Below are 144,179 nucleotides of genomic sequence, written 5' to 3' on the forward strand. Positions count from 1 at the left end.
AATGGACCTGTTCCTCTTGGACATGCAAGAGACACTGGAGGGAGCTGGGTACAAGTGAAGAAAGTGCTGTTTGGTTGGTGGGGGGCTCGGTAGGCGACGGGGGCCACCTCCAGAGCAGTGGCGGAGTTACAGGGTGATCTGGAAGCAGTCTGGGTACAGAAGATTACCTCTGCAAGAGCACAATAGGGCTGCCAGAGCCAAATCACAGGAGCCTCAGGGTAGGGTCCTGGAACAATGACGTCGGCGTCCCGTTAGTCCGTTAGGGCAGTTGTGGGCCTGAACAACCGGGGGCTTGCCTTGCTACGCTCCGCCCTGAAAGGGGCGTGAGTAATAAGGGACCAATGTGTCATGTGATCCAGTAAGGGAATCACCCCTATAAGGGTAGCGCTGATTGGGTTTTTCCACAGTGCTTGGCTCATCAGGCGGGCAGAGCAGCATAGGTTAGTACGGCTGCCTGCCCTTGGATCGCCCGTAAGATAACCCACCGTATGTTGCATACTTTTGTATGGAATAAACCTGCAGCAATATTTTTCTCCAAACAAAAAAGTTGTGTTGTGTTTTTATTCATGCATGCTTATTCTGCTGTGGTGTGGGTGGGGGTCTTGTGCCTATAATGGAACTATGCGGCTGCCCTCGGCCCCCGCAGGGGGCCACCTCAGAGGGCGGCCACCCTTTAGTTGCATTTGGGCACTTCCCCACCCCACCCACTCTCTTCTGCGGGACTCCAGGAGGAGTCCCCTTACAGGCCGCGCCAGACACATCATGTCCGGTGCGCCGGGGGATGGGGAGGGGTATTTGGGCCTCCCTCCTCCATTTTTGATTCTCTTTGCTGCCCTTCACGCCGTCTCCCACCCTACCGCGTACCAGGCATGGGACAGGCAGGGGAATTTCAGAGGACGTTGTAATGTTTTCTTTGTCGTTGCTGGCGGAGTTACGGGGCGATCTGGAAGCAGTCTGTGTACAGAAGGATACCTCTGCAAGAGCACAATAGGGGTACCAGAGCGAAATCACAGGAGCCTCAAGGGAGGGTCCTGGAACAATGACGTCGGCAGCCCGTTAGTCCGTTAGGGCGGTTGTGGGCCTGAACAACCGGGGGCTTGCATTGCTACGCTCCGCCCTGAAAGGGGCGTGAGTAATAAGGGACAACTGTGTCACGTGATCCAGTAAGGGGATCACCCCTATAAGGGTAGCGCTGATTGGGTTTTTCCACAGTGCTTGGCTCATCAGACGGGCAGGGCAGCATAGGTTAGTACCGCTGCCTGCCCTTGGATCGCCCGTAAGATAACCCACCGTATCTGAAGGACGTATTCTACACGGCACTGGAGGAGGGTAGTTTGCCTGGGACTATGCGCGAGGCTTTAATAACCTCGTTGTTGAAACCGGGGAAATCCCCTATCTCTTGTGATTCCTACCGCCCCTTATCGCTACTAAATTGTGATACTAAAATACTTGCTAAAGTGTTGGCGACTAGGCTGGGCCTGCTGATGCAGCGGCTGGTTCTCCCCGATCAGGCGGGATTTGTCCCAAGCCGAGCAACATCGCACAACATGCGGATGCTAGCTGCAGTGCTGCAGGATATTGATCCTAATAGTTCGGCGGTGGCCGTTTTCCTCGACGCCACTAAGGCGTTCGACTCCCTGGAGTGGGACTGCTTGCTCGGCGTATTGGAACGTATGGGAATGCCGTACACCTTCTTAAACTGGATTAAGTTGCTCTATGGCCGGCCGGTGGCGTCAGTCCTTTTAAATGGGGCTAAGTCTATGCCCTTTGGTATCTCTAGAGGCACGCGTCAGGGGTGCCCATTATCTCCCATTTTGTTTGCCCTTGCTATTGAATCATTGGCGGCGACGCTCCGACAACACCATAATGATAAAGCATTGATATATCCTTCTAGACAACTGCTCATTTCATTATATGCAGATGACATGACGTTGTATGTAAACCAACCCCAGGTCAATCTAAATCCTATACTGCGTGAGATAACCAAATTTGGCGTTATATCGGGTGTACAAATCAATTGGTCAAAATCGGCGGTCTTCCCCTTAACTGATAACCCTATCCCATATCCTATGGATTATCCTCTAATGTGGGAATCGGAAGACCTGAAGTATTTGGGTGTCCATATTTCCAGAGATAAGGAGGCATTAATGAGACTAAATTATGGGACAGCCATAGATAAGATCACCGACGACGTTACCAAATGGCTAAGACTCCCCCTGTCTATGGCAGGACGGATATCGTTGATTAAGATGGTATTGCTACCGAAACTACTATATTTGTTTGTTAATATCCCATACCACCCAGGGAGATTCTTCTTTAGTACACTAAAATCACAGCTCACGCGGCTAATATGGGGTGGGAAGCAGGCGCGTCTTAACCTGGCCACGCTTATGTTACCATACCAACAGGGGGGATTTGAGGTCCCTGATCTTGAATTCTACTACTATTGTGCACAAGCACACGTTGCCACTTATTGGTTCCACCCGCCGCCTTTTATGCCTCATTTGGCGGTCGAAGATGGCTATATGGCCCCGACACCCCCGTCTGGCTACCTCTTCACTGCAGGGAGGGAACAGGCGCGGGATCCATCCACTGTGGATTGTACTATACGGGCCTGGCAGCGGATAGCCCGCAAATTGGGGTCCCCTGTGATGTTTTCGCCCAAATTGGTGTTGGCACGGAACCCTGTGCTTCGAGTGACGGAGGAAGGTATTTGTCGAAAGATGCTTGACGGCCTGCGGTATTTCACTTGGGGAGACTTGTATCTGGCAGAGCAGTTTCGCACAAGGGAACAGTTTTTTGGTGAACATGTACCGACCGTAATGGAAACGTTTCTTTACGTCAGACTCCGGCAAAACATTAAGACGGTGACCCAAGATTTCCCCGCGGAGCCGGCCATATTTGCTCCTCTGCATGCTTTTCTGCAGACGTCACCCCCCCCGCCATGCAATGTCGCTATTATATAAACACACTCAAGATGCGGTACCGACCGCTCCCAGTCGTGCTCGGGGGGAGTGGGATGCAGACTTGGCTACGCCATTGACGGATGAACAGTGGGAATTTAGCTGCAGGCAGACGATGGCTATTACTGGGAACAGCAGGCTGCGCCTTATACACTTCAAGTTTTTGCACCGGTTATACTACACCCCAGCTAAATTGCATAGATTTGGGCTCCGAGATAATGATAAGTGTGTACGCTGTGGGATGGCAGGGGCAGGCTTTGAGCATTTGGCTTGGAGCTGCCCTACGGTGGCAGAGTTTTGGGCATTGACGTTCGCAGGTCTTTCAAGTATGATAGGGGCTCAGATGCAACTATGCCCCATGCTTGCTCTTTTAGGACTGATTCAAACTGTTAATACTAAATATAAGAAATTCTTAGCAATGGGACTATTACAAGCTAGGAGACAGGTGGCAAGCAGATGGGGCAGAGGCCGGGCCCCCAAGTTTAAAGAATGGGTTACTTCAATGGTTACATGGCAGGAGCAATTACATGGTTATGCAGACCTCCTTCCCATAAGATCGCGTCCACGGGACATTTGGGGTCCTTTAACCGCGTATCTGTTAACACAAGAAGAGAGGAATAAGGAAAGGAACGCTGACACAACATTGGGGGTGGGAGGCGAGCTGGGGATTGAGGCTTGTGCCTGAGTAGCGCAGATTGGTGCCCGAGAAGGAGTCCGCCATAATGCCCGGATGTGCTCGCCGGACTGGGGAGTGGACTAGGGCTAATATATGGATTTTGGAACAGGAGGACACCCTGAAGTGCGGAGAGTGGAGGTTTCACATGCCGGGGTGGATGGAGTTTCCACTGTTGCTTTATTAGTGGCAGATTGGGGATGGATGGTGGACTGCGTTAAAGAATAATAACATGTACTGTACCTGATTGGACTTTCTGCTGCGATTCCTGAGGCTGTATCGCCAATATTTAGGGGCGGGAGTGTTTAACTCATCAATGTTGGGGTATGATGAAGGGGGAAGCTCTGTGTATTGCTACAGTCTATGTTATGATGTGATGAATACTCTGATGTACCATGCAATATTTCAATAAAGGTTTTGCAAACTTTAAAAAAAAAAAAAAGATAACCCACCGTATGTTGCATACTTTTGTATGGAATAAACCTGCAGCAATATTTTTCTCCAAACAAAAAAGTTGTGTTTTGTTTTTATTCATGCATGCTTATTCTGTTGTTGTGTGGGTGGGCGTCTTGCGCCTATAATGGAACTATGCCCCCAACATGCTGCAGTGCCGCAGTGCCTTGCGGTTATGCGAGCCGTGTCAAGCCTTACTCGTTTCCTCTATGTGAGCTCACAACCCAATGTGATAAGTAAAATCGTGTCTACAAGGCAGCCCGAGTTTATACCCGGAAGAGGGACGACAGACCATATTCGACATGTGAAATCAGTTTTTACCGCCTTTGTGGTAGCCAGAGACCCTATACCGTTAATTTTATTGGATGCAAGAAAGCGTTTGATAGGTTCTTGTGGCGCTACCTTTGGGCTGTTATGGGGAGAGCTGGTGTAGGGCCAGAGTTCATCAAAGCACTGACAGCTTTATACCAAGACCCGGTGGCAAGGATTATAGTATTGGGAGTTCAGTTGGGGCCAGTTGTGATATAAAGGGGACAAGGCAGGGCTGTCCTTGTTCCCTGCTTCACTTTGCCTTACAGATTGACCCCTTTATACAGAGATTAGACCCAAATCCCATAATATCTCCAATTAGCCTTCATGGTTGGGACACAAAGATTCTTGCTTATACATATGATGTAGCATTGGTGACATTGGACCCTGAGGCCGCTTTAAGAGAGATTGAAAAGGAGGCCGGCTGGTTTGGTAGGTTCTCTGGATAATCGCTGAACAAGGATAAGACCCATCTTTTTATTAATAGCAACACACATTTGAAGACAGCTGTGTGGTGGACAGTGCAATGTATTTAGGGGTTAGCATATCAGTGGGGGTGGATTCAATTGTGGAGTCTAATTGCGAACTCCTAATGGTGAAAGCCAAAAAAGACTTTAGCAGGATGAATAATCTACATCTCTCTTTAATTGGTAGGAGTAATATAGTGAAAATGACGTTTCTCCCCAAATTGCTTTATTTGTTTAGTGCGATTTCTCTAGAGGTGGGGAACCAATGGTTCAAAAGATTGGAGGACTTAGAATCAAAGTTTTTGTGGATATTCACCAAATCCAGAAGGGCTTTAAAGATCCTTACATTGCCACGGAACAGTGGGGTTGGGCAGTTCTGAATTTTAAATTACACTATTGGGCAACAACACTACAGCAGATGACGATCCTTCTCCAAGATAGGGCTGATACACAGGTTGTAGCAGAAGGCCTTCCCTCTCCTTTTGAGTTGTTACTGGGAGAGGAGCCTTGGAGATGTCTATAGAGACAAATAGAGGGCAGTCACTTCAAAAAAGTCTTTCTTTTTTTTTTAACAACAGATTTTATTTGGTCATTTTGCAATACAACAGGCAGTAGTCCTGCAATAGCTCGTTGAATCATTCGGACAATATGTGCATATAACCCTTTCCATAAAAATAAACAGTGGGCAAGTTTCGGGGGATACATCACATAATACAGCAGATACAAAAAGCTCATCCCAGTAAAATAGTAAAACAGGCAAGCAATAAGAACTTAGTTGACCCTTGGCAGAGGATGGCGGATCTTGCTCAGATGTCCTCCTCAGGTAGAGGGGGCAGGTCGATCCCACGATATGTTACCCACCGCGACCATATCTTGCGATGTTTCCGTGGGCAGCCCCTAGCTCCGAACACTGCAATTTCGACTCTCATACACCTCTCTAATTTGGTCTTCCATTTGCTTATAGTCGGGGGAGAGGATGCTTTCCATCCCTGTGCAATGTCATGTTTGGCAATAGTAAGGGCGAGGAATAGTAGATGTTGCTTGTATCGATTCCCCCCAATTTCGTCAGTAGAATGCAGCAGAAACAGTTGGTGGTCCGATGGGAGCACCCACCCCAGTACCTCGCTAAGACATGACCGAACTCTATTCCAAAAGGGCTGTAAGGCAGTGCAAGTCCATACCGTGTGGAAAAAGGACCCCTCATCTCTGCTACACCGCAAACATACTGGGGATTGAATAACTCCCATTCGCCACAGTCGTACTCTTGTGTAATAAACTCTATGCAGATATTTGAATTGGATGAGCCGATTACGCGTTGAGACCGCCGCGCCCCTGGAGCTGGCAATCGTCTCTGCCCAATCATCATCAGTCAATTCAGGAATATCGGCCAGCTAGGCCAGTCGGGTCCTATCTAGCGTGGTGGGAGTAGGCGTTGTCAAAGTTTGGTATATTTGTCTAATTTAGTGTAGTCCAAGGTCTCCCATCAACAGGCGACCCTCTAAGGGCTGAAACTCCGGGAGGGTCTTCATGTTTCGGATCTGGGGGGAGAGTGCATGTCGGAGCTGTAGAAATTAAAATAATTGTGATTTATGAAGGCTGAATTCAGTCTGTAGTTGCTGAAATGATTTTAAAGTGGCGCCCCTCCACACATCACCAAGTGTCGATATCCCTACCAAATCCCATCCCCGGAACGTGCTCAGTGTGTTAGCAGTCCTGAGGTATGTACCTTGCCACAGGGGGGGTCTGTTGAGTTAGTCGCCCTTTCCATCCCATCAGTCTGGTCGTTGCCCTCCATAACTGTATGACTACCCTGCCAGCTGGTGGTAAATGGTCTAGCTTTGTGTAACTGTATAATAAATGGAGAAGGGGGACGTGCTCCATCGCGGCATGATCTACGGCATAAGTCGGATCGGTGGGGGAATTATATCATAGTTCATTGATTACAAGGATGTGAGACGCAACATAATAGGAATAAATGTCAGCGGCCGCGATCTCCCCACAATACGTGGATTGTGCTCAAGTGCGGAGCGCCACGCGAACAGCTCCACCGCCCCAGAGGAACTTCTTTTGTATTGCGTTTACTTGAGCAAACCACGCACAAGAAATAGGATAGGGGACATTTTGGAGGCGATATAAAATTTGAGGCAGGGAAACCATTTTAAAGATGGCTGAGCGCCCATAAAGGGATAAAGGGAGAGCAGACCATATTTCCGTTTCATTTTTGAGACTGATCAACAGTGGGGTGATATTATGTGTCCATGAAATCTTGGGGCATGGGGAAATGAAAATCCCCAGATACTTGAAACCATCTGTGGCCCTGGACAGCAGTGCGGCCCACTAATTGTGACCTTGATGTCCGCACACTGGCAAGAGGATAGAGTTGGCTGGATTGGCGTGAAGGCCGGTGGTGCCCCCAAATACTCTGATAATTTCCAATATCCGGGGTCCAGAATACCCCGGGTCAGTCATAAAAAAGAGAACGTCATCCGCATATAATGCTATGCGATCAGATCTTGAGCGGGACCAATCGAATCCTCTGAGCACCGGGTCACTTCTGACCCAGGCCGCCAGGGGCTCGACCGCCAGAGCGAACAACAATGGAGATAGTGGGCAGCCCTGGCGGGTGCCCCTCCGGATTGGAAAAGGGCGGGATCGGTGTCCCGCAATTCGGACCGATGCTGTCAACTCCATGTTTAGTAGGCGTATATATGCCAGGAAACGGGGACCAAAGTTAATTCCCTCGAGCAGTTGGAAAAGATAGACCCAGCTTAGCGAGTCAAATGCTTTGTCAATGTCGGCTAATAGGAGCGCAGCTGGTCGGCCTAGAGCTGGGGCCGCGGCGATGGCATTATGGACTCTCCTGATGTTATGTCTAGTAGCCCTCTGTGGCATGAATCCCGACTGATCAGGATGGATCAGATCGGTAATGCACTCCTTAAGACGGTTGGCCAAAACTTTCCCTAACAATTTGGGTTCAAAATTTATAAGGGAAATTGGAAAAAAAGTCAGTTTTAAGTCCCTTCAGAGTGTCTTTAAAATTTGGACGGCTATACGGAGACAATTGGGGATCAATCAGCAGAATTTTTACACACCAATGTACAATAATTATATACTTCCTTATATATTTCGAGACCCTCATGTTCCTCATTGGAAGGGGCAGAGACTGAGAAGGCTGGGGGATTTTTTTCTCGGATACAGGCATAGTCTCCTTTGAGGAACTGAAAGAAGAATTTGGGGTCGGTCAAACTGAGTTTTTTTTTAATATCTTCAAATTAGGATTTCCTGGGCCAGAAGGGAAGAGGCCCTTGTGGGTTTTCTAGGGTGGAGCTGGTTGATTTTCTAGTAAGAGGGAGGCTTACCCAATAGGTGGTATATATTGCCTTTTGAACTCCCTAATGAAGGGTGATATTGATAAACAGACTCAAAATCTGACTCTCCCTAAATCCCTCTGCCTTCCTCAGTCTGTCCTCCTGTCTGAAAGCTTCCAAGCGCAATATTATAAAACTTGTTTTAACTTGTACCATATGCTGGGAAAAATTGCTCGTAGGGTTAGTGACAAAGGGGCAAGGTGTCCACAGTGCCAGTTGAATGGGGTGGACTTAATCCATATGTCCATCTCTGGCAGCAATTAAAAATGAAATATAAGATTTCTGCAACGTTAAACTCAAAGTAAAAATGTCCATAACCCCCAAGCTTATTTTGCTCACTGTACAGGAGGAGGGGGCATGTTATATGCTCAGTCTTTTCTGTTTGTTGCCCTGACTGTCTTTCAGTGTGTATTGCGTCAGCTTGGTTGGATGATAATCCCCCTGCTTTCCATCAATGGCTTGCCCAACTTTGAACAATTCACAATCTTGAAAATGCACTGTATTCGCATAAAGGCAAAACAACTCGAGAAAAGGGGGTGCGGGTATGGTCTCCTGTGTCTGAGTGGATTAATGGCCAGCGTGGGCCTTAAGGGCCTGCATTTAAGGACCTAGATAAATGGGCTTAACTGCCTGGGAGTGTAAATGGCGCAGGGGTCAGTCTAGGCTTTAGGAGCAGATCCTTTCTTTGTTCCGGGTGGGTCTGAGTCAGTGGAATTCTATGGGCTCAGGAGGAGGGGGAATAATAAAACTAATGCACGATGCACTTTGTTTTCCTATTTACAATGTAAATTAATGAGAGTCTGAATGAAGTATATATTGGAAGGTTATTTATTAGAAGAATGTTCTCTTGTATTGCTGCGTTATGATGTTTATATATGGATTGCACTTACCTTGTGTTGGGAAAATTGCAATAAAAATATATTTTTTGAAAGAACACCGTGGTAAAGCTGCTGAGCAACAGGGAGTTAACTGGCAGTCTGCTGCTGGTGTTGGGAGTGCATGTTTTAGTCTGCATGTCAGAATGTTTTAATGAAATAGAGGAGGACCTTATTTAAGAACTCCTTTAGAATGTGTCCTAATTTAGTTTCTACAGCACTAACCATAATTTCTATGACAAAATGACCCCCCCTCCTTCTGTTTCGTTTCTAGCTGAAATGTTTTAAGCTTTACTAGTTTGATTCAACCAAGATGGCTTCAGGTGTGCCATACTTTTGTCATAAGTAAGACTGTTAGCACTCTAGTTGTTCTTTAGAACACTCTGACAGACTGCAGTAGAGCCAGTTTTGCCATACTGGGCTATATTCACATATACACTTCCACTAAAAAACAAATGGAAACGTATGCTCAGCTGCAATATTTTGTTCATGATTGCATTAAGGGTGCAGTAGACTATGTGTCTAATAGAGGTCCCTTTACAACTCTACAGGGACACCTAGTGACAGCCTGTGGTACTGCACCCTTTCATTGCTTCCTGGCGTTTCTTTTATTCCTTATGCTGCTGCTGGGATAGTTTTTAACCAAAAAAAATCTAACAAACATTATAATTTCCAATGTTAATAGCTCAAACGTTTACTAATGCAAGACCTATTGGATTGTAAATGCTTGTTTATTGAGTGCCTCGTGGTATGGGCGGGCCTTGGAGTTCAAATCAAGCTCGTCTGGTTGCTGGGGAGCCCGTCCACCAGCCTGCTAGTGTGCTGAGTCTGAGTGTTCAGTAATTGTGATGTGATGTAAACAGAGGTAAGATAACTGGTGATCAGTATACTTGCTGGAAAGCTGTATATTTTGTCTAGTCACAGCTTTGCCTCTTTATATAGTAGTGTAGAGTTTTAATGCTGCAAAGCACCACTTGTAGGGTTTACCACCTTTCCTAGAGTGATATTCTGGCCATATTTTCACATTTCAAGATTCTGTAAGGGCTTAGCCATGATAATTATAACTTTACATAAAACACCCTGCAAAAGCAATGTTCATTTTCAACATGGCAGATCTCTCTTTGTTCCAATTATCAGTCAGGCTTGATTAAGGCAGCTCTAGAATACATTTTAAAGTGCCTTCTTGTTATAGTTATTGTTAAAAGTATATGTTGATGAGAGGAAAAATATTGTCTTCATCATTTTGCAAACTTATCTCCCTCCTGGGACCTTAAAAGACTGCTTATGCTGGTAAAAATCCTACCAGGTGAAAATCTTGTTAGCAACATGCAGGTCCAAGAATTGTAATATGTGTAGATCATTCAGTGCGTTACTTCGTTTGTCACAGATATACCTTAGTGACTTGCAGTTAATAAATTATAATCCTTCTAATCTAGCACAGCAAGTTATGAACTGGCATCGATGAGATGCATGCAAACTGAAAGGCATAGCGTTAGATCTTTTATGTTCCTCAAGCTTACGTTTGTACAAGGTTGCTAAAAAGTGTTGCTTTGGGAAGCAATAAAGTCTAATTAGCACAGGCAGCTACTGCATTTTGTTTCAAACCCCCACTTTGTGTTTCTCCATATCAAGTATTCTTTACCAGTGCTTAATTTGAGGAGGTGCTTGCCGGTGGGGTCCACTAGCACAATTTTTTGGGAACCGTCGTATACTTTTCTTCATCAGATATTGGCTACGAGCATGAGAGATAAAATCACACAAACTGGAAAGAAAGAGAAAAAGAAAGAAGAAAAAGCTGTCACAAAGGGAGAATGCAGTGACTGGCAAAAGAGAAATAAAGAGGCAGCAGTGTCTGGTAGTGGATTAAAGAGGCCTGAGGCAAATTGCGGGGTATGCAGCCTCTGTATTTCGCGTGCCGATTTTAACAGCACTTCTGTAGCAGAGCTATGAGCACCCACACTCATTCTTTTAAAAATGAAGCACTGCTCTTAACATATAATGTTACTCATTGCGTCATGTAAAAAACCCTGGTATGTTGAAATTTACACTTGTATGTTTTATTGTTTCTGTACAATATGCTTGTGTGATGTAAAGCGCTCTGACACCCTACATTAAGATGAATAGCACTATAAAATAAATTAAATTAAAAAATAAATTAGTAAGTGGCATTTATATCATTACTCATTTCGACATATATTTGACGTTCTTACATTACATACAGTGAATGAACAAAGTTAAAAAACCTCCCTGCAAATCATACTGTTGCTTAAACACCTATGAAGTGATAACAAGCTGAGTGTCTGTTTCCCTCCATTGCATAAATATTTACCTGTTAGGCTCCAGATAGCACTGAGTCAGGACAGGCCTCCCAACAAAAGGAGGGCCGATGGGCCATTAAGGGAGGCTTTTGTTTTGGGCCAGAATAAGAAACCCCCTACAGATTGCTGTTCTCAAAGTAAAGCGGACAATGTGTGGCTGCTGCTGAGTGTGTTCTGGTGTCTGCAAATTACATCTTGACAAATTCACCCTTTTTCACTGATGCTGGCCCCAATCTCTGAGCCAGGTCAACAACTGCTGCCAGATTCCCCTCATTTCCTGCACGGATTAAAAGGAAATTGTGCATAAGGATAGAGTGGAAACTGGTGGTGAAGAGATAAGATATTAGGTATTAAAATGGAGGATTTCAGAAAGATGTGGGGATAAGAGGGGGCCCTACAGCTGTACCCTCACTTCACCCAGAAGGGTATGCAAAACTAGTCATGAACCAGCATCTTGTTGCACACAGGTAGTGCTGCTTTCATTTGCAATTGGAATACATGTGTCCATCGATCTGTACACTCTGCATCGAGGTCAAGGGCTGCATGTGTATTTAGTCTTAACTCTTTAATGACCCACTGGCAGGCACTGTAAGAAACCTGTCCCGTCTTCAGCCTCAACGCTGTCAATTTTGCCCATCATGAACACTCACCGAAAAACTGAACTTACCAGGCACTGACTCATGGGTCTCAGTTCTGAATTTACACTAAATAATAGTCATATATTGCATGAAAATAAAACTAAAGAAACACAACATCTGGAAAAGGCAAATGTTCTTATGGATAAGGTTAAGCAAATGAAATGTAAACTATGACTGCTTTGCTGCCATGGATTACCTTAGGGTTTTTACAGTTATTGTTGAAAAATTGATCTGTGCTTTTGTTTTTAAAGTTAAGAACATGAATGTTGGTGTCCATTTCAAAGTCACTGTGAAGAACCACTCCACGAAAATTGCATAGTGGGTGATAGGTATAGAGGAGGCTCATCAGATTGCTTAGGCCAGCTGTTGTGTGATAGCGGCACAGCCCATATCAGGATGTGTAATGGATTGGAATGGGACAAGAGGGATGAGGACAGTGTGAGCAGTTTCCATGGAGCATCAATTTCCAGATTTTGGGGGAGAAGGTGTTGACGTATGTTCTGAGAAAAGTGGTCTTTTAGACACCAAACAAACATCTGATTCATGCCAAAAAACTTTATCCTAGTTTTTGCTGCAGCACGAAGGGAACAACACACCCCCTGTATAACTTTTAGTGCCAGTGTATGTAGTCATGATGAAGGACTTTGAAGTGGAGGACAGAGAAGGGAGTTGGTCAGAGTAAGTTAATGTCTTCTTTTTCTGGCCTTTTCAGTACATTTTAACTGAAGGGGTGTGGGCCTCTCATCTTACTGCGGCGACCCTCGCAGCTCTCAAACAGGACACTTCTCCTTCTAGCCTTTTACGTTTTCACATGGTTGCTTCAAATTTAAGCACACTTGTTACTTGTCTGCCTCAATGTTTATTTTTATTGTTGTCCCATACTGCCATGAATGCCTTTTCGAAGATGTTTTCTGTTTAAAAATCTTCAGACAAATAGATATAATGCTAACCCTGCCAGACAAGTCATACTGGAATTATTTTAACACAAGGGTTATTTCATTATACATGTATAATTATTTGGTGTTGATTTGCTCAATGTTCTTTTTTGGAGCCACAGTGCTGAAATAGATTTGATGTTCCCATTCTTAGATCTCATTAAAGGTTGATTATAAACTGCTCCTATAGATTTAATTCATGAGTGGCTCGAGTTTGGTTTTGTAGTGACAGAATGGCCAATTAGAAGGCCACAGTGGGGAATGGTTTCCAAATGAGTGTTTTTAATAGAAGTTTTTGAATCAAAGAATATAGTTGTTCGCGCACAGCCTTGAATTTAACAATAGGTGTAAACAATTTGGTGTGCACTGTGGGTGTGTATTCCAGTCTCATACACTCCAATAATAAAAATTTAGCGTACCCGGCAATCTGGGGCGTCCCCTCAGGCACAACCTGATCCCAGTTGGGGTTGTAAATGTTTTTAATTTTCAAAAATAGACGTGTTCAAGGTTTTTTCCAAAAAATGTCTTCATATTTATTGTTTCATATGAACTTTTTCTTTTCTTCTGAATTTCATCAAGCGTCTTCATACGCATATATATTTACATACACTCTGTGTTCCGATGCATTTCGGGTGGTAGACCCTTCCTCAGGGAACAACAAGCTGTAATGTGAAAACTATATGTCACTACATGAGGGGACCTTTCATATATCTAATTTACAATAAACACCTATCCTCAAAACCGTGTCTGTTTTCTCGAAATTGTGTTGTTAGTAGTCTAAAATCTGGGGGTGTTTAGTTCGGTTGGTAATTACGTGATGCTCGGAGAGTACAATGTGGTGTGACTCACAACTAAAACGGTGTGAACGCTAGTCGTGTAGTTAATTACGCACTTCGTCTTGGGTGAGCCCCGTGAGTTTAAAATTTGCAAACCGCTTTAACTTCTGAGTCCTTTTCGTCCAAACTGGTGATTGCAGCGTGCTCGAAGTGAACGCTACGTGCATTGAACTGCCATGGCTGTCGGTCGTGAAACTTATCGTTCATGCTGGAGTGCACGTTCACTTAAATCTATTTCGTACATTCTTTGTGCACACAAAATAAAAGTACAAACTAAATGGTGCTGGTTAACTTTCATGCATACTACACGTTCGAAAGTGGCAAGTTGCTTACCAGAGTGATCGCGCCTTCGGCGTGCGTCGTGACTTAGTCTTTCGCTGTGTATTGCTGTTTACGATCGTGTTAATAAAGTATCATACGCAAGGTAACCAACAGTGACGGCGGACTAAGTAAGTGACTTCCCCGTCGTCATGTTAGTCTGGGGTGTAAATCAATATGATCCATAATAAATGCCTGAATAATACAGGAGGATTGATTACAACAAATACAAAGAAACACATTAATTTCAACCGCTCAGTTTTGGCATCATCATATGTAGTGGGCTGTAAATAAATGTTGTGGTGAATTAAATGTCATTAAAAAATTATGAGTCAGATGCTTCCCGGTCTGGGATATAGACCTCCATAGACCATTGCTGAGCAGTGCCATTAGTATTGGAATACAGCCGTCAATGTGTGCAGCTTAAAAATAAAAAACATAAATGAAAAAATAGGTCTGTCAATCACACTACTGTCAGTTGGATAGCTGATATAATAATTAAAATTAATTTTTCTATATTGATGCTGTGTGATGTGAATCTCCTGTCATATTTTAGACATCGGTAAACCATGCACGCATTTAAACAGTGATTAATGTAAACAAACCTTCATTCTAGTATTCATCATTCCCCCTTTTTAAACAAAAAGTCCAAAAACGTGGACCTCCCAAGGACTATTGCATGTCCCAATCAAAAATCTGTACATTATAAATAGCACAGATATTCTATCCTATCGTTCATCCCATACGGTTACATGGTTTCCAGGTTTTTTATCCAGAAGTTCTCCCTTTGTAACAGGAATTTGTTATTGTCTCTTCCTTCTTCTTTTTGAACCACTTCTAGAATAAGAAATTTCAATTGACTGATGTTGTGCTTCATTTCTATGAAATGATGTGCTATTGTGGATTTTAAGTTCTTGTTCCGTATGTTCGATTTATGTTCGTTCAGTCTGATCTTTATTTTGCGCTCTGTCTTGCCAACGTATCCTTGGCCACACGGGCATTTTAGTAGATAAACCACGTTGGTGGTATCACAAGTCACTGTTACTCTGAATTTTATGGTGTTACCTTTACATGGGTGAGTTATGGTGTATCCTTTTATGACGTTGTGCAGTTATTATAATTGTAACATGGTACGTTCCTTTATACGCTGTTTTCTCATTTGTATAGGAATTTTTCAATATTTCTCCGAAGTTTCTGCTCCTTAGGTATGCAAAGATGGGTAACTCTTTGAATATGTTGTTAAAATCATGTTCTTGTGCTAAGATAGGCCAATGTTGTTTTATGATTCGTCTGTATGTTTTGCTCATGGTTGAGTATTTAGAAACGACTATGGTGCGTGTGTTCTCCTTTTTGTCCTTTTTCAAAAGAAGATCATTACATGTTTTCTGTTCACTGCTATTTCTAGCTTGTGTCACTATTACTTTAGGATACCCTCTGGTAGTGAACCTGCTTTCCATTTCATTAAGTCGTTGAGTGGCAATGCTGGGTTGTAATACGATCCTTTTTACTCTCGGCATTTGTGAATAAGGCAGATGTTGTTTTAAACTGTCTTGATGAACGCTATGGTAATGTAAAATGTTATTTCGATCTGTAGCTTTTCGGTATATGTCTGTTGCAAAACCCTTTTCTGTTCTGGTGATTTGTACATCTAAAAATGTAATAGTTTGTTCTTGTATTTCAGACGTAAACTGAAACCTTTCATCCACTTGATTGAGTTCATGTATTGTCTCTGTGAGTGTACTTTTTGGACCGCTCCATATAAGAAAGATGTCATCGATGTATCTTATAATCATTTTCGCCTGTGAGCTCCACGGTTGTTTATTCAAGATATGTTCTTCCTCATATCGCTCCATGAAAAGATTAGCATAAGCAGGCGCTGCCGAATTGCCCATTGATGTACCTGACTGTTGGAGATAATATTGATCCTTCCATTTAAAATAGCTTTGGAATAAAGTGAAACATAATAGTTCCGTCAAGAATATTTGCATTTCGATCTCTACGTAGTTTGTAACAGTGTGTGTTCTATAGCCTCTATGCCCAATTGATGGGTGTTGACATGTATAGAGATCGTACGTCCATGGTACATGGCAGTATCTCTTCATTTTTATCTAGTGTTACTTGTTGTAACTTGTTTAGAAAATCTGTTGTGTCTTTCACATACATTTGAATTTTCATAACACTAGGTTGAAGGTACTTATCCAAAAATTGCCCGATGGGTTGATGTATGCTTCCCCTTGTCGAGACTATTGGACGGAAGGGAGGATTTTGGAGATCCTTGTGAATTTTAGGTACCATGTATATTCTAGGACTCTTAGGGTTGTCTTGTAACAAGAATGTTTTTGTTTTTTCGTTGATGACTCCTTTTTCATGCCCCTTTGTGATAATGGTGCTTAATAACTCAGTGAAGCTGTCAGTTGGATTCATCGCCAATTTCATATAAATAGTTTGGTCAGAAACATATTTATACACTTCATTTTCAAAATGCGTAGTGTTTAATATCACTATAGCGCCTCCTTTATCGGCCTTCTGGCATGTAATCTTCGGATTATTCGCTAAATTCTTCAATATTCCTAGTTCTTTTTTTTAAGGTTACTTTGGCGTGATCGTTTGGAGAAGTTTAATTTGGATAGATAATTTTTTACTAGATTCTCAAATGTGTCCAGTGTCTTGTGACTAACAGGTAGCATTTAGGTACTTTTTGATGTTAGTTCTCTTAATTGATCATCTTTCGTGATTTGTTGGTCTTGTACCACATTCTCAAAAAAATGTCTCAAACGTAATTTCCTCATTAGTTTGAATAAACTAACTTCCAATTCTAAATTTGTGGTGTATGTGGTCGGTACAAAGGACATGCCCTTCTGTAGTGTATTAATTTGAATTTGATCCAGCAGTTCATCTGAGATATTAATTACCAAAAATCTTATATTTATTTCAATGTCTTCCCACCCCTATCCCGCAACACCAAATACAGGGTCTGCAGCGGGACCTCACCTGCTTTATCTGGGGCGGACGTAGGCCGCGATTCTCTCAGAAGACCCTCATGTCGTCTCGAGACAGAAGGGGGCTAGCGTGCCCTAATCTTTTGGATTATGATTGTGCATCGCATCTCTACTTTGTCTCGGAGTGGATAGCTGTTGAAAGTGAAAAGATCTGGTTCCATATGGACAAGACGGTAACTTAACGCTTGATCTGGGACCTTGCGTGGCACCATCGTACGGCGCGCTCACGCAGTGCCTATATTGCGGTACCTACTAAAACGGTTCTAGATATATGGGACAAAGTAGCAGTGCGTAAGGGGTTAACAACCTTCCCCTCCCCTCATACCTCTATTGCTGGTAACCAACTATTCCCTCCGGTCCTCCAATCGCACACGTTCACCAACTGGCTACAGGGGTGTTGCAGAGTGATCGTAGACCTGTATAGGGCGGGAATGCTTAAGACATTTGCACAGTGCAGGGAGGACTTTTGTCTTCCGCTGAGCGCGAGACTACAATATGCCCAGTTGCGGCATTGGGTGTCCTCACTTGAGATACAACAGGCCGCTGTTTGACCATTCACCCCCTTTGAGTAACTTGTCCGATCCTTCTATGAATCGAAAGGCCTTATTTCTCGGACATACCAGATCTTACAGCATCCTCCAATACTAAATGCACATTCATATCAGCTTCAATGGCAATCAGCGTCAACCACGGAAATCACATCGTCACAGTGGAGTTGCCTTTGGCGGGATATCCCTGGGGTCTATCGCAGCATTCCGCAAAGGGAGAATGCCTATAAAATTATGACACAATGGTATTATACGCCTATCCAATTGCACAAAATGTTCCCTGCCATGTCCCCATTGTGCTGGAGATGTTTGAATGCTTCTGGGAATTTCATTCACATTTGGTGGGCTTGTCCGCTCTTGACCCTGCTCTGGAAGGAAGTCCTTAGTCATATTAAGGAGGTATTGGGCTTCCCCCTGCCTGAGTCTGCAACCACGATCCTTTTGGGCCTTAAACCAACCAACTTAAAGGCACTTACACGCAGCGACTGGACTATAGCACTAAATATGCTGGGGCGGCTAAACAACTTATAGCGCTGTACTGGAAAAAAATTGAACCTCCCCCAATCACTGCATGGTTCACGAGCTTATGGCATGTCATAACCTTGAAACATTTTACAGCGCGGCTGCAATCGCGCGACACCCGCTTCGCTGCTGTTTGGCGACCCTTAGTCCAATATCTCTGCAAAGTAGAGCATGCGCGTTATCTACCTTCCAAGCTTAGAGCATTACGAATGTTTGAAGATGCCATACTTCCGTTGGACCCCAATAGACTTCTTGCGTAACTATACCAGTCCTGGAGGACGTCCCCTGCGACAGGCCTCAAAATATGCGCTCTCAACACCATGCACTTCTGTGCGCGTATACCCGCCCGCCCGCCCGCCTGCCTAGTTGCTTTTATTGTTGCATACTTCCCTCCTTTTTCTTCTTTCCCTTTCTTCTGATCTTTTTCTATTCCTTCATCACTATCAACTTTAGATGGGTTTCAGGCCCGTGTTTTCTCTGTTCTTGTTGTACTAAAAAGGTCCTAAGACTTCGCACACCACCCTAATATTACTCCATATACAATGTCACGCAGCCGGCCCACCAAGGGTTGTAGGCGACATACTGTGTTTACAATTGTCTCTTCATGCCTCTGCAGATTCTCGGGGAATCTTGGGTGAAACGCGTGCCGGCCCTAAAGGGGTTGTAGGCTTAACGCTGTGTCATTTTGGACCTCTGTCCTACTTTGTTCATAGAAAATAAAAACAGACCTTTAAAAAAAAAAAAATGCAGTGTCTCCGAATCGCTACTTAGGGGACAGACGTCTGAGGAATTGATAAATGTAAGAAAATAGATTCTGCAGAAGAATCTTAGGGACCCTGATCTCTATCCCTGACTTTATCTGTCACAGAGAACTGAACATCCCATTTGTTGAAGATTATATTAGGGCTCGTGCCATGTTGCTCTGGCTTGCCTCATGAAGAAACACGGAGGTAGGTCTCACCAGACACATCATCAAAGATTGCCTCTCTTGTGACAAAGGCAGGAGAATGTCCTGGCTGGCGTATGTGGAATCCCGTCTGCGTAAGCCAGGTTGTGAACAGTAATTTGAGAACCCCAATGACCCAGACCCTATCTGTAAAAAACATTTGCAGAATATATGGTTTAAATTATCTCAAGCTGAAAGACTGATGAACGAGTCTGCCATGCAAATATATTAAAAAAGGAAGCAGGGAACCCTGGGTAGTTCAGAGGTGTAGGTGGAGAGCAGCTACTTTGTGTGGAACAACCTACAACACCACTGACACTGTAATACTGCTCACCTTAAAGGGTGAAGGATTAGCAAGTTACATTCACACCAAACTGAAAAACAACTAAAGCTTTTTACCATTCCAGGCACAATATTACAGCTTTAGATTGGTAAAATACCATCCAAGTCAACTGGGGAAAAGCAAAAGCAGCCCTGACACTTGTCTTTCACTCATATTAAACTTGCTGGAGGGACACATATTTTTCCAGACACAAGGGAACACCCAGGATAAGTCAGAACAATGTCCTTTTAGGTGGAAAGAGTGTTGCATAAATTATGCAACAAAGGAAGCAGTGAACCCTGGGTAGTTCACAAGTTTTAGGTCTAAGGCAGCTCCTTCATTGAGAACACTATACATCACCAACAACACTAAAACATGAGTTTTTTACGCATAGGATTAGCACAGTGCCATTGACGCTGAGCTAGAAAAATTACAAAGCTATTTGCTATTTTTGCAGCAAAGTCTTTAAACATAGAGTTAGTGAGTGCCATTCACGCCAAGCTGGAAAATGACAGAATCCTGGAATCAAAATAGCGATGACAAAAGTTTGAAGACACATGACACTCAGCTGAGACCACTGTGATCATTTCAAAATGTAAAAAACGAACCCCACCTCGACCTTGGCATCTCATGTTCTACACCTCCCTTGAGCGTGCCAGAATAAGCTTTCTCAGATATGACTCACCGGGCCGAGAAGCACCTTGAAACACCATCAGCAGAATGCCAGTGATGATAATGAGCAGGTAACCCATGGCCAATAGCAGGTAAGTACCAAGCGACACTCCTAGCTCTGCATGGGCTCTGTTGTTGCAGAGTCCTGCTGCGCCAGGAAGCTTTAACTCAGCCGCATGAGTAACCAAAATTCTAAAAGAAATAGGAGTGGGTTCATATGCTTCTGAGTTCATCTGCCCTGTCATAGGAGCTCATAAGATTGAGGGATGTATGAGAGGGTGTATATATACTCATAGTCTGGGTGGAGGTATCATACCCTTACAGTGCCCTCCTACTGGGCAGGTAAGTCAGACTGGAAAACTAAACACCTATTGCAATTGCTGTATCCAATCATATGGTTGTTTTAACCACACACCTTCCAGGATCATTGCTTGTATTATTGCAGATGGTTCGCATTACTTCATCCTCATAAACTACTGAAACTTTGACACTCACCGGTATTGAATGCCTGTCTCTGTTTCATGAAGTGGTAACAACAACATTTACATTCAGAAGAGTTCATACACTTAGAGGGGAGGCCTTTTCTTCATTCGTGCTATATCCATTAGCAGGCAACAGTTATATAAGTCATGTATATCTCTTGCGGGCCTTACTAGACAGACAATAAAACTACAGCATATTTGAATTCCTTCCAAGGTTCTGAAGAAAAGAAGAGTTTCTTGCCATCTGACAGTAGTCATCTGCATGATTCATTATGTCATGTTCTCAGAATCTGAGCAGTGCCATCAACGATTCGTATATAAACAACAGGGGATTGATTCATTTAAGGTAAACAGAGGTTGGAATCCAATGACTAGTAACAACACATGATACCTCTGTCACCATAAATCAAAAGGTCGATTTTTCAAAGTGGATTTTTATTTTCCACCTTGTACATGTAGTATTCATGGACTATATTTCATCTTTTTCATCAAGGTCTGTTCAGTGCTGTACAACTTTAAATCAAATTACAAGAAAACATTTAGAAACCCTTAACAATAAAGACCAAATCGACAATTGGACAATCATGTGCATCAACAATATTTACATGAAAAGACAAGGACAATTCTGAATGCTATTTTTTTGGACAACGGAATGTGGAATATTCAACAAACAAGGGGAGTCCTACACATTTCATATAGAATACCTGGGACCTAATCTTTTAGTCCTCACAGACTAACGGTATTTTTTGAGTGCCGACAGGAGGAAGCCTCCAGAAAGTAGGGAACAAGTTTTTGACACTATACTTGGGTGTCGGGCAAATGTTTATTAAGGACTTGACGTCGGTATTGTTCCTTGGAGTTCTTAATACGGCTTGCCTCCTCTAGAGACCAACGCGTTTCGACCTTCTATGTGGCACTTGTTGTGGAAGGTCTTCATCAGGGTGAACACATGTTTGTGCGAAGGACTGGGTGTATCTAAGAGAGAGAGATGGAATGACCGTCTTATTCTTGTGGAAACAGAGATGAGCTTTGTATTGGCTAATTACACGTGTGTTCATGGGTTAAAAACATGGTTATCCGTACGTACCGTTTGGGATGTCCTGTAGGAGTCTGATAATTGAGTTTCTTACGACTCCAGGGGTAGACGCTGTTGGAATTCAGCGAGAAAAGGAAGGGGAGAGGGAGGGGGAGCCTCCAAACAATGGAGGTTGAGCAACCCGGTACCTGCGGGGAAAAGTGTGTTTTTAAAAAAAAGTATTGAATGAACATCTAAGCTGGCAGAGGGTGCTCAAGATGCTTTCAGACTTATGATGATGTGAGACTAGAGTGTCTTCAACCGGTCCATGCTTCGCGGGTGGGAGCACGTGACTATACTGTGATATGTGGCGTTAATACAGCATTATCTCATAGGTGAGGCAAGCGAAAGAGTGAGGTGTTTTGTTGAAACGAGTGCGGTCTCACGTAGCGAGGGACCAAGGGGGGAGATTTCATGGTCTAGACAGCATCACCCACACCTCATGGCCTGAGAGAAGGTTGCTCCCAAACACAGAGCTATATCCCGGTGCTAGGAGTGCGCGTGCTCCGTCAGGATCTTAACACTCGGTTTTGTGACTGCTACAGTTCTGCTGTCTGTGACTGGTGAGCGGGGAGGCATTTGTGCAGGGTGTACGTATATTTTACCGAGGAATAGGCTCTCGGTTTCTTAAGCGTCTTACCGATCTACATCAGGTAACTGGTGCGGGGGGAGAGAGACACCCATGCAACGTGAGGGGCGGGTGCCAAGTAGGCTGACCCAGTAGCGAATGTCTTACCAACTTGTGCCGGGGTCCGAAGCTCTCCTACGAGACGGTGGCTTGAGAGCTGTGGAGCAGCGTTTCACTTTCTCGCTAGCGTAGCAGTACAGCATGCAGCTCGGGGGCAGTCAGTCATCCCTCCAGAGTGTGGGGGAGTCTCCTGGTGCGTTGATTTTAAGGGTGTGTGCCGCGGCGCTCCGGAAGTAGGATGCTAGTTCCGGGTCACGCGTGTGTGGATTCGGACGGGGGCGTGTCTGTGTACATTCGGGGGCGTACTCGCGGTGGAGCTGCCTAATCATTCAGGCAACATAGTTGCGGGACAAAGAAAAAATAATAAATGAAGGGCATTGCAAAACGTGTAATGTTCCATGCATGGATGATTTAAAACCGGCTCGGAACGCCGTGAAAAGGATCTGATTATTCCAGTGTCCCCCACTATCAGATGTAACCTGGTTAGTAACGGTCCTACTGCTAAGGTGAGTGCCCACCTATTGGATCGTGATCTGTGTTAGTATAGTCATGACCATGTGTGCTGTGAGCATAATTAATGTTTGCATGGGCTAACATTGCCAGTGACACAATTAATGTTTGCACGGGCTAACAGTGCCAGTGACACAAATGATACACAGTACTTTCACATACTTATCAACATACGGGATATTCGCTTTTTTAGGGTGAGGATTATACAAGGGTAAGGCGTCCTTGTGTGGGATGACAGTGTGGATAAGCCTGTAGAGGTATGTATCGAACAGTTTTTACAGGTGTATTACGTCCTAGTGTGAGATGGCAGAGTATAGATGCCTGTACAGATGTGTACTGGAGAGGGAAGAAAGAGGAATTCAGAAGAGACAAATTCAAGACCAGTGTTGTAGTTCACTGGTTTCGTTCAAGCCATTTTCAATTGTGTTCAAATACATGATGGTTTTTGCCTCAAACTTAGAAAGGAGACTATCAACATTAGCTCCATATACCCGCTTTAGAACAGTCCATTTGATATCTTTGGGGCTATGTTGGTATTCAATGCAATGTGTTACCATCGGTGCAGTTAGAATCTTGCACTTAATTCTGGAACGGTGTTGAGTCATTCTTGTTTTTATGGCTTGGGTTGTTTTGCCAATGTATGCCAGTGGACAGGGGCACAAGGCGCAGTAGATCACGTTATGGGTGTTACAATTCGTGAATGGTTCGTGTTTTATGAATTTGTTCCCATATACAAAAATGTCGCCTTCTATGGTACTGTGGCAAGATGTGCATCAATATAACGGTACCACATTTTAATGTGGCCGTCATATGGATTGTTGTTATAGACCCATCTGTCTTCGAACAGAGCCATGAACATTATGGCCATTTCAGGCGCGAAGGGACAACCCATTGCGGCTCCTTTGATTTGCAGGAATTGAATTCCATTAAAGGTGAAAAAGTTATATTTTAGACAAATTTCCGCCAGCTGCCGGAAATTTAGAGACCTTCTAAATTCAACTTGAGTAACAATCCAGCGACACCAGGCCAACAGTCAGACCTGGAAAAGATTACCCGTTTAAAGAAGAAACAAGTACGGACTGCCCTCCACGGAGAAGTTCTGCTAGAGCACTTACGAGCAGGGACCATACCTGCAGGATTGCAAGTAAAGAATGTTCCAGTGATTTTCGTAGACCAACCCGAATATATTGAAGGCTTCAGCCACATTGGTACAAAATGCTCTAGGGACTGGATGTTCCATTCTATAAAGACCGCAGAACGCCTTTCCCTTCTGGAACTAGATCTAATTAAAGAACTGGAGGAAGAATTTAAAAATAACACTACCGTGCGGGACGCTCAGGCACTCCTGATAAAATTGGAAAAAGAAAACGAGACCTTCAAAAAGAACACAGAGGATTTCAAAAGAGCGAAATTGCAAAAAGATATTAACAACTTCTCCGAGAAAAAGACTTACCCTTATCTGGAACAAGATTATTACAAAAAACAGACAAATGTGGGTATGCTTCGTACATATGGTGGAAGAAGTAGGAGACAATATATAACTTTCTCCGACCCATCCTCCTACTCGGGAGACTCAAGTGACTCAGAACCTTCAACGAGCAATAGAGATAACGAACCACGCCAGTTTTTCCAACCGAGACCTTTTTTAGGGAGAGGCCAGAGACGCCCAACCGGAAGAACAAGATCCACACAATGGTACAATCGAGTTCCACCACCCCAACAATATCAAGGAGAGATCACAACACGGAGGAGAGTATACAGATGGTAGAAAAAAAGAACCCTATCTTCAACCTATCAACTTACACCCTGTCACAAGATTAAACAACACTACTCCAGAAAGGCCTATCATTCATACCCACGGTAAGACCTGATATCGGCCAAATGAAGTTGGAGATACTACAACTATTCCGGAAAATGCGTTTGAAAATCTTCTTCCTCAATCAAGAAGAAGAAACCACCATCAACTACTCGGGACTTAAAAATCCCTCGACGTTTTTTCCTGCGGCAGAACTGATGCCTGCGGAGCAACTCACTTTTGAAAAAAACGTCATGAGAGACCTGAGTGATTTAGACCAAAAGAAGATCTATACTAAATGGAACCTATCTAAAAATGAAAAAACAGCCTTGGATGTACTCATGAAAAATGAGGAAATCATTATCAAGCCTGCGGACAAGGGCGGGGCCATTGTCATTCTTCCCCGCGAAAAATATGAAACGGAAGTAGAACGCCAATTGAACCAAGAGGAACACTACAAACGTTCGGATGAGGACTTTGTGAATTTAATCAAACAAAAACTCATTTCCTTGGTTAATATTGGAGAAGATGAGGGTTGGCTATCAAAAAAAGAAGCACTATACCTGATCAATGATAATCCGAGAACACCTCTTCTTTATGTCCTCCCAAAAGTTCACAAAGACATCGAAAACCCTCCCGGAAGACCAATAATTTCAGGAGTCAATTCCATACTCGAAAGACCAGCAAAGTATGTAGATACCTTTCTAAAACCTTTGGTGAGAGACACAATGAGCTATATCAAGGATACGACGCAAGCCATCAATTTATTGGAAGGTCATCCCTTTGATGTACAAGAGGAACATCTAGTCACATTGGACATCGTTAGTCTGTATACCAACATCCCACAGGAACAAGGACTAGAAGCTATTGAGTTCTTCCTAGACAAACGTGAACGCCCACACAATGTCCCTACCTCTTTCATCCGGCAGCTGGCTGAAATTTGTCTAAAATATAACTTTTTCACCTTTAATGGAATTCAATTCCTGCAAATCAAAGGAGCCGCAATGGGTTGTCCCTTCGCGCCTGAAATGGCCATAATGTTCATGGCTCTGTTCGAAGACAGATGGGTCTATAACAACAATCCATATGACGGCCACATTAAAATGTGGTACCGTTATATTGATGATGTCTTTATGCTGTGGCGAGGAGCACTGGATCAACTTTTGGAATTCGTCACCTGGATCAACAATAGAAATAGAGACATCCAATTTACGGTCAACCACAATAAAGAGGAGATGAACTTCTTGGATCTATTGATACGACACGAGGCTGGTCAACTATACACAACCCTATATAAGAAGAAAACCGACAAAAACACCACATTGCACTTCTCCAGTTTTCATCAGAGAAATTTACGCGAAAATCTGCCTTTCAGTCAGTTTTTACGTATTAAACGTAATTGCATGAAGAAAGAAGACTACTTTGACAACGCTAATGCACTGATGACACAACTGATTGAGAGACAGTACCCAAAGAAATTACTGAAGAGGGCCATGAAGAGGGCGTGGTACATTCCCAGGGAAACCCTTCTGGTATCGAAAGAACGAGATAACAACAAACCCCTGGTTTGCGTCACTACTTTTTCAGGACGCACAAATGCAATGAAAAAAATAGTCCGAAAAAACTGGACAACTGTCAAATCGATAGAACCATTAAGAAACCCTCCAATCTTTGCACTGAAGAAAAACAGAAGCCTCAAGGACAAACTTGTACATGCTAACACGTCAAAGAAATGTGACACTAATCCAATTCGAACTTTGCTATCTCTACCACCGATCAAAGGCCACCGAAAGTGTGGTAATTGCACATCTTGCCACAGTACCATAGAAGGCGACATTTTTGTATATGGGAACAAATTCATAAAACACGAACCATTCACGAATTGTAACACCCATAACGTGATCTACTGCGCCTTGTGCCCCTGTCCACTGGCATACATTGGCAAAACAACCCAAGCCATAAAAACAAGAATGACTCAACACCGTTCCAGAATTAAGTGCAAGATTCTAACTGCACCGATGGTAACACATTGCATTGAATACCAACATAGCCCCAAAGATATCAAATGGACTGTTCTAAAGCGGGTATATGGAGCTAATGTTGATAGTCTCCTTTCTAAGTTTGAGGCAAAAACCATCATGTATTTGAACACAATTGAAAATGGCTTGAACGAAACCAGTGAACTACAACACTGGTCTTGAATTTGTCTCTTCTGAATTCCTCTTTCTTCCCTCTCCAGTACACATCTGTACAGGCATCTATACTCTGCCATCTCACACTAGGACGTAATACACCTGTAAAAACTGTTCGATACATACCTCTACAGGCTTATCCACACTGTCATCCCACACAAGGACGCCTTACCCTTGTATAATCCTCACCCTAAAAAAGCGAATATCCCGTATGTTGATAAGTATGTGAAAGTACTGTGTATCATTTGTGTCACTGGCACTGTTAGCCCGTGCAAACATTAATTGTGTCACTGGCAATGTTAGCCCATGCAAACATTAATTATGCTCACAGTACACATGGTCATGACTATACTAACACAGATCACGATCCAATAGGTGGGCACTCACCTTAGCAGTAGGACCGTTACTAACCAGGTTACATCTGATAGTGGGGGACACTGGAATAATCAGATCCTTTTCACGGCGTTCCGAGCCGGTTTTAAATCATCCATGCATGGAACATTACACGTTTTGCAATGCCCTTCATTTATTATTTTTTCTTTGTCCCGCAACTATGTTACCTGAATGATTAGGCAGCTCCACCGCGAGTACGCCCCCGAATGTACACAGACACGCCCCCGTCCGAATCCACACACGCGTGACCCGGAACTAGCATCCTACTTCCGGAGCGCCGCGGCACACACCCTTAAAATCAACGCACCAGGAGACTCCCCCACACTCTGGAGGGATGACTGACTGCCCCCGAGCTGCATGCTGTACTGCTACGCTAGCGAGAAAGTGAAACGCTGCTCCACAGCTCTCAAGCCACCGTCTCGTAGGAGAGCTTCGGACCCCGGCACAAGTTGGTAAGACATTCGCTACTGGGTCAGCCTACTTGGCACCCGCCCCTCACGTTGCATGGGTGTCTCTCTCCCCCCGCACCAGTTACCTGATGTAGATCGGTAAGACGCTTAAGAAACCGAGAGCCTATTCCTCGGTAAAATATACGTACACCCTGCACAAATGCCTCCCCGCTCACCAGTCACAGACAGCAGAACTGTAGCAGTCACAAAAAGAAAGGGTTAAGATCCTGACGGAGCACGCACACTCCGAGCACCGGGATATAGCTCTGTGTTTGGGAGCAACCTTCTCTCAGGCCATGAGGTGTGGGTGATGCTGTCTAGACCATGAAATCTCCCCCCTTGGTCCCTCGCTACGTGAGACCGCACTCGTTTCAACAAAACACCTCACTCTTTCGCTTGCCTCACCTATGAGATAATGCTGTAGTAACGCCACATATCACAGTATAGTCACGTGCTCCCACCCGCGAAGCATGGACCGGTTGAAGACACACTAGTCTCACATCATCATAAGTCTGAAAGCATCTTGAGCACCCTCTGCCAGCTTAGATGTTCATTCAATACTTTTTTTAAAAAACACACTTTTCCCCGCAGGTACCGGGTTGCTCAACCTCCATTGTTTGGAGGCTCCCCCTCCCTCTCCCCTTCCTTTTCTCGCTGAATTCCAACAGCGTCTACCCCTGGAGTCGTAAGAAACTCAATTATCAGACTCCTACAGGACATCCCAAACGGTACGTACGGATAAACATGTTTTTTAACCCATGAACACAGGTGTAATTAGCCAATACAAAGCTCATCTCTGTTTCCACAAGAATAAGACGGTCATTCCATCTCTCTCTCTTAGATACACCCAGTCCTTCGCACAAACATGTGTTCACCCTGATGAAGACCTTCCACAACAAGTGCCACATAGAAGGTCGAAACGCGTTGGTCTCTAGAGGAGGCAAGCCGTATTAAGAACTCCAAGGAACAATACCGACGTCAAGTCCTTAATAAACATTTGCCCGACACCCAAGTATAGTGTCAAAAACTTGGTCCCTACTTTCTGGAGGCTTCCTCCTGTCGGCACTCAAAAAATACCGTTAGTCTGTGAGGACTAAAAGATTAGGTCCCAGGTATTCTATATGAAATGTGTAGGACTCCTCTTGTTTGTTGAATATTCCACATTCCGTTGTACAAAAAAATAGCATTCAGAATTGTCCTTGTCTTTTCATGTAAATATTGTTGATGCACATGATTGTCCAATTGTCGATTTGGTCTTTATTGTTAAGTGTTTCTAAATGTTTTCTTGTAATTTGATTTAAAGTTGTACAGCACTGAACAGACCTTGATGAAAAAGATGAAATATAGTCCATGAATACTACATGTACAAGGTGGAAAATAAAAATCCACTTTGAAAAATCGACCTTTTGATTTATGGTGACAGAGGTATCATGTGTTATCAACGATTCGTATGGCATTGTAGTGCTTTGACATTTGAGGATGCCAAAAGAGGAGTGGTTTCTCAGACTTGAAAGAAGGGCATGGAAGCAGCTAAGCACGTGCCATTGCTAATTCATTTGCCAGGATCCGAGTAAGCTTGCTAGGTCGTTTATTTTCATCCACGGGGAAATTATTTCCTTAACATATATACATGTTTTGATGAATTCTGATAGTATACTCAATTGTATTTCAGTAATTTTTAATGTGAATATGTTAAGATGTGTTTCTTAACTTTAAGCAAGTTCTCCTGTAAATTGGTCTTATTGCCTGCCACAGTTTGGATATAGATATAGCATTGTTTCCCCATAATTGCACACTTGGTGCTTTCCATACTATAAATAGTTTGTAATTAAAAAATTAAAACATAACTAAAATCCAAACAAAATGTGTAGGTATGAGTTAAGTAAATAACGATGGCTCACATTGATTTTTATTTGGAGTTCAATGACAGCTCTTACATTACATGGTAAACAAACTGAGGACTTTGAATGGGAAACGTTTCGTTTTAGATTTGATCCTGGAAGATATGTAGGATTGAGTATGTTCTGCTACCACAAAAATCTCATACAGATAGATTTGTATTAGTACTCTGAGATACTGTTTTCACTCCACACTCTGGTACTAGTGTTGGCATGGCAGCACAACATCATACATGGCACTACTTTGCCTTGTGATGTAAAACTGATGTAGAAAAATGAGTACTTCACTACACCTGTGATGTCATGAGAGTCCAGCACCCTCATGGTCTGTGTCATGTCCTCACTGGTATTGCCCTGAAAGGTTGGATAGACGGTTGAAGATTTGGCATCTTTTTATCAACTGGGATCTTCTCAGGATCTAACCCTTCTGAGGGAGAATGCCAGAAGCTTTGGCAAGTCGGGGCTTACAGAAATATCAGTTTAACATATATATTTACTACATAAGCCAATGGAGAGGGTGATTACATTTGGTTTCAGAAGTTCCAGAGGTGATTTTCTGCAGCCTTCAATATCCTTTGACCTTCACGGTTAAAGAAAAGGGTTATCCAATGGACTATTGGCACAATTCGTAAACCTGTTTCCTTTTGTAAGTTATGTATGGAAAAAAGTGACATTTGCGCAAGTGAAGTCTGGATAAGTCAGAGTCTGCAGATTGTTCTTACCCTTGATGCAGCGGAGTTTACCAGCTCTACACATTCATACACACAACACTCATTTGGGCCCATATACTTTCATACACGCAATGAGCTGGCAAACATCCGCTGGTCATCAATTTTATTTTACCCTAGGAAACCTTTACACCAGTATTCTTACCATTCCTGTCTCCTGAGTAAATGAACAATTCGATAAGATCTATTAGTAGATTAGAATAGGGAGGAAATACGATAATGCATTTAACTTTATTTAAAGAAACACAGACTCAGAAGGAGTTGTAAAATTTTATCTGATCTAATAATTTTGTGAGTCAAATCAGCATACACATGAATATACCAGAAGTCTCCATCAGGAAAAATAGTACAGTTAGCTTATAATCAGTTTATCCCAGATTTAACCTCCAAAGGAAGCCACGACATCCTCAACAGAGGCAATATTTTGCGATTATTGGCCCACATTCCTCCATTGTCATCTGTGGTAAGCTCGGACCTGAAGACTATCGAATTCATAGCTGTGGATGGCATAGGAAAAGAATCAACGAAGGCGACCTGGGCCTCGGCAGACATGGCACGAAAGATCCTTCTGGAATCTGAGATCTTTAAAAACTGGGGCATCACACTGAAGCCCTTCACAAAGCCACGATACCCGGATGTACTGTGCTCTGAGAGAAACCCGAATCCGAGGGTACAGACAGAAGGCAGCAAAATCTCGGTTCTCAGGGGTGCTATCGGGCCAAGCCGTACTGGTAGCAATGGGTCGAGCGATCTTACTCTCGGAGCACGACAAGGAAGACAAGCTCCAAGCGGGTGGCAGGAACAAAGACGGTTTGTGAGAACCATAACAAACAGCAATTGACAAGTGCAGTGGCCAATTACGGAGAACCTACAGGACCAATTGCGCTTATGTTCTTGGAACATAAATGGCCAAGCATCTAAAATGCTTGACCCAGACTTCATAGCTTACATTCGATCTTTTGACCTAATAGCGCTACAGGAAACCTGGCTTGCCGAGCCCCCGCACCTGCAAGGATACCTACGTTTCTTTTCTGGCGCAAAGAGCTTAGCTAAGTATGGTCATTTAAGAGGAGGTTTGGCAACTTATGTAGCTGCAACCAGCTTTGCGATGGCCAAAGAAACCGGGCACCCGGCGACAGCTGCACTCGCAGTTAACCTGACTCTGACAACAGGACAAGGTAAAATAACTAATAACTGGATCTTGGTTAATGCTTATATTCACCCTAAAGGAAAGAAAAAAGCAGCGGAGGAGTTATATGCATATATTGAAGAGTGTATCACGGGGGAAAAACAGGGAATTTAGTACTCACTGGGGATTTTAACCTCAATCTTATGGGAACAACACAAGAGGAGGGTACCATGGCACAAAATACATTCTGGGCACTACCACAACAAAGCAAGCCACTAACAGCCATTCAATCAAAATTGGGAAAGAAGGTACTTGAGGCATTAGAAAGCTTTAGCATAAGGGCATTAAATGGCAGGTTTGCAGGGGATAACCCGCCAGCCTCAACTTTTCACTCAAAAGAAGCGAATAGCACGCTAGATTATACCTTCATGTCACTTCCACTCTTCCAATCCGTAATATCCTACCAGATTGGGACCCAAGCAGATAGCGATCACTGTCCTCAGGAAATCATTATGGACCTTGCTAAGCCAACTTACGAGCGTTCGACAGCTCCTAAAGGGTCCATTTATACCGAAAATTTCAAAAAGATCAAGTATTCGACCGCAATGGGCGAACTTTTGACCGGTCTGGCAAAACAACACTACATAGAGCGCAAAGGCCCTAATGAAGTAGCGAAATGGGTGCAGTTCACTACCACCTTGGGGCAATACGCAACAAAATCTAAACTGCGCACAAGGACAAACAAGCTGGGCACCCTTCCTCAATTATATAGCGTGAAAATTAAAGAAACAAAACATTTTAATCTCCAGGTTAAGGAGAACAGTACAGCAGGACCATAACAACAAAAGGAGGCTGTATCAACTCTCTGAACTAAAAGCCTCATTAAAAAAACTTAAGTGGGAAGCAAACAGAACCTTAGAGGAACAACTCTGGGCAACCCTTCATGAGGACATAAAAAAGAATGATGGTGCAAGGTTTTGGAAAACAATAAATTCACTAACGCACCCTGCAAAAACGGAGATAACATCAAATATTACAGAGGCATCTTGGGCAGCATATCTCGAAAACCATTTTAACCGAGATCTGTTGGCCAATCAGAACATGAGCAAACCTTTTCCTGTGCGAGCCCAGGACGACGGCAATAGGCTACAATGGTGCCCAATCGACCAGGTCATGGCGGGGGACGCAGATTACATTTCATTGGTTTCCATAATAAAGCGGCAAATAAAGAAAGGAAGAAGGGAAGGTGCGCCGGGTCCAAACGGGATCCCGCCCATCCTCTTCAAACAAGATATGGATTATTGGGCAGTGGCACTTGAACCTCTCTTTCGGGAGATCAGACATACAAACATCTTGCCAGATACTTGGAAGGGCTCCATTATTGTCCCCATATATAAAGCAGGGGATGGGGACCTCCCTCAAAATTATCGGTTAGTCGCTCTAATAGATAATGAGGCGAAGTATTTTGCAGGCTTAATTTTGGAAGAACTAAAGGAATGAGCTATGAGGAAATCTCTTATACCTGTCAATCAAACAGGCTTTGTTAAAACAGTGGGGACCACAACAAACATACTGACGATGGGTATGCTTATTGATAAGGCAGAGATAAAAAAATTGCCTCTGCACCTCTGCTATATTGACTATAAAGCAGCATTCGATAACATTAATCGCAACCTATTATGGACAAAACTCAATGATTGGGGTATACCAAAAGGTTTGCTGGAGCTGATAATTAATTTACACACAGACACTTGGATTCAGATCAAGGTGGGGGACGGCTCAATGTTGTCAAGGCGGATACAAACCAATAATGGCCTCAAGCAGGGCTGCGTGCTGGCCCCCACATTGTTCAACCTGTTCCTGGGGGACTTGGTGCCCCTACTAAACAACTGCAATTCACATTCGCCAAAATTAGGAGGCCTCAATCTACCATGCCTCTTATATGCAGACGACCTGGTGTTAATAAGCCATACAAGAGTTGGGCTTCAAAATCTTCTGAACACGACTTTTGGACTTGGCCTTTTTTGCAGGGTCATCCCTAAACGTTTTGCCTTCCTCCTGTATTTTTTCTGACCTGGTGTTGGCTGTTTTATGACTCTGGGCACCTTACCACTGCTGACCAGTGCTAAGGTGCATATGCTCCCTATGGTAAAATGTATTATGTGAATTGACTTCCACGTTTGGCATATTTGGTTTACTGTCAGTCCCTTGTAGAGGGCACCAGGGGTGCCAAGGGCTTGTATATCCAAATGCTGCTAGTGGGCTTGCAGCACTGATTGTGCCACCCACCGAAGCAGCGGGGTAAAATGTGTCTAGGATCTGCCACTGCAGAACCTGCGCGCGGTCTGGTACCGTCGCGCTGACTGAGCAAGTGTCCCCACTTGCCAGTCCCTAAACCTTCCCTTAACTACATGTTAGTCACCCCTCTGGTAGGCCCAAGCGCAGGGTGCATTGTAGGCATAAGGTAGGACATGCCCTGATGTGTGTGGCATGTCTTAATAGTGAATTACAGCCATTTTTCGTTTTTCACTATTGAAGGCTACCTGCTCTCCATAGGCCAGAATGGGCTGCTGGGATCGCTACACGCTGTGACCCCAGTGGACTCAGAGAGCATGGTAGGAAGTCATGTTTAGCATGCCTGAACTCGGGATAATAAAATACATCTTTTAGTAAAGGTTATTTTAATATCCTGGGTTTGTAGATGCTACTTTTAGAAAGTTAGCCTTTGCGTGCCTGACCATCTCAGTCCGCCTCTGCTGTGGGTGTGTGTTCTGCCTAGCAACAGTACAGGAGCAGGGCTGGGGGATTCCAGGAGACAGGTTGGCTGCCAGGTGGTGGGTAGAGAGATCGCACCAGGATGGGTGGGAGGAGTCCACCCTGACTCTTGAATAGACCTGTGCTCTGCCACCACAAAGCCGGCTCCGCCCCCTGTGGAGCGGCTGATGTCTCTGCCCTGCTGCTGAAAGGAAAGAGCCGAGTCACCAAAACAAAGTACTCCAGAACTGGACTGAGCCAGGCCCAGGCCCCCTGGCGCTAAAGAACAAAAGAATCACTGTATAAAAGTATGAGCCTGGCTCCTAAGAAATCAGATCCAGATTGAACCACGAAGGAACTCTGCCCGACTAGAAGGACCTGGAAGAAGCTGAAGGAGGAGTAACTTTCCCTGACCTGAGGGACTGGCCTGCAGTAGGTGCCTTGCTGAGGAAGGAGAGGAAAAAGACTGAAAGAGACTTTTGCACTTTGTTCTTCAACTATCTCCAAGGGCTTGGAAGAAGAGCTTGCCCCCTGAACTGAACCCCAGGACCAGTGGGTTCACCGTGTCTCCGCTCGTCTGAGAACTCGAGCCGTGTGCTTTCTCCCGCCGGAGTGCTCTGCGCACCTTGCCACCCCTCCTAGGGCCGTGACACCCAGAAGCCTGGCCGCCTCCCCTCGCCGAGAGCCCCGCTCTACCTGAGTCGCTCTGGACCCATCGAGGCTGGCCGCCCCGCTTCCCTGTCACCTGCCTGCCACTGGAGCGTGCCTGGTGCCCTCTCGCCCTCCCGCCGGATTTCTAATTGGGAAGTGAAATCAAGCCTCGGACGGCCGCCCGTACGCCGTAACGTATCCGGCCGCCCCGCTTCACCTCCCAGCCTGAGTCTGACCGTGCCGCCCTCCGCAGTGACCTCCCGCACAGTCCGTGTCGGAGGCCCTGGGCCGCACCTGTCTACCGAGAGCCGCCCGCTGAATTCTTGATCCTGAGACCCGCGAGGTGCAGATCCTGCATCTCCCCTGACGACTCGTCCAAGCACATCGCACGTTCCCAGGTACAGTGAACTCTCTATCGGACTCGGGGTCCGCAACGTTCTGATTTCCCCATATCACTGTACCCCGGGTGCACTGCGCATCATTGTGACTGGACCGACTCAACCGAGCCCTGCGAAGCGCTCGTGATCGAATAAGTTACCAAAGAAAAGAACAGTGCCTAATTATCATCTTGTGGCTTCCATTTCGCAACCGTTATTGATGGTCTTGTACATGCCTGCGTAACCAAGAATCTTTTATATAAAGCATCCGTATTTTTGATACAACTTACGCCTGGTGTCCATTTGTGGGGGATCGTTGTGGTTTACTGTGTGTGATCATAAATGCTTAACTGACTAGCGCCCTGAAGTTTAGCCCTGACTGCTCGCGCCACACTACCTATAGGGTGAGCAGGGGTTGTTCTGAAGGGGTAATTCTCTCGCCCTGAATAGAAGAAGGGACCACTGCTTGTCACAAGTACCTACCTGTGCCAACCAGAGGTTCCCCATTCTAACATTGGTGGCAGCGGTGGGATTTCGAATTTGCATTTATGATTTACATACAGTGAATTATTGATCACCACATAGAGCAGACCTATAACGCAGCCACAGATTGATTGACAGGTGTTGCTAAAGAAGAATCTCCACTTTAAGAAACCATGCCTAGCTCAGTCAGTGGAGGCGGAGCGTCCTCTGTATTCTCTGGAGTGGATGACATCGATTGGGAGCCAGAAGCACTGAGGAAGTGCACCAATGATGTCCTGAAAGGATATCTCTCCAAGTACAGAATTAAGCAAAGTGGACTTGGCACCAAGGATCAGTACACAAAGGCGCTGAGGGCCTGGTACGAATCCAAGTTCCCAAAGAATGTGCTGGAGGTGACACCCCCAGAAGGTGCTTCTAAGCCTGGCAGAGGCCTGTCACCAGAGGAGATGGCCGACAGGAGGGCTGCAAGAGCACATGAAGTGGAGATGGCAAAACTGAGAATGGAAATGGAAAGACAAAGGCTGGCCATGGAGCATGAAGTAAGAATGAGGGAGTTGGATCTCGAGGCCAGGAGTTTAGACAACTTTCCCTCTGGTGGCAGCAATATTGAATTTTATAGTGCTGAGAGAGTAGTACGCACACCCAGAGATGTGGCGCCTGACTTGAAGGAGGGGGTTAACATACACCAGGAGGTTCAAGGGCATGAGGTAGCTCCAGTAGTGCGCAGTATCCCTGAAGGGAATAGGGTAACTGACGCAGGGGTTCATAGTCCTAGTGGAGGGAGGGACACTCTACTGACTCTAGCTGAGAGGTGCAGGGAGAGGGGTTCCCCCAAAATTGAAGTCCTGGTGGGTGAGGGTGAAGACCGCCCAGAAGAGTGTGGGTTGGGTGACAGAGGCATTCAGATACTGTCTTGCCAGTCTCAGGAGAGTGGTGTGGAGTACGTGTGTGAGGCACTGGATGGTAAGGTGAAGGATAGTTTGGTTAACCCTGCTAGGGGGCTGTGTGATCCAATTGTGGGAGAGCATATTGTAAGTCCCTGTTTTCCAGAGCTATGCCAACACCTGTGTGAGGGTGAGTTCTCTGACCGCAGAGAGCCCCCATTGGAGGCAGACCTTTTGGTGGATTCCAGAGGGTCTGGAGAGGCATTGGGGAGTGACCCCGTGGGGAGTGGCTCAGGTATCTTCCAACCCAGAGTGGTGGAAGTGGTGCAGAGTAGCCCAACTAGATCCTGTGGTAGTGGGAGGGGTGTAGGGGCTCACGTGCTGTCTCAGTGGAGAAGGAGTGAGTGTGGGGCTGCGTGCCCCCAGGTGCCCGAAACCCAGTCTCAAAGCCTGGATGGTTCTTTAAGGGAACACCAGGCGGGGAGCCTAGGCCGTCCTGATGGTCTGCCCGCTGAGGGGGATCCCCTAGTGTCTAGTGGACGGGAAGTGTCTGTAAGCAGGCCTCCCTCGGTTCTGGTGTCTGGCAGTACCGCTCCAGTTGGGAGGGTACAGAAGTCCAGAGTGAGGGGTGAGAGGGGGAAAGAGTCCCCAGTGGAAGAACCAGTGGGTCAGGGGCCAGCCAGAAGGGCTGCGTCACCAGTGAAGGACCATGGTGACACCACTTCTGTCCTGGGGGATCTTCAGGCACTGTCAGATGGACAGGGGTCGGGAGATCAGCGCCAGGCAGACTGTCACACGACACATGAGTTATGTGTCACCCTCCGGGGGGGCATGCGTGCTCCCTGGGGAGTCCTGGTGCGCCAGGTGAGCGTTCAACCGCATGGGTTGGTCCCAGGGTTGGGAAGCCAGGTTCAGGTGTTGTCTGACCTGGAGGGTGGGACCACTGTAAGCAGTGTTCTGACCCATGTTGCTTCTAGGGGTACCACGCCAGTTGGGAGTGGGCAGTACTCTGGAAGGGGGTGCAGAGGGAGGGAGTCCTCGCCTCTGACCCCGGCTCAACTGAAGGGTTTAGATCCTAGGTTGGAGGGCCAGGTTCAGGGTGTCCCCCCTAACCTGGACGCCCAGTTGCAGGATAGAACACCTAAACTCGTGGGCAAATTGCGCAGGACACCTGCCTCAGGTGCCCTGGCAATTCTGGAAGGGGGTACCACTCCAAGTGGGAGGGTACAGAGCCCCAAGGAGGAGGACCAGGTGTGGGAGAGGCCACCCCAGTCGTTGGTCCAGCTGCCGGGTACAGGCCTGGGGCTGGTGGGTCAGTGCCAGGATGTCATACCTGACCTGACAAGGGGGAGAATGGACAAAGGGTGCCAAGCACCTGGGGTTATTGCCCCCCGCTCCCTGGCGCCACAGAGGTTTGAGAGCCCTGAGAGGCATACGGCCTGGGTCTCATCCCTGACTACTGTCAGTGGCCACTGTAGCATTTTGCTGTCTGTCTGTTGGGACACACCTGTGGGCCGGTTAAGGTTAGGTGTTGCACAGGTGGTGTCCACAGGTGAGGAGAAGGGTTCCCCATGGATTGGCTTGGTGGGCCCTGAGAGTATGGACCGAGGGAGTCCAATAGGTTCAGATTGGCATAGAACTGGAGTCTGCCCCTGCAGTTGCGGGCCAGGTCCTTGTTCTATCGCCCCAAGCAGGGAAGACCATCACGGTGGTGATTGGCCTACCCTGCGTTTTGGCTGGAAGGGGGTTGTGTTGGACTTGGCCTTTTTTTGCAGGGTCATCCCTAAACTTTTTGCCTTCCTCCTAAGGTGCATATGCTCCCTATGGTAAAATGTATTATGTGAATTGACTTCCACGTTTGGCATATTTGGTTTACTGTCAGTCCCTTGTAGAGGGCACCAGGGGTGCCAAGGGCTTGTATATCCAAATGCTGCTAGTGGGCTTGCAGCACTGATTGTGCCACCCACCGAAGCAGCGGGGTAAAATGTGTCTAGGATCTGCCACTGCAGAACCTGCGCGCGGTCTGGTACCGTCGCGCTGACTGAGCAAGTGTCCCCACTTGCCAGTCCCTAAACCTTCCCTTAACTACATGTTAGTCACCCCTCTGGTAGGCCCAAGCGCAGGGTGCATTGTAGGCATAAGGTAGGACATGCCCTGATGTGTGTGGCATGTCTTAATAGTGAATTACAGCCATTTTTCGTTTTTCACTATTGAAGGCTACCTGCTCTCCATAGGCCAGAATGGGCTGCTGAGATCGCTACACGCTGTGACCCCAGTGGACTCAGAGAGCATGGTAGGAAGTCATGTTTAGCATGCCTGAACTCGGGATAATAAAATACATCTTTTAGTAAAGGTTATTTTAATATCCTGGGTTTGCAGATGCTACTTTTAGAAAGTTAGCCTTTGCGTGCCTGACCATCTCAGTCCGCCTCTGCTGTGGGTGTGTGTTCTGCCTAGCAACAGTACAGGAGCAGGGCTGGGGGATTCCAGGAGACAGGTTGGCTGCCAGGTGGTGGGTAGAGAGATCGCACCAGGATGGGTGGGAGGAGTCCACCCTGACTCTTGAATAGACCTGTGCTCTGCCACCACAAAGCCGGCTCCGCCCCCTGTGGAGCGGCTGATGTCTCTGCCCTGCTGCTGAAAGGAAAGAGCCGAGTCACCAAAACAAAGTACTCCAGAACTGGACTGAGCCAGGCCCAGGCCCCCTGGCGCTAAAGAACAAAAGAATCACTGTCTAAAAGTAGGAGCCTGGCTCCTAAGAAATCAGATCCAGATTGAACCACGAAGGAACTCTGCCCGACTAGAAGGACCTGGAAGTAGCTGAAGGAGGAGTAACTTTCCCTGACCTGAGGGACTGGCCTGCAGTAGGTGCCTTGCTGAGGAAGGAGAGGAAAAAGACTGAAAGAGACTTTTGCACTTTGTTCTTCAACTATCTCCAAGGGCTTGGAAGAAGAGCTTGCCCCCTGAACTGAACCCCAGGACCAGTGGGTTCACCGTGTCTCCGCTCGTCTGAGAACTCGAGCCGTGTGCTTTCTCCCGCCGGAGTGCTCTGCGCACCTTGCCACCCCTCCTAGGGCCGTGACACCCAGAAGCCTGGCCGCCTCCCCTCGCCGAGAGCCCCGCTCTACCTGAGTCGCTCTGGACCCATCGAGGCTGGCCGCCCCGCTTCCCTGTCACCTGCCTGCCACTGGAGCGTGCCTGGTGCCCTCTCGCCCTCCCGCCGGATTTCTAATTGGGAAGTGAAATCAAGCCTCGGACGGCCGCCCGTACGCCGTAACGTATCCGGCCGCCCCGCTTCACCTCCCAGCCTGAGTCTGACCGTGCCGCCCTCCGCAGTGACCTCCCGCACAGTCCGTGTCGGAGGCCCTGGGCCGCACCTGTCTACCGAGAGCCGCCCGCTGAATTCTTGATCCGGAGACCCGCGAGGTGAACCTGCATCTCCCCTGACGACTCGTCCAAGCACATCGCACGTTCCCAGGTACAGTGAACTCTCTATCGGACTCGGGGTCCGCAACGTTCTGATTTCCCCGTATCACTGTACCCCGGGTGCACTGCGCATCATTGTGACTGGACCGACTCAACCGAGCCCTGCGAAGCGCTCGTGATCGAATAAGTTACCAAAGAAAAGAACAGTGCCTAATTATCATCTTGTGGCTTCCATTTCGCAACCGTTATTGATGGTCTTGTACATGCCTGCGTAACCAAGAATGTTTTATATAAAGCATCCGTATTTTTGATACAACTTACGCCTGGTGTCCATTTGTGGGGGATCGTTGTGGTTTACTGTGTGTGATCATAAATGCTTAACTGACTAGCGCCCTGAAGTTTAGCCCTGACTGCTCGCGCCACACTACCTATAGGGTGAGCAGGGGTTGTTCTGAAGGGGTAATTCTCTCGCCCTGAATAGAAGAAGGGACTACTGCTTGTCACAAGTACCTACCTGTGCCAACCAGAGGTTCCCCATTCTAACAACGACCCAGAGATATTCTGAGTTAAATGATTTAACAGTAAACCTCGAGAAAACGCAAACAATGACAATCAGCAACAACAAAAAGAAGAAAGTTCTCTCGTGGTTCTGGAAAAACAGCCGAATTAAAGACACCTCGTCGTATAAATATCTAGGCGTGAAGATTGACGGTGGTGGCCAATTCAGCGAACACAGGTCTAGCATAAGAGGCAAAGGCACCGTTCTGGCAGTTGCCTTAAAAACACTAAATAACAAGCTCTCCGGCCCTTCTCTGACCCCCTTACTACATGTTATACGAGCCAAACTGTTACCAACACTAACATATGGGAGCGAGGCCCACCGAGGCAGAGATGCCGTTATACTTGACAACACAATCGTGTCGGCATATAGAATCATCTTCAGTCTCCCAAAGCGATCCTCCCCAGCACAGATTAGACTGGAGTTTGGAATTCGGTCACAGTTATTGGCACGACAGGGGGCATATATCTGCTCGTGGGATAAAGTAAGAAAAACGACCGAAGGACGCTGAACGAATATCTATGGAAAGAGCTAGAGCAGTCCCAAAACTCACCAGCTGCAAAATACCTGGAAAAAAGCATAATGAACACCGGGCTGGCAGAGCTTTGGGCGTCCCCTGTAGATCACAAAACACTCAACAAATTGGTGAAAAAGTCGATCAAGCTACAGTCATGGGTTCAGGATAAAGCCATTCTATCAAAAAGATCTCATGCTTGGATGGTATTAAATACATACCCGACACAAGCCTCCCAGCTTTACCTTGCCTCAGGTTACACAAAAAAAATCAAACTGTGTTTTTTAAGATATAGATTGGGCTTGCTACCGTGCATCCAACATCTTCCTCACTGGTTGAGATCGAAAGCAGGTACATTATGCAGGTTATGCGGCAAAGGGGTAGAAGACATGTTGCACCTGCTATGCTCGTGTGAGGAATTGCACGAAGAAAGGAAGCTCCTACTGAAACGCCATTTCATTCTACAGGGGGTACGCACACGTAGGAATGCAGTGCTAACCTGCTTCTCAGCACAGGACCCTCAGCTGAGCTGTAGATTTGTGAAATTTTTAAAAGTAGTAGAAAAAAAACTACCAAAAATTGACCTATGATTAACTCAGCAAACAGGACATTTGATTTAATCTACACAGATGAACTATTTATGCTGCAGTTTTTAATTAATTTTATTATGCGTTATTGTACCGCATTGGTTTTAATTAACTGTGCAATAAATTATAAAATGAAACTGAAACTGAAACTTATAATCAGTTTGCATTAATAAATTCTTGCAATGACAGCACCTGAGGAGAGAAGGAACAGATAGCAAGTACGGAGCATTAACCCTACAGATATATTTACCTAGAAAGGTGTGAGGACCCCAACATCAGAGAGTCAAGGATACAGGACAGGTTCAGAACAGGGAAGGTGACCTCCTCTAGTGTAACGTCAGCGTTACACCCCTTTCTCTCCGGCTCGGGCTCTACCGGACCCCTTCCTAGATGTGCCTCCTCGGTTGCTCCGCGAATTTTCCCTAGTGCATCTCAGCATCAAGTGTGTCTAACTATCTAGAACTTACCTCTGTTATACCAATTCAAATGTATGATCCACCCCCAAATGTTTCAATTCCATGTTCACCCGCAATTTGATTGGGCCAAACAGTGGGGTGAGGACATCACACTATACTAAGTGCAATATTTTTCTTTAGTCTATTGTCTAGTTCTCTGACCCTTAATTTTAATACCCACAAGCTTTATTCCCACAGACATTTCATATGTGGATCGATAAGTCTATTTTACAATGTTGCTTCTTCTTCCTCTCATAGGGTCAAAGTTGGTTTCCCATGTCCTTGCAGGGCTTAGGGTTTGGCAGCCAGTCAATTTACTTCACTTGTTCAGAATAAGCAGACATTTGAGCATGCGTAGAAGCCACAAGGAAACAGAGACAAGGTCACCCTCCAAGGCCCAAATACGAACTATTAATAAAGTCAGAGAAGAACATGTTAGAATACAAAATTAAATTAATTCACTCTATACCACTTACTTCTACTCTAACCCATTTACTTAATAAATCTTTTGCATTAATAGCTTAGTAGAACATGCATAGGTTAGTTTCAGCACGGCATGTGCATCAATGTGCTACTTTAAAGCGGCCATTTTAGAAGCTATTACACAGCTGCAAAGTTTTTCCCCCAAGCGACAGAAAACGTCATACTACGTAGATGTTGTAGACACATGCGCAGAAGAGTTCCTGCGTTTTAGTTGCCATCTTAGGACACTCTGATTATTTATTAGTGAAGCACATAGGAAAGCGTCCCCTAGATACAATATGTTGAATGTGGTGCACTGTTAGTACTCACGGACCGATTGATTATAGTGTTACAGGTTATTCAAGAGGATTGCATACGAGCAAGTTTCTTTTTATGCAAAACCTTGCTCCATCAATCCCCTCTCTGATGCATTTTATGCCATCATTAAATTCTATTAAATCAGATGCCAACTTTAGCATTCTACCATTTTGATGTCTTCAAATCTTTTATTCCTTCCCTTTTCTTTCTTAAATTGTGATCCTTTCATCCTTTTGTAAATATTTCCCTTCAATTCTTCAAGTTGTATTTCTTCTAATTTTCTTTTTCTACCCTTTCGATTCACTTTGTACCTTTTTCTTTTCCCACTGCATTTGCGGCAACACATTATCATCAGGACTAGCAAAGTTATGCCCATGATTGGCAATAATATTTGACCTAAGATACTTTTACCTATATTAGAAAACCAACTACTGATGGTGGAAAAACTATTTGTTATTTTCTTTCATTCACTGTCAACCTCCTGTGATTTCAGTTCTTCTTCCAAATGTGTAATATTTTTAATATATCTTCCAATCTCTACACTTTTGTCAGGTATATACGTGCAACAATGTTGCGCTTTCAGCATTTTACAGACTTCACCCTCTTTTGCCAATAAGATATCAAGGGCAAGTCGATTTGCAAAACCATAGATCTAACAGAAACTAATTCTGTATTGATCAGTAAAAATCCTCCAGCAGTGTCAGTAGATAACCGATCAACTACTGTTGACAATTGACAGATTTTTTGAGAATTTAGCAGAACCCCCACTGAAGGTATCAATGCCCCAAATATATCACCTACTATTTCCGAAAAACTATCTCTTTTATATCTTGTTAGTCCACTACTGCCATTATTGCTTCCAGTGATTCTTTTAACATGATAGACTTTAGCTATTCCGAAATAGCAACTCCCATACCAGTGATCAGGTAACCGAAAATAGGCTTTGTTTCCACAAATATAATAAATTCCAGGAAATACTGGATCAATTCCTCCTTTTAGTCCCCAACCCCCAATTACTAGAAAATTATGTTAACATTCACTGGAACCAATAAATACGTTGTTATATTCTGTTTTAAGTCTATGGAGATCGTTTTTCCCTTTCTTTTCAATGTCCAGAGACATAGCAGCATGAGTCTTGCCAGTTACTAAAAGGTCTTCCCTTTCAGCCCATTTAGGTATCTGAGGTTTTGGTTCAGAGGCTCTTCTTTGGAAATCCTGTTTCCTCTTTTCTACTAAATTCAAAAATATCTTTTCTTCTTCGTGCAATTTACAGGTTAAGTTGCGTTTATGTGCCTCAGCTATATCTATTGTCTTCATCGTTAGGAAATATTCACCCATGAATTGTGAGCCTCTAGTACTAAGGACAGGGTTCATGCTCTTTCGCATGGGAAATTCTGAAAATATTACATCTACATTTGAATAATAATACTGCAATTTTCCAGTTCTATAGAATAAACAAGCTAGTACACTACATGAAATTCTATATGTCAATGGTAAATGATGATAAGTTAACCCTTCAGCTACTGAGCTTGACAATTTCATGCAAACGTAACAATCACTAACTTCCATAGTTTCTACATAATGTACTAAGAGATTTGCAAATACATTTTAATCGGTTTCATTCTTATCTACAGTGTGGTGTAAATCTAACTCATCTGGTGTTTCTAAGTCTACTCTATCTCCTTTAACGTTTGCAACTTCTGTATGTGCATTAGTACTATTTTGTTTGTCAGTAACCATCAGATAGGGAATAGCTATTGCTAATAGAGGACTAATATTAAACTACATATACAGATCCTACAACACTTCTTTATACAGTTTTGTTTTGGTTTTCCAGCAACATTATCAGACATCTCGGGCAAGAAGATTATATCTTCTTAACTTCAGAACCTTGTATGGGATAACACCTTAGGCGCCTTTTCTCTTTCAGGTCGGTGTCACTTCTTCTTTAATTTGTTCAACACTCAGTTCATCACTTTCTTCATTCAATTCAAGATTTTCAAAGTCTTCAAGAATAACATATGTCCATTCAGGTCCCTTGAACTTGTTATTCAATGTCTTCAATCTTTGACTCCTTCTCTTTGGTATTACTTTGGAAGGTCCAGATTGACTAGTTACTTCATTTACTTGATCAGGTTCTTCATTGATTGTCTTAAATTGATATCTCAGTCTCTTGATAATTCTTGGACAGTTATCACCTTTTCTTAAACTTCACTGTACTGCTAGGTTCTTCAAGACTCCTCTTATTTTCTTTAGACTTTGGCACAACTTGATCAGCTTCGTCTTCAGATTTCCTCTCTATCTGACCTTGTCCAGGGCTTATTATTTCAGCCTGTTCTGCCTGGATGGGTTCATCTACCTTAATCTGAGCCTGTTCAGGATTAGTGATGTCTGGTTTTTCTTCTGTATCCTGAACTTGCGTTTCTATGCCTATCTAGTCCTGTTCAGGTCTTTTTACCTCTTTACCTTCTTCTGCCTGAACGGTTTCTCTAAATCCTAACTGTCCCTTGACTTCTAGTTTTTATAAGTACTTCAGGTATGTCCACCACTGGGATCCAGTCATCCTGATAAGTGCTCGGTTGATCTTGGGCAGCTACTTCAGGATCTTCTATAGGAAGTTCTTCAGCTGCACAACCTTCAGCATTATCGATTTCTGGTTTCACTTGTAACTCTTTCCTTTTGGTATGGCTTGCATGAATCCAGTTAGGCAACCCTGCACATTTTACAGCTATTGAGGTAGTCAATACAACTTGATGCGGTTTATCCCACCTTGGTGCCAGGCACGATTCTCGAGTGTAATTCTTCACAACTACCCAGTCACCGGGATTTAGATCATGCGAGTGGCTCAGCTGTCTGTTGAAAGCATCTTCCCCAACCTGATGAGAGATAGAACGCACTCTGTCAGCCAACTCTTTGCAATATTCCAAAACCAAGTCATCAGTTATATTCAACAGCTTGTGTCCTGGTACACATGCTTGACTCATTGCTCTTCCCATGAGTATTTCATGGGGGCTCAATCCAGTATTTCTGTCTGGAATACTTCTGACTCCCATCAGAACAAGAGGCAAAGCATCAGGCCATTCCAATGGGGTGGATGCACACACCTTTCCGAGTCTTGACTTGATTGTGCCATTCAATTGTTCCACCACTTTAGAAGCCTCTGGACGGTAAGCGCAGTGCAAGTTTTGTTCGACTTTGAATGCTTCACAAATTAGTCGAATTATTTCATTATTAAAATGAGACCCTCTATCTGATTCAATCGTTACTGGAAAACCAAATCTAGGAATGAGTTCTCTTAATAAAAGTTTGGCCAGGGTCAAGCTGTAATTTCTTTGGGTCGGGTATGCCTCCACCCACTTTGAAAATAAACAAACTATGACAAGCACATATTTCAGCCCTCGACAAGCAGGCAGTTGAATGAAATCTAATTGAAGTCTCACAAAAGGACCTTCTGCCTTTCCAATCTTTCCCATGCAGACCACAGTTTTCCTGCCAGGGTTCATTTGCTGACATATTAAACATCTCTGGCAAAGGCTCTCTGCTACATTCCTGAACTTTGCGTTAAACCAGTCTTGTCTGAAGAGTCGAATCATTGCATCCCAGCCCACATGTGTGTCTCCATGGTACATTCTAGCCATTGGCGCAAGCATACTGTCTGGCATGACTGGTCTGCCATCATAACAAACCCACACATCATCTTCTGCCCTTCTTTGACATCCTATTTTCACCCACTCTTCCTTTTCTCTCATGTCTACTGCATCCTGCAGATCTTTCACCTCCTCCCAGGTTCCCACTCCTGCAAGTAGCATAAGTTGGCAGCTGATTCCACAAGTTTCGATTTTCTTGTTTAAGGCAATCTTATGCCTTGCACAATGTTGGGCAACCTGGTCAGCATATCGGTTACCGGCTGTCACATAGTCATTTCCTGATTGGTGAGCAGCACACTTGACCACAGCCACCTCTTTTGGTAATTTAATTGCCTCCAGTAATTCTTTCACAAAACTTCAATTTTTAATAGGAGTCCCTGTAGAAGTCAGGAAATCCCTTTGCATCCACAGTTGGCCAAAATCATGCACAACCCTATAACCATATTGACTGTCAGTAAATATGGTTACTCTCCAATTTTTCCCAACTTTGCATGCTTTAATTAAAGCGATCAATTCAGCGACTTGTGCAGATCTGACCTCTGATAAATAGGATGCTTTGACTATTCTAGTTAATGTACATACAGCGTAAGCAGCACTCAATCCTCCCTCCTTGTGTCCCATGCATGAGCCGTCTACAAACAGCTCATGTTCTGCATTTTTCAAAGGTTCCTCTTGTATGTCAGGACGTGGTTTGGTGCTAGGTTCAGTCACGTCAAGACATTCATGCTCAACCTCATCTCTCACTTCTTCCTTGTAAGGATCAGGTAGTAAGGTAGCTGGATTAAGAACAGTACACCTCACTATTGTCACATTTTCAGCTCCCAGTATTATTCTTTCATATTTTGTCAGCCTATTGGGAGTTAGGTACTGTGTTCGTGTCCTGGTCAGTAAAATCACCACTGCATGAGGAACATACACCTTGACAGGGTGTCCCATCACAATTGACTCACTCTGTTCTATGCTTACAAAAGTTGCAGCCACAGCTTTCAGGCAACCTGGTAATGCGCAGGCCACAGGATCCAAGGTAGCAGAAAAGTATGCCACTGGCCTTCTCATTAATCCGTGCCTCTGTGTCAGAAATGAAAGCGCACAATTACCCTGCTCATAGCAGCATAATGCAAATTCTTTTGAATAATCCGGCATGCCTAAAGCAGGTGCTTCACATAAATACTCATAGGATCCTTTGCTCTCTTTCTGGTCATTTGTATCAGAGGTTTGACTAGTAAAACAAACCCTACAATCCACTGTCTACAATACCCTACAACTCCAAGGAACATTCTTATTTCTTTTTGGGTTCATGGCAACTGCATTTGTCTTATTATTCTGATTCTTTCAGAGGTCACCCTTCTAATTCCTCTTTCTATTTGATGTCCCAAATATTTAACTGAATTTTTACAAAACTGGAGTTTTTCAGGGAACACTTTATGTCCACCCATTGCCAAATGATTTAACAATGCAATTGAATCAGTAACAAAGTTCTCTTGTGTGTTTGACGCCACCAATACGTTGTCAATATACTGCACCAGGACTGACTCTCTGGGCAATACAAGAGATTCAAGGCTTCTTTTGAGAATATGATTAAAGATTGAAGGGCTTTCTGTGTACCCTTGAGGCACACGATTCCAGACATAAACATGCTCTTCAAATTTGAACGAAAATAAAAACTTGCTAACTGGATGCAATGGAATAGAAAAGAATGCATGACATAAATCGATCACTGTGAACCATCCTGCTTTCCATGGTATCTGATAAAGAATCGCAGCTGGATTAGGCACTACTGGCAGCATGGTACAACAATCTTGTTAATTTTCCTGAGGTCTTGAACCACCCTATACTTCCCATTAGGTTTCTTAATGTCAATTATGGGTGAATTACAAGGGCTACTCATTATTTCTTTCAGGATACCTTGTTCGACCAATCGCTCTATCTCTGCTGCAACACCTGCCTTCACTTCTGGACTCATTTTGTATTGTCAGGTGTTCGGGTAAACAGCACCTTCTTTCACAGTCACTTTTACGGGATCTACATTTGCCACTAATCCTATTTCTTTTCCAGTAAAATCCCATATTTCTGCATTTACAGTCAGTTTGACTTCTGCAGGTAATTCATTTTATGTCATCATCGAATATAATTCATTTACTTCTGTTCCTTGTTTAGCTAACATGAACTTGTAAACTCCATCTTCATCTGGGGTTTGTATTGCAACACCATCCGGTGTGCAAAATATAGTGCAATTCATTTTGCACAACAGGTCTCTCCCAAGCAAGTTTACAGGGCTTGAGTCACAGACCAAGAACTTATGCATTTCTTTAAAATTACCAATTCGCAACTCCATGGGTTCTGTAATTGGAGTGCTAATCCATTTGTTTGAAACACCTACAACTTGTATATTCTCTCCCGAGAGGGGCAGGTTAGGAATGTCTGCTGTTCTCACAGTAGACCTGGTAGCACCAGTATCCAACAAGAAGGTAATATAATTTCCCTTTACTTTACCCTCTATGTAAGAACCTGACTGATCTACCGGTAGGGATGCACCAAGCACGCACTCCCCTTCCTCCCCCCTCGGGCACCATCATTCCTGATCATAATCAATCAGTGGGTCCTGCAAAAGAAACTGTGATGTTACAAAAATGTTCTTACCACTTCCTTCTGGAAATCCGGCGTCCACACTGTACCTGGCTTGACTCACAAATTTGATTTAGGGGCAGGTGGCAATTGACTCTGAAGATCTATACCCTGTTGCTGATGACTCATTAACACCACATTCTGCGTCTGGGGATTTAAATTTTGATTCGGGGCATTACTAATTTGTATAGCTTTACACTCGTTCTTCCAATGCCCCAACTTCCCGCACCCGTGACAGGGAAATCTTTTCTTTGCCTCTTCCAGATTTAATCTTCCCCGTAGTTTTACCCATTATTGTCACCTTGACCGTGTGCTCTTCCTGGATTTTCTGACTGTTTATTTAGTTGGAGCTCTTGCTGTTCAGCTAATTTTACTTGAGCCCACATTACTTCTTCTTCTAAAGCTTTTTGCTTGTTATCAATTTCGTCACCACAATATTTTGCATATTTTAAAATTTCGTCAATGGGCTTTGACTGCCAACACAGCATGAGCTGCTTAATCATTTGAGATATTTCCAATCTCAGCCCAGACACAAATCGATACACAAAATGAGTCATGTCTTTATTTTCTAAACTTTCAAACCCAATATACTATTTAAACATTTGTGAAAGACGTTCGTAGTAGGCATGTACAGACTCATCCTTTTCTTGAGTTGTTCTGTCTATTTGTACCCAATAGGTTTCTTTCGGGGGATTTTTACTCTTTAGAAAGGTGATTACCTGATGATACTTTTCATTACATCCTCTGACGGAGCGCCTGTTTTTGAGTCCCTTGGATATTCCTCACTAGGCCAATCCAGAGTAATCTTACATTCTGTCCACAAATCTGCAGATACTACTATGTCAAACAGACCATCCAGATCCTTCAATAAAACTTTTGAAACTTTCACAAACCTCTCAACCTGTCTGTACCATTCCACTGGTTTCTCTCTCAAGTTTGGGAAATCATTTGTAAAAGACAAAATATCCTGTCTATTCTATGGCACATGTACGTACCCCACTCCGGGTACTTCTCTCATCGGATACAACCTTTCAGCTTTTTCTGTTTCCCTCACGACATATTCAGATATCATTCGATTTACCTGTGCTTCTTCCTTCTTTCAAGATCTCCCCACTTTTGTAACAGATATAACAATTCCCTGATCTGCAACATTCTTCCAGGCACATTCATGTTTTCCAAATCCTTATCAGAGAATTCTGCTCTATATGGTTTCTGCAACACCTTTGATTTCCCTATGTCAATCCCCATTTCCGATGCCAAATTAGTCAGCTTTTCATGAAATGCCTTTGTATTTCGTGTGATGCTTCGACAGATAAACAGTAATTATTCTTCACTGTATGTGTTTAGCCTGTCTAGACCCACATTTCCAGCAACCATTTCTTCCAATTCTACTCACAATTTAAAAATGTCTAAAAATTTTGGCTATGACTTTGGCTTCTCTATTTCTTGAGACCATCTCTCTATATCTTCTGGGGTTACTATTGTGGCACTTCTAGTTCCTGCTGATGTTTCTAATCTAACTTCCTTTGAACAACTGGGCACATTTCTTTTTGGGGTTTCCATCATTGGCTCCCGTATGGGCAAATCCATCAATGATATTACTGATTCACATTCACTTGCTTAATCATCTATTATTACCTTTACTTTTCTAGGTTCTATACTTGGAGTAGATTTTTGGGACAGTTTGATTTTTCACCATACAATGGAACTACCGGACCTATTGTCACTGGTATGGTCAATGCTTCAGGATGTGCGTTTATCTGAGCTATTCTCTGAATCAATTTGTCTCTATTTTTATTTATTGCTTCCCTTTCTTTTTCTTGAAGTACCCTATCTTTGGTGTTGTGTACTATCTTGGGAAACAAAGGTGTTCCTATCATTGGGGCCACTAGGGGTCATTCTATTGAATCCATCATTATAAGGTGGAGGACTTTTCACCAATACTTCCTCTAAATAGCCTTCTTCTGTTTCTCCGCTATCTATCATGGTTATGTGCTTGGTCTTTTCTGTACATTTACCTCCCATCTGCTCTTCTGGTGTTAACACAGGATATAAACCTTCTGCCAACATGGCCTGTCTCCATTGTTTCATTTGACTATCTCTAGTCTCTCTGGGAAATTTCGGGTAATATTTGCTTAAAGTCCTGTTACTTCATGGTTTGTCACGTTCAAAGGCTTCCATTTCCCATTCCTCTAAAGCTTCATATTGAGTCAATTTAGGTCTGGGTTCTAACTCATTCATTCGTGTTCTTAAATTGTACAATATTCTTCCATTAAAACTTCCGTACTCAAGAAATGCTAATATTCTGTCATCTTTTGTGTATTCTACCCAATTTTCTAACCATACACAAGAATGATGGCCTCTCTCCACCATCATGTAAGATGCAGGCGTATTTGGAGGAGGAATGAGAATCCCTTCTCTACTCCTAATGGGTTTGTCCTTTTTGAAATAATTCTTAACCCTTTGCATAAATGTCATTTTTCTTTTTTCGCAGTACATTGCGTGCTTGTGCTTATTAAGGTACTGCTCGTAGGCAAACCCTACAAACCTTCTATCTGGTCAAGTCCCTGTTAAAATTGGATCGTACATGCAAATTCCACTATCTATTATTATTCTCGGGATCTCTATTTTGTCAACCAATTAGACGCTTTCTTTAATTCTAAAATTCTCAAATCCCAGCTCGTTTTCTAGTCTGAGGACCAATCAACTTCTACTCTGCTCGCTCGCTCAGCCTATGCTTGCGCTGCTTTTCTGTGATGTCAGTATCACTCCTTACAACTGACCCCTCCTTTACAAATTTCGCATCAACTACACGCCCGCTGTTTTAACCAATCCCAGCGCGGCTCTCAGTGACGTCAGTGCAGCACCCGCAATTGACCCCTCCTTCACAAGGTAATGTGAAAACTTCTTTTCTCCCAAACATTTCACACAATTTCATTAATTAACAACGTATAAACATTCGTTATTGTGTCTGACCCACTAATTCAAAGAATAGTAAGGTTTCTTTCACTGCGAGTAAAACCCTTCCGCTTACTCTTCACACACTACGAGTAAAACTTTTCTGCTTACTCTTCACACAAGCATCAGAGAACCTGCTACTCCTTCAGTATTACCCTTTCTAGGTGATATAATACCATAATTTCACAAGCAAACTCCTCGCTACCAATTATTCTCACTAACATACAAGAAATTTTCCCTAACTTAGTGTTTCCAGTCCTGCGTAACTTTCAGCACTTTCTCCATCCAGACCAATAACCTCACTGCAGTGTGGCTTCCTCTCGCCACCCGCTATTCAATATTCCCGGAAATTTCCAGACAACATAAAACAATACATAACGGGTTTTGGTTAACACATAAATCAATAATTCAAATTTAAAATACACTCCTCACCTAACTAACTATACTAACCATGCCTCTGCAACCATGTAAAACTGATACAGCGGAGTTTACCAGCTCTATACATTCATACACACAACACTCATTTGGGCCCATATACTTTCATACACGCAATGAGCTGGCAAATATCCGCTGGTCATCAATTTTATTTTACCCTAGGAAACCTTTACACCAGTATTCTTACCATTCCTGTCTCCTGAGTAAATGAACAATTCAATAAGATCTAGTAGTAGATTAGAATAGGGAGGAAATACGATAATGCATTTAACTTTATTTAAAGAACCGCAGACTCAGAAGGAGTTTTAAAATTTTATCTGAATTAATAATTTTGTGAGTCAAATCAACATACACATGAATATACCAGAAGTCTCCATCAGGTTAAATTGTACAGTTAGCTTATAATCAGTTTGCATTAATAAATTCTTGCAATGACAGCACCTGAGGAGAGAAAGAACAAAGAGCAAGTACGGAGCATTAACCCTACAGATATATTTACCTAGAATGGTGTGAGGACCCCGACATCAGAGAGTCAAGGATTCAGGACAGGTTCAGGACAGGGAAGGTGACCTCCTCTAGTGTAATGCCAGCGTTACACCCCTCTCTGGTGCTACTCTCTCCAGCTCGGGCTCGTCTGGACCCCTTCCTAGATGTGCCTCCTCGGTTGTTCTGCGAATTTTCCCTAGTGTTGGATTTTTCAGTCAGATTGCAGCAAAATCGGGCAGCATCTCAGCATAGAGTCAGTATCTCAGCATCAAGTGTGTCTAACTATCTAGAACTTACCTCTGTTATACCAATTCAAATGTATGATCCACCCCCAAATGTTTCAATTCCATGTTCACCCACAATTTGATTGGGCCAAACAGTGGGGTGAGGACATCACACCATACTAAGTGCAATATTTTTCTTTAGTCAATTGTCTAGTTCTCCGCCCCTTAATTTTAATACTCACAAGCTTTATTCCCACAGATATTTCATATGTGGATGGATAACTCTATTTTACCATGTTGATTCTTCTTCCTCTCGTAGGGTCAAAAGTTGGTTTCCCATGTCCTTGCTGGGCTTAGGATTTGGCAGCCAGTCAATTTACTTCACTTGTTCAGAATAAGCAGATGTTTGCGCATGCGTTGAAGCCTCAAGGAAACAGAGACGCGGTCACGCTCCAAGGCCCAAATACGAACTATTAATAAAGTCAGAGAAGAACATGTTAAAATACAAAATTAAATGAATTCACTCTATACCACTTACTTCTACTCTAACCCAATTTACTTAATAAATCTTTTTGCATTAATAGCTTAGTAGAACTTGCATAGGTTAGTTTTAGCATGGCATGTGCATCAATGCGTTACTTTAAAGCGGCCATTTTAGAAGCTATTGCGCAGCTGCAAAGTTTTTCCCCAAGCGACAGAAAACGTGATACTACGTAGATGTAGTAGACGCATGCGCAGAAGAGTTCCCGCATTTTATCGGCCATTTTAGGACACTCTGATTATTTATTAGTGAAGCACATAGGAAAGCGTCCCCTAGATACAATATGTTGAATGTGGTGCACTGTTAGTACTCACGAACAGATTGATTATAGTGTTATAGATTATTCAAGAGGATTGCATACAAGCAAGTTTCTTTTTATGCGAAACCTTGCTCCATCACCCTAATGTCACCTAAAACTGTGAAAACCCACATGATGTGAGGAATTGTCCATAGTCAAAAGTGTTACCTAAAGATGGAAAAGTGGTTGTTGCCCAATGAGAATCGGGTGAGTGAACAATGTAAATGGCCTTACCACCATGGCATGATTACTATTTCCATTTGTGCAATGTTATGGACTCACCGTATTTATCTGCACTCTATGCTTGATTGCAATTTGACGTAGATTAGTAAATTTGGGAGAATTCACGTATCAAAAATTATCCCAGTGGGAATAAAGAAGGCATATTTTTCCATGAACAAATATTTTTAATGTGATAAAAACAAATAAGAAATTTAACTGTGGCAGTTCAGAGTCAGCAAACCCTGAAATGCATACACTCTATTAACCGAGAGTTAAAGCAAACAGTAGTAAAACTTTGGCAAACGTAGGTGTAAGCCATGCAGCTTTGTAGAATGGGGACTGTAAAAAGCTCTGACAATGTTTGGCATACTCCTATAACCTGTAAGTACTTTCCACATTTAAATGGCAGGCCGTTTGCTTTTGACCAATGTTTTGAAAAGTATTTCAAAGAGATTTTTTTTTTAGCACATTTATGGAAAATATATTGTCTTTCTGTGCAATGCCTACTTAAGTAACCAAGATAAAGAAAAAGAAATGAAAGAAAGAAAGAAAGAAAGAAAGAAAGAAGAAAGAAAGAAAGAAAGAAAGAAAGAAAGAAAGAAAGAAAGAAAGAAAGAAAGAAAGAAAGAAAGAAAGAAAGAAAGAAAGAACGAAAGAAAGAAAGAAAATCGTGAGGAGATATTAGAAGCAAACTGTTTGCCTCGTACCTAATACTTAATTGCCTGGCCAGATGCTCAAATCTCTAAGTAGCCTGCTAGTCAGAACGTTGAATGCTGCCTCATCCTATAAATTTCTTAGGTTGTAAGAAAATATTAGCGCTGTATTTGGTTATAGTCACGTCTCTTCTATGTAATATTTTTGGAGACTTATGGCTGAGTGCTCATAGCCTCTGTCACAATCTGTTTTACCAATAAAAAAATATGAAGTTAGTGGATTACTGTACATTTTTCTGAACAGCATTTTCAGTACATCAAGTTGCGCTAATACTGCCTCACGGTATGACACTTTTATAAGCTGTTGCCACCAGTAAAATGATGGAGGGTAATTCTTAGCAAATACGTGTGCAATATTGTGTTACCACACATTATTCTTCACTTCTTTCCTTAAAACTCTAAGGGGGATATTCACAAGAAATGGCGATAACTATTGCTAACCTCAGTTTGCGGCAGTTTCTTTAACGCAGAGTATCACTGAAAACTATCACCTTGTTAGCGACGTATTCACAACACGTCGCTACATGGCGATAGCTACATGGATCAGCGGCGAAAACTGCCGCTAACATTAGCGTGATGGCGATAGGATTTCCAGCGTTAGTGGGAGAAAACTACTGATAGGCCCATTAGTGGCAAAAAAATTCACGTTAGTAAGCCTAACATGAGTTTTTTTTGCCTCTAATGCAAAAAATAGCCAAACACTCAACCCACAATATAACATAGGCATAATAACCAATAAAATGTAGAATGGAGCAGCCTGGGCCAAGTGCAGCACACATCAACAACCCCTGCAAGCCACCCAACATCCAGGAAGAACAGGATGAGAGCCTTGATGCCTCGCTGAATCTGCATCTGGAGCCTGGATGCCTTGCTGGACCTGCCTCTGGAGCCTGGCTGCCTACTTCCTTTTACTGTAAAAAGACGCAGGAGAGCAGGAGCAACGAAGACACGAGACACGAGACCCGGCTTCGAGGTATGACTTCCCTCATAATAATTTTCATAACATCCGCTCACACACACATCCCCACGTCCCCACGTCCACGCCCCATCCAGTGTTCTTTCCAGCATTTACCACCTCACAGTTGTCCAGTTCCCCCAGCACTTCTCAATGGCGGCCGCTCTGCGCCCATGCACAGTGGGTGTACCACTCGTGTGCCAAAGGCACATACGTAGTTGCGACACATGCCATAACATCGCATTCCCTTCCAATGCATGCTAATACTAGGCACATTGCAACAGTAGAGTAGGTGCTGCATAGCGGAGACATTAATATCATTATTCCCACTTCAGTGAGTGCAACCCAAAACTAACCTTTGCACCACAAATCCAACCGTGAACACTGGTATTTCTTTTTGAGCCCAACCTATCCCCACCAAGGCAACTCGGGAGTGGGTTCTATAGAATGCCCCAACACTCATCAGAGTGCCTGGAAGCTCTTTACCCAATAGGAAACAACCATCGGACAAGTCCATACTATGTGCAAAAAGTCACCAGATCCCTCTTGGACTTTCTTGAATTCCCGAACACAACTTATCATACTGCAAAGTGACGTTTGTTGCTCGACTTATATCTTTAATATTTTCAGACCTCTGCTCGTGCACGTGCTCTTAGAGCCAGGGTCGACACTTAGCTTTGCTGTCCTTGTTAATTTCTTGGGTCGCCCACCTCTATGTAAACCTCCCAAGTAAGTAAATGATGTAATAACAATTTATAAAGTGCAGAACGCAAACTGAGCTCTCTGTTGGTGCTTGTCCCAACAAGGGTGTTAGTGCATGTATATGCACTTTATGGTGTAAACAAAAGGCCCTCGGGCTGGGCAGGGGTTGATACTGCCCTTAAACACAATCAGTGGCGCTAATTTCACAGGCCTTCAAAGACAATAAATTAACTGCATGTCATAAATAAACTTCTGAGGAGTGAACGAAAATGTACACGTTTTATAGAGCGCCCAGAGGTGTGGCTTGGTCAGTTTCTAAGCGCTATCATTTTTACCAGATGTGACAACAGAGGTGTCTGTGCAGCATCACACAAACTGAACGACTGGGGAAGTTGGAAATTGAACTCTGTTCTTTAGTTTCTACACCAGGGGACTTCACAGTGCTTCAAGGCTCCCCATCCTATGCTGAAATAAAAACATGTCCTCTGACCCGTGACAGTTGCACTATTATAATTTGAGGTTACCCACTGCAAATGTGTCATTTGCGATTAAACGCAGAAAGGCTGTTTATTTTAATTAAATACTGCCACTTGAGCTGGGAAAACCGATGTCCAAGAACTCCCCAGTCTGCTTCCAATCCAGACCAGCGTGTCTCAGATTAACTCGTAATAATTACATTGTTTAAGAAGACTCAGTCTTGAGTGCTGGGCCATCTGGCGACTGGCGACTGGCGTTCAAGTGAAATGCTGCCGAAGGTCACACAGAATGTAGCAACATGACTGCAGCAGAAACGTCTGCAGCTAGTTTGTGGTTCAGATTTTTTCAAGAATTTGCTCATAAGTGTGTTGTAGTACCCGTGATGACCACACTCATTATTATCAAATTTCAGAGGTTTTTGTAACGTATCTTTTTCAATTTATCCATTTTTAGTTCCACTGAAATTTTAGTTTTTTTTTATGATCTTGCTTTTCAACTCACTCTACTTTGCCATTCTGTGGGTTCCTAATAATTGTGTTTTGAGAACTGTGTTTTTTTTCTTTCAGGGTGCCCTCAAACAGATCGATTTAGGCAGAATAGACTTCCAAATATCTATCCATGAATACATCAACAGAGCGAGGTAAAGCTGAGCTGTCGGTGGCAATTGAGGGATTGCTTATAGCCAATAGGTCTCGCTTTTGGGACCTTATAAGTGTTTAGCCATGCAACAGTTGATGTTGTTGCACCAAGGATATTGTGCTGCATAACTAAATACTTATAAGGTCTCAAAAGCGAGACCTATTGGCTATGCCAATGCTTGTTAATATTTCACATCGGGAACCCATACCCACCCAATAACTTTATATCACCCCATTATTGACCTCACAATGCGTTATCATCAAATGCGATGTAAAGGCACCTGCGTTGTCGGAGGTGCTTTGTTAACGATGTACTGCCTGCATTGTAATGTTCGTCTCCTGTGCTAATGGCAACCCATAGGCTATGCCGTTCGCGTCCGTCTGCCCCTGGAGTGCGCTCAGCACCAAGGAGCCTTTCTCTTGGACACTCCACCGCTACGACGCCAGCACCCTCTTCGCCATCAAACCTGGAGGCCACCTTGCCTGCCAGGACCAACCTCCGCTCCGGACCGGACATCGCCATCGCCATCACTGACGGCTGCAGTATCACCCGCAAGGAGCACCCCGACCATCAAGAAGGAGGCATTGCCATCACCTACAGAAACAAACTCCGACTGACCGAGCACTCAGCACTCTAATGACCCAAGGGTGACCATGGACCACCTCAACTCCCAGATCCGGACCAAGCCCAAACACATCCTCTGCAGCACCCTCATGTGCAGGCCCCCCGGGCCATGGCCCCCCATTCTCCTATACCATTGTAGAGCTCATTGCACCCCAGGGTCTCCCATCCACCAACGACATCCTACTCGGTGAACTCAAGTTCCACCTGGACAACCCCTGTGACCGGGACACCACCCCCTCCTGGAGAAGATCCCCTAAATCAGATGCAAGCAGCAGGTCACCTCAACAAGCCACATAGCAGGACACACGGTCGTGCACGTCACCTCCGCAAACAGGAACTTCAACTACAGCCACAACAGTGGACCGACCATCATTGGTAACATCACATCTTCACTTTGCCCACCGGACGCCACCACCATCATCGCACCCCCTCGCAGCTGGATCAAGGCCACTAGAACGTCTCGTCAACTCCCTCCGCGCCAACACTCCACCATTACTTCCAAACAATGGCACCGCAAACGCACAGCCACCACCGATGGATCTCCAACAGCGCCGACATTCGGGCACCCCTCATAAATGGCACTGCATCAGTACCATCCGCCTGCCTGATGGCAGGCATGAGGGTGACACAGTGCTGTAGGGTTAGGCTGGCCCCATGCATTGCTCGAGTTGCGTCATGGTTTTGACACGACAGCAGCAATGCATGACTTTTGCACAGACAGATACGTCAGGATTCCTAACATATCTGTCATTTCTTGCGTCATGGAGCGCTGTCCAGTGAATACAGCGCATCCATGCTGTCGCAAGAAGAGCGTGGTGAGAAGTGTTGCAACGCTGTCTTGTTGCAGCGCTGCAACACTTTTTATGACTGGGGACCAGGAATGTGCACTGTCTTATTGATGGTGCGCATTCCTGCCCTTAGTTTTGTCGCAGGGCAGCGCTGCAACATTGCTTGCTGCGCTGTTCAGCACCAAAACCTGCTGAGATGTGGCCCCAAGTGTTATCCCCATTTTTAAGACCAGCTATTTTCTGGTCTTCAGTTACTGGCTCTAACTTCAGTTAGAGACAGTTTTTTTGGTCTTCAGAACTTCAAGGATCCCCTTGTGAATATGGAGTAGTGGTGTTTGCGTGCGTATTTGGACGTGAACGCCTCTCCTGCATATAATTATCGCTAACAGAAGTGGCGATCTTTAAAAACGGACGCTTTTGCCTAAAAACTGTTGCTAACGGCTGTTAGCGACAGCTTGGTAATAGGGCGATAAAATTATTGACGCGTTAGCGGCAGAAAAGTGCCGCTAATGCGGCGATAACTCCTTGAGAATATGCCCCTAAATCGGAAGGACATTTAGAGCAGTAATGTATTCATGCTTAAGGGTATTCACCCCGATTTTAGCTCAGATCTTTAAAGGAGGCAGTGTGTAGACATTGATACTTTACACATAGAAGCAATAAATATATATTTTATGAAAACTGTTAGTGTTATCTGACAATGGATACAGCTTGATTTTGAAATGTGCCATTAGCCTTGTGCTGTATTGATCTTTAATAAACTGTGCGTCACGCAGTTTGTGTAGTGGAATTTCACAGCTGTGAGTTTCCATGTGTTTGCTTGAAAGCGAACTTTGGTTGGTGGTCAGTTTGATCCTGGCCAGCAAGGGAGTGTCTGCTCTATGCTTTTGTTGAAGAATAAACTTACTTCATTCCTTGTAAGCGTGTCATACCTATAATCTCCTTTACAAACAAAATTTGCCATAGTTATCACTTAGGCTAGTTTTCATTTGAGTTTGCCCTTGTTTTGAAATGTAGAGAAAGGTAATTCCAGTTTAGAGCAAGATTAATAAGGAGATTTATGAACTGCAAAAATTTGGCATGCAATTTGTGTTGAATTTAATGTAATGGCATTTGCTTGGTTAGAATATGTGCTTATTTTACACTGCTATATCTGAATTAAGTGTCTTGGTCGAGGTATGTTTATGTAAGTATGCATGTATGTAGGTAGTGCTTAATTTGTAAAAGAATAATGCCAGGATCAGAGTTTTGGTAAGAAACTCACAGCTAGCACTACCGAATGTCAGGGGTGCTGAAAATCAAGGTTGTCTAGTCTTGATTCCTCCTCATGCCTCTATCCTCCATCACTCTTCATTTCCTGTCCCTCTATCGCACTCTTGCATTTTATTTTCCATCCTATCTCATGTTGTCCCTGTTTTTCAATCTTTCCCTTCCTCCTTCTCTACCCCCGTTCTGCTTTTCTGTCTTTTGTTATGGTTCAAAGCTTTATCATGAAAAATAACTCCTGGTTCCCAAACATGACTGCTGGTGGGCCGCATCTGCAACCATCAAATTAAGCACTGTAAGTAGGTGGTATTAGTACAGCGTGAAGCTAGCTAAAAAAGCCAATGGGTTTGCAATCTGTGGCTCTGCATGGATCTCAAAAGCAGAGAATTTGGGTGTGGTACATAAAGTGAGCACCGGAAGTGCTAATTTAAGACAGGTCTCTGCCACAGTTTCAAGCTAACTGATTTCTTAAACAGCTGAAACACTGGAGCAGTGGTATTATATCATTTTAGACAGTAGTTGCTTGTCAATGAAACTTTAAAGGAATGCAGGGCTTATTGCTGGAAATATAATACATTTTCTGAAATTTCAAAAGCAATTTCTGACCATCACAGAACAAACATAGTAATGTAACACAAAGCAGATTAAGAACAAAACATACACATAATAGGTTCCCAGGACACAACACAACAACCAGATAACTGCACATTAGTATCACATTGAGTTAAGGTAGCCCAAAAACACAACAGCACATAAAAACCGCACCAAACCACCATAACAATAAAAATAAACACACAAGATATGCAAAAATACTTTATTCAGATATTACCACCTTCTCAAAACTGCTTTCATAATTTGGTGGTAAAAGGTGTTTGCAATAAGCACTGACTTAATTAGGACCAAGGATGTGTGATAGCACCAGCCAAAAATGTTTTTTTTATATGGAATTCTGTATTCCAATCTCTGGAACATATTGCCCAGTGGCCGTTATCATTGGGTAGTTATAGTTAGGAAGTTAGGAAGACGACATACCCGGTCAGAGGCTGCTCCAAAAAGTTCACTAAGATATGGACCCCATGGCTGACCTATTATGGCTTAGAAGTAGAGGGGGCGGGAATCAATAAAACACACCTACCCCACACAAAAACAGAGTGCAGTTGGTGACCCCTAATACTTTATATGCCCCAGCCTATAAGAAGAGATTCCTGCCAGATATGGGATGGGGAAGGAGAAGTGAATTATGGGATATTCTCGTACGTTTCTGTGTCCTTGAAATGCTTACCGAATGTATAAATGTGAAATGGACTACAATGATTCTCTTACTAATGTAATGAATGATGTTCTTTTTTTCATTTTTCTTTTCTCATTTGTTGAAAAATGGAAACAATAAAAATGTATATATTTTTAAAAAATACATTCATATCAAGCCTCGGGAAAAAAAAAATGTTTTCTAGACCTGTTAGATCTGTAGGTCTAGTGACTTGAATAATCTACTTGACCTAACTGTAATGTACTTCACCCATAAAGTGGTCTCAAATTGTGTGATCCTTGGTAAAAATCTTTTTTACAGAGCCACCTTTTTCTTCATTATCACATATGAGCAAGCATCTACAAATATGCAAGCTCAGCATTTCTGCTGTACAAAAAACTTTTGTTTGATGTAAATAGACTAAACATTTGCTCCAGGTATATTGAGAATCTTACCCACTTTTAGGGTACACATGATCCCTGACTTACCTCTTAGGTCACTAATAGCATTGTTACCAGGGCAGTGGCAGGAATGTTTTTCAGTTCATGTTTGAAAATTCACTTGTAATAAATATATTACTAAAGCATGTTGAGATAGTGCACTGTCATTTACAAACAGGAGATTTTCCATTGAAATGGCCACAAGGCATAAAAGAACTGTCAATTTCGCTGAAAGCTGCTTTCTCAACAAATTCCTATTAGTGGGTCATCTTTCCAAGAATTTTGAAAATATGTTGACATCCCACAAATCATCGTACTTAAAGTCTGGGAGGTTGCATTAGCCTAATATCCCTCAACAATTTACAAATCAGAGGATGCTCACCACTGATGGGGTGATGGCTAGCCAAAATTGCTGACCTGAAATTAACAGATCTGTGCGCTAAACCATTATTCTCTAATTGGGATCAATCAATCAATCAATCAATCAGAGTATCATAAGCGTGCTACTCACCCATGAGGGTCTCAAGGTGCTGGGGGGATCAGCAGATCTGTTTAGCCGAAGAGCCAGGTCTTGAGAGTCTTCCTAAAGGTGTTCAGGGAGGGGGCGCGTCTGATGTCTGCCGGGAGCTCGTTCCAGGTCTTGGCCGCAATGTGGGAGAAGTATCTACTACCTGCTCTGGCTCTGTGGATGCACGGGGTTTCAGCCAGTGTGAGGTTGGAAGATCTGTGGTTCCTTTAGGGTACGTGGAAGTTGATTCTGCTGTTGAGGTATTCGGTTCCGGTGTTGTGCAGGCATTTGTAGGCGTGGGTGAGGATTTTGAAGGTGACTTTTTTCTCCACGGTGAGCCAGTGGAGCCTTCGTAGGTGCTGGCTGATGTGTTTGTGTCGGGGGATGCACAGGATGAGTCTGGCGGCAGTGTTCTGTATCGTCTGGACTTTGCGGAGTAGGGACTTGTTTATGCCGGCCTAGAGCGCGTTTCCATAGTCCAGTCTGCTGGGGATAAGTGCGTGGGTGACTGTTTTTCTTGACTCAGGGGGATCCACTTGAAAGTCTTGCGGAGGGTGTGGAGGGTGTTGAAGCAGCTGGAGGTGACGGCGTTGACCTGTCGGTTCACGGTGAGGGATGAGTCGAGTACGATTCCGAGGTTTTTGGCATGGTCCACGGGGGTCGGTGGGCTTCCAAGGATGGTCAGCCACCATGTTGTCCCATGCTGAGGGGGTGGTTCCAAGGACGAGGACCTCTGTTTTCTCTGCGTTGAGTTTTAGGCAGCTGTTGGTCATCCAGAGTGCGATGTCCTGCATCCCTTTCTGGAAGTTGAGTCTGGTGGTGGTGGGGTCTTTGGTGAGGGAGAGGATGTGTTGGGTGTCGTCAGTGTATGATACGATGTTGAGGCCGTGTTATCGGACGATGGCGGCAAAGGGGCCATGTAGACATTGAAGAGAGTCAGGCTCAGTGATGACCTCTGTGGGATTCTGCAGATGATTCCTGAGGGACCGGAGAGGAAGGGTGGCAGTCTGATTCTTTGGCTTCTTCCGGTGAGGAATGATCGAATCCAGTCCAGGGCTTTTCCTTGTATGCCGGCGTTGTGTAGTCTGGCAACGAGTGTGCGGTGGCAAACGGTGTCGAAGGCTGCTGATAGGTCGAGTGGGATGAGGGTTGTGGAGTGGCATTGGTCCAGGAGGGTGCGGATGTCGTCTGTGGCGGTGAGTAGGGCGGTCTCGGTGCTGTGGTTGCTTTGAAATCCGGTTTGGGATGGCGTTGTCTTCGATGAATCGTGTCAGTTCCCTGTTGACTATTTTCTCTGCAACTTTGGACGCGAAGGGGACGAGTGAGATGGGCCGGTAGTTCTTGAGGTCGGTGGGGTCAGCTGTGGGCTTCTTGAGCAGGGGCCTGACTTCTTCACGTTTCCAGTCGTCTGGGAAGGTGCCTGTTTCGAAGGTGGTGTTGATGGTGCCTTGTAGTTTGGGTGTGATGGCGGCTCTGTGGTAGATGTGTGGAGGGCAGGGGTCTGTGGGAGCCCCTGAGTGGATGCCTTTCATGGTTGAGGCAGTGTCTTCAGCCGTGATTGGCGTCCAGGTGGAGATGGTGGGCTGGCTGGTGTGTCTGGGAGGCGTGCCGGTCGTGGCATCTGGTGGATGGTCGACAAAGTTGTCGTAGACGTTTTTGATCTTGAGGTGGAAGTAGGTTCCAAGCTTGTCACAGAGGTCTTGGGACGGAGTGATGTCTTCGGCTACGAAAGGATAGAAAGTTTATAATCAAATGTAGTTCTGCTGCCCCTTCTCTCCCTCAATTCTGTAGGAATGCATCAAAACTCACTGCTCTCTGGCCTGTAATGGAAGAAAACCAGCAGTTGAGTGTTAAGTCATGTAGCAAAGAGGTCCTCTATACAAGATCACACAATCGATTGAGCTACTCAAGTATCCAAGAATGTAATTTCCAGTTGCTTTTGTCCTGGATGAACAGAGAATTCCAATTGACTATCACATTCTTCTGGCCCAGATGTACTCAGCAATCAAGGAGATTTGATGCTGGAGACCCTGAGTCTCTGGAAACAGGAGGCAAGTCAACTAGCCCTTGGAGATCACTCTTGGTTTAAGGCAGAGTCCAGCTGTTCCTCAGCAGGGCAGTAGGCAGCAGGGCATCGCAGCAGTCCAGCAGAGTGACAGTCCTTGTAGCAGCACAGAAGTACTTCTGACAGAGGTTCTTTACAGGTCCAAAAGGGTCTGATTTGGTGGGGTCAGACACCCAGTTGTGCCTTTGAAGTGGGGATGATTTCAAAGAAAGGTCTTTAAAGTGCACAGAGGTCCTTCCTTTCCCGCCCAGGGTACAGACTCACTAAAGTGGGAGTAATCAACCCTTTCTGTGGGGACAGGTGTAAGCGTCAGCTCCTCACCCCCCCATCCTGCCCAGGATGAGCTATCCGGATGCAGATGGGCTCTCAGACACGCCTAACCTCCTTTGTGTGTGGCTATCTAGAGGGAATGCTCAAAGTCAAGCTGTCACCCACCCCAGACATGTATTGGAGACAGGCTGCAGGCCAACATAGCTACAAGAGCAGAGGAATGTCCACTTTCTAAAAATGCAATTTCTAAAATAGTAATGTTAAATCCAACTTTACCAGTAAAGATGATTTATCATTACCATTCCAAAGATATGAAACATGTCAGAGCTACTCCTTCCCCTATCAGCAATTACATCTTAAAAGTGTAGTTAGGAATTCACAATGATAACCTATGAGAGGAGTAGGCATCACAGCAGTCACAACCAGGACAGGCAAAACTTAAATGTACATATGCTACCTTTTACTTACACAGCACGATGCCCTATGGGCTTCCTAGGACCTACCTTAGGGGTAACTTATGTGTAATAGAAGGGGAGTTTAAGCCTTGGCAAAAGGTATTACATGCCAAGTCGATATGACAGTAAAACCACACACACAGGCTCTGTAGTGGCAGGCCTGAGGCATATTTGAAGGGCTACTGGTAGGAGTACAGTGCTGCAGGCCCACTAGTAGCATTTAATTTACAGGCCCTGGGCACAGGTAATGCACTCTAGGGACTTAAAGATACATTAAATGTACCAATTGTGGCTAAGTCAATGAAACCATGTTTAGAGGAAAGAGCGCATGCACTTTAGCACTGGTTAGCAGTGTTAAAGTGCTCAGAGTACTAAAGCCAACAAAAACAAGGTCAGAAAAAGAGGAGGAATAAGGAAAAAGGTTTGGGCGTTTTTTCAGAAAGGGTCATTTCCAACATGACCCCCCCCCCTACAGCCTAAAGACAGGCTAGACTTTGATGGACTTCCCTGCTTAAGGCGATTAAACATGGACAATGGCCCACTACAACAAGGGGACTTGACAGTTCTATGCCTCTCTGAACCCAGTTGGAACCCTCTGTCTATACACTCAGGGTACGCTGAACTAACCCATGGGGAATCCTATTAATCTATGGACCCCATCTGTGCGGCACTTAACCTTAATTTGCTCACAGATGCATCCAGTAGGAATACAGTACCACTATGGCCAACAAAGTGATGTGACCCAGTCCACCCCTTGGGTCTGACTTCTGTCCCCAACCCAAGAAAAACTCCATCCACAAGGACAGCAACCAACAGAGGCCACAGATAGCTGGCAGTGCCAAGAGCCAGGCCCCAGACCATCCAGAGGCCTCTGTCCTCAGTTGCTCCTCAGATTGGGGGGCAGTAACCCCAGGTGTCTTGCGCCCTTTTTCCATTCTACCTCCCACCAGTTCAGAGGTGGTTTCCCGAAACTGGTCCTTCAGCCCAGGGTCTGTACCCTTAGGCTGAACAGGAGTCAGGGGTGAGTCCTTCCTCCCGCTCCACCTGGGCTTCTGTACCCTTCAATTGGGAGTGGTACCCCCAGAAAACTGAACTGTCAAGGTACCTGCGTTTGCCGCCCCCTCCCAGCTCTCCTGACACTGGGGGTAAATAGTTCCCCAGAATACAGTCAATGGGCATCTGAGGACTCACTATGACCCTCCTCTGGGTCACTTCCCCGCCTAACTCTAAGGACAAGAGGGCCATAGGGTGGCTAAAGTCCTGCCCCTGGGCCTGAGTCACCCTACACATCTGTGTACTTCTCTGGGGAGACCAGTCTTTCCACAACCATGGGCTGGCCAGCCCTGTATCCCTCAAAGCATTAACTTGGACCCCATTTACTTTCACATGGTAAACGTGATGACTCCCACCCTCAGGGATCACCAGTTCACACTCTAAGCTCATCTCCCAGTTGAGGGAGATCAGGTCTATCACCTGCCCGTGGGGACTACATTCATTTAAGGCCACATTGGAAACTCTTGTAGAGTTCCCACCAGTGGGTGGTTTCTTTGGATAGACAGAGTCCCCCTGCTTGTGTCCTAGTTGAGAACAATCAAAGCAGCGGGGATGAAAATGGAGCACCATGGGCCACCGCCCACCAAAACCTCCTTCCTATTTCTTAGAAGAGACATGGGGACCCTTTCCTTCCCCCTTAACTTGAAACTTGTCTGGGTCTCCCCTGACCTCCCCCTCTCTCTGTTTGGGAGACCCTGAAACACTCTTCTTGGCTTCACTCCTGGGCTCCTTTCTGGAAACTCTGGTGCTGATTTGCTTCCTCTGCAAGCTTCCTTGGGTCAGTTCAGTTCAAAATGCTTTATTCGGCAAGTATATACAGCCACATAGCAAACATAAAATAACATACAACAGTCATGCAATACAACTGTAAAATGGCAGAATATAGACCAGTTACATAGTTAGGTACAAAACAAGAATAATTGTTATACTATCCCCGAAAATTAATTATGTTACCATCCCCGTAGTAAAGCCAGTGCATGATAGGATGAACAATGTAGAACAGATAAAATAGTTCTGATGGACTTAAAATGTATATATCATAAAAACTAACATGCCGGTTAATGTGCAAAATATGCAAGGTAAAGTGCAATTCGCAGTTCAGGACATGTGCAAAGAGTCACTTATGATGCTTGGTAGAGTGACAATACAACTTACTAGAAGCCGAATGAATTACATAACAATGGATTTCCTGGCACTCATACATTTCAAAACATAAGTAGCTATATAAAAACAAATATCTGCACTTTCTAGATTAAACATTAGCTGCATTGCGCTCCTTGTAGACCGGACATTATATTTTAAAAAGATGGGTTTTAAAAAATGTCGTCTTAAAAACACATAAAATTTACAAAAAAGCATAAAATGACAACAACTCTGTTTGGATAAGTCATCACAGGGGCATAAAGTATTACTATGCTGCCTAGTGATGGGGAAGGACACAAGGTGATGTACTATTCCAAGCCTTAGGCGGGTAAGAACAAAACGGTGAGATCTTCTTGTAACTTCTGTCAAATATGGCTGGAAGCCTTCACTTAAATTGTTTTCACGGTAAAAAGCATAAGTACGTTGTTTAAGACAAACAGAATCTCTAGATTGTCTTGTATGACGTAGAAGAGACACCTTGAGATCTAATTTAGATATACTGGCAGCTTCCTCAGGTATTAAAAAAGGATCTAGATTAAAAAGGAGCTTAAACCAGTAATAAATGTGTCTTAGCCAAGAAATATACAAACAGTGGTCCAGCCTTAGGCAATCTCTGATTACTCTTTGGGTAAATATGGTTTCAGTTTTGGACCAGATGGAACGCCATAAGGTCAGAGGGCGAAGGACTGCAAGATCTTCGATATAATCCAGCCCCACCTCTCTATGAATTAGCTCTGTGGAAGCTGATGCGAGGGTACACAATAGACGCCTCAGAAATGAGTTCTCGTCAAGTTGGATGTTATTACCACAAAGGGTATGGTGCCCCCACACACCAGCACCATATAAAGCGGAAGGAATACATCTGGCTTTATAAATTGAAATCATATCATTGATTCTACTGTTCCCAAGCTTGGAGGCAAATCTAAACACTCCGTTAGTATTCTTTTCCATTTTAAGGCGCACATTTTCACATTCATTATCCCATCTCCCATCACCGGAGAATGTGACGCCAAGATAACAAAAACTAGTCACAGATTGGATTTTATTCTCGTCTAGGAAGAAGGTCCTTTTAGCACCTTTCTTGTTCCCACAAGTCATTACATATGTTTTTTCTTTATTAATTAGCAGTTTCCTTTTGTCAATAAACCTGCAGAAGCAGCTAATTAAACATTGGAGGCCAATTTGAGTACGTGACAGGAGGACAGCGTCATCCGCATATAACAGTATTGGAATGGGGTCGCCATCTACTCGGGGGGCATCGGCAGGAACTTGCCTAAGGATTGAATCAATTTGATTAACAAATAAGGAAAAAAGCAAAGGGGCCAAAACACAGCCCTGCCTGATGCCTCGAGTCACTCTAAAAAAGGGGGTAGATTCCCCATTAGGCCCAAAACGTACTTTACAGGAGAGCCTTTCGTATAGTCTGGCCAAAAAATGTACAATATCTATTGGGGCGCCCATTTCCAGTAGTATTGGCCATAAAATAGAGTGTTCGACCAGATCGAAGGCACTGCTGAGATCAGCAAAACATAAAAACAGATTACCTTTTTTGACCGTAACATATTTGTTTATGATGAGGTCGAGGTTCAGGCACTGCTCCATCGTACCCATTCCCCTCCTGAACCCATATTGAACTGATGATAAAATATTATTTTCTTCTGCCCATATCTCTAGTCTGTTAAGGAGTATTCTACTCAAAATTTTGATTGATGAGTCCAGGAGGGAGATAGGGCGATAGTTCCGTGCCTCGGACCTGGACCCCTTCTTAAATAGGGGAACAATAATAGATTGTCCCCAGGTCAAAGGAAGGTTACCTTCTATAGCGGCATTAAAAATACGGGTTAAAATAGGTGCCCAAAGATCCATCTCCTGTTTATATAAATCCACGGGGACACCATCCGGGCCTGGGGCTTTCCCCCCTTTACTTTTTATCAGCCCCAAATAGACCTCATCCAGGCTAATGGATAAAGGTAACGATAGCCATACAGAGTTGTGATTAACTAACAGATCTAAAACCAACCTATCGGGATTAAAAATATTAGTAAAATGATCAATCCAATCATTGCAATTTACATGAGATGTTAGTTCGGGAATGGTATCATTCTTAAGGAAAGGGCAATTGATTGTCTCCCAGAATAGGCCATTATTATTTGTATTAGCAGCTAAATTTAGTTTATGCCATAGATCCTCCTGTATTTCTTTTTTACGGACTTTCAAAGAAGTCTTATAGTTATGGCGTTCAGCTTTAATAAGAGTATTATCCCTAGGTTTGATATCAAGGCCAATTTTTAATCTCGACAAAGCCTGTATACAATTTTTGTCAAACCAGCCAACTGACCTGTTTTTTGATGGCCTACTCCTACCTGTCAGTAAGCCTTCGATAACAGTATTAATTTGATAAAATTTAGAAAGCAATATGGCGGGTACTGTCTCATTACTTAGGCAGTAGTCAATTTCTATTGTACATTTAGTAATAACTTCTCCCAGAAGTTTAGCAGGATTAACATTGGCCCACTTAATTCTTGCCCCATTTGGTCTCTCTGCAACAATATCTCCAACAGAACTGGTGGGATCTGAATGTACATTTCCCCACATCAGTAAAGATACAGAGATACTATTATGATCGCTTACTGCTTGCTCTGTTATCCATAAATCGGTGTAGGTAGTGTTGCAAGAGAGAAGTATGTGGTCAATGTTAGAGTGGGCACCCCTGCCTGTAAAGGTTGGGCATATAATATTGCCCTTTTTCAGGGAACAGTCGAGTAACTCTAAATCCAATTTAGCTATCAAATTATTAAGAGAGTTTCCATAATCGTCATGAGGGAAATGGATATGTGAAGAGCCAACATTATCACCTATTTCCCCCAAAAAGCCACAAATCCTTTGGTTTGCATATGGGCAGGCCTGTATATTAAAATCTCCTGCCCAATGTAAAATCGGTTGGTTCCTAGAACCAGCCAGCAGTTTATCTATTTCTCTACCTATTTCGTAAACAATGGGACCCCTGCGTGCATCAAAGGTGTTATTATAATAATTAATAATAATTAAGTCCTTACCTACGGCATGCTCCAGACGTAATAACTGGGCATAAGGGGCCACCTCATGGTAAATGTTAGGTTTGAACTGAGTTAATTTAGTTGATACTAAAATTAAGAGTCCGGCTTTAGCCCTTCCTGCTGTCGAGTTCACAGCCAATACCCAATATGAGGTATAGCCTTCCACATAAATAGCTTCTTTATGCCAGGTCTCTTGAAGACATATAATGTCGAACCCTTGTGCAATGAAATCATTCCAGAAAGGGGTGTTTAATTTTGTACTTAAGCCAGCTATATTCCATGTCGTGATGTTAAGACCTGCCTCTGGTAATATAGCATTTTTGGGTATTAGTTGGCTAGTTGTAAGTTTAACAACACCCTCCTCAGAGATACTTCTTGCTTCGACTGAGGTCCTCGAAAATAATACAGTTGGCTTCTCCTCATGTGGCATACCAGGTATAACACTTAATCTGACCCCCGATATCTCTTCCCTACTGGTAATATGACTATTTTGGGCATCTGTTACCTTCAGATGGGTGTATATATCATCGGATAAACAGCAACCCAATGTAGTACCATCGCCCCTCAGTCAATCGACAGACTCCAGGCTGCTGAACCGATTTTGCAAGGGAATAGGATCTAAGGAAAAGGGGCGTCTAGGCCATTGCCCTTGTGGCGGGCCCCTCCCATTTCTATGCACAATTTCCCATCCATCAAATTTAGTGGCAAAATGGCCAGGGGGGTAAAAATAAGTCAGAGGAAAGGCCTTAATTGACATACCTATTTTAGAGTCATTCCAGTTGCAAATGTAGTCAACTATAGTGGGGTCATCAAAGTTTATTAAAATACAGTCCCCCTCTATGTTTTTTGTCAAATGACCAACCCATGGCGCCCTCCTAACCATAGTTATCTTACAGGCTTTGTGCAATGGGAGTGGTCTGTTTTTATTAAGCCAGTGCACAACCCTGTTTCTCAAGGTTATTGGGGATTCAACCTCATGTTTGCCCAATAAGGGAACCCCTGTTAGGATAACAACAAATGGGGCAGCTTCAGGTGGTAAGTTTGGAATATTTTTTCCCCTTGGTGTCTCTGGAGTAGAAGACTTAGCATCGTGCTTATGTTGGAATGCTTTGCGTTGGGCAGATTGCTCACAATCAGGCACAACTATAGATTTGTTAGTTGTAGTTAGATCCTGATAAGTTATGGGCAATCCTGGCAAGTTTTGGGGAGCAGCCGAAACAATTTCTACTCGAGTGTTATCCAATGGTTTGCAAACACCAGGATGGCCAGTATTACTTCTGGAATCGATAAAACCCCTGAGCCCTAATTCAATCCTGGATAGGTGATCTTCGATCTTATTTATTCTATCCTCTATAGGGCGAAGGAGAGATCTGATTGTGTCAAAGATATTGGACAAATCATGGCACATTGCCTCCTCTCTAGTTATGACGTTTGCCCCCCCACTTGCAACCTGCATAACAGGTAGAGGAAGGGCTGGAGGTGCATTTTTATTGACGGGTGCGGCCAATATATGCTGCTCTAAATGGGCATTAGACGATCTGGAACTACTCGAGTGGTTCGCAGGCTTTGTTTTTTTGCTTCCTTTCTTGGCCTTACCACCATTTATGGGAGTATAGCCATGTTTAGTTTTAGGGACAGCCCCAGGATTCCTATCTCGCAATTGTCTAGTGCATGGTTCTGTGATTACACTGTGTGTAGATGGTAACAAATGGGGAGAGTTCAGCAGTGAATCAGAAACCATGGACTGTTCACCCGCTGATACTGCGACTGTTCCGCTAGGCAACAAGTCCACAGTCGAAACATCAGCATCAGAACATGGCGTTACGAGGCTTGTAATGATATGTTGAACGGGGGTACAAACATTGGCTATATGACCCATCGAAGACCTCCTGGCCGCCGCGAGATCCTGTGATACGCGGCGTTCCAGGAGCGTGATTTCCTGGTCAATAACACAATTTACTTTAGTGATAAATTGGTCCATAGCTCCAGAATATTGAACTTTGGAGGCTTTCCCTTTCGTATCTTTAGCAGGCATAGTAGGGCACAGATATGATCACAAATTAAGATGTAATTAGCTTCGCTTATCAGCGGGGTTACACGGGAGATATGAGCTCAATATATTGTTAGATTATCACTATGTATCCCTTTCTCTGCACTCTAGAGCATACACAATTTGAATAGGCAGTAAGTGGTACCTGAAAGCATCTACCACAAATACGTCTTTAGGGGGGTTGCCCAGTCCAGTCTCTTCCTGTCAATGACGGGCAAGGATGGGCCCGCCCTTGGCCCGGGCTTCGCCCGGGCGCCGCCCGCGCGCGTCCCGCGCTGCGGAGGCACCTGTGGTCTTTTGAAGGGCTCTGGCTCGCTCTGATGACGTTTGGCGCTGCGCCGGTCCCAGGTGGTGCTGGGAAACGTAGTTATTGACAGCCGTTCCCCTCACGGCAACGAAGACAGTGGCAGAGAGCAGTATTTCCCGCTAAGAACAGCGTTCCCTTCACAGCAGGTAGGTAGAAACTCACAGCCCACACCAGTTAGATGAGCGCGTCCCGCGCTGCGGAGGCACCTGTGGTCTTTTGAAGGGCTCCGGCTCGCTCTGATGACGTTTGGCGCTGCGCCGGTCCCAGGTGGTGCTGGGAAACGTAGTTATTGACAGCCGTTCCCCTCACGGCAACGAAGACAGTGGCAGAGAGCAGTATTTCCCGCTAAGAACAGCGTTCCCTTCACAGCAGGTAGGTAGAAACTCACAGCCCACACCAGTTAGATGAGCGCGTCCCGCGCTGCGGAGGCACCTGTGGTCTTTTGAAGGGCTCCGGCTTGCTCTGATGACGTTTGGCGCTGCGCCGGTCCCAGGTCAGTTAGCTTGCTATCAACCAGGTGTTGGCGAAGCTCTGGAAAACAAATATCAAGCAAGTGCTCCTTCAAATTTATGTTGTACAGCCCTGAATCATCATCAACCTTGCTGCCCCTGACCCTGCTCTTCAGTGCCTTGCTGGCATAATCTAAGAAATCCACCCGTGTCTGTGATGAGATCTTGTGGCTGCCCTTAAATCTTTGCCGATACTTCTCAAGGGTCAGTCCAAACTTGCTGACTAGAATGGCCTTCATCACAGTGTATTGCGTCTGGTCCCCCACCTATAGTGTAAAGAAGGGTGTCCCTCCCCACTGCTGGCATGTACTTCCACAGACTACCCCTCCCAGGGCTCCTCTGGAACCTTGTGCACCCTTAGAGCCAATTCATAAGGTGCCAATCATTTGTCTATGCCAGCCTCAACCACATAACTAGTCACCGAGTCCTTTGTCATGCTGACCCTTACTGCACCACTGGACACTGTAGTATTGCTGCCACCATTACTGATGAACTCCACCTGTATTGCTTTGATTTTGAGCTCTCTGATGCTTAGCTTATGGGCCAGTTTCCTCTCCTCCAGACCCATCCACCCACTCCCTAGCCGGACACCACCCACGTCTCTGATAGTATTACAATTTGACATATCTGCCCCACCCCACCATCGGACATCCCACAGTTGATCCCAGACAATTATACAAAATAATTTCCCTTTTATGTACACGGACTCTAGGAATGTGGCAAACAGCAAAAACTACACGAGCACTGGTACCAGTGTTGAATAACCTCCTAGGTTTATATGCAGTGTCTAATTTCCAACAGCCAACAGAGGGGAATTATCTACTTCTGTCTAGGTTTATAATATTCTCTACAGAAAAATAAAAGATGCTTCTCACTCTTTCTCAAGATGTTACATAATGAGCTCATGGAAGTCTTCAAAGTATTATTCGTCCACTTTTGGGTGAAAGTTACTAGTGGGAGGATGCCTAATTTAAATTTAAGGTAAGGCTCTCTTGTGGTGGCAAATTTATTCTATTCCAAGAAATCCTCAAACTTAGAATCACATCTAAAGCTAGAAAACTAATTGTTGACCTTCAACCATTATTCTGCAGCCATTTTCTAGAAACAACTTTCCAGTATCTAGTTTTTACTATTTTAAAGCCATTTCTAGGCTTTGTTGTTGGATTTTCACAGTAGTCACAAAAGCCCAAAATATTAAGCCATGATTCGAGATAGAAAATCCAGGAGAGCAGGCCTCGGTATTATATCTTGCAAAGCCTCTCTTTATAGGCTCAGCTCTTCTAGTACCCAAACACGTGTCCAATAAAGTAATGGCTTCAAATCTATAATGAGAGGTAGGTTTTAACGAGAGTTCGAATCGTATCGGAATCATGTGGGCACTCTATGGAACATTCAGTAGGGATTTTATAAATGTATTTTGACTCTTAACTCGCGGCTGTAGTATATAATAGCAACATACAATACTGTATTTATTATTATAGCCCAATACATTTCCACTACAAGTGATATAGAATAGTTTGGCAAATTCGTTTGCATATATGGATAAAACACCCAGGGGCAGATTTACAAGCCCCTTGCGACACTTTTGCGCTACTGTTGCATCACTTTTGTGACGCAGTGGCTGCGTGAAAAAATGTGGCCAATTTACAACGTGACGCATCTCCCTGCGTCACATTATACCTGCGTCAGGTATAAGGTATGCGGGCGGGACATTCCCACGCAGGAAAGCCCCATAAAAGTGATGCAGTGAAATCTGTAAGATTTTACTGTGTCACATCTAGGACCCCACTGCGTCAAAACCTTATTCCTGGTTGAAGCAGGCGTAAGGAGTGACGCAGGGTAGTGGAAATTGGCTTCAAAATGCATTGCTGGAGTTGCGTCGTGCCAGCGATACGACTCCAACAATGCGTGACTTATGCCCCAACAGATGCCTCAGAATTTCTGACGCATCTGTCAAACCTTGGGACATGATGCACCGTATTGTAAATACAGCGCATCCATGGTGGCGCAAGGGTTTCTCAGGGTGGCGTAGGGAAAGTGGCACATCTCTACAGATGCATCACTTTCATGTAAATCTGCCCCCAATCTATAATCTAAAAATAGATTGACTTAACTCACTCATTGTTTACCTCTTGACACAGGAGTACGCCAAGTTCTTACCCCTGCTCTGTTTTCATGTGTGACCTATGACCTTAAACCTGCATGGTTGTCACATGTAGAATGGATTAGGAACAGCTTTAAATTCATTGCTACAACCATTGCACGTTTTGCACATTTATATGTTGGGGCTGCTATGGGACCGACGTTAGTAACGCTAACAATTCATCATATCATTTCATAGGGGCAATTGTATTCAATAAACAAGCCATGGATGTTTTTAACGTCGTTTTTATTTAAATTTTAAGAAAAGGATTTAACTCATGGTCTTCGTCCCCACACGCAGTGTGTAGACTAGAATTCGGTCTCACTCAGTTTACTATTTTAAATTATATAAATATAGTTAATTTATGTGATTGTCAAAATGCATCACTTCACCTTTTAAAGAGTCAAATTAGAGAAGCTCTCCCATTGCACCCAGGAGAACAACTGATTGTAATGGATGTGGAGTTTTTACCAGGAAATCACCAGCTTCCTACAATAAAAGCCTTAGCTGCAATTCCTAAGATGACTCGGATATTACTCATCAAAAAGAAGACGAAAGCAATATCATGTGAAAGTGATCTCGCTGTAACAAAGTTAGAGCTTTTTCATTATACATTTGCAGCTTTCATTAATAAGAGGCAATCGTATTTAGACTCCAACCTAAATGAATGGGCAAAACAATCCTTTTTCTGTTTCAGGCTTCTATGTAGTTTGAGGGATATTGGAACAAGTCTGGGGACAATAATAGACAATCTCCCTTGTGTCATTTATCTCTAGAAACAGTAGAACATATACTTTCTCTATGCCCCTCAGTACTGGACTTGAGGAAAACTTTTCTGAAACCACTATTTCTCCAACCAGGTGTAATGACACTCATAGACGCTACACAATTCTGTTTTAGTGGGAGTTCCAATAAATCTATTCGGTGTCTAACCAAATTCTTCTCACGAGTGCTTAAATAAACTGTTCTAGGAGCTGTGTACACAATATTATAGCCGGACATTGTAACAATGGTTGATGAATACTTGATAATGTCATTTATAATTCTAAGATCAATTAAGATGTTGTATTATATTTAAAATTGTATTTGTATTTAATACAAATTATACAATAAAACCTTACTTCTACCTACCTCTCTGTTTGCGTTGTACATTAATGATGTAGGACGAAATGGGACACAGTGTTAGGATGAGAAATCACTGACCCAAAATGGCGAATAATCCTTGTGTACCCACAGAAAGTGTCACAGAACTCTTGCCTAAAATACATCCAATTTAACCACACATGTTACTTATTTGACCCCACAGAATCACGGCCATAAAATGAAGGTGAACCTAGGAAATGTTCCCGGGGTGCTTATTTGGACGCAGACTTTAGTCATATGACGTGGGGTTGAACCCGGCTCCAGACGTATTGGGGGCGGACCCGGCGCGTATTGCTGTGACCCTGAATTGCTGTCTGGTGAATACCATAGAGGTGCGCATACTGGGAGCCTCCCTTGTCCCAAAGAAAGTTGGGAACAGATTCCTGGACTTGGCCCTGATACTGGCTAATAGGTGCATAGCGCTAGCATGGAAGTCCAGTGAAGGGCTTAAAATGGAAACCTCGGTCAGAGATGTAACACCTGGGCCCATGCAGAGGATAGAGAATTGCTAAAGGAGGAGGACATCTGGCTGGGTAGTAGACTGATAGCGGCACTCTGGTCAGAGGTGGTGGATGAAGGGAGTACCCAACGTGCCCGGGAGACACTGTCCAGGAACTCCCAGTGAGAAAGTGACAGTGGACCAGAAATCCTGGCTCCAGAGTAGGGGACTGGGGAGAGCACCCATGTGGCCCCACTGGGAAGGGTGGGGGCGTCCATTCTCCCCCCCCCCACTCCGTGGAGTACCAGTGGTGTGCGACAGTGCCTTGGTCCATCCACACCACCCCGCCACCCCCACAGGTGGCAGATGGGCTGGCCCTGGACAGCTGAGTGATTGCTCCCCCATCCCTTCCCTCCTTAGGGCATTCATGCTGGGAGCCCCCCCTCCACACACGCAGGCACACTACAAAGACATCCTGTCATTCGAGACAATAGTTACCCAGTTCAGAGTTGGTGCAGTGTTCTTCATGGGGCCTATCCTACACACTCAGGGGCATATGTACAAGCCCCTATCGCCACCAAAATTTCACTTTTACCAACGTTCTGGTGGCGATAGGGCCAGCGCCTTATGTACAAGGCAGCGTTAAGCCACTTAACGTGGCCTAACGTTGCCTTGTAAAAAAGGCCCGCATTCAAGCTATGGGTGTTGCGGTGGGCGTTCCACCGAAACACCCATTCATTTTTACGCTGCCCCAAGGGTGGCATAAGTAGGAAGCTGTAATTAAGACCAGGTAAATCCAGGTCTTAATTTGGCATAACGAGAACAAATGCATTATTTCTCCTCGTTTTTGCTTTTTCCATGTGTGCTGCTGCTGGAGCAGGGTTTTCTATTTTTCTATTGAAAATTTATTGAGATTTAAACTCCAGTTTATGTTTATATGTCATAATTAAAATTACTGATAATTAATTATTAAGTATTAATTTTGTTAAAGTTTCTGACTAATCGACCTTACTAATGAAAGAATTATACGCGGGATTGCATTTGTGTTGCTTTATTAAAACGTGAACTAAGTTGGTGAGCAAATTAATAAAATAAGTGTTGCTAAAGTGCTATTTGTTTCGTGTTTGCGCTTCCAAATAACGTGCTTTAATGCTTCTTTATGTTGCAGATGGCTAGTTAATTACATACACATAAGGGTACTAGTGGGTATTAACACTGTATAATCATTACGATGTAGTAACGTTGTTTTGTGTTTCTTTTAATTAAGATTGTCCATTTCCATTCTGGCCTAGTAAAAGATGGCCGATATTTACAGCCTGCATTTGAGTTGCTGAAATACGAGGAGAGGCCTCGCTGAATATGGTTGGAAACCACCTGACCTCGGCCTCTGTCTGTATTGAAAGTTTCCGTGAGGACAGCAGCTCTGGGCTAGATGCCAGATGTCACCAGATATCCTTGGAAAAGAAAGAAAGCCACAATGAACTTTGATAAAACTTGCGGTGGCTTCACTATGGTTCCGAGGAAGAGCATTCATGGAAGTTTCTTTTTTAGTTTGAGCTTCCTTCTTCCGTGTTTTTATTTTTGTGATTTTCGAGAGCGGAGGTTTTTCTAAATGTTGCGAGTCAACATCCTTTCCTGCTCGCTCTGCTCAACGGCTCAACGGACGTTCATAGTTTGTTTGTAACTTTTGATTTGTTCGTTTCTCTATATATATTGTTAGACTAGAGAGGGTCTAAGGCCACTTCTTCCCGAACCTATGCTCGAGAGGATCGACGCTGATTGAGAGGACGGCGACTCGGGAGACTTTACTGAGGGACCTGTCCTGACCTAAATGACACTTAGCTAGAATAGGTAATTATGAGAATAATGATTCTGCTATTGATTGACTTTTCATTTGAACTAATTTAGATAAAATAACCTTTTGTTTGAATCACAGTGTCGGGTGGTTATTTCTTTGTCATTTATTGAATTTCCAAGTATGTTCTTATTGTTTAAATCATGACTCAAGACTGATCAATTAGGTCGTATTGACCTCAGTTTAGATGCAGGTTGGTTTAGGAGTTCTCTCGTATATCCAGTGTGGATAGAGTAATAGAATGAATATTAGTGTGATGGGCCCTAGCGTATGATGAGTGTGTGTGCGTGTGACTGTGGAATTACTCTGTCCGTGGAAGTAGGGAGAATTTGTATGCTCCGATCTGCAGCAGTTTCCTGGTAGCAGTATGATGGTTATGATTATTGTCTTGATCTGATAGATTGCTTGTACATAGGCTTTTGGATTTATTGATTTATTGATTGATGTTGATATATGTACTAACAGTATATGTTGAAGTAGTCGTATTGAGTTCTATGTAGTGTGTACGCCTTCTGGAACGTGGGGAGCTGGTGACGGTTCCGTAGTAGGGCAGAGGGAAGTGAGTGCTGCTCTCGGGAAAGACGGGATTGTTGGCCCTGTACGTATGCAGGGAAAAGCGTGTGACAATTGAAGTTGCGCGTCGCATTGTCTGGGTTCGGAATCAGTGACGCCGCCGTGTGTTACTATTAGAGACATATTTTCTGTATAAGAGAAGTGTGTATGGTAGCGAAGGTTATCTGTGAAACTCTGGTCTTAAGTCCCAGGGATCCGTAAGGTTTGCCGTTAAAGCTTATCGCTGGAGAAGTAATAGGTATTCTCTGAGCTTGTTTGAAAGACTGGGCAGAGGTAAGCGCTGCTTGGTTAACGTGTGTTATAATTCTGTAGTGGGACAGACTGTTTGCTGTTCTCGGGAAAGGCAGGATTCTGTGTGGATGTGCTACATTTTCTGGTGTGAAAGTGCGTGAATGTATGAGCATTTAGTCACTTGTGAGACTCTTTGGAGCATTCCTAGAGGAAACAGTTATTGGATGCATGTTAGAAGGGCAGAGTAGAGGGATGTGCTACTGTGTCAACAAGAGTAATTATTCCGTAGTGGAGCAGAGGTAAGCGCTGTTCTAGAGAGAAGCGGGATTCTAGTGAGAAAGATTTTTCTTTACTATTCTATGGTTAGCGGAGCAGACAATGGAGATGTTTATATGTTGTAACTAATAGATTTTGTAGAATCTGAAACGAAGTCTACTGAGAAGGCTTTGTAAAGGAGGGGTAGACGAGTGACAGGGGACAGAGTAGAAGCGACTGCAGCGACTACTGACGTCAGACAGACCGCGCTGTGATTGGGCAGTGGATTAGAACAGTGCTCGCGCTGTGATTGGTGCGTTGGTGTGAGCCGCGCAGGGATTGGAAGGAGTACAGGGTGACGTAGACGCTCCAGGATTGGTGCGTTGGTGTGAGTCGCGCTATTATTGGACAAAAGATCGTACAGTTGCGGAAAGGACTAGAGGGTTGTAGTAAACGCGAAAATGTATTACCAAACGGAGGAAAAGAAGAAGAAATCCTTGTTCGGTAAAATTAAAAAATGGTTCGACAAGGATAAGGACATAATAACTAGAGAAGGTGAATTGCTACCTCCGACAAGAACTCCTGCATCCTTCATGGTTGCGAAATATGGGTATCATACCTGTATTTGGTTAGACAATTGGGCTAAGTACACTAAGGAGGATGGTGTTTTAGCGTTCCCGGAACATGGTTCATTTAATCTGGCCGTGTTGAGAAATTTACGGGGAAAGATGATGTGTCTAGAGCCTAGACCAAGGCCGACACAGTTTGAGGCATTGGTGGAATGGGAAGATGAGGTGCATGAGCGAGAAAAGCAGAGGAGTGGAGGCAATTATAGGTATATTTTTGGGAGGAAATATGATCGTGAAACTCATCATGATCGAATGAGGAGATGGCGAGATGCTAGTATGTCAGAGGGATTATATCCTATGAGAACTGTGGAAGAAGCAGAAGGGAGAAAAGGTGCGGAAAAGGTACCTAATGCAGAATTGAGGAGGTATGGGCCAAATGATTATGAGGATGAAGTCATGGATGACATGATTTACAAAAGACCACCTCCATATAGACCAGAACCAGAAGTGAGAACACCAGTTGCTACTCCAATAAGAGATACTTTGCAGATCATTAAAACAGAGGTTGCGACACCTGATGTGAAAAGTGGTAGCTCTTTCACGGAAAGGGAGAGAGAGAGAGAGCGAGAGAGAGGGAGTGCAATCGGGGATGAGAAAACAAGAGAGTTAGCAAGAACAACATCTGAGTTGACAGAAAAGATCAGGGAATTAACGAAGAATCTAGAAGCTGTTACAGTGCCTGTAACCATAGGTCCGGTTGTGCCTATTTTTGATAAACAAAGAATGGGTGAAAATGGTTTGACAGTTCCATATGTAGGAAATGGTTTGGTTAATTCTTTGGGAGAGTCAGGAATGAGGATGGAAGAAAATAATTTGAGACAGCTGAGACATGACACATGTGGTGGAGGGTCAGATGTACAGCCTAATTCAGGATTGAATACTGGTTGTTTAGAAAGATCAATTTTACAACCACAGAGGATGGCAGAACGAGTGACTACAGTGAAAAGATCTACAGAAATAACGGCTGAGGATTTGAATGATTGGTTGAAAGTTCTCCAAAAGAAGGATAAAGATTCACAGGCAGTGGATGTAGCTAGGTTACGCATAGAACTGGAGGAACTCATAGCAGGGACAATTCCTACAGAGATGTTGAAAAATCATCATGATGGAGAGTTGTTATTCATGTGCAAGAGTATTACCTGGAGGGCTAAGAGTACACATGACAGGTTGAGAGGAATAGCGAGTGAAATGGGAGTTGATATTGATAAGGTGAAAGCTTTGCAGAAGCCTTACAGGGTGGATTTCTCCGACAAAGACATTGAGAATCTAAATGATATTGGCAGAACAGGACAGATTAAGGAGATGATTTCCTTATTGCGAAAATGGGGTGTTGTGGAAAAGTGGAAGGATAGGTGGTACAAGAAAAGGGAAGATTCAGTGGACAGGACTTACTCAGCATTTCCCATGAGAGAAAAGGAAAAAACAGTGGATGCTTATCCTATGAGAGAGATTCCTGGAGGAGGATATGTACATGTCCCATGGACTAGACAGGATATTTTGTCATTTACGAATGATTTCCCTCGATTGAGAGAAAAGCCTGTCGAGTGGTATAGGCAGGTAGACAGGTTTGTGAAATTGTCAAAGGTGCTGTGGATTGACCTAAATAGTCCGTTTGATATAATTGTTCCAGCAGACTTGTGGGCAGAGTGCAAAATAGTTGTAGATTGGCCTGCTAAGGAGTATCCAAGAGATCAGAAAACAGGAGCACCAGACCCGGAGGTGATGAAGAAGTACGAGCAGGTTATTGTGTTCCTGAAGAATAAGGTACCCCCTAAAGAGACAGACTGGGTTAAAATAGATCGAACACATCAGGAAGCAAAATAATCAGTTCATGCTTTTTATGAAAGGCTGATACTGGCTTTTAAACAGTTCAGTGGAGATGAACACCTGGGTGATAAGGATTTGAGTCATTTTGTATACAGATTTGTATATGGCTTGAGACCTGAAATCAGTGAAAGGATTCGAGAGCACACAGTTGATTGGCAGAGTAAAAAGATTGATGAGATCTTAAGACATGCGAAGTACTTCAGTGATGAGATTGAGGCAAAACATAGAAAGCTGAAAGAGAAAGCAATGTGGGCACAGGTGAAAGTTGCTGAAAGACAAGAAGCACAGATGGTGGAACAAGCAAATAATCCAGGAAATAGGCCCAGATATGGTGCAGGAAAAGGAAAGGGGAATTTAGAAGAGGCCAAGAAGAAGTTCCCATGTCGCAACTGTGGACAATTGGGGCATTGGAGATCCGAGTGTACCAATCCACCATTAGTGAGTGAAGAGAATAAATCATTGAATCAACAGGTGCAGAACGAGGGGTGTAATCATCAGCAGCAACAGCAGAAGGTTGTCAGACAGCAGAGTCAAGAGCCCAAACCGCCCTTGCCGCACAATAGAGGGTCTCAGAAGTATAACCAGGACTCAGGATTCTACAATGATGAGCAGGTAAACAAACCGAGACGTTCAAACCTGGTACAGCAGTACTGGTTAAAGAATGAGGGGAGTGAGTCTGAAGGGGACTACTGACGGTGCCGAAGAGAGGAGGAAGAGTGCATACTTGGTGCAACTCTAGAAAGAGACCAGGCAGGACCATTTGTAGATGGGAAAATAAATGGGGAAAGTGTTACTTTTTTGGTAGACACAGGAGCGACAAGATCAACTGTCAGGTCAGCAGATATAAGAAATCTTCCTCTCTCGGACGAAGCAATCCAAGTGGTTGGTGTACCTAATACACAGATTAAGACTTGTCTTACAGAACCAGTAAGGGTAAGAATAGGGAAATTTTCAGACATGCACAGATTTGTAGTCTGTGACACTAGTCCAGTGAACCTGTTAGGTAGGGACTTATTGTGTAAAATGAACTGCACAATTTTTTGTACTCCGGATGAAATAGCTTTTGAGACACCAGATGAGGATGTCTTGTACAGGATGACTCTAGATAATAGAGAAAGTGAGATTGTTGGGACATATGCTGTATTTAATCCAGATGATTTGCCTCAGGAGTTGAGGAATACAGTGAAAGCAGCAGTTTGGGATTTTACTGGAGAAGATGTGGGATTGATGAATAATGTAGATCCAGTCAAGATTTCAGTGAAAGAGGGAATCACTTACCCTAATATCCCACAGTACAGATTGACACCAGAGATAATTGAGGGAATAACCCCTATAATTGACAAGATGATTCAACAGGGTGTTTTGAGAGAGTTACTGAGTAGCCCATGTAATTCACCAATAATGGGGCTGAAGAAACCTAATGGGAAATTCAGGATTGTACAGGATTTGAGAAAAGTTAACAAAATTGTGGTAGCATGTTGTCCTATTGTGCCAAATCCGTCAGTGATTTTGTATCAGATTCCTCATGATGCTAAATGGTACACGGTGATTGATTTGTGTCATGCTTTCTTTTCAATTCCATTGCATCATGACAGCCAGCCGATTTTTGCATTTCGGTTTGGACAGCGTATTTTGGCATGGTGCCGTATCCCACAGGGGTATACAGAGAGTCCATCAATATTCAATCAGTTGTTAAAGAAGTCTTTGGAAATTTTGATCATGCCAGAGAGTTCAGTACTAGTACAGTATATCGATGACCTACTTGTGGCGTCGAAGACACGTGAAGCTTGTGAAGTAGATACCATAGCTTTACTGAATCATCTGGCAGATGGAGGGTTAAAGGTATCTCCAGCCAAATTGCAGTTTTGCAAGAAAGAAGTAGATTATCTTGGACACAATATTGAAAAAGGTCTGAGAAAAGTGACCAATGACAGGATCAAAATTATCAGAGGAATGAGAGCCCCAATGACCCAGAGAGAAGTGAGGATGTTTCTGGTAATGGTGGGTTATTGTCGTCAGTGGATAAGTAATTTCTCCCTGATAGCAAAGCCACTGATTAAATTGACCAAAAGTGAAGTGAAAGACCCATTGGAACTGAATGCAGAACAAATGGCAGCATTTGAAGAGTTGAAGAGCAGAATGTGTGAAGCTCCTGCTTTGGGAATGCCAGACTATGAGAAGGAGTTTGAGTTGTACTGCAGTGAGAGAAATGGATGTGCACTTTCGGTGTTAATTCAGAAACATGGACGACTGAGAAGGCCAATTGCATACTTCTCATCAACACTTGACCCAGTGGCTGTGGGTTTGCCAGGTTGCCTGAAAGCAGTAGCTGCTATATGCAGAAGCTTGGAACAGAGTGAGGGCATAATAATGGGATATCCTGTGCGGGTATTCGTACCTCATGATGTGGCAATTCTTTTGACAAGAAGCAGGACTCAATATATGTCACATAGTCGGCTGACTAAATATGAGAAAATCATTCTGGGAGCATCAAATGTGACTCTTGAGAGATGCGTGAATGTGAATCCAGCGACACACTTGCCAGATGCTGAAAATGTGAGTGTGAGAGATGATGTTGATCATGATTGCTTGGATGTGCTTGATTACTGTAAAAAACCGAGACCAGACATAAGAGATCTGCCACTACCTGAGAGTGATCATGTGTTGTTTGTGGATGGATCATGTCTGAGGACTGATGATGGTGTGCTGAGTGCAGCATATGCGGTGTGCAAAGTTTCAGAGGGAGGTTATGGAAGCTTCGTCTTTGAAAGGAGTAAGATCTGCTCAAGTGGCTGAATTGGTGGCATTGACGAAAGCTTGCAAGATTGGGAAGAATTTGAGAGTGACTGTGATGACTGATAGTCAGTATGGATTTGGAGTGGTTCATGATTTTGGCCAACTTTGGCTACAGAGAGGTTTCTTGACGTCGAGTGGGACTCCAATAAAGAATGCTGAAGTGATTGGAAAGTTGCTTGAGGCGATACAGCTGCCTAAAGAACTAGCAGTTGTGAAATGTGCTGCTCATGGACAAGGAGATGATTTTGTTACTCTTGGTAATCGTTTTGCAAATGACATAGCACAGTATTGTGCAAAGAACGATCATTCGATTAACAAGGGACGAGAAAGGGAAATGTCTTTTTGTTCTGTGATGTTTACTAATGTCCTGGAAACATGGGATGAAGTGAAACAGTTGCAGGATGAAGCAGGAGATGAGGAAATGAAGGATTGGATCAAGGCAGGTTGTGCTCCAAGAGAGAAAGATCATGTTTGGATCTATAGAGACAGGAGATCAGTCATGCCTAACTCGATGCTGTCAACAATGGCAAGAATGTATCATGGCCAGGGACATCTGGGGAGGGACGCTATGATTAGGTCCTTTAAACAAACCTGGTACAATGCAAAGTTTAGGCTGATTGCAGAAAGTATCTGTCAGAGATGTTTGATTTGTCAGCAGTTCAATACTGGAAAAAAGACAGTGGTGAGCCTAGGAACAATAGGCAGAGAAGGAGGTCCTTTTACCAGAATTCAAATAGATTTCATTGAAATGCCTCAGGTCAATAGATTGAGGTATGTTCTAGTGGTAGTCTGTTTGTTCTCAAGATGGGTAGAAGCTTATCCGACTAGGAGAAATGATGGAATAACAGTGGCAAAGTTACTGTTAAGAGAGTTGATTCCTAGGTACGGGTTCCCAGTGACAATGAAGTCAGACAGAGGGGGACACTTCTACAATGAGCTCATGGGTTTGATTTGTGAAGCATTGAGCATACAGCAGAAGCTACATTGTGCATACAGGCCAGAGGCTTCTGGTGTTGTTGAACAGATGAATGGCACAATCAAAAACAGAATTGGTAAGATGTGTTTAGCCACTGGAATGAAATGGCCTGATGTCTTGCCTCTAGTGCTAATGACTATTAGGTCTACTCCAGATAGAACTACAGGGTTGAGTCCACATGAAATATTGATGGGACGAGCAATGAGGCATGCATTCGTGCCTGTCAACAAATTGATGACAATAACTGATGACATGATTTTGGATTACGGTAAAGGCCTGGCTGACGCAGTTCATTCTGTGTTTCACCAGGTTGGAGGAGACGCCACCACACTTGAAAAGAAGCAAACCCATGATCTGAGTCCAGGGGACTGGGTGAGGATAAAGGTGCACAGAAGAAGAAATTGCTTGGTTCCAAGGTGGGGAAGGCCAAGACAAGTCATTCTGACTACGACGACTGCTGTGAAGTGTGCTGGTGTGAAGAACTGGGCCATGCGAGTCATACTCTGAGAGTTCCAAATCCAAAGGATGGGACTGGGAAAGAGTATTTTGAAGAGTCAGACTCCAGTGATGATCCAGACACTGAAACAGTGAGAAGAAAAAAGAATTCTGAAAGGGGGGAAGAGTTGGAAAGAGAGTCAGGTGATTCTTTTTTCTTACCAAGAGAAGCTTCAAGAGAAACATTGAGAGCTTCAGAGGAGAGTTCAGATTCTGTAAGAGTGCCTGAAGTTGTTCCAACAAGCAGTGGAGAAAATAAAGGAGGAAAAAGAAAAGAAAAGAGCAATTCCACAGAGACTACACCTGAATCAGATGAAGAGGTTGAAGATCCACCTGAGATTATTTCTGAAGAAGTAGGGTCAGGAGAAGATAGAGAGGGACAGATTGCGGAAGACCCCCGAGGAGGTGTAGGGAACATTCCTGATAAGCTAGGTGAAGGGACAAGTAGACAGCAAGAAGATTGCGTGTTGGAGACCCGAGGAGGGACAGTAGTAGGGAAATCTCAATCGGTGGAGAAGAAGTCTGTGGAGCAAAAGAAAATTGTTGATGAACAAGAGGCGAATGAGACAGAATCGGATGAGAGTGAGAATGGAAAATCAGAGGGTCGAGTTCTGAGAAAGAAAACTTGGATCGGAGAAAGAAATAATAAAGAAGTGAGACCAAAAAGGAGTGTAAGAGGAGATCTTTGGCCTAACAAGATAAAGAGGCTAAGGTACAGACTGACACGAGCAAATGCAAGTTCTAGTTTATCGAAAGCTGAACAGGTTAACGAGGTGTCGAGTCAGAATCAAGCAAAGGGTGAGAAACAAGAAGAATCAAGAGAACCAGAGGAGATCAAGAGAATCAGAAAGCCTAACCAGAAGTATAGGTCACCGGAATGGACGTATGTGGCACTGTCTGAAGAAGAAGAGGCAGAAAGTCAAGGAAATCCAGAGGGGACCTTACGTGAAGTGGTTGAGGAGGAGAAAACTGTCGGAGTCCTGAAAGTTATCTTGACTGACATTGGAGAAGAGTCAGATGCTCAGGATATTGAAGATCTGATACAATTTGATGTTACTGAAGAAGAAGTAAAAAGTGATGAAAATCCAAATTGAGTGACTTGAAGGAGTCACTTGGAATAGAGTGAAAAAGAAGAAATCTAAATTTAGCAGATTGAAATAATCTAGTGCTCTAGTGGTTCAGTAGTGGAGTAGTAGAGGCTAAGTCAAAAGACACTGCCAAAGTAGTAAAATGGCTAACACAGAAAATAACCGAAGTAGATGTACCTTCTTGAAAAGATGGTGTAGAATGTGCTGCTGCTGTACAGGATTATTAATGCTACTATGGAGTGTACTTGCTTTATTAGTTACATTTAGGGTTACAATAGGCACTTTTGGAATACAAACTGAAAATATGACTAACATAGGGAAGGGTTCACAGAAAGTAGTGCCAACTAGAATTAGTAACATTTACATACATAAAGATAGATCGATTAATGATTTTTCTAGCAATGTTTTTTCAAAGTTGTTGTACGAATACGTAAAGACAATGGAAGTAAGGGATTGCTACGTCTGTATGCAATTGCCTGCATACGTTTCAGAAGGTGTTACTTATCATCATCTTCCAGCTACGTATGGGATTTCATGTAGTGTGCTAAGTAATGTTTTTTATTTGTTAGGGAAAATAGATTATGAGATGTCTAATAAAGATAACATTTTTGGGCAATTGTCTATGGATAAGAAACTAAATCCTGCTAAAGAAGCTAACATTTTTGGTGAGATTTTTATTGAGACAGAAGAATTAACATTAGATTACATTTTTAGAAACAATTTAACTTGTAGTTTGAAAGAAGAAGAAAAAGCTTTTCTGGATATGGTAGAGAAAGAAGAGTGAGCATGCATGAAAAGGCAGGAGAATATAAAATGAGTGAGACAGTGTGGGACATTGAGATGGGAAAGGAGTTGAAGAATGGGGCCAGTCCAACTTTGGCTTTAGATGCACCACAGAAGGGTAAACTATGCATTACCAGAAGTAAATCCCAATATGATAATTATTTCGTTGGGACTAGTGAGTGTCATGATACATACTTTATTGCAACAGGATGGGGTTTTAAAGGTGGAGAGGATCCAGTGTTCCCAGGAGTGTATTATATTTGTGGGAATAAGGCTTATTACAGGTTGCCTGACCATTGGTATGGCACGTGTTATGTTGGCCTAGTCTTTCCAAAGATTTTTCATATAGATAAGATAGAGGATGTAGAACACATTAATTTACTAACACGCTTTAAGAGAGAAACTTGGTCGGAAATTATAGGAGATATTTTTGGAGCTTTGATTCCAGCAGTGGGAATTTCATTAAATGCATATGGTATTCGGAAGCTGTCAACAGTGGTGGATCGCTTATCGACAAGCACCGCTGGAGGATTTCTATTGGTGAATACGGAGATGGTTGCCTTACGCGCCATGTCTATGCAAAATCGACTTGCCCTTGATATTCTATTGGCCAAAGAGGGTGGAGTCTGTGGAATGCTGAAGGTTCAACATTGTTGCACTTACATTCCTGACGAAAGCAAAGATCTAAAGATCTATATCAAGAATATTACTGATTTGCATGAAGAATTAGTACCACTGGAAGTTGAAAGTATCTGGACTAAAATGGCTAATAAGATGATTGCTGTTAAGAACTTTATAGCTAAAATAGGTAGTACCATATTTGGTAGAATATTGTTTCCTTTAACATGTGTGATTGTTGCTTTGTTGATACTTAGATTAGGGTGTTTGTGTTGTAAAAACAGGGGAGGGAAAAAGAAAATTATGAGAGAAAATTCTGTTAAGAAACAAAAGAGGTCAAGGAGAGACCCACAAGAAATAGAATTAGAAGAATTTAGGGAGAGTGTGTAGCTGGATTCGAAGAGGGATGATGAAAGAGAGTCCGGTGTTTAATGTTGTTTATGAAAGACATTTCAATTTCTCCTAAAAATGGGGACCACATTTTTTTTTTTGGGTTGGTTTTTGTGGTGATATATATCACCAAAGGGGGGATTGCTGGAGCAGGGTTTTCTATTGAAAATTTATTGAGATTTAAACTCCAGTTTATGTTTATGTGTCATAATTAAAATTACTGATAATTAATTATTAAGTATTAATTTTGTTAAAGTTTCTGACCAATCGACCTTACTAATGAAAGAATTATACGCGGGATTGCATTTGTGTTGCTTTATTAAAACGTGAACTAAGTTGGTGAGCAAATTAATAAAATAAGTGTTGCTAAAGTGCTATTTGTTTCGTGTTTGCGCTTCCAAATAACGTGCTTTAATGCTTCTTTATGTCGCAGATGGCTAGTTAATTACATACACATAAGGGTACTAGTGGGTATTAACACTGTATAATCATTACGATGTAGTAACGTTGTTTTGTGTTTCTTTTAATTAAGATTGTCCATTCTGGCCTAGTAAAAGATGGCCGATATTTACAGCCTGCATTTGAGTTGCTGAAATACGAGGAGAGGCCTCGCTGAATATGGTTGGAAACCACCTGACCTCGGCCTCTGTCTGTATTGAAAGTTTCCGTGAGGACAGCAGCTCTGGGCTAGATGCCAGATGTCACCAGATATCCTTGGAAAAGAAAGAAAGCCACAATGAACTTTGATAAAACTTGCGGTGGCTTCACTATGGTTCCGAGGAAGAGCATTCATGGAAGTTTCTTTTTTAGTTTTTCCTTCTTCCGTGTTTTTATTTTTGTGATTTTCGAGAGCGGAGGTTTTTCTAAATGTTGCGAGTCAACATCCTTTCCTGCTCGCTCTGCTCAACGGCTCAACGGACGTTCATAGTTTGTTTGTAACTTTTGATTTGTTAGTTTCTCTATAAATATTGTTAGACTAGAGAGGGTCTAAGGCCCCTTCTTCCCGAACCTATGCTCGAGAGGATCGACGCTGATTGAGAGGACGGCGACTCGGGAGACTTTACTGAGGGACCTGTCCTGACCTAAATGACACTTAGCTAGAATAGGTAATTATGAGAATAATGATTCTGCTATTGATTGACTTTTCATTTGAACTAATTTAGATAAAATAACCTTTTGTTTGAATCACAGTGTCGGGTGGTTATTTCTTTGTCATTTATTGAATTTCCAAGTATGTTCTTATTGTTTAAATCATGACTCAAGACTGATCAATTAGGTCGTATTGACCTCAGTTTAGATGCAGGTTGGTTTAGGAGTTCTCTCGTATATCCAGTGTGGATAGAGTAATAGAATGAATATTAGTGTGATGGGCCCTAGCGTATGATGAGTGTGTGTGCGTGTGACTGTGGAATTACTCTGTCCGTGGAAGTAGGGAGAATCTGTATGCTCCGATCTGCAGCACTGCCTTGTGCAGCACACATGGAAAAAGCAAAATGCTATGGTTTGTTTATGTTCAGGAAGGTGTCCCTCTCACCATTTGTTTGATCCAGCAAAGATCCAATCCAATCAAGCATGTCTCTTGGTTTGGCAGCAGCAGTGTCCAAGTGGGTGTCTGAAATCTAAATGGTCTCTTAGGATATATGTCCTCATTTGTGTAGGAAGAATCACATTAACCCTCTACCTTTCGATGTAGAGCTTCCTTAACATCTAGGATATGACATTCATGGATCAGAGGTTTGCTCCAATGTTGGTTGACAAGTCAAGAAAGAGAGGGGAAGATGAGACAGTGTGCAAGGCACCAAAAAATTGAAGCATGGAAGAATGCACAAGAGCTAACTGTTCAGCTAAGAAGTGGAGAGGAGTGGATATAGAAGAAGTAGTAGCATGAGTGAGAGAAAGGCAGAAGGAATGGACAACAGGAAGCACAGTAGGGAGGAACAGTGAATGGTTTGATACTCAATTTATAGGAGGAATCTATCAAGACCTTGTCTAATCTTATTCATTTTGTAGAGAAGAACAGGACATATTTGCAGTTGTATGCATCACATTAGGAGTTATTAGTATGAAATTCCATAATATCAACCATTTGTTTGCTCTGCTCTTCAGAGGTGTATTTTTTCGATATACTTTCAGACAATGTGGGATTGCTCATTGCTTCTTTTTAGTTTGAGTAGGGTAAATGGCAGGTGAGCTCCAGTGCCTCACCACTACTTTTTAGCTGTTCTAACTAAGCAGCTCTTGGGGGTGAGACATGATGAGAACCACTTCATGGAATTGATGTTGTTCAGGGTTCACCAGGGAAAAAGGGATAGAGAAATTTTATTTAATGACAATGAGAATGGAGCCGTGAAACAAGTAGGTTTGTGACAATGTTATAGGGAGTAATTTGCTGACACACAGGAGGCCGTTTAAATGTGACCATTTCCAAGAGTCTATTCCCCTGAAATTGAAGTCTTCAAAAAGAATGGTTTCAAAGAGGAGAAGGAGGCTAATTGTGAGGAGTTCAATAAATTCATTTAAGGAACTTGAGTTCTCCCCTATTGGGTGAATGAGACTAACAGGTCACAATCGGTTTGCAGCTGTAAGGGAGGAAAGTTCACCTTCAAGTAGTACAAAAGAAGAGAAAGATATGGTGGGGATGAAGAATCCGGGCAGAGTACCTTTGTGAATGAAAACAACCCTATCCCTTGTTTAACCCAGATGCTCATGATAATAGAGTAGTTGTGGGGGGCATGAATATCTATGAGGGATCCGAGTAGTGATTTAGCAAAGTCTAACTTTAGACTGTAGCACCAATATTGGTGCAGTTGAAGGCTGCAGATCTGCAGTTGAGATGGCACAGGTTAAAGTAAATTAGATATTTGGTCAAGAGAGGAGGTCGTATGTGAGACATCAATGTTACAATGCTCCATCCATCGTTTCCTTGTGTTTGCTTTGTTCACCCTAAGTTGACAGAATATGCCAAGAAGTGGGTCCCTTGCTCACTTTGCCACTGGATTCAAGCTACATTGGCTGATGAGGGATGTTACCCTGAATCTGGTCCCAGGATGCTTGTCCCCGGTCCAGGAAAGAACTGGTTTGGCAGTTCGGGCTGGACTGTTCCCATGAGGCACTGGGTCAAGACTGCTTTGCATATGGCTGGGAGTGACTCTGTCACTGAGGTCACAGGTCCCTAGAGGCCAGTCTGCCTCACCCATTGGTACCTCCATTGGCCTTGTTTCAGCAGGAGTAGTGCAACTCACCAGGGATCAGTAATGAAGGATTTGCACGCACACCAAAATAAGGGACATATTTACAAGAGAATGGCGAAGGGTGGTGTTTAGCAAACATTGCTAAAGCCACACTCCGCCATTCTGAAAACGCAGAGATGCGCTGTATTTACAATGGTGCAGCACATCCCCGCATTTTCCTTAGCGCTGGCGCTAAACTCAGCTGTGTAGCGCCAACACAGGCACCCTTGCACCATGGTGCAAAAGTGCCAAAGTTAAGGGAATGATTTTTTATGTGCAGGAAAGTGTCCCTTCATGCACATGAACAATCCAGAATGGCGAATTGTAAATTCTATGTCTTGTGCATTGTGCAGCACATATAGAAGTTGCAAAGACACCTTCATGCACATGAGCAATCATTCATGGCACTTTGCTGTTTCTATATGTGCTGCACAATGCAGCACACATAGAAACTGCACAAACTAGGAGAAATTAAGCATTTCTCTTTGTTTCGCCATGTTAAGACCAGGTTTCCCTTTTTGGCACTACCTCCTGTTTACGCCACCCTTGTAAATAGGGAGCAGTGTCAAAATCAGTGGGTGTTGCTGAGGAACAAAGGCCAGCCTCACAGACACTCTTATTGTTCTGGTCAGGCAGGCAGGAGCTAAACATGCGCTAAATGCACCGACTGCCGGCTGCCTGACCTGAACTTTGCCAGGCTGAGAATTTCACAACCTATGTGCGTGACCTCAGTCTGGCAAAAGTGCCTCGAGGCCCTCCCCCCTGTGATGAAGGGGGGCGCCACTGATTGCCTTGGACCAGGGCGTTTCAGTTTTAAGCCCTGAAGTGCCGAGCACAGAGTGTCAATCAGTAGCACCTAGTCACAGATTGGGGTGGGGTCAGCAGTCTCACTGACTCCATCCCACTCTGTGACGAAGTTGGGACTGTTGCCTTCCAATCAGCCACTGAGGGAAGGTAGCAGTCCGAACCCTCCTGGGACCTCTGAAGCTTCCCTCTCGGAGAGCTGCAGTTATGGTAAGTTTTATGCTTTTTTTATGTTTCATGTGTGTATTTAGTAATGAATGTGTATCTAGCCAGCGCTGTAGAATACTCTCAAATAAATTATTAAATGTGTTAGCTTTCTGAATGTGTGTGTGTGAGTGAATGCATGAGTGTAAGTGAGGTGTATGTGTGCATGTGTGACCACCGCCCCCTCCCAGGTAAAATTGCCATCTGCCACTGCTTTTAACACAGAGATCCTTTTGTTATTTGCAGCTAATATGTCACAATCCTTCTAATATAGCACAGTGAGGTATGAACCGACATCAAGGAACTGCTTGCAAACTGAAAGGCATTACTTTAGAACCTTGTTTTTATCCTCAGTCTTTTGTAATTCCAAGGTTGTTAAAAAAGGTTACTTTGAATAATAAAGAATTATTAGCACACGCAACAACTGCATAGTGTTTTAATTCTGACTGTGTTTTTCTGAGTGCTCTTAACATATAGTGCTTACCAGTGTGTATGATGTGAATCCTACACATCGTATCCCTCATTGTGCACATGCACAGTATTGCTTTAATTTACACTTAACATTTATATAACCATGGCTTTATGCGGTCTCCTAAGAAGCCAAGGATTGGATGTGCATTTAATCTGAACACCTTAATGATCCAGTGGCAGGCACTGTGAGAAAGCAGTACTGCCTTCAGTCTTGGGACTCTCAATCGTGCCCATCATAAATGTCTACTCGCAATCTGAACTCACCCAGACCTAAAGGTGACTCATTTCACAATTTGTACTATAAAAGTATGTTTTGTGAAAATAAAACTAGAGAATCACATCACAGGGATAAAGGAAATACTCTTGGGGAACACTGCATGAAGTAAATCACATGAAATGTAAATAAACATGGACTGCTTTGCTGGCATGGATTACCTTAGGGTGTTTACAGTCATTGCTGAGAATTTAAAGTTGAGTGCATGAATAATTAAAGCCCTGACTGGGCAATAGGAGTAAAGGAGCTTCATGAGAGGGCCCAGGCAAATGGTGGTATGGGAGTGGGACAGTTCAAATGGAGAAGGGGAATGGAGTGGGATGGAACACGAACAGTATGACAGTATCAGTAGAGTTGAGAGAGTGTTGGTGTTGAGGATGTCGCCAAAAGTTCTGGAAAATTGGGTAATTTTCCTTTCTGCTCTAACAGCTTTGCGTTCATCCGCACCCCAAATAAACCCATCTGCTGCCTGCCAAGACTAGAAGCTTTCGTTGAGCACTTGCTACAGCAAAATGGAAACAACATTGTCCTCTATACTTTTTTTGTGCCAGAGTAAGTGGTTACAGTGAAGGACTTTGGAATGGAGGGCAGGGAATCGGTCAAAGTTTGTGGCTCTCTTTTTTGGCCTCGCCTTATATTTTAACTGGAAAAGTGTGGAACTCTCGTCTAACTGTAACAACCCTCAGTTTTCACACTGTTGCTTCACATTTACGTACACTTGTTTTGCACGAAAACTGTGTTTCAGATTTGTCTGCTGAGGTTTATTTTTACTGTTGTCCCATACTGTCATTGTGAAGGAGTTTCTTGTTGTTGAATATCTTCAAGTTCATAGAATGTTAAGCCATGCCAAACAAGTTGTGTTGCAATTACTTTATTACAAGGGGATGTTTCTTAATATGTAGATCATTATGTGGTGTTAATTCTGCATAACCTTTCCAGTATTCTTTTTTGAAGCCACCTTGTTGAAATAGCACTGAAATTCCTATTCATGGACATAAAGTGGTTTATAATCTGCTTTTGTAGAGGTAATTATGAATGCAAGGGTCAGGTTTGGTTCTGTGGTGACAGAACTACAAAATGAAAAGTCAAAGTGGTGACTGGTCTTGAAAATGAGTATTTATTCACATAGATGCCCAGATAACCTCATTCTACTATCTGTACATTGAATAGAATTTAGATTCATCCTTAAAATGTTTTCTGAAGACTACTTTAGCAAAATCTGAGAGCTTCGACTTTGGGCTGATTTGTGGGCTGACACTGGTCTGCATTGGGCTGAATTCGGGCTTATCCTTGAGTGTACTTGGTCTTGGGACGGGTCTCAAAATCTGGCAACACTGCATTGGATTCAAGCTAACCTGGATGATGAGGGGTTTTACCCCGAAACTGGTCCCAGGATGCTTGTTTCCGGTCCAGGGAAGACCTGGCTTGGCAATTTGGGCTGGATTGTTCCCATGAGGCACAGGGTCAAGACTGATTTGCATATGGTTGGGTCTGAACTGGGGTGGGGTGGAGTGAGCTAAAGAACGATGATAGATTCAACCCAGATCTGTGATGGGGTGAGTGTCTGAAAAGTTTCATCTCTCCGTCCATCATCTGCTTGTGTTTGAAGTGAAAGGGGATTATAATAGATGCTACTTAAAATTATTCCTGGTACAGGAAAGTTAGGGATGTGGCTTAATCTGTAAGGGACTTAAAGAGACGGTGTCATGGTGGCTATATGAACTCCTATTGTAACCGTAAATGTTCCCACAAACGTACGGCAGAATCTCTGGCACCGTTCACTTCACCAGACATTATTTTCCAATCCTGTTCTTTTAGGGAACATAACTTCTGTAATTGTTTGGATATCATTAGTGCAAAACATCACCATTGGGGGGATGATTGTGGTAGCCAGATCCAATTTAGCTACAGAAAATTACATTATCCAAAAGGTAAGCAACTGGGAGATGAAATACCCACAAGAAGCAAGAATGACTTGAAAAATCATCAGTTCAGGGCAATATTGTTTGACTTAGTAAAAAACACTACATAATTTCCCTGAGTGCCTTGCTAGCAAACCAAAATCAAGATGACCACAAGAATCTGAATACACAACTGAATCTGTTTAACTGCCTTTCTATGCTCGTTGAACGCTAGCATCACAAAACGCCTAAATTCGGTCTGTTTTGAAAGAATGAAAAACTAAGATTATAATTTATGTTTGTAAACATCCAGATACACTTGCATGGATCTATAAACGCATACACTTGGGAAGTTAATCTAAATAAATAGGAAAACAATATAAAACAATCAGGAATAATTTGCAACTTACTTGCTAAGTAACAGGTCGAAGGTCAAATCGCAGGCTGAACATTTAAAGTTCAGCCTATCAGGCACTTAAATACACTATCTAGATTTTTGGTAAGAAGATTTTCTTACATATGAAAAAGAAACAATGACATACAAAGTGCGAATCCTCATTCACCAGTACGATAAATACCTAAATCTACTTAAATGCCTATCCCCCAGGAGACATTACCCTCCTATTCAACACCTTGATAAGAATTCAAACATGGATGTCAACTAACCACCTTAACTAAACCTGTGAAAACAGAATTTCTTCCTATATCTCTGAAGAAAGCAAACCTATCTGTGTGAGAATGGATGGAATTCCTCAGTGTCTTGGAGTGCCAACCCTCTATTGTTCAGAATGCCAAGTCACTTGGCTTTATCTTCGACTGCTGGCTCAACTTCCAGAGTCATATCACAGCCATGGCAAAGAGAGCCTAAGGCTGCTCTTGCGGCCACACAGCTCATCCAGGATCAGGGCTTAAAATCAGCTGTGCAGGCGCTGATTCTTTCCAGTCTTGACTACGGAATCTCACTCCTCTGAGAAATTTGACCTCATCACTCCTATCCTGCTATCCCTCAAATGGCTGCCTGTAGAGACGAGAGACCAATTTGCAAATGACTACACCACACACACAAGGCTCTGCACTCCTACTCACCTGCGCACCTAACTTAAACATTTAAAATTAGGGCTCAAAACAGGGTTCAAGAAATGCTCAATCCCTTCTCCTGGAGCCTCCCACTTTCAAGAGTGAGTAAAATGATAAACCGGTCATTCACAGGAATTCCTAAGAAGAATTTGGAAATCCCTTTGTAAGACCATATGCCATACTACCTCAAAAAATGAACTCAAAGTTCTTCTCTTTGAAAGACACTTGGGTTAAATCCGTTATCTCCCACTCACTTTCGAATGCATACATGCCAACCAATTCGATTCAGGCATGATACTCATTATTTTTCAAGCCAAAATATGATTTATTTTAGCTGTCTCCCACTTAAAATTGCCCTTTGTTCAATATACGTCAAGAAGGAAAATAGAGTTTCTCAATTTATTTCAAAATTTCTCTTTTTCTAATCTCATAATGTTGCATGTATTTTCCAATAGGAAAGTGGGATATTGCAAAAAGAAAATGGAGAGAATGTATTTTTCCCATTGACATATATTGAAGCAGAGGGAATTTTAGGCAGTTGATAGATAAAGTAAAGCCATTCTTTACTTTAAAAAAATCATGAGTCTCCAGCCTGAATCAGGCCAGTTGACATGGATGTGTTTGCTTTTAATATTTATTTTGTTATATCTCTAATGTAATCATAGCTGCCAAGTTTTCCAAGTCTATGTGTGGTGTGCTCCTCCAGCCCTGCCAAGTACCATGCATCAGGGGTTAGACTAACGCATTTTTCTGCAGGTGTCTGAATCACTGCACTAAAATGCGCTAGTCATGCATCTGTAGAGCTCCTCCAGACTGTGGAGATCATGAGGCATGTCACTGAATGAAAGCAGCCTGTGTGTGTGCTGGTTATGCACTGCTGCAGCGTTCTGCCTGTCCAGGAAATTTATAGTCGGTCTGGGACCTTTTCCATTGCTAGGATGACCTCGTGTTTTAAGTTGGAATAGATACATTGTTTCTGACCTGCGCGGCAAAAGAAATTGTGCTCCCTGGTGAGGCCCGGACTCTCGTGGAGACACAGTGACACTGTCAGGATCATCCTCCAGATGGTTTAAGGTCAGAGGGAGTTGCATCTTGATAAACAAATTAAACAAACAGCAAAGTGCCGGGTCCAGCCTCACGTGGATCCGGTGCCTTCTGTTTTCAGGGCCCAGCTCACAGCTGCAGGTCATGGGTGCAGATGGCAGCGATGCTCACTTCTACGAGACTGTTTTTCCCATGATGTGCCATGCCCGTTCTTAACAGGGGTGCCATGCGGATTGTGCGATCATGGAGTGCACCAGGCTGACTGGTGACAGCAGGTGGTTGGAGCAATTACTATAGTAGCAGGACACATGATGTTTTTTAACGACGCCAGTGAGAGCATTGTGATTACTCTGCAGTGTCTCTCCCTGTCAATAGAAACTGGATTTCGCAGGGCCAGATAACTCCATTTCTGTAGTTTTAGTCAGTTGTTTAGGTCTCGCCTGACCCAGCGCATGCGCTGGTCTGGCGAGACTTATTGAGAGGGCTCCAAAAAGTGCTACCAGGCCAGCCTAGAGCTACAGTGCATGTGCGCGGGCGCGCTTGCCGCGCTTGCCGCACTTTAGCGCGATTACTTTCACTTTCGCGGCCGCACGACTGCTTTGCATAGCCAATAGGTCTCGCTTTTGGGACCTTATAAGTATTTAGTTATGCAACTGTTGCATGGCTAAACACTTATAAGGTCCCAAAGGTGAGACCTATTGGCTATGCCAATGCTTGTTTAGTAGAGGGGTGGTTACTCTGTTCTCTGACTGAAATGGGTGGCAGCTGGGCGAAGAGCACACAATAATAAAAGTGCCACTGCTACTGGGCAGTCAGCCAGAACGAGACACTTCTGATCTCAGACAGATGCCGCTTGTGACTCTCCGCTGTCTTCTCAGGCACACCCTTTAACTGCCGCCTGCTGTTGTAGTCCGTGCCCCTTTATCCCACCAGTGCCCAGCCAACCAAAAACATTCAACCCCAAGTCGCAGCTCAAGAGAACCCAAGTGGTGTAGATCTTACCTGGTAGATACATTACCCCAAGCACCTGTGGACTGGTAGCAGTCAAGTGAGTCGTTCACGCATTCTAGGTCTACAGGCTCTGTATTGTGAAATTCAGCTGATCAATACAGCATGTACTTAATACTGGGCCACTATGCCAGTTAGTTTGCACTACTTATAGGAATGTTTCTCTTAATTTATGCTTCAGATTGTGTCTGGCAGTTTACTTTGTTCATGCAGACAATGCATTGTATTTGTTGTAATTGCGGTGAAGGATATCTGGCAATTTCCATTTCCAACCAGCTGTAAATGCCAAGCTGTCAGTAGTGCATGAAATATGCTGTTTGGATGCTCCACTGTAAAGGTACCCTTAAATATGTGGTGATATTTGAAACCGCAGAGGTTATAAGGTTAAATGGTCTTTAGGTCTGACTGCTCAGAGCAACCAATGCAAACTAGGTCTCACAACAAAACAGAAACAAGGAACTAATATTCTATAAGCTTTTGTTAGTCTTTAAGCAACTACCTAAAACATAACCACACACTTCCAATGCAAGATGATAAATAATGCAAGTTAAAATAATGGAAATGCATTCTTTTACGCTAATGTTATTGAATCTCAATTGGCTAATGCATCACTGCAAAGGTTGTGTGAGTAACCAGAGAGGAACTATTTGTCCTTCTTGTCACAGTGGTAGCTAGTGACTTCTGTATTATAGTGCTATGAGGTCCCAGCTTGCAACTGAAAATACTGTGAATATGCAAATTGTATTACATATAATAGAAAAGGGCTGACCGCAATATGTGCAGACATTTAGTGTTAATTATAACATACATGACAACATTTTAGAAGAGTAGGAGAGTTTTAAAAAATAGGCAGGAGAATGTATTTCCCCCATTTCCCCCAGTTCCAAAATCCATTTTGGCTTAAAGAATTAGGAGTATCCCGCCTGCATTGGGTAATTTGACATGTATGTTATAAAGCAAGTGTTAACCTTCCATTTCAGGGATTTTTTTGCAGTTGAAAGAGATTTACGAGCTTCTCATCGATCACAATTAAAAACAAATGTCTAATTTTTATTAGGTCTCGCCTATAAACAGCATGAGCTGTCTCTTCGAGGCATGCTGTATCTACGCTGTGGGCTTTCATCACACGCCCATGGCTTTTTGTTCGTTCCTTCTTGTGACTTTCTAAATTCCTTTCTTTACATTGGTGAAACATTGCTATTTGTCCAGCCTTGGGGTGTGTTGTTTACTTTCATGGCGACTGCCCCTGTTATATGTCGATTTACTCTATTGTTTATGTATGGTTTATTCGCTACAATCTTTTTTTCTTTGAATTCGTCCCACTCTGTTTATTGAGTGTTTTGCTTTGTTTTTGCTCGTGTTTTCGAACTGTAGTTCACCTGATCCTGTACGTGTTCACCGAAGGGAGTTCAACCATTGCTGTAGTACGGATCGGCATTTGTAATTTTGTTTCCATTCCGTATTTTGTTTCGATTCACCATTGTTTAATGTTATTTGTTATGATCAGCATGCTTTTTGTAGGCACAGGGAGAGCTGATGATGAGACTCGAACCCGGTTCCCCAGTTCTCCAGTTCCAAATTCAGGAGCTCTGTATTTTACGCCACATCCTCTCAGACCGCTAACTTGAAAAGCAAACTTGTTTTGTTATGATGACCGTATCCATTTTGGATGCCGTTCTTGTAATCACAGCGCTTCTTAATGGGTGGTACAGCCCCCTGGGAATACTCTTCACCAATTATTGGTCAAAGCTTGTTTGTTTCTACCATATTCGTGTGACCAAGCTGTAGTTGCATCCCTATGAATATAACCTACCAGGATATGAAGAGGAGGTATGGAATTTCAGAATAACAAAAGCGGCTATCTTAGAACAGGCATGCTTACGAGAACAGTTATACTTCTGATGCCTACAACTGAAACAAATGAAGAGTAGAAAATTGGATACCAGAGATAGTAACATGTTTCTTCATTTACATAACAAAATCGTTCATGATAAATATAGTAGTTAGGCTTTTCGAGGTCATCAATCCTCATTGATTTGAATGCATTATATGAAAGCCATCTTTTTTACTGAGAAGAACAGACCATTAGTTGTATGATAAATGTGCAATGAAAAACAAGTTACTTACCAGTACACTGTGGTTATCCAGTATTGATATCTTTTCTAGATTCACATGCTTAAATCTTCCCCGTCGCCATGGTGGGAGTCCCACGGTAACATAAAAAATAGCAGTAATACAAACTCACCATAGACCTCCATAGAACAGAAAACTCACTTAAGTAACTTTTCAGGCTCATTTTAAAACATCAAAACTTCAGCCAATCACAGCTGAGATCTCAGAGTTCCCTTCCCCGCAGAGCCATAAAACCTCAGATTTCGAGCACAAGGGTATAGGTATACAAAAACTCTGAGGTAATTGGTGAGCCTAATCGGAGAGGAGGGAGGGTCTTGTGTGAATCTATAAAATATATCAGTACTGGAGAACCACAGTGTGCAAGTAAGTAACTTGTTTTTTCTCCAGTATTGAATATTTACAGATTCACATGCTTGAATCCGACTAGTAAGCAGTAAAAAAACACAATAAGAGAAAAGAAAGGTGGTGGGCAGGCTAACCATCCCACCATAATGTAAACTTGGAGCATCAGAAACCAAGAAGAGAATAATAAGAATACAGATTTATAAACAGCTTATAAAGAACATGGAAGGCTGTAAGCTGCCTACCTTAAGCAAAGAGACGTCGGAGTGTAGCTTGTCCAACAGCGATATCTGCCTTTTTCCAACCATCAAGGCAGTAATGCTTCGTGAATGTGTGAGCGTTCGCCCACGTTGCCGCCCTGCAAATGTCCAGGAGAGATGTTCTTGCAAACACAGCCGAGGTAGTCGCAACTTTCCTAGTAGAGTGAGCTTGTGCTTTGACAAGAAGCCGCCGGCCAGCTTTTTCATGACATAAGGAAATCATGAGGGTGACCCAACGAGCAATGCTGGCCCGTGTCAAGACCTGTCCTTTCCTGGGTGCTGAGAAAAAGATCAGTAGCTGAGAGGATTTACGGAAGGTTTTCGTTCTTTGCAGATAAAACTTTAAACATTGTTTAATGTCCAGAGAATGCAATGCTCTTTCCACTGCTGAGGATGGATTAGGAATGAACATTGGTTAAACAATCAGTTCATTGAGGTAATAAGTTGAAGGAACCTTAGGTATAAAATAAGGGTTGTGCGTAGGATAACCCTGTCCGGCAAATCTGCAGATACAGTTATTTTATAGCGAGAGCTTGGATTTCACTGATATGTCTGGCTGACGTAATGGCCAGGAGGAAAGCCACTTGCCAGAAGAGGAACTTTAATTCGCATTTGTGTATTGGCTCAAAGGGAGAATGCATCAGTTGTGACAGAACAGTGTTTAATTGCCACAAAAATGTAGGAGGCTTAACAGGCATACAAGCTCTAAAAAGTCCCTTCATAAATTTTTGGACGAATCGGTTAGACCACAGAGAAGTTTGATTTGAACGTCTTCTATACCTAGAAATCTAAGCAAGGTGAACTCTTATGGAAGAGTGAGAAAGTCCTGATTTTGCTAAGTGCAACGAAAAGGCAGCACCTGCTCCAGAGATGAAGAGAATAGATGCAATGCTTGCGAGATACACCAAGCACAGAATCTCTTCCATTTGGCTGTATAACATTTCAATGTAGACGGAGTTCGACACTTCTGAAGTATCTTAGTACACTCTTTGGAAAGCCTCAAATCCCCAAATTCAGGGTGGTCAGGAGCCAAGCTGACAAATGAAGAGAGGGAATTTGTGGATGAACCACTTGGCCCTGGTTCATGTAGAGAAGATTCTCCTTTGGAGGGATGAGAATTGGAGCACGCTCTGATAGGCGATGCAGCTCGGTGTACCAGAACTTTCATACCAACCTGGAGCAATGAGAATGATCCGACAAGGCTCTTTCTTCATTTTTTGAAGTACTCGAGGAATGAGTAGAAACAGGGGAAATGTGTAGGCGAACAGCCTCGCCCAAGGAAACAGGAAGGTGTATCCCCATGAATTTTGATGAGGATGTCTGCTTGCATAAAGAGGACACTTTTTGTTGAGGAACAGAGCAAACAGATCTAATGTTGGGTAACCCCAGGATTGAAAAACCTCCTTCAAATGTTGGTCGTTGAGGCCCCATTTGTGGCACTGTTTGGAGGTCCTGCTGAGAGAGTCGGCCTTCTTGTTGTGAATCCCTGGCATGTGCTCCACTCCCAAGGAGATATGGTTAACAAGGAGCCATTCTCATATCTGTTGAGCAAGAAGGGAAAGCGTTCAAGATCTCGTTCCGCCTTGCTTTTGAAGGTAAAACATTATCATAGTGTTGTCCGTTCTGACGAGAACAGACACACCTTTGATCCGAGGCAGGAAGGCCTCCAGATGTAAAAACACTGCTTTGAGCTCCAGAATGTTTATATGACACTCCGATTCCTGGTTGGACCACTTGCTGTGAACCTGTAACTCTGGAAGGTGAGACCCCCATCCGTCCATCCATCGATGCACCCGAGGTCATCATCAGCTGTGGTACAGAGTGAATGAAAGAGAGACCTTCCGACAGGTTGTCCATGACCATCCACCAGGCCATAGCGGCTGCCACTGATGCTGAAATGCGAACCTTGTTGTGGAATTAGCCTTGAAACTGAACCCACTGCGCATCGAGCTGTTCCTGCAGCGGTCGCATGCGCAGCTGGCAATTGGGAATTAGCGGGATGCAAGAGGACATCATCCTCAGCATGGACTTGTACTGCCTCCCAGAAACAAACCTTTTTGTTGAAAGAAGCTTTGTCATATCCATAATCCGCATTATTCTTTCCTGAGTGGGAAAGGCTTTGCCCAGCTCTGTGTCGAGACAGGCACTCAGAAAGACCAACGATTCAGCCGGGTTAATGGACAATTTTTCCAGATTGATGCGAAGATCTAGAGACTGGAAGAGAATCCGACAGGCTCTTGTTGAATTTTTTGCCGCTTGAAAAGATGGAGCCTTTACGAGCCAATTGTCCAGGTATGGGAACACATGGTGGCCTGAACATCTTAAGAAGGTTGCTATTGGTGCCATGCACTTTTTGAACACCCTGGGAGCGGGATTTAAACACAAAGGGAGCACTTTGAATTGGTGATGGCACCCTGCCACCTTGAACCTGAGAAATTTTCAAAGTTGAGGGTGAATGGGAATATGAAAATAAGCGTCAAGGAGATAGAGAGAAGCAAGAAAATCCCCCTTTTCTATGAGAAGAAGAATCTCCTGAAGAGAGAGAATCCTGAAAGATTGACTCTTGATGAACTTGTTCAGTATTCTGAGGTCTATGACCTGCCTCCATTTCCCATTTCTCTTTTTGATGAGGAAGAAGGGGGAATTAAATCTCCAGTTTTGCTGGTTGAGGGGTACTTCCACTATGGCCTGCTGGAGAAGAAGCAAATGTATTTCCTTCTTGCAATCTGGAAGGTGACGGAGCAGAACTTTGCGCAATGGAACATTTGGAGGATGCTGAATGAATTCTAGCATGTGGCCATGTTGGAAGATGTCTAGAACCCGTCTGTCTGAAGAAATGGAATTCTATTTCTGAAAGGATGCGTAGAAGAAGTGATTGTGGTATGGGACTATGGTAGCAGGGGCCTGATGAGCTTCATTGTATCCTATAGGAGTCTTGGGACTTTTCAGCAGATTGCTGCCTCTTGTGTGTTGTCAGTCTTGAATAAGTCTGACGGTGTTGGACTGGAAGGACCGGTTGTATGGTTGGTAGGCATTCTGCAGATATGGTTGGTACTGCTGCTGACTTTGCGTACGGGATAAGAATTGCCCGAAAGGACTGAAAGCAGCGCTGCTGGAGATTGCCTAAGGCTTGGACTGTATCCGTAACCTTCTTGATAGAATGTAGCTCCACGTCTATGTGCTTACTAAACAAGCAATCCCCACCAAAAGGCATGTCTAAAACCTTGACTTGGACCTCTGGACGAAAGGTGGTTGCTTTTAGATATCACTGGCGACCTAGAACTGCCGCTCCTGCCATCTGTCGAAATGCAGTGGATGAAACGTCCATAGCTATCTCAATGAGCTCAGAAGATGCTCTTTTTCCCTCCAAAAGAATATCTTTTGCCTCTTTCTTTTTATCCTCCGGGAGATACTCCAACAGAGTAAAGATGTCCGATCACATCTGTCAGTCATATCTCCCCAAAATGGCCATGGCATTAGAGGCTCTAATGAACGTAGCCGCCAGAGCCGAGAATCTCTTCCCAATATTGTCGAGGCCATGACTCTTGTTGTCCGGTAGGGCAGTGCAGGGAGATGCTGGTTTCTTGGCTCTTCTCTGTGCTGCTTGCATGATCACAGAGTCCGGCCTCGGGTGACCAATGAGGCATGCAAGCGAGTCATGAGGAGTCCTGTATTTTTTGTACAGTTTTGGACTAACAGCTGGAACGGAGGCATGTGATTTCATTAACTTTAGCCCTTCTTGCCATAAAAAGTCATTTATAGGAATTGCTCTCACTGAACGTTGAGTGCCTGGTTTAAAATCTTATAGAAAACACTCAGTCTGTTTGGTTGGCATTGGCATGTCAAAACATTTGGAAGCACGTTCTAGAACAGGGGTCTCCAACCGGTCGATCGCGAGCTACCGGTAGCTCGCCGAGGCCCCGTGAGTAGCTCGCGATGTCATTTACATTTTTTAGCCCTTCATAGTCTTTATAATTTTTTGGGCCTTTTTTTAAGAGCCGTTGCCCGCCCTCACCTTGACCAGGTGCTCTGATAGGCCTAAGAGCTTTGCTGGGGCGGGGTTGGGTGAGCTGAAGAGGATGACGTTATTTGTACCATCGTAGCGTAGCCCATCTGCTCCCCCTACCTTCAAGAGCCTGGCACCGCGCTTTTCATCATGCGCAACGTATGCACTACTGGAATGAAGCTTCTCCCACTCCCTTCAGGAGCCCTGCACAGCGCTTACATCCTGCGCGACGTGCGCACTGCAAGTGCGGAGCAGCAGGGCCGAAAAGCTTGTTGGCGTGCAAGTGGCATGGTACAGGCAGTATTGAACTGCTACTGCCGTATCAGTGCCCGCGCCACTTGCCTTTTCCAGTCCGACTCCGGGTCTTTCTCTAGGTAAGTCCTGGCCTGATCTAGTTGCTGCGCCCTGGCCACTGATTTAATTGTTAGCCCCTGCCCTAGCCTTAGTCTTTCTAAGCCCCTGGCACCAAAAATATTCTTGCCGAGAGCCACAGTCAATAAAGTGAAGAGGGCATGCCGTGGAGAGGGTGAGGAGGGGGAGAAGAGATCAATAATGCTCTCGTAATTTATGTATAGAAAAATAAATATCGTCACAGGTATGGAACTGAACATTTTAAAAATGCTGTCTTGCTTAATTTAGAGATCGAAAAAATCAATTTTAATTTTTCTTTGAATTGACGCGTTCTCACATTAGAAAGTTCATGCCTCCTCTCTTGTAATATTTTTTTACATGTAGTAGTGATGTAGAACCGCCACAAAATCGTGGTGATTGTGTGGTGGTTCCATATCACTACTTGCCTGTAAAAAAATATTTAGAGTTTGGAACTCTGCTCTCCACCTCTGTAAACTAAAGAAGATGGAGCACAATATTCCACAGACGTTTTTTCATTTTACTTCAGAAGGTGTGCCGATCCCTTTGTCACTGACCTTTCTTAAGGGCATGGGTTTGGTAACTTCTCATCTACCTTGAACATGGGTGTCCACACCTGCTCCTCAAACCCTGGATCCATGGCACATTTTCAGGACAGTGATTGAATTTGTATTTTGATTCATGGTATGTTTCACCTGTTGCTATTCCTAACACTCAGCATACTGGACCTCATGAACTCATACTAGACGCCCCTTGCCTAAGAGTAAGCTTTTATGCCTGTTGGCAAGGCAATATTGATGCACATGGTAACCAAAAGGGTTCATTTATATTTGTTCAGCACATTAATCAGCAATGAATTTGCAGTACACATATGGTGTCCTTAAAAAAAATCAGTCACATATACTCTGCTGTTAAAGAACTTGCTAATTTATTCAAATTAAGAATATCGTATTTCCGCTGTGCAGTGTCAAGTCTGTTGAATGCTCTGCTGCTTTGGAACAACTGTGTATGGCAAATGCCTTCTTATGTTTCCTACCTTCACAAAGGAGTCAGTTAAAAAAATGTTTTTACTTAATGCAAAGAATTCATGTTAAGCTACGTCAAAGGTTCCCGGTGGGGTGGTATTCTGCTGTTACCATCTGCTTGTGACAACAGGTGTTACAGTTGATCGGCTATCCTTCTATGTTTATCATCAGCCTGGTTGTCATCCAGACATCCTTTCATTTTCAATTTCTGGTCTGATTAGCATTCTAATCTATATCTATAATCTATATATATGTATTGAGCAATGAGGAGGCAGACATGCCATTCTGCACACAAGGTGCTGGCTTCTGAAACAGGCAGACATGATGGCTGAACATTTTAAGTGCAGCAGAGAGCGGGAGCTCTGTATGTGAGGTGAAGGGACAGATAAACATGAGGATAAGTGAGGTGTAGGGAACACACTGATACTGCGAATGTGGGGCACGGGGGGTCACTCAAGAAGCTGCACTTTTGAGTGGCTGGCACACATGAAGATGTGCATGTGAGGTTCAAGAAACAAGCAAATATGACACTGCATGTGAGGTGCAGGGAACAAATTTACATGACAGTGAATGTGAGGTGCAAGTACAGAGGCTGTACATGAGCAAAGTGGGGAGGCATACATGAGTCTGTGCATTTGAAGTACAAGGACAAGCTGGCATGATGCTTTGCATGTGAAGAGCAGGGAGCAAATAGATGACTGAATGTAAAATATGGGGAACAAACTTATGACATTGCATGTGAGATGCAGGGAGCAGGCACTCACAAGGCTGTGTATGTGAAGTACATGGAAAACCCTGTTTTTCCTGCTGTTCAATAAGTGCTGTGCTCCAAGGTATTGTTTTTGAGAGCACATTAAACTCAATATGGGAATACTGAGACACCTTCAGTACCAGCCTCCATCTTCCTATTGCCAGGGATCAGAACCCCATACTCAGCTGCCCATTCTAGTCAGGACGCAGCTTCTGTTCCATTTATAACAGCATGCATGTGTTTTCCTTTCCCTTCCAACACTCTCTGCTTTGTTTTTAGCTCAACTAGAGAGTGCCCTTCAGAGACCGTATCATCATGGCATGTACCGCTTGAATGTGAGTGTGACTTGTGATGTTTTAGTAATCTATGGAATCATTGAAATAAAGCAGACTTTTTTAAAGCGTTTAATGTGCCCTAGAGTAAAATTTGAAACATGAAAATATATTCTAGGGAACTTTAAGTATTTTGTTCAAACCACAGTATGGGATCCGAAGAAATTAGACTTAAAGTCAATGAAACTGGGTGTGGGGGGCGTACCTCGAAAAAATGTGCGTGATGCTTCGCCTTTAGTAGCTCACGACGATTTTCACTGATCAGAAGTAGCTCTCACTACAGAAGAGGTTGGAGACCCCTGATCTAATGCCATATCAATTCCTCTTTCTTTGCTGCTCTGCAACAGAGATAAGTACTTCAGCTTTTATTCCTATTATTATTGTGTTTACAGTGATTGTTACAACGTTTACACCCGGGGACTGTGGGCTCTTTGCCGCTTATCTTGTAACCGACGTCGGTGCTCAGGAGGCGGGAAGCGGAGCGGTCATCGCTCAGACGATCCTGTCTCATTTCTAGCTAACCGTCGGCGAGTTATGTGCGCTGCGGGAAACCCTAGTATACTGGGCAAAACGACCATGCTGCCTCGCAAGCTGAACGCCTGCACCTCCGTGAGCTGAAATTGTCGGAGGGTCCTGGATAATGCTTCCCCCACGCCCGCCTGGGCAAGTGTAAACAAGCAGTACAGGCCTTGCCTGAGGGGCCTTGTGTCACCTGGACTTGCCTCCTGGCGGTCCTACTCACAATTATGCATTTGGGGCTGCTCCCTCATGCCTCCCCCTAGCTGCTTGTGCCAGCATTACGAGCCTCCATCAGTTTGTGCCCTGCAAGCCTCATTTGCTTTCTTTACCATGGCAAAGCCTCCGTTTTTTTAATGAAGATGCCTACCACCCTGACATGCAGGACGACCTACCCCTCTGTTAGGTCAATCCATGAGTCATGAAAAGATTCAAAACAAGATTTAATCCAAAAGTAGTAGAAAGGAAGCACCGCTGGATACACGTCTTCCAGCTCCAGCAGACCTCCAACAACTGTCGCCTCTTGGTTCATGGGACCGATCACATGTTCTATTCTAGAACACTGTGATCGTGCCATGAACCAAGAGTTTGTATAATAACATGTAGATGATACGATCTCGTGCATGCAAGCACGAGACAACACAGGAAAAGTAAATACACATATATAACACACCTTCCTCCCTTAAATAAACAATAAAAAAAATAAAAACATTCAATACACAAACCTGTTTCTGATAAAAGAAACAAAATCAGCCATCCACCCAGGTATTTTTCGCTGTCGTTTCCCATAGTCTACATTACATTCATTTTCACAAGGAATATCGCCCAATTCAGTATCACAGATTGGACTACTAACACAATCTTCATCCTCCAAATTGTCAGTAAACCTTGTTTCATCGTCAGTATTTAAATAAACACTTTTGTCCCCTTTTCCCCTTTTAGAACAGCAATTCTACTTAAATTCCAAACTTTGTTATTGGTAAGTTTCACAGAATTCTTAAGTACCTCTTTTATCTCAAAAGGTCCCATGAATTGACTTTCACCTTTCCTAACCTTCCAAGGTTTTTTAACTTTAACCAGCATACCTACCTCAACAATCGGATCATGTACTGACCCTCTTTTCTTGTCATAACGTTCTTTAATGACAACATGATTTTTATGAGATTTTCTTTCACAGTCTTAAAATCTAAACTAGACATGGTAGATGGTGCCAACCATGCCGGAATACATTTGGTTCTAGGGAGTCTACCCCTCATTATTTCAAACGGTGAGTAACCCGTCATAGCATTAACGGAGGTCCTATACATCCATACGGTCTTAAAGATTTGCAGTTCCCATTTATCATTTTCAATGCCCGTAACTTGGATGGCACTTTTGAGAACCCTATTAAACCTCTCAATAACACCATTACCGCTGGGGTTGTACAGAGATGTGGTAAAATGAATAATGCCTACCCTACTAAAATACGCTTTTGCTTTGTTAGACATAAATTGAACACCATTGTCTGTGATTAGCCGTACTGGTAACCCTTTCATCCAGAAATGCTAAAACAGAATCCGTGTCTACCTTATCAACAATTTTTACCACCGGCCATTTTGAAAAAACATCAATGGTTGCAAGAACATATTTTGAGTTTGGACCAACCGGACCCATAATATACATGGCAATGGTATGCCAAGGAAAATCTGGAATGGTATGTTCACTAATATTAGGTTTGAGAGTGACCAACGTCTTATCAGCATTTGCACAAGTGATACAGTTCCTAATAATACGTTCAATGAAGACATCCATACCAGGCCACCAAAAACTATTCTTCACTTTCTGCTTGGTTCTCACAATACCACAGTGCCCCTCGTGACCACTAGAAACAATATTCTGTCTTAATTTGCTCTGAGGAATGGCACGATCACCTCTTTTAAGCACACTATCTACCACGGAAAGTTCATTCCTTACCTCCCAAAAACTCCTAACGTCAGAATCAATGTTCTTTTTATTAGGCCAGCCCGATAAAATATACTCTTCCACTTTCTTTAGAATAGGATCATTTTCAAATTCCTTAAACCAAAGCTTCCGGTCAATAGGTAAAAGATTTTCATCATGCACCAAAGCTATATGGTAATCATCCCACTCATTGTGTGTACTTTCTTTAAGAGGTAAAGGCATTCTTGATAAAAAATCAGCCGTTACATTATCTTTCCCGGGCACATAAACAATGGAATAAATAAAATCTTGAAGACGCATGGACATCCGGGCTATGCGTGCTGAAGCCTTCAACATGCCTTCTGTGGTTAAAAGACGTACCAATGGTTTATGGTCAGACCTAATTAAACACTCTTTGCCCCACACAAACACCCTGAAATGCTCAAGTGCCCATACGCAAGCTAAAGTTTCCCTTTCTATGGTAGAATATTTCTCTTCAGCAGGTGTTAATGCTCTGGAAGCATGTGCAATGATGTGTTCCTTACTGTTATCGGATTTCTGAGACAGCACCGCCCCTAAACCCTTGGAACTTGCATCAGTAGTGATAATGCACCGGAGTGCAGGATCAAAACCTGAAAGGGCAGTTGCAGCACAAATGGCTTTCTTAACATCATTAAATTCACTCTCACAATCCTTTGACCACATAAATTTGCTCTTGTTTTTGATCAATTGTCTTATGCTGAAAGTACAACAAGAAAAATTTGGTACATATTTAGAGTAAAACTCTGTAAGACCTAGAAAGGATCTAACGTCATCCTTGGACTTGGGTTGAGGAGCACATCTAATAGCCTCAACCAAATCATATTTCGGTTTGATACCTTCCTCACACAACTCATGACCCAAATAAGTCACTGAATTCACGCCAAATTTACATTTGGAATGTTTGATAGTAATACCATGGTCAGAAAGAACTTTAAGGACACTTTCTAATGCCGACCAATGTGACTGAGAACTACTACCAAAAACAAGAATGTCATCTTGAAAACAAATTGCATTGTTACATTCCTTGAGTAAATCTTGCATTACACGTTGGAAAATGGCTGCTGCAGACGCCAAACCAAAAGGCATCCTGTTATACCTGAAACATCCAAACGGAGTAATGAATGCGGTGAAATCTTTACTATTCTCACACAATTCAATCTGGTGGTACGCTGCTGATAGATCAATAGTAGAAAAAAATTTAGCCCCCCCAACACTGCTCAACATTTCAGATATGCGCGGTAAAGGGAATTGATCAATGATAATGTTGTTATTCAAGTGGCGTAAATCAATGCATAACCTGATTTTTCCATTGGCGCGTTTAGCAACGACAATGGGTGAAACCCACTCAGAAGACTCAATTCTTTCAATAATGCCGTCTCTCACTAGTGAGTCTAGCTCTATTTTGACCTCTTCACGAACAGCTAGAGGAATGTTGCGTGCCTTGTGAATCTTTGGACATGAGTCTTTTTTTAAACGGATTTCATGTTTAAAATTGTTTAGTTTACCAATACCATTACTAAACACACTGGGAAATTTTTGTAGTAAAAGTGTATTGAGACCGTTAGACTCGTCAATTACCATAACAGGATCAGGGCTATTAGGGTTAAGCATAATGTTTAATTTGCCCTGATCGAACCAGCTTAGGACAGATGGTCCTTTCTTGGATACATATAATTTGGTAGTGCATTCCCGATTTTTGAACCTAAAAACAAGAGTTCTATAACCCAAAATGTCAATTCTTTCGCCAGAATACCCCTCTGGAGAGATGTCAGTAGACTCTAACGTGTTACCTAATTTTGGCACAAATTGTGTATTCCATACAGTCTCATTAACTATTGAGTAAGGAGAACCAGAGTCTGCATACATTTTGGTGTTTACACCCCCGATAAACATATCACATACAGGTTTTTTCCTAATGATATGATTATCAATATTCAGGATGGAATGATACGGGTCCTTAATGTTGAGAACATAGGAACATACTTCACTATAATCATTGTTGGGATCTTCATTCTCACTGTCCTCGTTTTGATCTATACACTTGACTTTGTTGTTAGCCTTCTTTTTGTTACATGCTTTAGAGAAATGACCAACCAAACCACAATTAGAACACTTCTGCTTGATGGCTGGACAGGATTTGAAATTAGCTAAATGAGTTTTGCTGCAACATCTATAACACTTCAAATTATCCTTTTGTTCCTCAATTTTACCCTTGAAAGAACCGGAGGTTTTTTTCGTTTTAACATCCTGTTCTTTGAAGCGAGTTTTAGTATTAACTTTAGCAATAGTATCTTTATCAGTACTGCTGGATTCTCCCTTGACTTGCTTTGCACTTCTACATGACATTTCAGACTTTCTCACAATGGCTAGAATACTTTCTAAATCAGAATCTCCATTAACCCATAACCTCTCTTGGATAGTAGAATTGTTTGTGTGCATTACAACTTGATCTCTAATGAACTCTTCTTGTAAAGTACCAAACTTACAATCCAAAGACAAAGTTTTCAATATGGAAACGTAACTGTCTACCGGCTCATCAGTAAGCTGCTTCCTTTGAAAGAACTTGTACCTTGAAATGCCAATACAAACTTTTGGGGAACAGTAGCGATCAAAGTCCAAAATAGCTTTTTCAAATATATTACCATCCCCACTGCTGTCTAATCTGGGTAATTGGTTGAATGCTTTTAAACCTTCAGGGCCTAATGAATGTAAAAAAATTCCCTTTTTCTCAGGTGGTTTCATTTTTCCATTAGCATCTAATGTCTCAATATAATTTAAAAAATACGCTTTCCATTCTACCCAGGGCATACAAGGAGAACTGCCAGCTGACCAATAAGGTTGTGGCGGTAACAGAGTATAGCCTTGTGCACACATGTTAAAGCTCTACAGAGGAAATGTAAAAAAAAAAACGAATGAATTTAACCACTAGATGGCGAAAGTAGCTCAAAAATTACCTGAAATATGAAAGAACAATAATGAAATAGTTCCCAAACACAAACCAACCAGAACGGAATGTATTTGAAGTTCCTTACGACGGTGTAACAATTTTACCTGGAAGAGGAAAAAAAAATACAAATAGTCCGTCCCTTTGAAGTTGAAGAAAGAATCCTTTAGAATCCACAACAAAATGAGCGAATTTAAAAATGAACTCCGTAGAGAATCAAAAGCTGCCGATCTCCGTGCAACGTTGGACGTGATGAAGTGACGTACACGACATGACCCTCGTTGCGTAGTCAACGCAGGAAGGAGAACGAAGTGCTCATGTTGAAGATTCTGGAGCACAGTGAAGGAATAGAGGCGAAGACCACACGGAACGACGATGAGGATTCCAGAGCGTGTTCGGTGAGTGAAACGTTGGTTATGTTCAAAACATAACAATAATGCATGTGCTGGCCAGGAGTGTTTCGCACGTTAAAACAAAATGCTTGCACTCTCGATGGTTCCGCACCTCAGCACATCTTGAAAGGATCAATCGCTTCCGCTCATTTATGTCCCAAGCTCCGACTTCCTTTCTTTATTTTTTTTTATTTAACGTGCAAAGCTCCAAGAACGAAGAAGAAATACCAAACAAAGTCCAATGAAAATTTGAACAGCGGGTAGCAATTAAAGCGGAGGTTCACTGCCAACAAGATGATTCTTCAGGAAAAAAAATATATATATTTGGATGTGCTGACAAACGCGCGACACGCAAAAGTCTTGAAATGCACATAAATAAAATATTCCAAATCGTAGGTTCGATGAAAGGTGCTTCCTAGGATCGTCGCCAGTTTTGTTAGGTCAATCCATGAGTCATGAAAAGATTCAAAACAAGATTTAATCCAAAAGTAGTAGAAAGGAAGCACCGCTGGATACACGTCTTCCAGCTCCAGCAGACCTCCAACAACTGTCGCCTCTTGGTTCATGGGACCGATCACATGTTCTATTCTAGAACACTGTGATCGTGCCATGAACCAAGAGTTTGTATAATAACATGTAGATGATACGATCTCGTGCATGCAAGCACGAGACAACACAGGAAAAGTAAATACACATATCACCTGGACTTGCCTCCTGGCGGTCCTACTCACAATTATGCATTTGGGGCTGCTCCCTCATGCCTCCCCCTAGCTGCTTGTGCCAGCATTACGAGCCTCCATCAGTTTGTGCCCTGCAAGCCTCATTTGCTTTCTTTACCATGGCAAAGCCTCCGTTTTTTTTATGAAGATGCCTACCACCCTGACAGGCAGGACGACCTACCCCTCTTTGAGGAGAATCTTCTGGAGGCCCAAGCAGCCGCCCTCCAGCCTTTTACAAGTCACCTACATCATTATGCCCCTGGCCCATCCGAGGCAAGTAATAGCCTGCTTTTCAATGACTGGCCCCTCATTGCGATTATGACCCGCATCTCACGCACCTTTACCTCTGACCATGCATACTCTTCATACAGCATGACACCAGAGGAGGTAGCCCCCACGCGGTCCCCGTCCCACAACCTGGCCTTCTTCCAACCCCCTCCTCTCCTTCCGGCACTGACAGCTCTACTCCCCCACCCAAGAAGTGTTGGCCCAATGCAATTACTCACATCATTCTACTTCCTCCCACACCCTTCCACCCCCTATGACACTCCTAGACTTTGACCCAGATCCCATCATTCACTGCCGCTCCTAAGCCTGGGCCCCCCCCCCTTTTTCCTGTTGTGGACTACATCCACAAACGCATCAGGAAAGGATTTGATAAAGAGGTGCTCAAAGGAATGTGCTCAGAGTGCCTGTGCTTCAAAATCATGGACAAAGTGACAGAAACCCCAGAACTGGACCCCAATTTAGAGACCTTTTGAAGCGATCATCCAAAGACCCCAAGAAGGGGATCAACAGGTCGTGGAAAACCGGGCAGGATAAGGTCCACGACCTGACAGGCCACCTTTACAAACTTTTGGAAATGGCAGTTACTGCCAAAGATACAGGCTCTCCCATCGACCCCAGCACATTGGCTGGATGGGCCCAGAGAGCACTATGCCTGCTGGGAAACGCTAATTGTGCCTTGTCAACAGAGCACCGTAGATCCATTCTCATCTGCATTGATCCCAAACTAGCGGAACTGGTCAATGCAGAACCAGGCCCGAAAACAAATTGCCTCCTCTTCTGAGACAAATTCATAAAAGGTATTGAGAAGTTTGTGCAGACCTTCACAGCTCTCGACATAACGCAATCCTCGCTGCACAAGGTGTTCCGCAACTAACACCTTTTTGGGTGGGCAGGTCGATACAGAGGATATTTCACTGGCCGTCCATACACATCAGGCCCTTCCAGAACATACCAAGGCAGAAACCTCCCCTACGATGCTGAGGCGCACTCCGCCTTCTACCCCTCGAAAGGCCCTGGAGGGTGCTAGTGTTATCACAGAGGTCCTCCCTGAGGCCAAGGAAATATCAACGCCTCCTCAGGAGCCTCAGGTAAGACTCATTTCCCCTGCATCCATTAAACTGGGGGGCAGAACACAACACTTCCTCCCCAATTGGAAGTCCATCACGCAAGACCCATGGGTTCTGGAAACAGTCTCTGGGTTCAAACTGGAGTTTATCAGGACAGCCCACCAATCCCTCCTCCCATGACCACTCCTTTTTTCCCCTTCAAGATCAAGCTTTTATTCAAGACGAATTAACTGACCTATGTCAGAAAGGGGAGATTTGGAACTGAAGGACGCATATCTCTCCATTCCCATTTTTTGTTCTCACCACAAGTTCCTCCAATTCATGTAGGAGGGTCAGTGGTTCCATTTCAAGATCCTTCCTTTCGGTCTGTTCTCAGCATTTTGGTGCCTCACCAAGGTTATGCGTCCGGTAGTGGAACAACTCCATGCCAGAGGAGCTCATCTAATCATATATCTTGACGATATCCTAGCGGGACAAACAACTACTGCTAACCCATGTATCTTGGACCATTCAACTGCTCCAAGATTTGGGCTTTAAGGTTAATCGGAAGAAGTCCATTCTTTGCCCCTCCCAATGCACAGAATTCCTCAGCTTCCAAATAGACTCAGTGTTAGCCCTCCTCTCCCTCCCTCGTCCGAAGCTAAATCTAGTTCAGAAAGAAATTTGTTCAACCCTTTCTAAAGTCAAAGTCTCTCTGAGGGTTCTAGCCAGGATTATCGGCCTGTTAGCCCTCTCATTACAGGCATTATTCCCAGCCCCATTTGTCCATTTTCGGCTCCCGTCCAGAGGTGGTGTTTGGATCAGATGCCAGCCAGTGGGGCTGGGGGCCAGATGTGGCAATATTTTCACTAGCGGGCTATGGAAGTCAAACAAATCACAACTCCACATAAATTGCTCAGAACTCTTAGCGGGTTATTTTGCCATCGAAATTCTTGCACCCCGCACTTCCAGTTGCTGCTGAGGATGGATTTTATCTATGCAGTCCAGTACATCAACAGACTGGGCTGGACCAAATCCCAGGTTCTGGTGGAGATTGCCAAGGAATTCTGGCATTCACCTACGCATTGCAGTGATTGCGAAGTATCTCCCAGGTTGCGACAACATTGTGGGGGACTGTAGTTCTCTGCCCCTTCAGGATGCCAGCGAGTAGAAACTTCACCTGGTCATATTCCTGTTACTCCAGAAACTGTGGTCCCCGTGTGACATGGATCTGGTTACCCCTCGCCTCTCCAATCAACTTCCAAATTTCTTTTTCCTGAGGCCCGGATCCGAAGGCCTTGGCTATGGACGCTTTCCTTCAGGAATGGTACGGTCCTCTCTACTATGTCTTCCCTCCATTTCACTTGATTCCCAAGAGTGTCAGGCCAAACTCGCAACCAGCAAGTAGAACCAATTGTTATCATTTCAATGTGAAGATCCCAACCATGGTTCCCCGTTCTAATAGAGATATCTTGCGTGTGTCCATCCCTGATTACTCGATTTTCAGATCTTCTTCTGGATCCATTTGGACTTCAGCATCCATTACTGGTGCCAGGCCACCTACATCTCATGGTGTGGTGCATTTCAGGGAACGTTGGCTCTTGCCTGGCCTTTCAGAACAGTCTGAAGGTTTATTTCTCTGATTCTGGTCTGATGACACACATAAACGTTACATTGGTGATGCTGACTGGGTTGGTGCAAAGAACAGAGTTTGGATCCCCTGGGGGCCCCCATTGTTTTTGTCATCAATTTCCTAGAGGGTTTGGCATCTTCAGGACTAACTTATTCTCCTGTTAACAACTACTGTTCCACCATCTTGGCCTTGCATCCTTTAGTGAATGGGAAACCTGTGGGAGATCATCACTTGGTGAGCTAGGTCATGCGTGATATTCGCTTAAGCAAGCCTTCGCGACTCAATTATGCATACCTGTAGGACTTGAATAGTGTCCATACATTCCTACAGAGGTGGCTGGCTAAAACTGACCTTTTAAGGAAACAACTCTCAGCGAAACTGACTATGCTGCTTTGTTTTGTGTCTTGTAGGAGAGTATACGATGTCAAAGCACTGGATTTAACAGGTAGAGTGTTTACTCCCAATGGGGTTTCTTTTACGTTATCCAGAAGAACAAAAACTGATCACAGGCAAATTTGATACCTGCACTTCCTGAATAATCCTAAATTATGTATTGTGCAATGTTTGAAGGAGTATGAGGATCGGACTAGAGAACTTTGCCACTCTATTGGCGGCAAATTATTAATTTTCCTTCAAAAGCGTTTCAATGCAGCTTCCTCCGCTAGATGGGTGAAGTGGTTCTTAGGAGAAGCAGGTGTTGACACTAGTAAATTCGGGGTTAACTCTGACAGGGGATGTGAGAAGTTGGCTTGGCATATGCTGGTCACTAGTTATAGTGGCCACCTTGCACCAGTCCAATTCGACTCTTAAGGTGATAGGTTAAAGACAACCTTTAAAGAAAGTTATCCTAGTGGTAGCTGTGGAGAGCAGCCTTCAGGTTAAGTCTTGAAGGAGTGTTAAGCTTATTGTTTTACCATAGATAACCTCTTGAATGACCAAATGAAAGAGTAGTCCACACAGGTATATATATATAATATATGTATTTATTCTAAACAGAATCCCACAAGTCTCTTTATGAGGCTAGAGGTAAAGTTACAATTCAAACAAGCATTTATAGATTCAATAAATAGCACTGGAATCACAGGGCCCCAGGGGGGGACCAAACCATATATTAAAAAAGTGGTATAAGAACCACAACAATTCTACAGACAATGCCTAGGGCATTTAGGATCGCTGGCCCCTTAAGAATCCACCCCAGGTGATGAGGAAGGTTACCCACGGGAGGCGCGTGCAGTGGTAATAGCTGCTATCGGGATCTCTATTCAAGCCTATGGAGAATGTCGCGGTTTGATTTTAAAAGATTAAAGACACTTCTAGCAGGAGTTCAAAGTTAGGAGCTTAGAGTTAAGCTTTTGAGGAGCCGACTACCACAAGAGTACCGAGGTACCACTGTTACCTGCCCCAGGGAAGCCGGGTGCATAGGTCGTTTTCGATGTTGGGTCGCGGGCTGATTTTCAATGGGAAAATGTACAAAACTGCTGCTAGCCAAAAGCGTCGATTATGTCGTGAAGAATGAAGTTGTAGATCTTGTAGAGGAGAACCTGAAAGCAGAGGGGACAGAGTCTGGGTCACGGCACAGTGACCAGGGAGCTCAAGGAAAAGAGCCCTTCAATGTCGGGTGTTTCAAGTGGAAAAGGTGTAGCTTGGATCTGCAGCCACGGGCTCCGGGAGGCTTCAAGGAACACCAGCTTCTGGAGGGCGACTGTCCCACAAAGGATGAGGGTCGCTGCGGTGTTAGTGTCCGGATTGGATCCACTAAGCCTTGGCAACTGCAACCCACGCAAGATGAACAAATCAGCTACTGGTGCAGACCCACGAAGTCTGAGCAAGGTCTCCTTCAAGAAAACTGTACAGCAGGGCTGGAGCAACCAGGGGAACTCTTAAAAGTAAAGATTGACCTCTGCTAGGGCCCACAAGTCGAGAGACAAGGGACCGCGGGAGGCAGCAATTTGGCATGTGTAAAAGGGTGCCCACGGACCACAGGAGTGGGCTAGGGTGCTGATCTTTGGCACAGTTGCTGCGGAGAGGTTGGCTCAATATTGGGCCAAAGCATAACTTACCCACTGGTCAGGGTCGTGTGCTATGCAAGAGGTGGCCGGTGTCCTGGGGTATTGGGGATCTCGGCACCCACGTGGTCCACGGTATTCAGACTTGCTGGGCACACTCACTGGCCTCTGGGATGCTAGGAAACCCACCTCAAGGTTGAGAGGAGTCGTCGATGTCCGAAGGAGCAGCGAGGTTCCAACTGGGTCACTTGCAGTGTTTCAGGTGCCTGCCAAGCAGGGGGGTAACTCCTTTACCCCAAGGGAGATTTCTTCAGTCAGCTGGGCAGCAGCTCGTCGAAGGTCAGGTCTGTGAAGTCCAAGATTAATCTGAGGCTCTGGGGACACAGTATTCACCTTTATCCAAGAGATATGGGGAGGGTCCAGATCACCAATGAGAGTTGAGGCGGGAAAGGGTGGCTACACCCTCTCCCCTTTGTGTGTTTCTCGCCTGGGTGAAGGGCAGGATGCCCCTGAACCGGTTCCAGGCGGTGTATGCAGAATGTAGGCGCTGTAGCAGCCTACGTGCAACTCTGAAAGGCATCCTATGGTGCACCCACCCAGTTCCAATCCACATAGCCTGTCTGGGAAGGTGCTGGCACCTCCCTGCAACAGGATCCCTATTGTCCAGCTGCCGAGGCTGGGGTTTTGCCCAGCAACAGGCAGCCAGAGTCGTGTGGGTGGCGAGTAGCATCCATTTTGTGATACCTGTGCACTTTTAAATTGGTGTCTAAATTCTGCCGTTTTTCCCATATCGCCCCTCTAGCAGGGGGAATCATGCCCTCAGTCCCATGGCTGGATTGGGGGTATGATTCCTACATGTTTGACACCAAAACACGATATGGTTCTGTGTAGCCATTCTCAAGTTATCACGCTATCGCGATAGACTTATAATGCGGTTAAGAGTATATGGTATGGCTACACTACAAACAACCCAGTAATGATTTTACGAAGGTTGCAGAGGGGTCCTACTCAGGTAGGGGCCCCCCCTCACACATATCTCAGCACCCTGCCTTGTAGGACTAGCAAGGCCTGCTCTAGGGGTGACCTGTGACGATATATGTGTTGTATTAAGTGGGATACAGGATACCTATATCCCTGTAAGGGGTGCAAGCACCACCTTACCCAGACTAGAGTAGTGGTCTGGTGGTGTCATTTGGTATGGCTGTCCCAGGGGTGGCACAATAAGTGCTGCATCCCCTGGTATGCCTCTGAGGGACCCATGCCCTGGGTACCTAGGGTACCATCTACAAGGGGCTGGTAGGGTGTCCTCAATATCCAATTGGAATGTACCTAGGGTTCTCACATCAGTTTTAGGGAGGAAGCAGATAGGCTGGGGTCCTGGATAGCAGGATCCCAGCCAGACTAGTCAAAAACCATCCAAATACCAGGCAAAAAGTTAGGGGCAACTATATAGTCAGATTCCACCTTCCTACAGGGGAGCAATGGCCTCCAAATCCTTTGTGCTGGGTTCACAACCGCAGGACATTATGAGGGCCACTGATTGGTCCTCAGTTTCTACCTTTAAAACATTATATTGCAAACCTATTATAGATATAGCATCTGTGTTATTAGATCAGCTTTAAACAAGCATAATCAGAAGTCTCCGGTCCTAACATAGAATAAACAAAATTCTATCTAACGCTCCTAGAATTTTAAATTCAATTAAGGACTCAGAAGCAAGGATTATCCTCCCTGGTTCATCTTACAAATTAATTCTGATGACTTTTGCATGATGTTATTGCTCTCACTTATGTTTGATTTAACTTTTTTTTTTTTTTAAACATGTTTTTATTGCAGAGTTATAAACAAGGCTTCCATTAACCCCTTCCATGCGGGGCGGATTCCCCCGCGGTGCTGACTGCTGCTTGCGCGGGCGGGCTCATGACGGAACGGTTCCGTCATGAGCACAGCTCAACCGACGCTCATGACGGAACCGTTCCGTCATGAGCGTCGAAGGGGTTAAGTCAACCTGTACACGCATGTCATCTCAAAGCACATCCGTCGTTATAAAAATGCACACAGCCATTCAGCCCACATCCCGGGGGCCGGGCGGCGTACCAGTACAGTGACTCAGAGTATCATGGCGAACACCTCATAGAGATGTCATGTCAACAGCATAATATAGTATCTGCTTTTATACCCATCAAACTCCCTCCCCAAAAACGCCGCCAAGTATAGTCAGCCACTCAGAGTGGTTGGCACCAGTATTCTTCGTGTCCACAGCATCAGGTCCACACTAGTGCCCTCCCGTGGTAGCAGTTCCTAAGGCCTATCGGTAATCACATTATATGTACCCAAGGAGCGCTGCTCTGGAACCCCGTTCCCCTGTAGTCATCAGTCATAAATCCTTTCTGCAGGCGCTCTCACTTATGTTTGATTTAACGTAATTGTTGAGATCTTTTCATTAATGGATTAAGAATATTATCTTAATAAAACTTTTTTATACTTGCCTTGTGATTTGGATTTTACACATTTTCCTTTTCCAGGTTCGGAGCAGAAAACTGAATAGGCATGTTTTAGCGGACTGGCCCTGGGTTCAAGTTCTGAATATGGATGTTCTGGACGGAAATTTCACTCCAGTTCGTCAGTCGAGAAGACAGTTGGGTTTGTCCAGTTCAATCAGTTCTCAGCATAACCAAGTTCGTAAGCCTGTTCGCCTTTGCTGGCAAAAAAAGAGGAATTGATATGGCATTCGGTAATTACATTGGCAGAGGCATGGCCTGATTGATTTATCTCGGATAATGTCCGTGTTGATTACTGGGCAATGTCGTTTTTGAGATGTTTGACTATTAATTGGCTGTTGTGAAAATATGTTAATAAACAGTAAAGAAAGAGAAAGCATAATCCTCGCCTTAATAGAATTGAAAATCTAGGCAGTTAGCTAGAATTTTTTTTTACCTCACTACGTACCACTCCATAACACAAAATACCTATCCACATAATTACACTCCATGACACACAATCCCACTTCACATAATTCCAGTACACTCAATACCACATAATTACTTTCCACATAATTACACCGCACACCATGCCACATAATTCCACTCCACACCATTCCACACCACACAATTCCACAAATAACAATTCCAATCCAACCCACATAATTCCACTCCATATCACATAATTTCACTCCATAACACAATGGTGAAAGACATTGTCATTTACAATGCCAATAGTTCTTACTAAAGCAAAAGTGAGACCTAGTGGCTTTGCCAATGCTTGTATTTGTCTCTTTCCATGCACCTTATTGCATGGTTTTAATCACAAGAGAGTGTCACTCTACCACACATTTGGCACTTATCTGTCACTCATAAGTACACTGAAAACATAGAAATGTCACATATGCAATCTGAAAACTTGACAGCTAGGCTGCTACAGTCCAGGTTTTTAGGTGGAGCCTAGGCAGCGCATGCGCTTCTCTGCGAGGGATGCTGTACTGAGTTAGAGATTTGAAGCTCTGCCCACTCTCCGCCCATAATTTTCCATTGGCTTGTGTTGTTGTCCTTTGTAAATGCTGGCTACTGATTCCTTAACCGCCTTGTCTTCATTTGAAACCTCCCATGAAGACTGGCCGTTTTTCTTCTGCGTGTTTTTTTTTTTTTCGTCTGTAAGCACTATTTTCTGTAATGGGTGTTGCCCAACTGCAGGCACAATGTGCTTTCCTTACATTCAGTGTGCCATGCACGCTTTCACTCTCCAAGCAGCCAGGACAATGGCAACTGCTTCTTTGCAATGTCATAGGTCTCACATTTAGGAGAGTTTGAGCTATTGGCTTTGTAAATGTGAGACCTATTTTATTGTAAATATTTTTGGGTTGTCGAAGCCCCCATGCCAAACTTTCACTTGCATGAAGGCCGCCCCCCTTTCTTTAGAAGAGCTGTGTCTAAGGAAAGGCGTGTGGCTGCTATTAAAGTGAAACCACTGCATTGGGCCTTTTACAAAATAAAAAACATTTGTTTGCCAAACAGATGCTTTTTTTTTTTTTGTAAAAGCCCCATGCCGTGGTTTCACTTTAAAAGCGGCTGTGCACTTTTTGTTAGACATGGCTTTTTTAAAGAAAGGGGCCCGGCCTTCAGGCATGTGAAAGTTCGGCATGGGGGCTTTAACAACAACAACAAATATTTGCAATGCAATAGGTCTCACATTTGCGAGAGTTTAATGTTGGCATTTACAATGCCAATAGCTCAAACTCTCGTAAATGCGAGAACGTTTGCATTGCAAATGCTTGTTTACTTTGAATTCTAGGACTTGTAGTCCTGTTTCATAATAGAACAAGCATTAGAAATGCCATAGTTCTCACAATTGCGTGATATAGAGTTATTGGCATGGTAAATGTAAATGTTTTTTATTTATGTGTTATGGAGTGGAAGTATGTGGTGTGTATTATAAATAAGTGGTTCGGTTTGTAACTGGTAGTTGTGTTATTGCGTTGTGTGAAATTGTGGGTTGTTTTTTTGTTGTTGAATTATATGGTATGGTGTGTAGTAGAATTATGTGGATAGGAATTATGTGATATTGGATCGTATTGCAAGTATGCTTAGTGGGATTTGGTGTTTTGGTGTGTGATTATGTGGAATTTGTTTTGTGTTGTGGAGTGTTATGTAGTGGTGTTCATTTTTGTGTTGTGATGCTGTATTATGGGTGGTTATGGGGTCTAAATGGATGATTGTTTTGTGTTATGTAAATGTGTTGTTGATTAGAACAATGTGGTTTGTTGTAGAATTATGTGGTTTGGAATGACAAGTTTTGAGTTGATTTGTGTGGTGTGGAATTGTGGGCGTGGATTGTAATTATTCTGATTATAGTATATGGTGTGGAGCGTATTTATGTGCATTGTTGTCTGTGGTATAGCTTGTTGTTTTGTTGTGTGTAACGTTGTGGTAGTGAGTAGGATTTGTGTGTTGTGTCTAAAAATCAAATAAGAAAATAAGGGGCACATCCATCAAGCATTATTGCCTTCGCAAACGGGCCAATGCAAAAAATGCTTTTTAGATGGAGCAAACCCTAATTTGTGAAATTCGGTATTTGGAAGGGGCGTATTTAGGGCGTCCCTTTCAAATACCGAATCCTAAAGGTATGCATGAATGTTTTGTGACCGTGAATGCGGTTGCAAAACATTCGCATAGTACCAGCTACTTCAAGTAGGTAGTAAGCCATTCGCAAATGGGAAGGGGTTCCCAAGGGAGCCTTTCCCGTTTGTGAATGATTGTAAACCATTTTTAAGAGCAGGCAGTGGTCCCAAGGACCAATGCCTGGTCTTAAAAAATGAAAAGAAAACTTTTCATTTTACTTTTTGTTAAGCATCTCTTTTTCTTTTAAGGAAAATGGGCTGCTTTACAAAAACAAGATTGCTTTATTTAATAAAAACAATCATGGACATGGTGGTTTGCTGACCTCAGTAGGCCACCATCCCCATGATTTTTGAAATTCCTAGGGGGTCGCAAATTGCGATCTACCTCATTAATATTAATGAGGTAGAGCGAGTTGCGACCCCCTAGAAATTGCTATCTGAAACTCTAGGAGTTTCATGCATTGTAAATTGTGATTTCCTAATTCAATTTTGGAGGAATTCGCAATTAGAGATTCACAATTTACAATTTTGATGCATGTAGCCCTTAATGAGGTAGTAAAGAAACACCTTACACAAGCACCTTAATATGACCGATACAATACATATTCTATGATTGTACCTATTTGTGAAACTAGTAATGAAAGCTGTTTTCTTCATAAACTAGGTACAGTACTACAATACACATTAATAAAAAATTTTTTTTAAACAAGATCAATCTTATGCAAAAGCCCTTTGGTTTTTGGGAGGCAGGGAGTTCAATGGAAGGCTTTAAGCTAGCAATCGCACCTTCTTAGCTTTACAAGCACTAACATTTATGTGGGAAGTACCGACAGGATGGAGTGACACGTGCAATGTTGGATTGGCGGTACCGGCTGAATGCCGAACTTGCGTTCCATTTTGACAGGAGCGTCCCTGTCACCATTCTGAAGGTGAAACCGAAAGATAAAATAGTACGCTGACAAACACATACATTAAGATTACAGTAAGCCTACATATAACAAGCATTGGCATAGCCAATAGGTCTCGCTTTTGGGACCTTATATGTGTTTAGCCATGGAACATTTGCATAACTAAATACTTATAAGGTCCCAAAAGCGAGACCTATAGGCTATGCCAATGCTTGTTTATAGAGGCACTACAGTTGAAGATTCTAAGGGTGGAAGAGCACTGCTCCATTAGCAAGCATAGGCACTACAGCGCTTCCAGCTTCAAAAGTAACTGCAGACACAAAAGAAGGGGGGGGGGGTGAGTGCTAAAGCAACACAGGGAAGGCTGGCATATGGTGAGCACTTTCACGGCCGCTTTAATGTTCTCAGTGGCCGCGCGGCTCACTGAGAACATCAAAGCGGCCGCGAAAGTGATCAGCAGGCTGCCAAATGGTGCGCGCGCCCGGCGCACATGCACTGTAGTTGGCGGCCTGAAAAGCACTTGTTTGCACTTCCAAATCCCACTTTCTATAGCTCTCGCCAGAGCAGCGCTAAAGCGCTGGCTCAGGCGAGACCTAAAAAGGGCAGCCTGCAGGGGAGGAAACCAAGCAATGAAAGGAGGGACCAATGCAACAACATGACCAATAACAAGCATTTGTAAAGCAATAGGTCTCGCATTTACAAGAGTTTCAGCCATTGGCATTGTAAATGACAATGCCTTTTATTTATGTGTTGTTTTTAAAACAGATAAATAAAGGGCATTGTCATTTACAATGCCAATAGCTTAAACTCTTGCAAATGCGAGACCTATTGCATTGTAAATATGCTCGGCGCCCGTGCCATAACGATTTTTAAAAAAGCACTGAGTGAGAGAGAGCATATGCTGCCAACAGCAGGCAGGACAAAGCTATTTGAAAAAATAGTGCTCGGAGGCTGTAATTAAAGCCTACGGAGTAGCAACACATGTACCAGGGGATGTCTTCAATGGAGGTTAGAAAATGAGACAAGGAGGACTAAGCCTATTGACCAATGAAAAGCCACAGTTTACAGTGGACAATGACAGACCCCATTGAAAAATAAGGTTGGAGCTTCAAGTCCATACCTGAATACAACATGCTTCGCAGAGCATGCACTGCCCAAGCTCGACCTAAAAAGAAGAAAAAAAACAGCACCTGATGCCACCTTACTCTGCTGGGGCATCATGTCTGGTTGTCATACACAATTCCACAAGTGTTTCATAGAGTTGGATGCAGAGGAGGGCTGGGTGCAAGAGGAATCGCTTTTCAGGTGTGTGTACTTCTTTATTCATGCTGCACTGTACAATGTTAAAATTGGTAACATTTTCCATACCCTAAATATCATCTTGTTGAGACATTAAGTTGTGATGCAATTTCAATAAAACTGGATAAGGAGGAGATACTCTCAAATGCTGTAAATGCGTATAGATGATTCTCGGACAAGATTAGACAAGCTGGCCACCTAGTCTATAGTCCCATGAGCTACAAGGTTCACAGTTTAAGCCACAAGCCGCAAATGTTGCAGCTGTTGCAGGTGGGAGAGGTACTGGTAGAGAAAGGTAGACAAGTAAGGGCCGACTGGAGAGTGAAACAGCCTTGACAAATATTAAGCACTCCATCGGAGCAATGGAATACAGAGGGCCTGATGTTCTCCTGCGGAACTGGGGGTTGCAGGGGGGGGAACTGGGTGCACTCACTTCCCTAGTCAAGTACTTTTTTGAGACATGAGGACAAAAAAGTGTATTTTAGAGTATAACCTATGAGAAAATGTATGTCTGATAACAACTAGAATGTAATAGTGCTGTTTCTTACAAGCTGCTTTCCTCTCAAGCTTTAACAACAATTTGACAATTTGCAGAAGCACGAGCAATGCCCTACCAATTTCCCAAATGCCACTGATCCAGCACTGACCCAATAATTTGGACATGGACAAACATCCAATTATTTCATTTAGTTTGGCCCATTCACATACACCCAAAGTCCCTGTTGCGCTGGTGTCAAGTTTGCAAATTCCTTACCAATTTATACTCGGCTATTCAAAATTTAGACCGTTCACAATTTACACAATAAACCTCTTTCTTTCAAATTTCCATCTTCTTGGTCAATGGACCAATTAGTTGAAAAATTGAAGGTAACAGTTACTCAAATAATAAACAGACAGAAATAATCACAGACTCTTCATTTGCAAATTGTTAATTTTATCTAACTCAAATGCAATAAACTTAGAAAATACCTCATGAGAGAGAATACACTCTAAAACACAGCTAGCAAATAATTAATCTCAAGAAACATATGTTGCATGGAGGGGATAGATGAAGAGACATCAGACGTGCATAAATCAATTCTCAATTCAGAAGGATAGATGAAGAGACAAAAGTACAAGGATAATAACTTCGAGTTATCAAAGATACCAACCCAAGGGAAAAGAACGAGGAAAACCACCACCCAGGCCTAGGTAGCAGCAGGGGACCCCCAGACAGAGAGTCAGGGATCAAAGACTCTAAGATCAGGACAAGGATAGGACTGGAACAGCTAGGCCTCTCTGCAACCTGACAATCAGCAGCGCACCCTCTCTCTCCTCACGCCTAATGCAGCAGCCGCATCTGCCGTCCTCGCTTCGCACCCCGCCCCTAATTTCACCTATTCTTTATACCCTTACCATACAGATCCATCCCACCAAAGTTACTAATGTCACCCATTCTAGCTATGGGATTGGTTAAAATGAGGGGCAGATAGTCACCCGAGCATTAGATTATACTGCTTTGACTACCCCATTGTTGAGCTTCTGTTCCCACATATTCAGTATACATCCCTGTTCTCTCATGAGGATAAAGTAACACGTTAAGGACAAATGTTTGTACATTTAACAATTTGTAAATTTTCACAGGAAGACACTGGAGTTGGCTGCTCGTCAAGCGTCATGTCCTTCACCATGTCAAGCTCTTTCAGCTTGTTCAGCATTCCAGCCACTCGGTCACGTGGTTTATGCGCGCTGCAAGTTTCACTCATCACAGTTCGGCTAACTTAACCCAAAATGGAGACTCTCCCATTTACCAAAAGAACAGAAAGTAGATATTTATTATTAATGTGATAATTAAATTTTCACTGTTGACCACCCACCTTAAGTCTAGTCCACGTAAACAGGTAACCTAGCATAGCATAAGCAGGAAAGCGACATGAATTATTATGACAAAGCTACACAAGTCATGTTTTTTACTACTTATACATGCTATTTGCAATGCAAAACATTCATAACGCGTTCTACACACCATATTATTACATCTTCAGTTCAATTCAATAGTCCTTTATTCAGTACTTAAAAAATACCATAAAAGTACATATACAGTTAAAATCAGTAAAATGAGGTTCGTAACACATGGTTGGAGACAATTGGCCAAAAAAATTCATTCAACACCGCCCTCTTGAGTTCCTTAACCTTAAAGCATACTTAATAAAATTCATAATGCAAAACAGTGTATGAGGATCATTAGCCCTTTGCAAGAATAATAAGGCAACATTGGCATGTTTAAACTTTGCCTGTTTTAAAATTCCTACTAAAAAGCTACGCCTAGGTAAGACATAAAATGGGCATAATAGTACAAAATGAAGGGTATCCTGCGGAGACCTATTGTCGCAGCCGCAGGAACCCTTCAGCTCAACGGTTAAAGTAAAACCTGGTGGATCAGCCAGTAGGTGGTGTAAAAGGTTGAGCCTAAAACGAGTGATTCAAAATCTATCCTGGGCGTTATACATAAGAGCGAGATAAGGTTCCATTCCTTCCTCTGTTTTCACCATTCTATGAGAACAGACTGAGGTTTTACTTTCTTCCGCAGCCGCTCTACGTGAGGCTACCAGGTCCAAAAAATGTTTTTGACTCTCAATGTATCTTGGGGGATAATTTCCGTTGGGTTGGTAAAAAGATCCTTACAACCAATTCCCTCAAGTGTGGACTTCACGTATTTTAGCCAGGGAATACTCATTCCTTTGTCCCTTTCTGTGCAGTCTCTAATAATTTGTCTGCTCAGGTCTGCCTCGGTATTGGACCAAATCTTTAGCCAGGCCATAAGAGGTCAGACCTTTATCAGGTCCTTAATGTATACCCTTCCTAGTTCTTCATGGATAATGTAGGCGGGAGTACTTTGTGGGGTCTTGAGCACCTTTCTCAAATATTTATTCTCCTCTATCTGTAACTGCTGAGTGCTAACAAAACCCCAAACTTCAGACCCATATACCACTTTTGAGCAGCAGATTGAGCTGTACAAGTTCATAACTTGTTCTGGCGACCACCGGCCCAGCCTGCGTCCATAATTCATGATCGCCCCCATCGAGGTCACTAATTTGGAACACCGCTCTTCAATTAAAAATTAAAAATTTATAAGCCCATCGAATAACAAGCCAAGGTAGGGGAAGGTCTGTACCTGCCCTAGTTTGTGTGTGCCTACTTTGTATGAAAACTTCTTACAGGGTTTAGTTCCAGCCAACATGACATAGGACTTAGTCAGGTTTGCCGACAAGTCTAGGGTGTCCATAAAACTGACAAACCCATCTATCAGGCGCTGAAGTCCCTTGGGGTGCGGGCTAAAAGAACCGCATCCTCTGCGTACAACAACACAGGGACAGGTCGGGAACCTACTCGAGGAGAATCTACTTTTAATTTGCCTAGTGCCTGGTCTAAATTATTAATATATAGGGTAAACAAAAACGGGGCCAAAATACATCCCTGTTTGACCCCACTATTGCAAACAAAAGGTGCCGTAGTGCCCTCTTCCAAATTAAAACGCACTTTGGCGGTGGTGTTCCAGTGCAATGCTCTCAGGATGTTAACCAAGCCCTGATCGACCCCTAATCTGGACATCAAGGCCCACATCTTCTCTCTATTGATGTGGTCAAAAGCTGCAGTGAGGTCCATAAACCCAAGATATATAGCCTCATTGCTAGCTAGAGTATATTTTGCCACCAAAAGATAGAGGTTCAGGCACTGGTCCGTTGTTGATCTCCCTGCCCTGAACCCGTACTGAGTATCTGTGATGATTTGATGTTCGTCGGCCCAGTCCGTAAGGCGGTTGAGGACCACTCGTCCCAACACTTTGGCCGTCACATCGATCAAAGATATGGGGCGGTAGCACTGGGGATTATCCCTGTTCCCTTTTTTAAAGATGGGGACTATTGTTGCCGATGAGCGCGGGAGGCCGGTAGCGACCGCCGCATTTATCACCCTTGTGAGAATAGGGGCCCACAGCTCCACCTTGCTTAAATAAAGGTCTGGTGGGATACCATCTGGTCCTGGCACTTTGTTTTGCGTAAAGCCCTGGATACCCGCTACCACTTCCTCCAAAGAAAATTCAATCGTGGTAACCCACCGGGGTCCCTTCCCATCATCCTTATTATTCTCAGCGGTGTGGTTATATAAACTTTTAAAATGATCATACCATTGTTCTGGCAAAATGGTTGTACCAATTTCTGGGGCATTAGTGTCCTGAAAACATGGGTTATTTATTACTTTCCAGAATGCAGTTATGTCCCTTCTATCTGCTGCGGCCCTTAAATCTTCCCAGGCTTGTGATTGGAGGGAATATTTCCTACGTTTAATCGCCTTTTGTATGTGATCCTACAAGTGCAATGCGTGACTTGTCCCGGGGTACAGTTTTCAAGCTAGATTTTTGCTCTTTCTGTGCCCGGGAACAATCTTTATCGAACCATCTGGGGGTGGCGTTTACTCTCCCTTGGTGGTCTTTAATAGCCCATCTATTAGATGCTCCACTTCCTCAAATGCTTCGACAACGGCAGGTCCCTCCACCGAAAGGTCAAGCAACGCCCCAATCACTCCATTCCCTGTCTCCATTAGGGATTTGTAAAAAGCGTCCCCATCCACTTTGGTCCATCTAAGTCGTCTCCCCTGATCCGTTACCCTCTCAATACTGGCTACCCCTATACCTCTCCTAGCACTTCTGAGGGACAGGTCTACTAACTCCAGCACTAGGGGGTTGTGATCGCTGAATATACTCCATTCGATCTCTGCCCCTCTTATCCAGTCCTTAAATAGACTGGAGACCACTACGTAGTCTATGAAAGAGCGACACCCTCTGCCCTTGAATGTTGGAATGACCTCCCCTCCACTTCCTATAGCCACAAGATCTATAGTGTGTACTAGGGCGTGAATTTTCAGGACCCTATCCAATTCCATCCCCTCACCGGAGTGCTGAAAGTGCGGGCCTTCCTCCAACGTGCAACAAGACCAGTCCTCATTAACAGGAATCAGGTTGGGGCACAGGCGGCAATTAAAATCACCCGCTAAAACCACTAACGGGGCCACCTCTCCCTTCCTCGAGGCTGTCTCTGCGCTTAATCGATTATCTAATTCACTTCTTGTAGATCCCTTCCCCTTGACTGCCACTGCGTTATACAAATTAATCAAAATCACATTTAGCCCATTTGTGTGGAACCCGAGGGCCTGAATATTATTTGTGGGCCAATTTAGGTTGGTCCATACTCCTTCCAGCTGCAGATCTACAAATATACAAAGTCCTCCCGTAGCTCTTCCCGAGGTTGACTTCTGTGCAGCACAGAGAAACACTTGTACCCCGCTAGATGAAAGGGGCTACAGTCTATCACCCAGGTTTCCTGCAAACAGATTACCTGAAACCTGGTGATATACTTCCTCCATTCCTGGTTGTCAAATTTTGCTGATAGTCCCGCTAAATTCCATGATAACAGTTTTAGCCCCTCCTGCATATGTGTCTCTCTTGGATATAGTATAGCTAGGTTATTGTCCTCTATCCTTTCACCTTTTGAGTCCTCATTAGACCTGGGCAGATTATATAAATTCTCTGGTCGCTGAGGGTACAGGAAGATATGATCCAGCCCGCTACTTCCTCACTCCCTGATGACCTAACCGGTAATCCAGGGGGATTTCCTGAAACAGGGGGGACCGCAACACAATCCATAAGAGTCCCATCCGGGGACTCCACAACATAGCTGGTGGGCACATTCAATGCGGGGTGGTGAGATAAAGTTACAGTCTGGGGGATATTAGGGGAACGACCCTTTTCACAGAGTCGATTCGTGGGAAGGGTTCTATTGCTCTTTAGTCAGTCCAGCTCCTCTAAAGACATAAGGGGGTCGAATCTGTTTCTCAGGCTAAGTGCTCCCTGATTTCTAAAGGAAGCATATGGCATTGGACGGCAGAAACCCTTCCCACCCAAAGGGCTATCACTTCTGCTTTGGAATCCGGGGCCTGGACCAGAACAGGGAGTTCCCCTTGGGTAAAAAAAGCTCAGGGGCAAAGATCTGATATTGCTTGATTGGCTAACCGGTCCCCAGCTTAATATTTGGTCGACTACGCGTTGGTTCCTAAAATTTACCACCACACAGTCGCCGGTAGCATCCTTTGACCTGTTCCCCAACCAGCTCACCTTTCGGACAAACAGAATTTCCCCCTGATCATTCTCTGTTAGCGGCCTATTCTTGTTCAACCAGAACATGGTTTTGTTCTTGAGTTCGTCGTAGGCCTCTGTACGATCTGGCTTCAACTCCGGGACCCCCGTGAGTATAATTACGTACGGGGCCGCTTCTGGGGGTAAGTTTATACAGGGTAGAGGGTTAATGATCGCCTTGGGGGGTGGCTCTTCAGATTGACACTGGGGTGGAAATTCTGGTAAGGGCTGCTTATGGGCTATAACTTGGGGGTTACGTGTTGGTGGGGCAAGAGTAACATCACCTGGGCTCACAGTATAGCCATTGAGAACACGACTAGTGTGTGGATAATGGGGATTTGGGGACAATAGAGGGCACTTGGCAATGGTGGATTGCCCTTCTGGGGGATCACTAGGTTGTACAACTAACAGGATTGTAGAGATAGTCTCAGTGACTTTAGCAGTTGTTAGTGGAGGCAAAGTATTACCCGCCACAACCCCCTTTGTTTTAACCAAGGTTACCACTTTATCTAGCCGACTCAGAATTAGTTTAATTTGAGTGTTGATAAGCTGCTCGAATTAATTCTGCAAGTCACTAATGATTTGGGATACCCAGTTCGGGGGGTACTTGTGGTGGCGGTGCGTGCCCCTTAAGTTCCCCTGCAGCCACATTGCTGATTTCGGTCGGAGCAGGGATAGTTTTTCCCCTCTTCTGCCTGGGTTTCTTAGTGCTAATCCTCATTTTCCTAGTGATTTGTCCCTTCCCCCCGCTATCTGTGTCTCTAAATCGTCATTGATCGCCAGCTGGGCGCAAGGAATATCAGTAGATGGAGAAACTGCTAGAGCATTTAGGGGGATTACAACCATGTCAGTCTCGGACTCTTGGGACAAGGGGGTAAGGTCCATTTGCGGGGTTAATGAAAGACGCCTCTCAGTGCGCTCGATTTCATTAGCAACCGCACCGATGGCTTTTCGCAACATTCTATCAATTGCGGTGGGCTGAGCAGGTTTAGTCGCAGAACGGGGATTAGGTGGAATAATCAAGCTCAGCTTGGATGACCTTGTTTGTACCGTACTAGCCATTGTATACGATTTCTCTAGGTATAATGATTGATAGAAAAGCACAAGAGGTCTTCCCCTTCAAGATACAAGAAAAGCGAAACCAACTATAGGGCCAAAAAAATACCCCAGCTAACCGAAAATAAACAGTCCAGGTCCGCACCCTACTTGAGTCTAGAACAGTGATCTCACAGTCCAGTCTGTCATATGCAGTAATGCTACCTCTTCTCAAGTCCACAACTGGGTCCTTGATCGCCCTCGAAGTTCGAAGTGATCTTCACAGAGGGGGGGCCCAGCCCTGCCTCTGCCGGCCACAGACGGCCCGCCCTTTGCCCAGGCTTAGCCCAGTGCCTGCCCGCGTGCGTCCCGCGTGGCGGGAAGGGCTAATCGCTTATAAATCTTCCAGTTACAGAGGGGAGGGGTGAGGTGTCCGGTACCCCACAGCGTCCTGGTAATTGTAGTGCTCTTAGGCCCCCACAGACACAACAGCAGCAATACGAAGCGTCTCTCCTAATTCAATACCTATTTATAGGGCCGCGACTCCATCTGGTGCTGTTACAATAAATTTCCGCAGGGAACGCATTCTACTACACCTCGTGTTGTCTGTAACCTGATTTCTACAGACTGTATTACACGCTTTATTTCCTCCCAATCATTGAACTATGGCTACTCCACAGCCCCACAAAAAAAGCTCCTTGCGATCTAACAGTCCGACGGGTTGTCGTTTTCTGCTCACACGCTCACCGCCTCATCCTGCATGCCTGTCGGTTCCTCCCAGTCGACTACCTGACCGATGCACCTTGTGGTGGGCAGCCGCACTGCTCGTACTCCTAGCGCCCGCCGGCCATGGCACAATCTGTCTCCCGCCTCTCCTTCTCCCTGGAATTGGGCAGGCACCCTCTGCGTCGGGGCGGCTCACGCTTCCCCGTTACACCGGCACCTGGGAGGGTCTCAGCTTCGCTGGACTCGGCTCGGCCGGGTGGCCAATAGGCTGCGCTGTCAGCAGGCCCGGTGAGCGGCGTCCGCCTCAGCCACTTGGCACTTCAGGACTCAGGTTTGTCTGCCCCCAGCCGTATTGGTGCGGTGCTTTTCGGAGGTAGCCCTGCCGGCGGCCTGGTCCCTCCGTGCAGGACTTAAGGTGAGAAATTGCTGTGTTTAGGCCGGTTTGGTCAGTGGGAGCGGGGAGACTCAGGGAGACTCAAGGAAACACGTCCTACCTCCTCACAGAGGCTGGGCAGTCAGCAGCGCGTGTTTCGGTCTTTCTAGCGCTGGATGCGTTTCTCACACACAGTCCGCCATCGTCAAGCTCCTATGATCCGAGCGGGCCATACCTATGCGACGCTCTGTCGCCGGCTGCAACAGTGCTCTTTCCAATTGCAGGCACTCACTGGGGGCAAGAAAGGGGCAATACCAGCACTCGCCGTCCCTCCGTCGCTGCTTCCTGGGAGTCCGCTCTTGGCTACGCGGTTCCCTTTCTGTTAACCCTCTTGGCAAGTCCGTTACGCCCCAGGCATCATCCTGCAGTGCGACCGACAGGTAAGTCTTCAGCCGATTACTCGGCTACGCAGCAACGCAGGAGATCAACGCTCATGGCAGTAGACGCTCCGGGTGTTCCGATGTCAGGAGCACGTCTTTGTAGTTAGTTTTGTTGCAGTTTAGTACCACATTTGGTTGTTATGCACAGGCTTCAGTTATTTACGTAGTGTTCAGATTAATTTCATGCATATTGCAAAGCAAATTTCCCATGTATGATGTGTGATTGCACATTAATATACTTACTACTTAAAATTAGTACGTATTACAGGGGTACTCAATACAAGCGGGTTTCTTTTTGTGAATCCCCGCTCCATCACCATCAATGCCATTACCAGTTTATTAACAAACATAACTTGGAATACTTATAACCATCTTGCCTCATATAATCTGTCTGTAATGATCTCTGTGATAATAATTGATCATGTATTTTATTATATAACCTTAATGAAAATATTTTGAACAAGAAAATAATTTTGACTTCGGTGCACAGCATTTAAAAAGTGGGAACCTTGTGGTAAGAACAAAGTCTTTGAGAGGCAAAAGAAAAAAAACAAATTCAACTCTGTTTGTTCACAAGACTGGTCATGAGATGATATTCCTCTGCAAGTGATTTCTTATCAATTAAACAGCGAGAAAATGTCAATACACGCAAATCCAAGTCTACAAATGTCCTTCTTTATCTCCAAAAAGGTCCCTAAATACATAGCAAACTAAAAACTTGAGGTAATAGAAAAGAACAGTAGACTCTTGATTCAGCGCAAGAAGAAAGTCTGCACATACATAGCGCAGTCTTAATTTGCAAATTTTTCGCTAAAAAAGCCATATCAGATTAAACACACACTTTCCTTCTCTTTTTTGCTAAGATAGGCTTCACATGTTGTGAGAAAGGGGCTCTGTATATACTGTTCCCAAATAGGTACAGGGTGTACAGAGTCCACAGTCCCCAGAGGTTTGGCAGAGGCTAAAGTTAGATATAACCTTACTCTCTAAAGTGGTAGCTTGGTCGAGCAGTAAGGCAGTATCAGAGGACAGTGTAAAGCATTTGTTGCACACACTCAGCCAGCAAATGGTCTCACACACTCAATAACTGAACTCTAGGCCAATGGTTTATATATAAAAAATATATGCTTGTTTTATTTTAGAACCAACAATAGGCATTAAAATATACTTTCTCAGAATGAGATGCTTTATATAAATACTTTTGCAATATGCAATTGACTTTTGTAGAAAGTTACAAGTGGTTGCAATAGGCAACACAATTCTAAACACAACAATGCATTGAGTTCAATGGAAGTTTCAAGTTATTTGCCACAGATTACTTTTAGGATTACTTTTGGAATTCCAGGACTGGATCCTAGATTCAGTCCTGGGTCAGTACTTGGAATCAAGTGATAAAAGTCGACTTAATTACTGTGATGAATTTTAGACAATATTTTGCTATTTTAAAAGTTGACACTTAGAAAATATTTCAAAGAAAACAGTCAATGATTCCCTATGGCAGAAAATTCAAGTTGCAAGTATAGTATGTTCTCGTTACTTTTGTAATCCAGTACTGGGCGCCCAGACTCAGTACTGGGACCTTTATCCAAAACAGGTAAGTAATTACGTTTTCACAGTTGGTACGATTTTTAAAGAATATTTGTAGTTTGCAAAAATCGACAGAAGAAATTTCTCAGAAAAACAGTCAATGATTTCCTATGGGAGAAAATTGGGTTACTGGTAAGTACAGTTGTAAGTATTTTTCAGAGTCAGTGCTGGGCACCAAGATCCAGCACTGGGAGCTCACCTAAGAGCAGGTGAGTATTTTCGTTTTCGTTACTCGGCTGATTTTTGGTGAATATTTAAAGTTTTGAAAAGTCCACACTTTGAAGAAATTTCAGGAAAAGCCAGTCAATGTTACCCTATGGAGAAAATTGAGTTATCGGTTTAAAGGTAAGTACTCGACTGGCAGAGTTAAGGTTCTGGGCATAGACTCTGGGGTCTCCCAGGGTCAGGTAGGTACAGTTGGTTCACCCTCAGCGGCACAAGAGCGGCCGGGTGCAGAGAGAGTTAGGCCCAATGTTATCCTATGCGAGGTAGGGGGACCTTGGTTGGTGGCTGCTGACTAGCAGGCCACGCAGCTGTGGGAGCTGGGCTCCTGGTCACTTACTCAGGGCAAGTGGGGAAGTAGATAGGTGTAGAGGTTGCACTGCCAGGGCCACTCGGGCGGCTGGGTGCAGGGTGCTTTTGAGCCTTCGGGCGCTCAATTGATTTCAATGGGAAATCTCCGGTTTAGAAAAAGACTGCAAGCTCGGGTAAGCAGATTCTTCAGGTGCCACCACCACTTCGAGAGGTAAGTTGGGTAGTTGGAGGATTGGTAGGTACCCCGGGATTGGGCACAGGGGGCCGCGGGGCACCGGGTGCAGGGGTGCCTTTTGGTGCCGGGAAATCTTACCCTTTGTTGATCGCGGTTGGGGGGGCACCTGGTTCTGAGGCTGCAGGCTTCTTCAGGAGTGTTGAGGGAGGTCCTTGGGTGCCGGACTCGGGGTCACAGTCGCCGTGGGGTCGTCCTCGTGGTCTTTGTTCACTCCGGCACAGGCCAGGCTTGGCGAGTGCAGAGTGTGCTGGGTTCTTGGTTCCGGGCTGCTGCCAGGGATTAGAAGTAGATTTTGAGTAGAGCCTCTACTCATGGGAGTCCCAGGGGGCTTAGAGTCAAAAGGTCGCCAGGTCCTCCGGGGTTTGTGAGGTTGCTGGCCACAAGAGATGCCAGGTTGGAGCAGGAGCAGGTTCAAGGGTCGACAGGCCGGTAGGGCTGGGGCCAAAGCAGTTGGTGTCTTCCTCTTTCTTAGCAGCTGCAGGGCAGGTCTTCTTTCTTCTAGCTCTTCTTCGGAATCTGGAATCTGCGGAAGGAAGGTTCAGGGTGCCCCTAAATACTAGATATAGGGGCGTTACAGGTAGGTGAAGGGCAGGGACCAATGGGTCCCTGTCCTGGGGTGGGTACATCCCCTATCCTGCCTCTCTCCTGTGGGAGGCGGGCAGTAGCCTAGTCCTGGTTGGGCAGGGCTTCCCATCTTTAAGATGGTGAGAGCCCGGAGATGTGCTTCACCTCGCCTCCCCCACCTGAGGGGTGGGGTTGGCAGGCTGGAACATCCCCTGTCCTTATTTGGGGTTTCCGGCCAAGCTTCCCACCAGAGTGGGGGGTTGCAGTGGCCTGTGGAAGCTCACAGAGGCAGCATGCCTTTGAAGCTCCCCCCTGCCCATCCTGGGGGAGGAGATTTAGCACCTCGCCCAGGATGTGCAATGTTGCAGGCCCAGGAGACCAGGGGCTCTCCTACCCAGGGGTCCAGCAACATGTCTGCTGTGTGGCAGCCTAGGCAGCCTCAGAACAGACGTGGATTGTAGGTTATGTTTTAGGGGGCATCTCTAAGATGCCCTCTGGGGTGCTTGGTACATTAAATCCCACACTGGCATCAGTGTGGGTTTAATGTGCTGAGAAGTTTGATACCAAACTTCTCACTCTTCAGTGTTGCCATTATGGTGCTGTGGAGTTCGTGTTTGACGAGCTCTCAGCACCATGTACTCTTAAATGGCAGCACTGCACTTACAGTGCCCAGGAATGGACCTGGGTACTGTAGGGGCACAGGGTTCCTGCTCCTGTGCCCACACCACTGGCATAGGGCACCCAGCTAGAGGGGTGGCTGATGTATGCCATGGCAGTGTAGGTGGTGGGCATGGCACACAGGGATGTGTGTCATGTCGACTCTTTGTTTAGTCTTGTACCCAGACACCTAGCCTGCAAGGGCAGTGTGTGTGTGTAAGGGTACAGGGTCTCTAATAGTGGCACAATGTGTGCTGCAGCCCTTAGAGGCCTTCCCTGGTCACAAGGCCCTGGGTACCTAGGGTACCATTTACCAGGGGCTGACATGTGGCCAGGGTTTGCCAATTTGTGTTTTAGGGAAGGAACATAGGCCCTGGGCACCTGATTGGCAGGAGTCCAGGGCACACTGAGTCAAAGTACATTCAGCATTTCAGCAAAAAGTGGGGGCATACCATGCAAGAAAGATGGCATGTTCTCACACATAGCCAATAGGTCTCGCCTTTGGGACCTTATAAGTGTTCAGCCATGCAACGGTTGATGTCGTTGCACCAAGGATATTGTGCTGCATAACTAAATACTTATAAGGTCCCAAAAGCGAGACCTATTGGCTATGCCAATGCTTGTTTTTCTTGAGATCTGTGGGAAGATATTTCTTCATATGGAAGAGGCACTTTTTATGTGGAGGAAGGAAGAGGATTTTGTTTGTTTTCTTGCAGTTTTTTGTATCTACGCGAAGGTATTGGAGCGCTATACATGAGCACCAGTTAATTAGACAACGGCACATTCATTTATGGTAGGCACGGGGTACATTAAGTGATTTGCCCAGAATCACCGGTTGTTGAGCCATCGCCTAGACTCGAACCTGGTTCCCCAATTCCAAAGCCGGCAGCTCTGGCCGTTACGGCACAGCCTCTCCAAGTTTAGGGCACATACCCATTTCCCCCCAACTCCACGCTTCCGGACAGGGCATCAAACCACCCTCACTCCCTTACCACAGGTTGGCTGTGAGCGTCAGCCACGCGGTACAGGCTGAGGATGTAACCTTCGTCTCTGTCTTTGTTTATCTCGTCAAGTACCAGGCCCGCCTGGACATCTGTGGCGTTGCAGTCTTCCGGCACCAGAGGCTGAGGGCGCTGCCGAGGGACAGCAGCGTCAAGCACAGCGCTGCGGTAACCTGCTTCATGTTCGTAGCGCCCTTGACCGGGCTGGACCCCCCGGAGCCGCTCAGCGCTAGAGCAGGCAGCAGACTTGAAAAGAAAGCAACAAAGAAAGGTAAAGCCCAACTCACCCCTTCGGTTTTTATAACGCCTGACCCTCTGCAACTTTTAGTGTAAATGATTAAAGACTGGTGTTTACCGGTGGTCACTGATTTGTGCAGTCGTTAGCTTCAAGAGACCCGCCGGTCACTGCTATCAACGTGACCATCAACACACAGAGGGCAGACACACAGAGGCATGCAAGGGTATGTAAACGAGTACCCCAGCAGTGGCTGGAAATTCTATGTTATATTTACCGCCCACAGAAAAGTTAAGAAATGAAAGGTTGTTTCGCAGAATGCGGCTTATGTCTCTGAAAAGAACCCCGTCGGCACGCGCGGCAGTGTTTCTACACTCTGTAGTGGTGGAACACAGAAAGTATCAAAAGGGCAGCCCTTTATCAACCCTGTTCCACAGATCGTGCTCCCAGCGGACGCATCCCTTACAGGGTGGGGTGCCCATCTACAACATTTAACAGTTCAGGGTCTATGGGATACCAAACGCAAAGTCTCCACATAAACTACTTAACACTTCTAGCTGTTCATCTGGCGCTAAAAGCATTTCTACCTCACCTGATAGGATAAGTTGTGCTAGACTAGACGGACAATATTGACAGCTATGTACTTAAACAGGGGGGGGGACACTGTACAGTTATCACGCCTCGCTCAGACCATTTGGCTAGCAGAACACCTTCTAGGGACAGACGATGAATTTACTGACCTCCTCTGCAGAATCTGACAACAAGTCCACAAGTGGGAACTCCACCCCCAAATCCTCCCCCCATACTTTCACAAATGGGGTTTCCACAAATAGATCTCTTTGCAACAGCTCAGAACTCAAAATGCCCACACTTAGCCTCCAGGTTCCCACACCCTCTATCCAAAGGCAATGCCATATCGATGAAGTGGTCAGGAATATTTTCTTATGCTTTTCCGCCTCTCCCTCTTCTTCCATTTCTGGTTCGGGATCTTATGCAAACTTCTCTCACCCCTATTTTGATAGCTCCCACATGGGCTCATCAACCTTGGTTTACCACACTTCTGGAGCTCTCAGTAGTTTCACACCAGAAGCTTCACCTCACCTCAAACCTTCTCACTCCGAACCATGGAGAAATCAGACAGTCAAACCCCAAGAAGCTCAACTTAGCAATTTGGCTCCTGAAGTCATAGATTTTGGATACCTAAATCTATGATCAGATTGTATAACAATACTTAAAGAAGCAAGAAAACCTACCACTAGAGCATGCTATGCAGCAAAGTGGAAAATATTTTTTATATATTGTAAGAGCTAAACAATTGAACCACTAGATGATTCTATACACAAGTAATCATTTGTTATTTATAACATCTACCTTGTGCAGGCCTTGCATGCACATCCATACGCCTATACCTTGCCTCAGTAGCTGCATATCTTCAAAACCGACAGCACTTATCTTTGTTCAAAGTGCCAGTAATTAAAGCCTTGATGGGAGGCCTTAAAAGGAAGATATCTTTAAAAATTCCACCTGCATGGAACCTTAATATTGTTCTAACCAGACTTATGGGTCCACCCTTTGAACCATTGCACAAATGTCCACTGCAATTTCTTTCTTGGAGAGTTGCTTTTTTGATTGCTATCACTTCACCAAGACGTGTCAGTGAGCTTCAGACATTTACCTTAGAAGAACCATTTTTCCAATTCTTTTAAGAGAGTGGTTCTTCACACTAACCCAAAGTTCCTTCCAAAATGTATTCCCTGCTTTTCATATTAACCAATCAGTTGAGTTACCTGTTTTCTTCCTTCAACCTGATTCTGAAGCAGAATGAGCTCTACATACTTTAGATGTCAAAAGAGCATTATTGTATTATATTGATGAAACAAAAGATTTTCACAAAAGTTTTTTGTTGCCTTTGCTCCCCCTCATAAGGGAAAACCTATCTCTAAATCTTCTTTCTAGATAGTGTTAAATGTATTGAAACATGTTATATCAAACCCAAAAGAACTTTGTCTATACCTCCTAGAGCACATTCTACTCGTAAAATAGGAGCATCCATGACCTTTTTAGGTAACATTTCTATAACTTAAATTTATAAAAGAGCTACATGTTCTACACCAAACACATTTACTAAACACTATTGTGTGGATGTATTAGCATGCCTACAAGCTAATGTAGAACAGGCAGTCCTAAGAACACTGGTTAGCCACCACTTTGGGAGAGTACTGCTATACAGCGTATGCAAAGCATGTGTATCTAAAGCACACATGCCTCAAACGGATTGTTACTTACCCTGTAAGAATGTGTTCTTGGCATGTAGAGCTGTATATTCACATGCACCCTCCCTCCTCTTCGGACACCTATGGTTGTTGCAGTTATTATTATTCATATTGTACACTCATGGACATCTCTATGCTACACTTGTTTACTCCATTCTCACCCTCTTGCGGAAAAACAATCTAACAATGGAGTATATGCTCATGTGCACTATTTACATTATTACCTCATCACTAGATGGCAGGAGTATGTAAAGAATGTGGTTCTGCAGCTCTACATGCCAAGAACAGATGCTTACAGGGTAAGTAACATAATCCTTATTGCTGGAGCACAAAGAACTGGACGGTGCCGCATGCAACTTATTTAAAAATGTGAAAA

The sequence above is a fragment of the Triturus cristatus genome, chromosome 2_1 (genome assembly GCF_964204655.1).
Source record: "Triturus cristatus chromosome 2_1, aTriCri1.1, whole genome shotgun sequence".
Lineage (NCBI taxonomy): Eukaryota > Metazoa > Chordata > Amphibia > Caudata > Salamandridae > Triturus > Triturus cristatus.